General features: G+C 44.0%; 1 protein-coding gene across 5 annotated transcripts; it reads left to right on the top strand.

Annotated features, from left to right (window-relative positions):
- The first annotated feature begins 44,591 nt into the window (after positions 1-44,591).
- On the top strand, positions 44,592-143,448 carry KCNMB2 (potassium calcium-activated channel subfamily M regulatory beta subunit 2). Of its 5 annotated transcripts, none has more exons than XM_050308244.1 (6): positions 92,497-92,855; positions 94,964-95,113; positions 126,590-126,700; positions 132,767-132,916; positions 135,339-135,534; positions 141,290-143,448. In XM_050308244.1, the coding sequence occupies exons 1-6, from the start codon at positions 92,782-92,784 to the stop codon at positions 141,572-141,574; spliced, it is 966 nt and encodes a 321-aa protein (XP_050164201.1). In that variant the 5' UTR covers positions 92,497-92,781; the 3' UTR covers positions 141,575-143,448. The 5 variants fall into 5 exon arrangements, with proteins under 5 accessions (XP_050164204.1, XP_050164201.1, XP_050164200.1 ...); XM_050308243.1 differs by having other exon boundaries at positions 132,746-132,916; positions 141,290-143,446; XM_050308247.1 differs by lacking the exons at positions 92,497-92,855; positions 94,964-95,113 and adding an exon at positions 44,592-45,169 and having other exon boundaries at positions 132,746-132,916; positions 141,290-143,446.
- Positions 143,449-144,179: the final 731 nt, after the last annotated feature.

Genomic DNA, 144,179 nt, shown 5'->3' with positions numbered 1-144,179 from the left:
TCAGTACAGGATTTGATGACATGCAGGTCTTTTACTCATAGGGTGTCACACCTGGCAGTTAGTGGATGAGAAGAGTCTTGTTTATTGTGTTGTACAGCAGCAACAAATATTTCAGTTTAGAGAAGAAGGGAGTGTGTGTCCAAACGAGACTCCACATGTGAGTCAAGAATAGGCAAAAAAAAAGACTAAATATTCTTAACACTTCTTTCTGTTTTAAAAGTTCTCTTTTAAGAATCTTCAAATTTACTGAGATGGAGGGTTTTTTCTGTACTGTTGAATGAGTATTGCTAATATCAAACTTTAAGTTACATTAGTTTTGCAAGCACACTTATGTTTTTGGTCTCCAACTGCATTATTGTGGGGTTTGGAGCCAGGTTTCCAACCTTGACTGCCAAAAAAGAAAATATTGTTATCCGCTGTTTTCTGATAATTCAATCTTATGTCTATTTATGAGTTTTCTAGGAAAATATTGATAGTGAACAATTGCAGGTGAAAGACCACAAAGTTGGTTTGTATATGAAACAGAAAATGAACCTTTTCCCAAAATATTTTGTAGAAGCAACAAACTTTTTAGATTAGTTTCATCCTTTGTTCACACAGACCAGACACTACGCTCCCTCATGTTATGAGAACCAGAAAGCAGAGTTGTGTTTTGGTGCATGAATGATATGGTAACTTCTGAGAGGACCTTAACTCAGCAGGTGTGTTAGAGAGGCACAACCTTGAGCTGGGAATATATGAATTAACTTTCTGCTGGTCACATTGCTTCTGGCTCCACCCTCCTGTGTGATCTCCTCTCTCATGCAGACCCAGTTCCTCAGGGCAGGGGCCCTCCCTGACTGGGTGTTCATACAGTATTTGCAAGTTTCTTCCTCTTGTTTACAGGGTAGCATAGTATAGATAAGAAATAAATAAATCCACTGGCTTTATTCACCCCTTTTCATAGCAAATAGTTCAGTAAAGTCGATGGAAGATTTGACATGTCAGTACCAGACCTCAAAGTATGACTGTCTGTCCGCTGTCTTCATGCAAACACTGAGTTTAGCTGCCTTTAAGTTTGCAAACCCATGCCCAGGCAGCTGAGTCACTCTATGCAAAGCAGCAGCTATGGCTCCTTTGGACATTTGCTTTTCCAAAGTACATCCTCCTCTTCCACCAAGGCCTCCAGGACAGTTCTTGCTGCAGAAAATTACTTTTCATACAGGCAGTCACACTTCTGAGCTACCAGACTGGTAACAAGGGAAGAGAGGGAAAGTCCTGTGTCAGGAACAAACCCAGAAGGCACACCAGGGTTATGGTTATAACCTTGAACCACCGATACAGAAAAACAAAAAATAGCCTGTATAGTTATTTTCACAGCCTGATTTTAAACTCCCTTGTTCCAGTGAGTTTTCTACTGGCTTTTCAGATTCTTTTTGCACAGCTTGAAGTGCTCTCCACAGCCTGTGTAAAATCTGAAGAGGGAGGTTTTGGACACATGGAAATAAACTGCTGCAGTCACCAAAGAGACACTGAGGTACTCGAGGAGTAGCAGCAGTCACCCCTTCTCCCTTGAGCTCTCAGCTAGAGCACAGACCTGGGAGTTCTGCTGTGAGCAGTTCATACTCACAAGTTTCCCTACTACTGAGTCATTCTATCTGGCTATTCTATTAGTCATTCTAGATTATTCTAATAGACATTCTACTCTAAAATAATGATAAAAAGCAGAATCATGCTAATTGTAGAATCCAGAGATTAAGAAAAATAGCATGTGAAGAAGAGTACACAAAACAATATCAACCTGTAAAATAAAAATATGCTGGGAGTCAGTGGAGAGTAAAGAGAAAGAAACACTAGAGCAGCCAACTAGAAAAAAAAAGCCAGCATAATACTTGATAGTCACAGGAAGATCAAAAATAAAATGAAACCACTTTGAAACCTCTCAACTGGAATAGGCTGCAGAAGAGCCAACTAGTCACGAAAGAAAGGTGTCAGAACAGGCCAATTTGAACAGGAGGTATCGTAAAAACAGGGAAAAACTATTCCTATAAGTAATATCTGAAATGTCAGAAAGTAAAATACTTTTGAAAGAAAAACTTTGGGAACAGCCAAACACTGAATTCAAAGATCTCCCATCCAGTGTTCTACAAACTGCTGCTGGAGATCTGACAGACATTTCAACTATTTTTTAAACTCATAAAAAAGTGTCTTGCTTTTCCATCCCCTCAATTAGAGAAATATCATCACATCTTTTTATGTTAAAAGCTAATTGATGAATACCGTGTCATACATCACTGCCTCTGCATCTGACAGGAATCAAAGCAGACACTTTGAAAAGCAAGTGTCTTTGAACTGCTAATTATGCTTAACAAAGAAAGTGTTTCACTTGTTATTTCTTAATGAAATTTCTGGTTTTACCTAGAAGGTTTTTCTTCCACCTTATTTATGGACAGCACGGAGCTATGTTGAAATAATCAGTAATCTGATTATGCTGTGATGTTTTAAGAAGTGGGGAAAATGTCCAATGTTTCTTGCATATTCAAAGCTTCTGGTGATTTGTTGAGAAATACTGGCAAAGGTAACCCTTTGATAGATATGTTGCCCTTTTGGATACATGCTATTAAAAAGCATCTGTGAAGGTTCTAAATGTAAGAATAGAATTTAGCTCAATTTCTCTACCCCCAGGAATTTCTCCTCCTGGTTTCTCCTTCCTTAACTCTCTCTTTTGGGGGCTTATTCTGAGAGGAATTTAAAATACCCAGACAAAAGCTACACTCAACCAAATCTACTCAAACGAGAGTATTTGCAAACAGGAGGAGAAGTCATAGGGAAATAACAAGTGGTAGACCAGCAATTTGGCAATGTCTCTAATTCCACCACATTCAAGTATTTTGCATGAAGTTCAAAAAAGAAAAAACAAACAGCACAGCCCTAACAAACAACAAACACTCAGAGTGCAGTGCAAACCCTCAGAGCCTCAAATCTTTTGACTTACATCCTTCTCTAATCTTAAAGCTTCTTAAGTGGTGCCAGAAAGTGAAACTCTAGAAGCCCTGGGTTAGGAAGCAGGTGGTATATATGGGTCTGCTCTGCTGGGAAAAGGGAGTTCTGATCTGCCAGAGATGCAACCCTTTTGTACAGTCACCATCAAGATATATCTTTCAAATTAGGAAGTTCAGTCTATGAAAATATTGGAATATGAGGCTAGGAAGAAAGTATAGCTAATGTAGAGAGCTGCTGGTAAGTCAGGAATCGATGGTAAAATCTGCAATACCTGATATGCATAAACAAGTTTTATACTGTTACTCTCCATCACTGGAATCGTGGATTTCCCCAGTGCTAACAAAAGCAGAATTATTTTTAAAAATTTTAATATTCTCTGATTTATATTCCATGAGTTGAAGAAGGGAATCCAAGCTTTATACCATCTTTATACCAGACTGCATAAGAGTGTAAGCTCAGGAGGGTTGATTCTCATTTTCCTTAAAACTACTTTAAAAAAGCTTTACACACAGAAGCTGAATAAAAATGACAGTCAGGCCTGTTAACTGGTTTACACTTGCTCTTTTCCGCTGCCAGTTTGTCCCACATATTCCTGTGAAGTATGCAATCTTGGAAAAATGCTTAAAACATATAAACAGTAGAATTCAGTAACACCCAAGAGTCAATTGCTCTTCATCAGTAAATAAGAGGGCATTCAGAGATAGCAGAGCCTGGGATTAGCTCTGAATTGCCTCTTCTGTGAAAACTTCTTCCTGCTGTTTCCTCTCATCCATTTACAAACATTCTTCCTTTCCACCCACTTGCAGTCCCTGCAAGATTGTTTATGATTTCAGCTAACTTTACTGGGATTAAGATGTCGACATTAGGTATTAAAAATATTTTAAACCCATAATGTGCCGGCCACATCCTTACACGTTTCTGTCACCCTGGCACTGCCTGGTGTGAATTCTAAGAGGGTGCCAGTTTCACAGCACTGATAGGATGTGAGGTTGCAGGAAGCAATTTGATGCCATTCCCAGTAGGTCCTGGGGAGAAGTCACTGGACCTGAAGTGTGGAAGAGGCTCACCAAGGAAACATTTGGAAACCTTCTCCCAATGACTGTGGTACTGAGCCTCTTGTGTGGCACTTTTACCCCTTCCATAAAAATATGCTCAAGGATGAGACACAAAAAGGAAAGAAGAGGATGAACCAAACATGGAATTCAGTCTATTTTTACTTATGCCTTGAGAAGGCAAAGAAAGAGTTGAGTAGCCTCAATGAAATCAGTAACAGGGCACAACAGTGGAGCTGCTCAGTGTGTGCCTAATCCCATTTGTTACAATTAAGGTCTTAAAGGCTACTGCATAAGTACATTAGACCAAAGATCCCATCTAGGCAAAATTCATCTATGCACATTACCAAAACAACAACCTTACAGGCTAATGTTAGCATGTATTTTCCATTTTCCAGTCCTGAGATTCACATGTCCCAAAAGGATCAGCCTGTTTCCTTGAAGGTTTAGAAACCACAGAGCAGAGGTGTTGTACATCAGATTAACACAGAGAGAAGCTGCTAGCTGAACAGTTGTGTTTTTCATGAAGCACATCTTTTCCTTTATACCTAGTGGTGAGTAATTCTGGAATCTCCACCACTGATGATTCCAGAAAAAAGACTAAGCAAAGCAGAGAAAAGTGGCATGAGTGAAGCTGAACCTGCCACAGGGCAGTAGACAGACCAAGTGACCTTTAGGGGGCCTTCCAGCCTCTCTTTTCTATGATTTCTTTAATATAAGGCTTCTAGTTGACAAATAAGACAAGATGAGGCTAGCTGGGAGCATTTTGCTTGCATTTCCTGAGCACTCATCCAGCTCTGGAGGAGAGCTAACACGCTCCATGCACAGCCTGTTGAAATCTTTCCCAGCAAAAACAGGTTGTGCATGCAAACATCAACCATTTCACAGCTTTTTAGAAAATACCCAGTTGCCTACTTAACCTACAATACTGTTTGAGAGACACATATTCCTCCATTAGTATTCCTATCACAATATGAACTTTTAAACGAGGGAGTGGACTTCATCTGCATGCTTGGAGGCAGAAGTTCTAAAAACTAGAATAAAAAATGTCAGCTCCTGACCTTATCCTCCAGATGAGCCCTGAGAACTCTGGTCTCTTATGAGAGGCTGGTATCAGCATGTTCAAGCTTGAGCCAGGTTAATGCAGTTAACTCTGAATTTCTGACTGTGTCCTGGCCCTGCCTGTCTGCAGACCAATGAGCTCACTGGTTTCAGGTGTGGAAGCTGCTTGGAAGTGATGCAGCACTTGTCTGTGTGTCACTGGTAGCACTGGGAAAAGGAGCAAAGGGCTGGAGAGGTAACAACTTCCATTCTGCTCTCACCTGGGTGGAATCAGTCACAGCAACAGGTCCCACTGACTTCAGTGAGAGTTTCCCTGAATCCTCTCTATTGCATGTGCATTTATTATGTTCAGAAATTTTGTTAAGAGATCAAAAGTCCTGGATTTAGAGCTATCACAAAGTAAACAGTCCCAAAAACATGTGTGTATTTGAGCAACAAGAGCCAGGTCCTCTTCTGGCAAGGGAACTCTCATCTCCCCGCAGCAGTCTTTCTCCAATTTACAGTCTCAATTGTACACAGAGGAAACTCAAGATTTGTCTGAGTCGAATACACCTGAATTTTAGTTCTTTCACTGCTGAGAAATATGTACAGTTTCTCCCATTATTTCAGAAGGATTTCTTTGTTGGAGTTTTTTTAACATCACCCCCTGGTCTCCTTTTAATCTATTTTTTTGTAAAAATGCTCGTATTTTTGGAGCTTAGGAGTCATAATGAATAAAAATCTGTGAATGCAATTCAGTTCAGATCCACGTGTTGAGTCATGGATTCCTCTTGAGTACGTGTAGGAGTCAAATCATGTCCTTGTAAGGGGATTGGCAGTAGCTTTGGAAATATCTGTCCTCTTTCCCAGTTTGCAATCATGAGCTGTACTTCCAGCTCACTTTTTTTATAAAAGCAAATAAACATTTTATCTGCAGGAATCAGATATTGTCTCGGTAACCATCCCTGTATCTGTGTGCAGCTGCACAGGATGGGAAAGATATGTTGTATAGTCTGAGTCTTACACTATTCAAATTCATGGCACTATTAAGGAGATACTTTTCTCTCTCTCTCTCTCTCTCTCTCTCTCATCTCTTACCCAATCCCAGCCAAAACCCAACAAGTGGTTCCCACAGTTCTCTGTCATCCATTATGCCCCTGCTCTTTTATCAAACCCATGCAGCATTTTCAAAATGAATGCTTACGTTTTGTCAGTTATTATGGAACAGTTTTTCATTGTTCTAAATCCCTTGATCTGGAGGATACCTGAGCTGATGAGAACCAAACCATTTCAGGCACTGATGGCTCAGCCATGACACACACACACACACACACATACACCACCTTTCTGGGAGCCCTTGCTGGCAGCCCCAGCCTGTGGCTGATTCCTCCAACACACCCTCAGCTCTATCACTGCTCATTTTGAAGACCTCACTTTGTTTTTCCAGCCTGTATTAATAAGATGATCATTACTACACGTTTTGTTAAGCCATGAGTACCACAGCAGCACAACCCAGTACAGCCCAGTATAGAACCACTGATCCCAGTCTAAAGGCAAAGCAGTGCTCAGGCAGGACAGGCCTTCAGGTTTTGAAGGCTGCTTGTGTTGCCAGGTTTCGGTAAGAAAAGGTGTAGAAAAAACCCATTTGGAACGATTTACAGTTGGCTTTTGTGGATTCAGATAAACATCTGAGTGAATTTGTTGAGGAAAACAAACTGCCATCCTGAACAGCTGGAGGTTTAGCCATCCCCAGAGCAAAGTCCATCAAACCCTGAGATGTGGCAAACTGCCAGACAGCTGCATGTGTGTCATTTTGATGGTCACACAGGAATGCCCTCCGGGCAGGAGGGGATTAATGATAAGTCTCTGAAACCCCAAGTGCCTCATTTTTGAGCTTCCCACGGCAGTATATTTCTTCTCCCATTTTCACTTTGTTCTTAAAGCTTCACTCTTCATTTAAACCCTCTAAGGAAAGTCCTTGCAAGATAGATGTACGTTATCCTTTCAAGAGAAACAGAATCTCTGTCAGAAAAATAAATACTGGAATCTGTTTAGTAATGCCCCTCATGTGTACATCTCTGTCTCATCTTCTCTAAATATTAGTTCAGAAACCAGCTTTCATTTATAGCAATTCCATTGCTATAATCCAGATAGTATGGGTTATTTCTGTAGTGAAGCTCTAATGCTAATTTGCAAGAGCGGAAGGAAATTTGCTATCCTGACAAATTACTTTTGTCCTTGGATGAAACAGACAGCATAGACAGTGCCCCTGGCTAAGTGGAAACACAAGATAGATATCCATAATGTTCTATATTCGAAGTCTACTGTTGGAGGTGTTAATAATATTCAATTTAACTCCTAAAAAAATTAAAACTAAAGTTTTATACCCATTTCCAAGCAGAAATCTACTTTGAAACAGCCTGACTTGGTGTTTTGAAAGATGTTAAAGATTACCTCTTCATAATGACCAGGGAGATATGGATACAAATAATGATGTCTGGGTATTTATACAAATGGTTCTTCTCAGAGCTGCCCATCACGGCTAACTTTGTCCAATACACATGAAGCTTATAAAACCACAAGCACCCTTCACTTAACCTGAATCTGTCCACGAAAATGGATGGAATGAGACCTAAATCCAAGTCCAGCAGTCTAACATAAGACTTGAAAGCCACAATGTGAGATGCAAGACTTTCCTTAACTACAGTTAAACACACCTATGAATTCAGTGTGCAAACCCATGTGCTGATGATAAGGTACACAATACAACAACCAGTTTAGACACAATTTCTACATCACCCTTCTCCTTCTCTGAAGGAGGGTTTTAGCGTTAAAAGTGTGGGCATAAAAGATTTAGTTTCATCCATCAGGTCTGATACAGGCATAGGGCACAGTCACTGTGGTTCACATTCCTTACCTGTGGTTTATCCCTATTCAATCCAGCCCCAGCTGATGTCTATGAAGATGACAAAGACTATCCCATCTCAGCTGACATTCCAGAGCAGCCAGTAACACACTGCCTTACACTAGCTCATGAAGCTAGAGGTGCTAAGTCAGAGCTGTATCGATCCTCCATGGCTGCCAGAAGGAAGGTGAAATTAGGAAAAAGCTCCTACAGAAGAGTATAGAGTTTAAGAATTGAGTTTGTCTTCAGACCATGGTGTGACAACAGTGCCATTCAGCCAGGCTGTTCAATGGCTAACCAGTGGGGGCACTGGGTGTAGGACCAGGGACATGGAGACAGGACAGCTGGATCACTCCGCTCTGCCAAGGCTTGATGTGCAACTTGGATCCTTAGGACAAAACAAGTTCTCCTCTGCCTGTAAACCTCAGAGCCCAGTGAGCAGATTTAGGCCAAAGCAAGAAAGCAGCATCTGCCAAAGTATTTGCAAGAACTGTTGAGAGTTCTGTACAAATATTATTCGTGGGGAACAAAAAGCGATTTGTATCTAACAACTGGCTCTCAGTAGAGTCACCTTCAGACTAGTCAGGCACAGTCCTACTTAATCTGCCTGCATTTCCAGAGCACTGATCACTATGTATCTTTGTATCATGGCCATCCATCACACCACCAGTCTCTCATCTAAATACTGCCAGCAGCACTGTGAGCAGCCCAGCACTGACACTCCCTCCTTCTCCCTCTGCATCTTATTATTGAAGCTGCTGCTGGCAAAGAGAAGGAAAGTGGTTGTGTCCACAGTGACATTAGCAGATCTGTCAGCTTAATCAATGCTGATCCTTTCCCCCTCAGCCCCACTTCTCCTTTTTGAGGCAGCAGCAGATCCATATAGATTCCATATAAATTCACCACTGTGCCCAGCCATCCAGAAATCCTGCTTGTTTTCCATGAAACCTTTGGTACCCTGACTGTCTCCATCTCCACCTCCACATGATATATCCCCCTTGACCACTCCGGGTCCCCCAGGCAGAGCTGCTGCCAGGGCTCCCAGAGGCCATGCTTCTCCTGGTCAGCAGGAGCATCTCTGGCAGCAGGGGGGCAGAGCAAGGAGCCCATCTGCTCTCTTCAGGTTACTCATCACAGGCGAAACAGGATTCCAACAGCCCTAAAGGCAGAGCAGGGCACCAGAGAGGTGGGGTGTTTTGACTGAGACCATTCTGCAACCAAAGAAACTTGTTGAAAGGTTTTTCCAAAGCTAGGATGTTTGTAAATATTCCCTAAACTTTTCCATTGCAACAAAACATGCCTTTTCAGTTTGCAAAGGAGCAGGCAAACCTCCCTCCAGTAGCAATGGAGCCCCATTCAGCTTGCTTATTCCATTGGGCCAGTACGGAGCAACAGTGGGGTCTGTAAAGAACAGAGCTGCAGATGATACTTCCTAACTCCTAACTTCCTACTGGTGAACTGCAGAGGATTCACATGAGGGGATCCTTCTGGACTACAGGTGCCCCATTAAGTCCAGCCCAACTGGCAGACACATGTGTGAGTAGGGAGCAGCTGTATTTGGTAATATAGTTGTAAAGAATGAATTATAGAGGCAGCTTCTTTGGTATTTTTATTTCTGTGGCGTTTATATTTTTTTTTAAGGACAGTTTTCAGAAATAGGGATTTTATTTTTTTTCCTCTTCAGTTCCCCAGGCTGACACACCAGTTCATGATGTGCCTTGTTTGATACAGTATGTCAGTCAGCTGGAACTAGACTTCACAGAACAAAGCATCAATAATGTAACTGGAGAGGGAGCATCATAGCCAAGACAGACCATCTTGGAAATTAGCATTCCAAAAATTTCAGCATCCGTTATCCTCCCTCTCTGTCTTATGTCTTGCACATTGAGTGTGTGGTTGCTTGCACGCCCTCATCTCTCTCTCACTGTGCCTCTACCACATGTCAGCTCATTGCAGTTCTCAGCCTGCTGTTAATATCACTCTCCCCTGTTGTCTTCTGACATTCCCTACAGTTGATCATTGTCATGCAGCCACAGGACCTGAAGAGGAAGTGCAGACCAGTTGCTTTGCCTCCTGGTCTCTCCTCCATCCAGCACGCAGCCAAGGCACAGCAAGTGTCAGGGACAGGAGGGATGACACTCAGGGGCTCAGTACACTCAAAAGTTCTCTTTCCTGCAATTTTTCCCATCACAACACAGACATGGCCTCACACTGTTTATTGTACTGATCATAGTAGGGTTACTACCTATAAACTTTCTTCTACTGTGTCTCCATCCCTTCTCTGACACCACCTTCTTTGCAAAATAAGCAAGGAAAATTTAAGTGCCATGTTAGCGCACAGAGGTTTCCCTAAGATTTTGAGGGTCAGAGAAAGAAAGGTTTCTTTGTTTCCTCCCATGACAAAATAATGCCCTCCAAGCAGCACTGCAGTACTAGCAGGTTACTGCATTTCAGGAGGAGTAATTCCATCTGGTCGATATTCCCACCAGCACAGCTGTGGAGAGCTGGTTGTGCAGCATCTCTAGATCGCACAGTGATATGAACCTAATCAACTCTGTCTCAGTTTTCAAATCTCATTGAAAACCATATCTTGTCTCCCTTGTCAGTACTGCTTAATTTTCCTCTTCCACTGAGCTATTATTCAATTCAGTGGCAGTAGCTGGCACTGAGAGGCAACACAGTTCATAGGACTGACCAGGGGCCACAGCCCAGAGCTGTAGGACTCTGATCTGAACAGTCCTACAAGCTTTGGACACAGCACTGTGCCCCTGTTTCCTCAACTTTGACATAAGAGTAATGTTTCTGCTGCCAATGGAGGCTGGAATAATTATACTTCAGAAATATTCAATGCCTGAACACTTATACCAGTCTATTTATCATGTTTATAGAGTAATGGTTTGCCAGAATAAGAGACTAAAGAATAGTCCTGTAGTTACAGATTGGGCTGGAGTACAGGAGATCTCACCTCTGTTCCTGGCTCTTAGATTACAGGGCAGACCCTAGGCAAGGTTTGGGCTTCAAACCTCCACTTTTAGAATGGGAAATACAACCTTCCCCTCTGTAGAGACTAAATCATTCCTATTTGTGAGTTTACAAAGAGAAGTCACCACCACTTTTTAAGTTAATTGCAACTCGTACAGTTCTAATGGATTCAGTTTATAAACAAAGGACAAGAAACAGTAACTGCAGCTTGGAGAGGCTTTGCAACACTCAGTCAATGTCTGTTTTCTTGTATTTAACGAAATCTTGCACACCAGAATTAATTCAATGAGTGAAATGTCTCTCCCAGCCAATGCTGACTTCAGTAGTCATTCATGACATTGAGCAAGGCAGCTATTACTTGTGTCCCTTTCAGTAAAAATAAGGAGAGCACTACCAGACCTAACATCTACTAAAAAATCAAAGCAGACTGCTTACAGTCTGGAAAACCAACCAGTATGCTTTGTGGATTTCCCTGTTAGCGCAGTTTCCAGACAAGCATGGTCTCCCACAGAAGTTTTGAAGGAGGATGCAGAAACCCACCAGGTATGATTAATGCCAAGTGGTGTGTGCAGGCAGAGCCCATTTTGCTGCCTCCCACTGCCCAGCCCACCTGCTGCCCACCAGCTGCTCCAGCATGCCCGTGAAGCTCCACTCCAAATGCTCTTGCTCTGCTTCTTTCAGTGTTTCCCAGGTAAACATTCAAACAGCTCATCTGCTCCTTAAGCAATTAATGGACTCCACGAAGCACCTGGTGAGCAGGGCTCTGCAGGGCCCCTGATTTGCAGCAGCTCACACCCTGTGGCATTTGTACACTCTGCCCTAATGGCCTGGAGTGGACCAATGTGTGCAAATCAAATGCTGTGGAGTTACACTGACACACACCAGCTGGCTTGTTGCCCTTATCAATTTTTGTAGGTCTTGATCTCACATACACTCATACTGATTTATTAGCATCAGTGAAGTCACTCCCAGAACTGGCCCCTTTGCAGATCAGTGCCCAGGCCTGCACAGAACATGCTTCCTTTTGCAGTTACGTGACTTCCTCTCCTGAGAATATCTTCCTGCAGCCCTCTTCATCCTCCCTCTAGACCAATATTTTAGGCTTAGACTGGTTTTTCCCAATAGGCTAAGAAAAGCAGCAGCAGCAAATAGGCTCATTTGAGGATACCAGCTAGATGATGGAAAGGAAAACTTTGGTTAATGCAGAATATTCCTTGGAGACTTAGTTGTGACAAGAATATGGGATTAATCCATCTCCCTTTTCCCAGAAAATGTCAACCAGCCACAGAGCTCAGTTTTTTTAGTCAATGAAGCTAATCAGGGATTGAGAATCAAAATTTTATCAGTTTTATTCTTTTGAGAGTTGGAAACAGGGATAAATCCTTCCCTGCAGCATGCTGCTCTGAAGAGCAAGAAAGAAGGCTCCCAGTGGTGCTGCTCGAGTAGGAGATCAACAGTCTCAGGCACATTCCTGATCTTTCCAAAGCATTCCACCTGTACAGTCTTGAATTCATGAGTATTAATGATAAATTTGTTTGCTGACATGCTTTAATTACTACGCTAGTCCTTCTTGGCTCCCCATGTCACTTCCTGCTGGAATACCGGGTTCTGATTAAAAAATGAGGATTTACAGATCTGCATGATGATGCTGCTCATCACATGAGAGTAAGGCAAATTGCACCTTCTCCTTCAGTAACCACAGCTCAGTGCTCTGACCACACCACCTTCACCCTGTCCTGGGGCTTCTGTGGCCAAAAGACCTTGGTGGAGGTGGCAAGAACCTGCCCAAAGCACCCAGGGAGACTGATTAGTGATTCAGCAGTGGCTGCAGGAGTGAGAAAGGTTCCTTGCTTATTTGGGGTTGGTGACCAGCACATTAGGAACCGACAAGTGAAAATACGATGGCCATTACGAGCACTGACACCTAAAGGCACTGCCTTCCTGCTTTCCAGGCACAGGGAGGGCTGTGATGAATTAGCTTGCTGGTTTGGTGGGGGTAGGACACAGTGGAAATGCTAAGCTGCATGAAAGCTTTTGTACAAAGTGTAACTACACCTTGTGTAGCTTGAATGGAATGGGAGAGGAAGGAAGGCAAAACAGGCTGAAAGAGAGCCAACTGGTTGTGAGGAAAGCACAAAAAGCAAGGGAACCAGTGAGGGACTTGTCTCACTTGTGAAAATTCCTTCCATTCTGCTTTTTCTCTGTTTATGTCTCTATTGCCTGTTTGTCCATTTTGTGCCAGGACTGTCTTCTAGTACGTACTTGCACATTTGTCAGAGTTCCTGTGCAAAGGGAATATGAACATAAGCTGCACTTCCTAAATGCCAGAGTAACACCATTAGTGATCCTGGCCACCAGCAGCAGGTGGGAGCCTTGGATGACAAGGAAAGCCACTAAGCTGTGGCATAGAACTGAGGCTCTGTCTTGGAGGGTTGTTTCTGACCTTAGTGGTGTTCTGTTTGTGCTGGGATTAGGCTTATCTTAAATAAGATCAATAGAAGGGTTGGAAAAGCACACAAAAAGCAGGTCTGCTGCAACGTGTATTAGTTCAGAGATATTTTACCCATCTGTCCTATGCAGAGTCCTTCCATCAGCTCTGCTTTGTCATAGTCCTCACTGCAGGAGCTGTGCAACTCAGGAATGGTTCAGCCTTCAGGATAAGAGGATGAGCCCAACATTGGCCTGAGGAGTGACAGGCAAGGTGAGGTCTCCATGTACTCATCAGCTTTTCCAGTACATGGACTGAGTTCCTCATTTCCCTCTCTCATTCCCCCCAGCAGAAAAGCAGCACAGCTGTGTATGGACAGTAGATGTTTGGACAGCCACCTCATCCCCTTGTCAAAGGTTTGAGACCTCTTTGCTTGGGCAGGAACTAGTTACAGTCTTAAACTCGTAACATGCTCAAGCCCCCTGTGAAGGACTGAACTGATCTGACACTCCTCAGACCTCCTTATCCTCCCCTAATTCTATCCCTTTGCTCAGACCTTCCCCTCCTAAACCCAGAATAAAAATGAGTACCTCTCCAAGGCAGACACCAAAGGCAAACTGAGCTTCATGGTTATATTAATAAGGAAATTAAGACTAATTAAAGGAAGTGTATAGCATTATATTAAATTGCTGCACTATTTCTAGCATCCATATTTTCTCATGCATGTTTAAATACCAAAGCCAGTTCGGATCCACAGCAATGGCAAAAGGCTGCAGGGGACAAATTTTTTTCTTAGCTTATACAACTGCTTAAATCAGACAGAGACGTGACTAAATATGAACACAAAAGTAGTTTTGAGAGGGAAAGAGGAAAATACCAGCTATAAAGAACTGTTTAATCTTTCAGAAAAAGGTGTCTGGAAAAACAGCTGGAAGAATCAGCCATCTGGAAGCATCCAGCTGAACCCCAGTGAGCAGCAAGGGGAACTTCTAATGACTAACCATGTCAGCATGGGTGGCAAGTTCTCCCTTCCTTGACAGGTCAGGATCAGATGACATGCCTGACTGCCAGAGAAGCTTTAACTGTTTTATACCAAGATCTACAGAGACACATGAGAAAGCGTTACTTGAAAAATCTGTACCCTATACTGGGGGATTATCCAGTGATAAGGCGGTGATCGCTTCCATGCAGAGATGCCTTCCATGGGGCAGAGCTGTTTACATGGCTTTTCTAGGGTAACTTGCTCCCGAAGATCCCGGGGCTGCCTTGGAGCAGTGTCAGTATGAGGGAGAACACAGCAGGCAGAGGAGCTGCGGGGGCAGCAGAGGCTTCGGGGGGAGACAAGCAGAGAGAGGGGTATGGGCAGGCTGAGGGTGTAGGTATTGCCAACAGAGAGCCTCTGGTTTAACAAGAGAAGGAAGCATAACTAAGTGCAAACTGGCTGCCCTTTCCCTTCTCTACCTGCTGGGAAGGCGAGTGATCAAAAGGATCGCCCCCAGAAATCTGCTGTTGGGGGGGTCTCTTCGGTCTCACAGAGCTGGTGTTTCTGACACCGAAGGGAGGAAGTTTGCGTACATTTGGGTTTTATCCCCAAATCCTCTGTGACGCTGGGAAAACGATCACTCTCTACCAGAGCCCCGCAGTTTTGTGGGTGCTCCCTGGGACCCGACAGCATCTCTTCCCTGTCCGCCCTGTCCGCAGACCCCTCGGGGCAGGGCTGTCCCTGGCATCCACCGCCTCTAGGTGCTGCTCTACTACCAGCTATGGATTTCCCGGCGAGAAAAACGGGAAAGGGATGGCAGCAACTTCCTCATGTTGCAGGAGGAAACTGCAGCAGTTCTGGATCACCAGAAAGTGCCTTTTTCTTTTTGAAGCATCGTGTTCATTCTTGTGTAAACCAGCGTACCAGGCACAGCTATCCATCCACATCTCCTGCAGGGATTGCGGCAGAAGGAATAAGCCCCAGCGTCGCCTTCTGCATCGCATTTTGTCTGAGCGACAGCTGTAGTTTAGCTTTTCACACAAAGGAAAAAGAAGAGGTTAAACTGAGCTAGTGGCATTGTCGAGATAGGAGTTAACCCTACCAGGTCAAGAGCAAGGACACAAGTGATTTGCCACAGAGAGCAATAATGCACAGGGGGCTGATGCTGGAAGGTGAGGCTTAAAGCTTCAGGCATTAGCAAATTAGCATTTTGCCTAATTAGATATTGATCACTATCACAAAGCGTGTCATGACCACCATAAGCTTACCACAATGTGACGGAAAATTAGAACACATACCAGAAAGCATATTAATTCCTTCTCCTCCAGGAACTTTACTCAGACATTTAGCCAATTTGCAAGTACCACCCTGCTGTTTCCTAAATGAGTGACAAATATTCCCTTGTTTCCCAAGGGCAACCTCACAGTTTTCTTCTTCAATACCATAATATAATTTTCACCTTGCATTAAGGTAAAGTAGTGTTCCTCCTTCCCTGATGCTCCAAGGAACACAAACCTAGGGTGGTCAATACCCACCTGATCCCATGCCAGCTGTGACAACCAAGGAAAGTAATCTTGTCCCACTGCCAGGACAGAGATGCTGTATTAACCGTGTCTTCCTGTGTGTATCCCATGTTGTGCAAGACAAAGCATGAATTCTTTGTGGCCAGATGAACCTTAACACCATCCCACCAGTTTGCTGTGAGCACTGGAACAGCAAATAACAGACCTGCCTGTCCTTGGGTAATAAGAACTATCAAAGTTCACGTTGCATCCCTGATGGCACATGTGTACTTATGTAAGGGGTTTATTACTATACATACTGCAGGGAGAAAAACACAAAGATTGTACATCTTAGAAGTTTACCCTGGTTCAGCTGGTCTGCAGGACCTCTCTGAAAGTGCCCACAGGAGACTGTATTTCCTCTGAAATATTAATCTTAGCTTAGGGCGAGGATGGTGCATATCAGGCACAAACCTTGGAGAACAGCTCTATAATTTTTCCGTCTGGGAACTCTCCCCTCAACAAAGGAATTTAACACATATATGTGATCTCTGGTGGCTGTTACATGCTGAAATGTGAGGGTTATGTGATGCTGCTCGTAGATTGGGAAGGTCTCAGGCATGCTGTGAGAAGTAGTTGGGTGGTAGAGAGCGATGGTGGCGTGGAAAGAAACTGGAAGGTGTTTTTCTGGAGCATTTCATTTCACATGAAATGAATCATGTTTCATTTCCAACACAGGATCCTAGGAGATACAGGAAGCATATACCTCAGGGAAGGGAAAACCTATCTTAACCTTGGGATATTTAGTTATTGCCACTTCTGTGTATAGAAAATAACCCCTGGCAGGAACCACACAGACACTTCTCAGCTGCAGCTGCAGGGCCCAGGCAATCCAGCAGGAATATATGGAACATGGTGCTTGAAAAACAGCAGGGAGCAGAGGTACTTTACAGCCTGTACCACAGCCTGTGCCATCTACCTGACAAAGCAGTGGACAGCTTCCCTGCACCTGCTGGAGAACCGAGATCCCCTGTTTCTCATTCCTCTGTAACTAGATAATATGCTCCAAGTCACTTATGGAGCTGTGCTGAAAGCTGAGCACTGGGAGTAAGTACCTGAGCTTGGACACTGCTTGGGAGCTGGCACTTTGCAGCACACAGATCCCTGACTGCTCCCACTGCCTGCACACGACCGTCACGGCAGACTGAGCCTTCAGTGTTGGGCAGTTCCCACATAAAAGTGCATTTTGCAGCACTTTCCTCCCAGCCTAATTCAGAGCCGTGCTGTTACCCTGCCTTTGCCAGCCCCCTCATTCCTATGTGTTTCGTATAGCCTATGGCAAACTTCCCATTTGTGTGAACACACAGCCTCCAGGCAAAACCGTCAGCAAAGTGCAGCTTCCCGGTGCTAAGCAGGGAAAGGCATCTGGGGAATTCTGACCTGATGCCAAAGGTCTAAATGGCTGCGGAGACATAATCCCCCACAATATCCTGCTGTCCCTAGATGGGCATCGCTGCACTGACTGACCCAGCTGCCATCTTTGCCCAGGCACAAGGCAGGTCCTGGTGAATAGATGGACAGGCTTTCCAAACATTATGTTGTACAGAATCAATTTTGACTTCTTACCTATCAGCCAGATCCTCACACTTCCCTCTGTGTGCACATGCAGATACCACTGCTTCTTTGCACCAGGAACTGGAATGCTATTTCTAATTTTTATGGTATTTGTTGGTGTTGCTGTTGGCATTTGGGGTTTGAGCGAAGAGGAGAGAAGGCAGTTTATGCTTTTCAGTACTGTAGTAGGATGTGTCTGCGGGCTTGTTCTGCATCTAAGGCAGAAGACATTACTGATATCTGTTGGCTTTTTTCTGGAAAAGAATGGGTACCAAACCCTGTCTTCTTCAGCATTACAGGCGTTATCTCTTGCCCTGTCTTGCAGTACCTCCTGTAATTAGCTTTTATATTAGAGCTCAAGAGTCCATTTTCTGTGTCAGACTATGCCTCAGCAAATTTTGGCTAAAGATTGAGGACTGGTATCTGTGGGAATTGAGCCAGAAATTACAGCAGAAACACAGGTTTTATTTTTCACTGAATTATATCTTAACAAATGTCAGCGGGTGTGATAATTACTTGCTGGATGAAATATACTTTTTAATCATATCATTTGTTCCACAACACTGTTTCTGGTATTTTCTCTAAGGGTTGATTTATTAGTGACACCTCGCAAGCTGAGAAACTAGGACTTTTCCCTTCCAGCCTTTAACAGGGATGAAGTGCTGTATTTGGGATTCTTGACTGAGACTCACTGTAAGCTTCCCTAAAATACAGATACAATTATCTGCTTTTATTGCAGCAGGTGCTCTTGTAAGACCTCCTGTGACTCTCTGTTACTTGTGGCCAAAGATTGCCGTGAGCTACACGGTGCTATCAGAGGCAAGGGCTGTTGGGCCAGCCCAGGCTGTCCTGGTCCCAGTGTCAGTGGCATCCCAGCACCTCACACTGATGGCTGAGAACTGACCTGGTGGGAAAAAGCAGAACCTGCTCGTAGCTGAGTGCAGCTTCTCTGTAGCTGGAAAACACTTCCAGTCAGAAGAACAGTCACTGCTAAAAATGGATTCAGGTCAGCTTTTTCAGTGCTTTCTCCCAGGCAGGACATCCAGCGATTTGTCCTAGGCTGGGAGCGTACTTTCTCCTCCCAGTGTGGACAGGCTGCTGCCTTAATCAAGAGACCCCTCATGTCACACATGTCACAGCTGTCTTTCTGGCCCCTCTCCTCTCTGCATTCTCCTCTCAGCTTTACTTTCTATTTAGTTGATCCTTAAAATCCTTCTGAACATAAAAATCTAACAGTTGCCACCGTGACAGGGTGACGTCTATGTCCATCTCAGTCAGAGGCAGCTGCATCCTGCTTTACTTTTTTTCCCCCCCTTCCCTCCTTCTTTCTCTCCTCTTTCCCCCTCTCTACAACTGCCTGTAGCCTCACAGAGATTCAGTTCAGCAGAAATAGGGAAAAATGATCAAATACACATCAGTCATGAATGATTACAGTAGGTGAGACATATATTAACATGACAAATTCCTGATTTTCTGAGGACATGGGGAGGAACCTTCACTGTGGGCATGCAGGAGATTTGGGTATCCACCACAGACATTTTAGGCTCTCAGAGGCAGTTATGGTCTAGCATTACATGTGCTCATTGGCCCAGTCTGTTAACACTGATGTAAAACAGACATTGTGCCACCTCTCAGTCACAGATATTTTCTCTCAAATGCCTGAGATTCAAACATATGTAATATGGGGGCTGGTTATGCTTCAGCATGTTTTCTAACAAATTATTTCTTAGAAATGAAGCACTAAACAAATGGGAATTATAATGAAACAAGACAACAATGATAATACCATTGTATGTATCTGGAGTAATGATGGGGCTAGATCAGATAATGGAGGTGTAAAATGGATAAACATTGGCATTTCTAATACCCATAATAAATTCTAGGACATTGAAAAACTGCATGATATCAACAAGTAACAGATCATAGCACTAACGATAACAACCTCATAGAAAAAAATTATATTTAGAATGCTAGTCATTGAAGGAAAGTGTTCCAAAACGCAGAAACCACTACAGGACCACATAAAATGGATATCATGCAACATGGAAAATAATCAGAGCAATTCTCCTGCTTGTCCTCAGCTTCTTGGCTTACACTGTATCTCACAAAGCACCTTTTGCTCTGTAAGTTTTATCGTTGCACGGGCAGTGGGGGTGACAACTGCTAAAGAAAAGAGTGACTTTAATCCCTATGGCTTTACATCAAAAAATTCTCTGCCTGACAGGCAGAAAACTATGTTATAGCAAAACATTTTATACTGCTTAACAGTCACCATGTTTATAATGAGGAAGGTGGAGGAAAAGGAAAGGACAGTCTGTGCCAGAGTCACAGGGAAGGATGTGGAGCACTATGGATGGGAATGGCATTGCTGCTGGTTTGCCCAGTTTGCCCTCTCTCACCCAACACGACATGCCATGCAATGGAAGCAGCAGAGGTGATAGGACAGAAAACTGCTGTGAGGATGCTTTGGGGTGGCAGCTCTGAGAGCTGCACACACCTCTACTGCAGCACCACTCTGATCACACTTCCAGCCCACTGGTTCAGAGGGAAAGGGATGGATATATCTTTCTTAACCATCCAATCCTCACTTCAGAGTTCACAGTTAGGCCAAAATTAAACCAACAAATCTGCTGAGGTCCAACAGCCCCAAATTTAGCAATATATCGTAATAAACCATAACAGCTCTGCAGAGTCCCTCTGGATGTCACCGGGGATAAAGAGCAAAGGAGTGAAACCAGATATCTGTCAGCATTAGCAGACTAATAACAATGTCTCACAGAAGGCAGGGCTGTGACTTATCCCTCTCCTTCAGAGCTTCCTCATCATTTTGCAGCAAGGGAACTGAGGCTGCAAGGGAACAGTAACGGTGTTTGTAAAAGAGATTCCTTCAACCATAAGATCATCCTCCAGGAACAGCTGCCCCTGTAAGAGGGCAGCCCAGCTTAATGCCCTGAAACCAGACCCAGCCACAGGGAGGTTTCATCAGCCCACTCCTCCTCAAAGAGTAGTCAAAATATACCCTGCTGTCAAGTCAGGCTTAGCTTCACAGCAGATGTGGTATGTTTGCAAGTGATAGCCATTCCTGTCATATATTGAAATTAATTTCTCAGACAAAAATCTGCTTTATTGGAAATGAAAATGAGCAGCAGACCCATCAACACAAGCACAAGTGTGTGGCCAGCAGGACAGCAACAACATTTGTGATGAAGCAGCCTTTCCCACTGTTCCCTTCCTCCCCATATGATAATTTAGTTATGGTGCCATTTTTCCAAGACAACTAAGTGCACATATTTTTCTCTTTCGAGTTGACTGCTGCAGAGTGGCTACACTTGAGCAAATTAGTTTTTATCATTTTAATAATCTAATTTTCATAAACCTTTTAACTCAAAAACAAAAACTACTTAATGCACAGCAAGATAATTAATATTGAAAATAGACTCTGCAGGAGAACTGTAATACCTGCTGCCTTACATTAGGCTCCCAGAATAATGAATTAGCCAGGAGCTTTAAGTAAGTTTGTAGGAGCAGTATAAACAGCACCAACACTGACACCACTTCCACTTGCCTTAGATAAATCACATCAAGAGGCTGCTTAATATGTTGGTGGCCTGGCTCTGAGAATAACTTCAGCAGTGTCCCTGCTGGAGCCACAATGACTCTTAAAAACCAAAACTGTTCATTTTCAAAATTATCACTGCAGTGTTGACAGCAAAAAATGTAATGGTTTACGTGGCCTGAAGAGGGGAATTTGCCTTTTCCCCTTACCCCACCAATTGAGTGAAGGATGGGTTTGCAGTTGGAACTTGGAATGGGTCAGGCTGGCTCAGCTCTGCTCCCCACCCCCAGGACAGCAGCTTTTCAGCTGGACCAGGGGCACAGAATGAGGCTTTCTGCTGCCCTAAGGGAATGGGGAAGATAGATATTCCCTTTCCTGGCAAACAGCAAGTTTGTTTCGTTTTTGGGTTCTTTTTGATAGAGTGTAGGGAGAGACAGCAACTAATCCTTTCTGCTGAACACATCTACCTCTAAGCAATGTCACATAACTCATTAGGGCTGAGAACCAGGCACTGCCAGCAGAGACTGAAAGGACCCCTAAAAGCCAAAATAATGTGTGCACTTATAGAACACTTAACATCTTCAAGGTACTATACAAATAATGGCTAATTATTTAAGGAACTAATTACTGACAGAAAGAGGTTTATTGCTTTTCCTGAGCACATGCATTGAGTGTATTCCAGGGATATTTTGAAGGACCCCAATGAATTTGCTGGTACTGCTGCCTGCTCTGGGGAGTTAATGGCTGGTGTTTTGGGGTGGGAGCCCACCTTCAGCTTGCCTGGCTCATGGGAGGATGCTCAGCTCAGCAGGACCCAGTGAAAGAGGTCCCTGTCCTGACCCAGGCCCTGTGCCCATAATTCACAAGGGACCATTTCCAGATTTGACCCCTCCAATCTCTGTGGCAATCAGGGATGCACAGTCTGCATGGCTAATAAGTGTGCACAGAAAGTTTGTTATCTGCCACAGTTACAGTCACCTCACAAGGGACTGCTCAAAGATGTGAGGTTAAAATCCTGTACTGAAATAGGAAATGGTGGGAAGGGAATCAAACAAGAATACAGATTCATTTAAAGCTCAGCAGGGAACGATAAGGATAAAAAAAGAAATCATAGCGAATTAATGCTGTCAACGGATTTAAAGGGAATATGAAAGACACTTATTATATGAGTATAGGGGGAAGACAAGCAAAAAACCTAGAGAGGAGATATGTCCATTAATTAGTAAACAAAGGTGAGCATGAAAATAATAATGACTAGAATCTGTCTTTAATGATACAGATAAAAGAAACGTGAACAATTCAGAAATAAGGAAAAGGCAATAAAATATCTTTTCTTAGTAGCATATGAGAAAGTACTTCAAGGAAAATGAGCCTATATGTAAATCAGCTGATACACATGAGCCCGGGTTACTGGGGGAAGTGGTGAAAATGCCATGCTGCGTGTGATTATTTCCCCTAGTTTGTGACGAGAAGACTAAGAACTGACTAAAGAAAAGTGTATACAGACACTCAAAATGAGCAATATTATCCCAAAACACTGTTTTATGAATATCTAGCTTATATCCTTTCTAAACTAATCAACATTGCTTTAGAATGTGGTGAAGATGAGGAGTACAAAGGCCAGTGGTACAGCCTGGCCTGTCAAAGGGTCCCTGCAGTGCTCCCTGGGTGGCTGAGTCCCTCATGGCAGTGGCCACTGCTGCCAGCAGCTTGTTGCAAAACCCGTGATGAGACTCCAGGCAGGAGGTCCCCATCCTGGCCAGGCACAATGCCACTGTAGAGAGAGCCTGGGAATGATACTGGCAGGGAGCAGGATGCTTTTCAGATGGCACTGAGGCAGATGTACCAGCACACATCTCTCTGGGGTATCTTGGGTGACCTTGCCACAGCAGAAGAGCTGCTGCTGAGCTTTCAGCAGGTGGAGGGACCACAATCTCTGGCTGCAGCCCTCCAGGAGGGAAATTGTGCCCCAGGTTGTTGTAAAAGATTCCAACACTTTGGGACAGAAATCACAGCTCTGCCTGGGCTTCCACTGGTACAGTAATGACAGAGCTGACAACTATCTGAGCCCACAGTGTAGGATTAACATAATTCAGCCTCCCAAAACCCCATCTTCCAGAGGTGTTGATACATCAAGCTACCTCAGAGACAACTCTGGGCATGGGTGTTTGGTGTCTGAGAGTTCTTTCCAGCAGCATGAAGCCTCCAGCAAGAATAAATCTCACCAGACAAACTTGATTGCTTTTCTGATAGAAACAGAAAATTAAAGGATGAAGGGAATGCTGGAGCTCTAATATATTTGCATTGGAGTACTGCATTTGATACTGTGCCTCATGAAATCTTTCTAGAAAAATTAATTTAAATCATCTTGAAGATGAACACTGTCTTCTTAATTGAAAACAGGCTGGAAGGCTATAAAGAGAGGTAGACAGTGAGTGGCAAAGCATGGAGTTGATGAGGAAACTGTAGAAGAACCACAAAGCTTAGTGTTTATAATTTATATTTGTTCATCTAGAAATGGTGAAGGAAGCAACATTTTAATAAGATATGAAGATGAGATTGATTTAGGAGGAACTAAATCCTCCACAGAAGATGCAAACAGATCCAGAGAGTGAAGGAGCTGGGTCAGAATGCTATAAAATGAATTCAGAGTTAGTTACAGAGCAGGAGACTGTGACCAGTTTTCCTGTTTGCTGGAACAAATCAGATCATCAGTTTTCATTGGTAGGAGGAAAGGAGGTTTGGGTTCAGAATTTTGCATCTCTGCTTCTGCAGATGTGAATCTTGTGAGCCTGAAGGCTTATGAAAATCCACTTTTAGCCCAGCATTCTTCCTACATGGAAGGTTTTGAATTGCACATCCAATTGTACACTTTGAATATCTTCTAAGTTAGTGACATAAGACAGGGTTTGACTTCCACATGGGTGACAATGCTTGCAGTTCAGATTGTGGTCTTCAGGGCAGATGTGAGCACCCAGTTGGGCAATACTTGCTAAAAAACCCTGAAATTTTAGAATTTGCTTGCTAAATATCTGAAACAGAACAGTAGGTGAATTCCATCTGCTCCCTTCAAACTCATGGGCACGAGTTAGAACCAAGGTAGAAATGAGATATGGCAGGAAAAGGGCAGTGCAAGTTCAAACCTGCAGTTTGGGCACCACAAGTTCAGACCATCTTTCTGCTGCTCTACTCTTTCTGCACCTGGAACACTGTGTTCAGTTCTGGGAAACTCATTAGCAAGGAGCTATTGAAAAATTATAGTGAGTTCAGAGAAGAGCAACAAAAATTATCAAGGGGATGGAGAGATTCATTTATAAAGGAAGATTAAAGGAGCTAAATCAGTACTGGAAGAACTGAATTTGTAATACACTTACTCAGAAAAATGGCTACAGAGAGATATTACAATCTAGTGCTGAAAGTTATAAATGCCAAAGATGGGGAGTAATTAAGTAGCACTGTGGGGTATAACAGGAAGTATGAGGAACCAGAAATGAGAAAGGGAACACACTAAATATCCAGAAAGAATTGCTGACAAGTGAAGCCTCATAGTTTGCAAAACTTGAAGTTAAAGTGAAGAGGAAGCCAGAAGATGTGCAATGGAGGGTGATCACCCAGTCCCCTCTGGAGAGCCAGGAGATCACTGTGCTGCTCACTGCTCTCTGGGGACTGGCACAGATCCCTCACTAGGGTGACAGGACAGCAATGAATGTATGAATATGTATGAGACTATTGTTCACTGTGAGCTGTGGTGACAGAATCATTTCCTTCATATAATTTCAAATTTCCTCTGGTGAGCATTTGTTCAGAATTAAGAATTTTGATTCTGATCCCTGGACATTTTTTCCCTTGATTATCTGAGAGATTTTACGCCTGGTGGTACAGTGGGGACCAGACACACACAGCAGTTTTCTCCTCCATGTAAAATTTCCAGTTTAATCTCCTACACTTACTGTCACTTGTTATCTCTCTACAGAAGTGCACCTTTATGCTCTGTGCCAACAGCATCAAGCTCAGGGCAGATATCCTCAATGCCTTGTCCAAGTCAATATAAGTTATCCTTCAGGATTTTAGCCACGGAAGGATTGTGTGGCTAATGCAGCACAGCATCCTGGGTTTCTCATTTATTTTGTTTTACTTCATATGCTGTATTGCTCTCACCTCTCAAATATTGATTAAGTCAAGTCAAAGCCGTGTACTAATCAGTGCAGCACAGTCTGCATTGTTATACACGTGTACCCATTATAACTGGTTTTGTAAAGTAGCATGTGAGCTATCTGTTTCCAGAACGAGACAAGGTCTGTGTGTTTTAGCTGAGATCAGCTCTTATGTGTTCTGTATCACCTACGCTCTCTTATGAGTAATTTTCTGTGTGTTAGAAGATGTACTTTGGCCCTCCCCCACTCCTAGGGATAGTTAATTAAAGCAATTCACGGGAAGTAAAACACCTTCCGTGAATGATTGAACAAAGGGAAAGACTGGATAGCTGCATAATCTCTAACTTGGATATAATCTGATATTATCAGAGGAAAAAACCTGGAAATAAATTGAATTAAACATCTTTGGGAGTACTATTTGCCCTCACCCAAAAAGTAGCAGCCCGGGAGAAGGTAGACACTTGCGGAACCAAGAGCTAAATTCTTCTGTCTCTTGCACCACATGAAACTCCTAAAATGAGCCAAGTTTATCTGGAGAGGAAGCACAGACCTGCTCCCTGAATGGTGGCAACCAGTGGGGTGAGCTGTGCCTACCTAGTTCCTGGCAGCTGTCAAGTGTGAACTTCTAATCTTTGCATGAAGCCGGAGACACAGTCAAATGACTTTGTATTACTGTCATTTGTATTCTGCCTCCGGACGCTCTCACTCCTCTTGCTTTGAGTAATATTTTTTCAACCTTGTCTTCTCATTAAAATTTCCTCTTCATTATCGAGCATTTCAATATAATTTCCTCCTGAACCGAGCTCAGGGTACAGCCCAACTAATAAGAATTGCATGATCTGCATTATTATGCACACATAATCCATTATAATTGAATCTTATTCTACTTTAATTGCACGTGTTTACAAACACTGCAACAGATTATGTATTTTAGTTGATTGTGCCATTAATGATTGAAAAGTCAATGCCATTTTGTGTTAAACCCATTTTTGGCTTGCATAACAAGTGAAATAACATAAAACTTCTGGAGAGTCACAAGATACATTTCTACCTTTCTCTGGTTTATTTTTGTGTTGAGAAGAGCTCTCCCCAAACTGAAACCATGCAACTTTAAAAGTGCAACACTTCATACCATTCAACTCATTTTCAGTCTTCAGAGTGGGGCAATAATTCTTCTTGGCTGAATTGGTAAGATAAAGGTATTTTAGTGACAGAGACCTCGTTGTTCTCTGTAATTTACAACACCCCTTTCACCCATAAGCCCAATACTTCTGCATTTTTAGAGGAGAGCTTTGCACCCACAGATCCCTCATTTCCAAGCGTGCTGAAACACTCCCACCACCTGCCTGGCAGTTTTGCTTCTGGGCAGTGTGATAAGGTCAACAGATGCAGAATTATTTAGGAAATGGACCTCCTGAGACTTCAGATACTGAAGAGATTGGAAAATTTGGCAGCACACTGTGCTGTTTTGGTGCAAGGTCACTTAGATAAGGTCAGTCAGGATGTTAAATCAAGCCACTGCCTAGTTTGTCATCAGGTTTTGTAACAGGAACAAGGGAACCTGGTAGACCAGAATTCCCAGAAGAAAAAATATGAAAACCAAGTCAATATTTTTACCAAGATTTATAGAAAATATGCTCTTTTTTTATGTTCCTTTTCTCAGATACATTTACCCCATGTGGCATTAACAGAGATAGATGTACTTTATCTGGGCTCTGTTCAGCTTTTTCTTCACATGTGTTTATTCTGCTGCTCTTTAAGCCTCTGTGCAGGGCATTTTCTCGCCCTAAAAGCTGTCCTTCAGATATGAGTAACACCTTGCTGAAGATGCTGACAGGACCACCAATTGTAAGCATCTTACAAAAAGTCCTCAAAACTAGTGATGGTTTTTTGTCACCACTGCATTACAAATACAGTGGCTTTCCCTTGAGCCTCCCCTGATCCAGAAAGTCGGTAATTGGGAGCTCACTTCATGGCCCCAAACATGCATATTGGCTTGTTTAAATTTAATCAGAATTGAATAAAATACTATTATGCTAGCAAAGGAGAAAGGGTTTGTCCTGAGTGAGAGAGAGGTTCTGGCAGAAATCAAAATGCAGGTGACGTGCTCAGCACCTTCAGGATGCGATTGTTTATGTCTTTGACAATAAATCATACGTCGCAGGCACTGACAAATGGAGCTTCACAAAACCCTTGCGAAGTAAATCAGCAGTTGTTATCCAAGACAGAGAGGGAGATTTGGCACAAAAAGATTAAGGAACTTGACCAAGAAGAAGCAGCAAACCTGTGGCAAAGTGCAGCTCCCGTGGTCTATGCTGGTAACCACCAGCCCTTTCCCTCCCAATTCCCTTTTGGCTGTTACCAGCTGCAAAGGAATGGCCGCTGATAACACGTTTGGATACTGAGTTGTCAGGAGGTTTTGAAGCTGGGAGAGAAATGAATGATTTTTATGCTCTGCAATGGATTTACAGAGAATCTCAGAGGCTTTAATTTGGACGGGCTGGGTTCTGCTGTGCCTTTTTGGTTTCATCTATTGGATTTTTGATAAATATAAAGCTCTCCAGTGGGATTGGGGATCTGAAGTGTTTTGGTGAGGAATTAAGCAATATGGTATGATTCTGTGTTTATAACAGGAAGGCTTTTGTTTTGTGCTTATAGGGATTTGGGCAAGAACTGTGCCCTTGTCATTAATTGTTGTGCATTATGACTCAGAATAAACTTGCTACATTGTCTAAACTATTTTCTAGGCATCATGACATGTTTAGATGCTTCATATATCTTGAAATGTGAGATTTTGCCCACCTCTACACAGTTGTGTAAGTAGGGATGGCTGTAAGATTCTGTATCAGGATGTATGCTGATAATGCAGAGGGGATCTTGTAGGCATTTATGTCAACTATTATTTATGGCAGTTTGCTGTTATTTGAAAATGCTTTTGGATGGACCTGGTTAATTCACATAGTCTGGGTTCAGTAAAGGCAGGATTTCATGCTCTAACTGCCTTGCCCTCTCTTTTTTCCTTCTGAGGATATCCTGCTTTTGTGGCTAGCCGTGTCCAGACCTCTGGTCCTACAGCTCACTGCAAACAGGCCACAGCTGTAGAGGGTGGTTCTGTTGAGGTTTGCACTCGAGTCAAGACTTTTTTTATGCTTCTAGAGTAGAGGATGCCAGGACACCCCTCTTTTGTGAAGTTATTCTAAGCCTGCAGTCAGGACCCCGTGCTGATGAAATGCTTTGCTGTCCTGTGATGAGAAGTGTGGCAGAAGTGAAAAGCATTACTATTATTGCTGTCCTTTGAAAGGAGTCCCTAGGGGAGCTGACATTTGGAGGATTCACTGCATGTGGTGAGGTCTGCTGTCATCCTGTGAAGCCAGGATTCATGAACGGTGGCTCACAGGTACTTTGTGCCGTGCACTTGAGGAGGTAAAGCTTTTGTTTGTGGAGAACAGCTCTGCAGAGCCCTGGAAAGAGCAGTTCTGTAGCTACAGAAGAGTTGGTACAAGGTCAGAGCTCTTAGAAAGGGCAAAGAGAAAACAATCCATGCATGCACTGCCTGTGTGTATTTGCATGCATGTGCATATGCAAAAAGGTTTGTGGGCATAATTAACTCCTCAGTTCCTGGGTGCATTTGGAGAACAAAGTGTCAAGTTGCACAACTCTCATCGTTGTGTGAGCAAACTGCATTAACCTCAAAAGAGGAAAGAGGACGGATTTAAAGCACTGCAATAGGCTGTATTGAGGATGAATCCCTCACAAAATCCTTGTGCTAAATCAAACCTATTCTAGTTAAATAAGCTCATACACTCCTCCATCACACAGACGATTATTTTTACACTCTCGGCACTGAAAAAAATGGCCAAAAGTATTATCATTGTTTTTAACCTGGCAAAGGTATTTGCTGCTGTGCTGAGGTGTGTCTGCCAAGCTCCTGGACTGAAGTAATTTTTATGCCTGAAGCTTTGTACACACAAGTCTCCAGGGGAAAAAAAATAATAAGGAAGGGTTTATCACTGACAAGTTGGCCCGGTCTTAAGTAGTGTTGAGCAGCTGGAGAATCTGGAAAGCGAGGTAGACTTGGAGTCAGTGGGGAAAAGAGGAAATTCTGCAGTTACCAGAGTCTTCCCCTAAAAGGAGCAAATTAAAGGGCGAGGTGAGCACTTCAAAGATGGGACAGCTTACAGATGAGAAAGTATGTTGATAAGACCATTAGAAACCAGCCAATAAAGTGATTAATGGAATGGAACTGCCTTTTGGTTCTTGGGATCAACAGTTGATTGCATCCCAACAGGATCGCCAGAGATCTGAGCACAGAAGTCAAGCCACCACTGAAAATGTGTACTTATTCTCACTGCCCTCCCAAATTCCTCTCCTTCCAGCAAACAAGGATAAGCTGAACTTCCCAGCCAGGCTTCTCTACTAGGATTTTAGGGGGCAAGATTGGTGGAAGGGGAAAAAAAGCAGAGAGAAGTACAGGAATAGGACTGGTGGCGTGCAGAGCTTAAAGAAAGCATTTAGGAGTTCATTGAGTGAGAGAACCTAGATGTCAGGACAGCTCAGGTCCCAGCCCCAATAATTCCCTGAAGTCCTGGGAATGCCTGCAATGCAAAACCCATGGCCAGGGTGGGAGGTCACACCTCAGCACAAATGTTTTCTGTCCCTGCTATATGGAGTGCTTGGAGCTGTGGAGCAGCTTGGTGCTTTGAGCTAATACCCAGCAGCAAATGGAGGGGCTTTCAAGCACCAGAAATACCCAACGATTAACTCAGCAGTGGCTAAAATAAAAGAAGCGTCATGCATGGAAGAATATTTGGCATATTTCCAGGTCTTAGCAAATACAAAGCCCCATCAGTCTAAAGAAGCATTAGGAGTTTATGATGTGGAAATAACTGGCTGGTGTGTGACGCATTTCCAGCTTATGGTGAGCCATCTATTAGGAGAAAATGTTTTATACATTCCGGGGCTGGACCCAACCTCCCTGCTACAGGCCAAATGCCATGAACATGAGGCAAGTGTTTTGGGAACAGAATAGCTTGCCATGTGCAGAGAGGGAAGAGATCAGGGAACATTAGGCATAATTACTTCTCAGCTGTTTAGTACTCAGATGAGGTGATGGGGAAAAGTCTCCTGTAATAGCTGAGTTGGGGCAGCTTATGTCTGCTGTGATGATATCTTTGCTGGCTTCCTCTCACTCTGAGCCATCTACTGGATGGACAGAAACCTTTTAGAATTTGACCATTTGACTTGAAGAAAGTACTCAGAGTGAGAGGGAATCTACCAAAATGACAGAAGTGAGTGAACTGTTTTCAGTGCATCTATTTTAGCAGCAAGTAAAAAAAAAAGGGTGGCTTAGTCATGTCCAGCAGTCAAGGTCAGCATGACCTTGAGTTTGAGCAGCAGCACTCCATCCACTCCAATGGAGTCAGGGAACTCAGAGAATTCCATGGACACCACCTGGTTTTAAAAATTCCTTAAGCATTAGGAAAAATACTTGCTTTACAAATGAGCAAGCAGAAACAAGAGGAAATAAAGTCATGCCCAAGAAGTTAGCAGCACATTCAGCAACCACAGAGACTATGGCTGCCAGTCCATCTTTTTAGCTGCATTCTCCCAGAGAGTAAGCTGGGGAAAAGTATCTGCATGTCACTGACAAAAGATGGCACTGAATCCTTCATTACCCAAGTAATTCCAAATGGTATTCACAAGATCCATAACAATTTCCTTAACGAGCAATTTCGAAGAGTGTTTCCTTTCTGTAGAGAAGTCCATCATTGGAAGAAAATCTCAGGCAGTTTCAGGAGGGCAAGTCTCTTCCTTCCATAACCCTGGGGGTGCAGGAGCTGCCCCAAAGTGTCTGCACTTGGCAGTGGACCTCTAAAACCAAGAACTGCTGGCATTCATACAGAAAATACTAGAAAATATGAGCCAAAATTCAGTCAAACTGAAAAATGAGGCTGGTTTTTTTTTTTCCCTTTCTTTTAAATACTAATTTTCTGTCCTCTGGGTCTTTTTAATTCTTCTCCTTGCTATTTTTGTCAAAGACAAGATTTGTGCTCTTTATTTGACACAGTCTTTTGAATTCCTCTAGAAAAAAAGGGAGAAGCGGTAGACACATCAGTGCCAGCTACAAAGGACTACAGTGAAGATCTCTCTCTGCTGCAGAAACTCTATTAGGTGTCACACAGCACCAAAAGGAAGGGAGGTTTGGTCTGGGCTCTTTGTCTTGCTGTTTCCCATCTAGCCTGCCTTACACAAACTAAAGACTTTGTGCCAGTAGAAGGAGAACATTACACAGTGCTCCACAAGAATGGTATCATTCTGCTCTAATCCCAGTACCTGCTGGGAAGCATCACTGTGTCCCATAGCTTTTCCAACATTTTCCAGCAGACATGAGTGAGTCCAAAGTGCCAAGCCAGGCTCATGACATGTTGTGAATCAGCACAGCCCTGACCTGCCACTTGCATCTCTGTGCCTTGGTGGTACAATTAGTGGCAGGCCAGGACTGGGCTAAGCACAGCCCTGCAGGTTTCGGTGCAATTAGGCTGGGGGTGAAAGGAGCTGCTGACTCTCTGCAGGGACTTGCGAGTCCTGCGAGCGCTGGGCTGTGAGCAGCACTGCAGCAGAGACAGCCCTGCCTGCAGCAGAACAGGCTGTGCCTGTGGATGCCACAGCCCTCAGAGGGACAGGGCTGGGTTCGCTGCTGCTCCCCAGGCAAAGGTGACAGAAGCAGAGAGAGCTGGAGGTCACCTACTGGGAGGGAAAAGGGAAGAAGAACTGCTGATGCTGAGCTGATGCCTGCCTGCCTGCTCCTCCTGCTGCTGTTTGCTGGGAGTTGAGGATCGGACCAGTTCTATTTTCAGGATTTAGATAAAAGTTTCAGTCGCAGGTCAAGACTCTCCTAGTTGCAAGAGAGCCTGACTCTTTCCTGTGGGGTGGGAACAAGAGAGCAGCTGCTCTGCTGTGCCTGCCAAGCTCTGTCCTGCCTGGCTGGAGTGGCCAGCTCTGGCTGGAGAAAGCTGCTTCCTTCATCCAGAGGCCATAAAGATGCTGACACCCACAAATGATCACACCAGGGATATTCAGGCATGATCTCCCAGAGCTGGCCTTCAGTAGATATTTTCTGTGCTCCTGACTGGTGCAAAGTCTCTTCTCAGAGTCCCCCTCAGCCACTGCCTTGCAGGGGGCAGGATCTCCCAGAACCACTGCAAAACTAGAGATCCCCTGACAGGAGCAGAAAAACAGAGGGCTGGGAGAGGGTTCTGAATCACTGAGACCAATCCTCTGCAGTCACAGGCCACCATTTCATAAAATCCCTTCTGTCCAGCATTGAAGCTGTTATGTTAAAACTAGTTTGTCTTTACCTCCACCTCTTTGTCACGAGGACTAATTTAGTGCCTCATTCTTCTGATGGTTGGAAACCTCCTCAGAATTTCCAGCCTGAGTTTATCTGTGACCCATATATACCTATCTGTTCTTGTTCCAATGCTGTTCTTGTGTTGAAATAGCTATTCTCACCCTCCAGTGTTAAGCTCTTCTTCCCACTGCATTTGTAGACAGCAATGACATCTCTCAAAGCCAAAGAAATGCTGCATTTGCTGCACTTCTCTGCAGCTGATCCTGTTTTAGCAGACCTTTTTCTGAGCTTATGTGTCAGGACTGCCTGTCTAGTGTTCCAAGAAGGATCTCATCAGGCCCTGGATCAGTGATGCTCACACTGGATGTCTGAAGCATCATCACAGGTTCAAAAAGTCCCTCGGGGCACCCCAGAACATCTAACTTCACTTTCTTCTCTATTGTTTCTAAAAGATAAGCCCCATTTCACAGGAATAGTGCCTGGCAGGAATCCTTCAGTGCCCAGCCTTGCCCTTCATATGATTACATCCCTATTCACACTTCCATCCCTCCTGCTGCAGCCCTTAAGGCTATCCCATTTTTTTTTAATACAGTTTTCTGAACCCCCACTATTGTGCTACTCCAACCTGATTTCATCTCAGCCAAAAATGTTAAAGCATTTCTTTTTGTGCCAGGAACTTCAGAATTATAAATGCAACCAAGCTCCCCCATCAGCCCTAAAGGAACTACACAGTCACCACTACACCCCAAACTTTCCCAAATATGTACTCTCCCTAGCTCTCCAGACATTTCCTTCACAATTCCACTAATCTCCATTTTTTCCAGTTTGACTGATCTTGCCACTATGTCAAATACCCTGTAGAAGTCCAGAGAGATTAAATCTACTGCCCTGCTTTTGTCAAGAAAATCAATTATCTTATCAAATAAAATCATCAAATGCATCTGACACAACATTCCTTTGGTAAAGCTTTATTGCATCTTTTCCTTCAAAAAGAAGTCCTTTTCCTTCTTAAGGCTTTGTATAACATTGAGGTCAGACAAACCAGCCTTTAGTCACGTAGATCCTATTTTTCCTTCAAAAATATACTAGGCAACTACTATACAAAGGGATGACAGTAACAGTGCCCCATCTGGAGCCAGATTCCCTACAAATTGGCTCCAGCAAAGCCACAGCAGAATAGCACCTAACCTCTGTTACCTGCTTTCCTACTTTATCCCTTTTGTTTGGACTTTTTTTACATTCTTTACTTCAAAAGTGGCTTAAAACCAGGCTTTTGCAGTGTCAAAGTAGAGAGTCAGGGGTTTAGGAATCAAATAGACCAAGTTCCAGAAAAAAGTAATACCTGGATTTTCCCAAGACCAGTGGAAACAAAATGCTCTATCTCTTCCCAAGGTAATTAGGGAATCTGTTCCCTAAAAGAGGCCAGAGAATTTCAAAGTGCATAGAAGCAGGTGATTGGAAATAAAAATAAAAATGTGAATATTACATGTGTTTTGTTTGGGCTTGATCCAAAGGCTTCTGGATGGTGCAGCTAACGGGCAATTAGATGTTCACAGCCTTCTGGCTGGGGATCAAATTTTTAAGCATTTCTATATCCTTTGGTCAGTCATGGAAAAGGTCCTGGTTTGGGGGACCTGGTAGGCTCCTGTGTGCTAAATTTATGTTATCAAGTTATCCACGTTAACATCCTTTATCTCCTTGTTTTCCCTCATCCCTTCATCCTTCATCCTATCCACCAAGGACCTCCTTGGTGTTGCCTCAGCCAGGGCAGCTTTTTGACTTCTCTCCCTCAAACCTTTCGTGCATCTCCCCATTTCTGTAATGTTACTATCCTTCAGGATGACCAGATGTGATTGTATCCTGACAGCCAACAAACAGGGCCAGCTTTTCTCAGGTCTAGTCTGTGAGTAAGCCCTAGAGATCATCAGCCCCCAAGATCTGCAGTTTATGTAAGGGAGGAAGATGGGGGCAGAGGATGGGTAGAAGGCCATGAGCTGGAAGGGTTCCAATCCCAGAAATACCACGGCTTGCAGAGGTCACATCAGGTTTTTATGCTTCTTTTTCTCTTTCTCGTGCCTCAGAAAGTTTGCATCATCCATTGTGATGATACTCTTGAGCCTGCTCCTCTACTACTCCTTTGCTCGGCACAGCCCTTCCTCAGGGCTCTGCATTCCCAGCTCCCCAGTTTTAGCACCCACAGTAAGATCCAGGAGCACTGGGACTGTTCCAGTGGCTACTGAGAGAGACCTCCCAGCTATACTGTACAAGTCTGCAACATAGCATTTTGCTAACTGTTTATACTACACACCAACAATAAAGATGGTGATTTAATGAAAATTAAGAAAAATTAGGGCATTTCACTTGTTCTAGGACCGTCTCAAACAGCCTTGCATGGGCAATTGATCTCTCACTGCTATTACAAAAAAAATAAAATGGTCAGTGACTGGAATTAGAAGCGAAAGTAATGAAATTAAAACATGATTATTATCAAAGACAGGCTCTAATAGGATACCAGGGTCTAGCTGAAAGTTCACACAAATTTGAACTTAGTGGCAAAGAAAACCCCACTTAATTTTCTCTGTTTCAAAACCAGTTTTATGAACCTAATAAGGAAATTTTAGCAAATCTGATTAAGCAAGGAAAAAGCTCTTGTCATAATTAATCCAATTCAGAAATCAGATGTCAGCAAAGTGGGGAAATTTCCTTCTCATTTATATTCCTGTCAAACCACTGAAATCAGAAGAGCTTCAAGAAAGTTTAAGACTTCCTTTGTAAAACTATATTGCTTGACAGTAACTGGGTTCATACTTATATTTAGATGGTTCTCCCATCATACTCAAATATCATTGAGTGTTATTATTTAATGGACAAAAGATCTCTGGAGAAAAATCCTATATCAAGATTGTTATTTTTGAAGTAAAATGCGTTTGTACATCTGGAGAGAGGAATTGTAGCAGACAGTAGTAGTTATACAGTAGAGAATATATAATATATCATACCAAATACATAAATGCAGAATCTTGATCCTCTATTTTTTTTTAAATGGCTATATTAAAAATTAATGGCATGAAATTTCTTCACAGAATCTCAGATATTTCAAGGAATATTCTAATAGCTGAAATATTGAGAGGCTACTAAAATAAAACACATGAATAACTCCGGGCAGACAATGTCTTTTTGTTCAGTGGCTGCGCTGCTCTTGACACAATAGAGCAGTCCCTGGAAAAGAACCCTGAAAGGACTGAGCTGGCCAAAGTAATTAATGCACATGATTGTTTTCTTTGCAAAAGAGAGATAAAAAAAAAGCACATCTTCATCTTTTGGACTCAGACCTGTATTCCTCATTCTGGTGTGTGGGAGAGACATCATTTGCAATCAGTGTGGTAACACTGGGTTCCTAGCTGGCTCCAGGTCAATGGTCCTTCATGTTCTCCTGCATTCAGCCATGCCAAATTCTGCTTGTCCCCACTGGCACAGGTAGGAGTAACTCAATCAACTGCTGGGGAGTTGCTCTGTATTTACACAGGTGGAGCTGAGAGCTGAATCATGTCACCACTTCTTTACCCCTTTGATAGGTATAATTTGGATTCCTCTCTCCTGAACTCCTACCTTGACAAATACGCCGAAGTGTCTCATCTCTGATCTCATACACAAACACAGCCCCTGCCTTGGCTTCCCTGGGTTTCTTACAGAGACAAGAGGAGCAGCAGTGGCACTGCTGGCTGCTCATCCTGCACGGGCACATACCCACACCACTGCCCGCCACAGCCCAGCTCTGCCTCCCACCATCTCCTGTTTGGAACTGCCTTTCGCCAGATATTTTAAACCCTGGGACCTCTCTGCTCACATGAGCTTCCTGACCCTCCCCTATCACACTGAACCTGATCAGAGCAAAGGTTCTGCATCAGACCAAGAGGGACAGAGATACTTTGCTTGTTTGGTGGATTTGCTGCTGTCAGCATTAGGGAGACAGCTGAGGGCCTGTTATTCTATTGCAGTTCTTCACTTGCACTCTGCAAACGATAAGATCTGTCTGGAGAGCCAGGGAGGCCCTCCAAGGAGTGGCCTTTCCTTTCCTGATGGCATTACATTGCAGCTTGCTTCTAGAGGCTGAGCTCCACTCCAGCCCAACAGCCTGGTAGGGGTTAATGATCCAGCTGGGAGCACCAGCCAGGATGGCAAGAAAGAGCCAGTGAGCAGCAAGGCAAGAAGGGGCAGAGTTGGTTTAGTCGTCTGTACAAGAAAATAATAGCAACTCTGGGGGAAGAAAAAAAGGTAAAAAGACATGGTGTGTGAGATAAAAGGGACCCTGGGGATGTTGTTCATGCAATACCAGATCCGTCATGCTTCCCCCAAAGGGTAGTGCATTTCTGGGGACTGGGGTTTTTTACTACATTACTGCAGCAAGAGGTCTTTGAAATCTAAGCATGGAAACCAAGCAAAGAAAATACATCCTTCCTGCAGCGGCTGTGGGTGGGAGGAGGGAGGATTAGAGGAGCAAGGCAAGGGTTAGAGCTGTGGCGTGTGAGCCTGTGTGGTGCCTGTAAGGCACACCAGGGTGCTTTTATCTTTGAGCACAGGCAGCTGAGGCCAAAATGCACCCCCAGAGCCTGGTCCTGCAACATCCTGCGGGTCACACTGGGGCTGGGACATTAGTTGCAAAAGTACAGACTTTCTGGGACTGGTTTTCCAAGTTTGTTTTATTCACACTATGAAAACATAGCTGGTTTCTGTGCTCTGGAGCTCCAGCTCCAGCTGGGAGCCCCTGCAACAGGCATTTGTTATTGTTGGACAAATTCTCATGCAGTGAGGATATGGCCCCTCATCCCAGTAGGGATGAACTCTACAGCTTGCAGTGTGTCTTCTGTGCCTCTCTTAAAGTCCACAATTTCAAGTCAAGGTTATCTCTAAGAGTCTGAAAATAGAGCAAGTACAGACACAAAAATTTAAAGAATCTTCTTAAAACTTTTTAGAGCAGAGAAAAGGTCAGATTACAGGTGTATTTATGGACAACATGTTCCACTTTTTTTTCTTTTTCAGTTTTAAAAACTCCCAGAAGTGGAGAAATAAGGAAACATTACTTCAGTAGCTCTAATGAGCATAAAATAATTTCAAACAGATGTAAACAAATACTGTTAGGTAATTAAAACCGGAGATAAATGACTGGCTAAATTCCTCTGGAGTCCTCTTTACTTCAGCTTCTGATGATACATTAATATTTTTGCATATGCAGAATTGAAAAATGCATCAGAGAGGATGGAAAAAAGGAGATTTGTTTTATCAATGAAAAAATGTGTGTTTATGCCAAAGGAGTATCCCTGTAGCCTGTCTTAAAAGCAAAGCTTTATCATTCTGCCTATTTCCTCTTGGAAAGCATCTGCATGGTTTCCAAATACCATTTTTTCACCAAGTCATTTATTCATCAGCACGTTCTGTATCCTCAGCTGCTGTTCTGATGGGGAAGAGGTGGCAGCTTTGTACAGGGGCTGTAAGCTTTTCTTCATGGAGAAGAAATAACTTTGTACAAAACCTACATATATTTGAAGATGTATGTTCAGGGCCAAATGTTGCCCTCAGTGGTATAAACTCCAAACAACTCTACCTCAGTAAATACAGTCAAATCCCTCTGGTCACTCCAGATTTACACAGGAAAGCTGAGATTTTAAGCCTGGGTGAATTTTTGGTGTTCACAACCATAAATCCTATGCTGGTAGCTCCAGGGACAGCCACACAGCCTGAGCCCCTCTGAGCCCCTGCTGCAGAATATAGATCAATGAAATTAAAAAGTGGTGTCTTGTGCGAGGTTTCTTCTGTCCCTGCCAGCACACATTTCCTGCAAACAGGCTGGGCTTTGAACTTAGCCCAGGCAATGTCCCTCCTGCTCCCTGGCTGCTGTGAAGCTGCCACCAAAATTCTCCTGCACCCTTCAAGCAGGGCTGCATCACCCACAGCATCCCACATGAGAGTCCATGGTGATCTCAGACAGAAGAGCCAGGGGACATTGTGCCTTCAGGAGCAGACTTGTGTGACCATACAGCATCAAACACCCTGTGCAATGTGGAGGCTACTTAGGCAGTTTTAGGCCCTTGGTCTTCTGAATTTAAAGTTTATCAGCAAGACAGCAACAGTACAAGCTTAAGAGGGCTGAATTCCAGTCGTCTTGCTTCAGTTCTCAGGCAAAGCTCACAAAGGACTTTATAAGGGCAGAGGATTACTCTTAGTTTACAAATGGGGAAACTGAGGCACAGTGTTACAAAACAGCCTCTCCACAGTACTGCTCCTGGGCTGGCTCTTTACCTCTCTGCTTCTGCTATTGCTTCACTGAAAACCCCCTCACTGGGGGTCCCCTTCTCTCCCCCTTTGCACGCTCTCTCCACAACTTGATCTTTCACTCCTGGAGTGCAGAGCTCAGTATATACAGCACCAAATCATCAAAGAAACCCAAACAGGCATCTCACTGATGCAAAGAACCTTTCAAAAAGAGAGAGAACAAAAATAGAAGCATGAGCTTCATCAGAGAAGTGACTATTCCACCAAAGCAAAGCAGCAGCCGAGTAAAGAATAAAAGGGAGAATAGATAAAAGGAGATACTTGAATCCTGAAGAAAGGAGAGCCCTGCATAGCAAGTGATTTGCAAGGGGTGGAAAAATAGGCAAAAGACTTATCTAGCAATATCTTGCTAAAGTTGCTGGAGAAGTAATATTAGCATAGGAATAGGAAAGCATGGACAGAAAAAGCAATCAAGAGTTGGAGAAACAGCCAGGACCTGTGTGTAAAATCAGAGAGCATCTAAGTGGCCAATTTGGTGTTTCTGTGAAAGGTGAATAGCACAAAACATTATCCATCACAGTGCAAGGAAATCACAGCAGCACCGATTGGAACAAGTGCTTCAGGAAATCATTGAACAAGCAAGAAACAACCTCTGATCATGACATTCCAGGAGAGGAGTAAATCTGGAGAATTGCACACAGGGCTTAGACCAATGTGGACTGCAAATGTTTGAGCAGTAATCCATTGCTTAACAAATGGGAAAGCAGCATGCAGCAATTGCTGCTCAGCAGAACTGCTCAGAGCAGGAAACCATCTCTGCCCAAGAGCTGCACACAAAATCAGGCTCTGAAAGCACTGGTACTGAGACCCAGACTGAGGAGAGTAAAATTGCTGAAGTGTGAAATCCTTTTGGAATTAGTCAACACTCTCACTGGAAACTGGTCTCAGCAGCTGGGTGTGCATCCTCAGATACATATTTTACCAGCCTTTAAGCAGTAAACACTCCCTGGGCCCAGCAAGCAGCATTGTGTAAACAGCCTGTTTTGTTGGATTCTGGTTTGTTGCTGTTCAAACCTACAGTCAATCTTCAGTGATTTACTGAAGAGGATTGGGCACACCAGAAATCATTTAATTTCATCATCTCTCCCAAAGGAATTCAATAGTTTACACTACCCATTGTCATGAAAGATGATCTTCGAGTCTGGATTATCCCTGCAGGCAATTACAGTAGGGTGCCTGACCTGTATCTCAGCAGAAAACACACCAAACCAGTGGCGTGGTCCCTGTTTGAAACAGGATAAGCAGTCTAAAGAGGAAAAAAAGATTTATTCCGATGTCTTTGCTGATAACTGTCTTAGATATATCCCATCTCTTCTGCTCCTCAGTACCCCAGGACTAGACACTGTTGCAGAATGTGGAAGCTTTGATGTTTCTGAAAATTAACTGTGCTTTAGAATATTTTTGCTCTAGGTAACATCCTAACTGGCAAGTATTAATTAACTGGCACATCTAGAAGTGCAGGAAGACAGTAGGCTGCTGAAGATGGAAAAGAAAGTGAAGGAAGGGTTAACCAGCCTTTATTTTTGCCAGCAAGTATACGTACTCTGTTCCCCATCCACCCCCATAGAGTATGAAATGCAGCAGATGTTTGGAGAACAGCTCCCCTGATCTATCAGCCTCTATATAAATGAAGGTTGAATTAGGGAAGAAGAAGGCAGAATAATGTTTACCAGAGAAGAGCAAGAAGATTTCCGACACCTGGGCAACTTAATGGTGGCAGATGGCAAAAGCTGAAGGCAAAGAGAGGGAGCGACGTGCACCAGCAGCTGGTGAACAAATGGGGAGGAGAAAGGCCTCTGCTGAAACTGCACAGGAAGATTTTAATACCAGCAGTTCTGTAAGAATGATAGCGTGAATATGCAAAGAGGAGCCTGTGTTTTAACTCAGACAACTATCGTCAAAAGTACCCGATGGATTGTCAGCCAAGGAGATTTTCACAGCAAGAAGCCATCTATTTGCATCAAATACTGTCAGTCTGCAAAGCAGCAACTTCTGGGTCATTTAACAACACTCCAGATGTAGTTATTTTCTCCTAGGCAAGTGGCTCAAAAAGAGCTGTGCAAGAAAAAGGCAGAGTTGGCATATAAAGGGGGACAATCAAGCAGCATGTGGAAGCGATTAGCTAGTCAGTGTGATATAACTCAGTGAAATGAACACTTGGGTGTCCTGTGATTCTCAGCACAAAGGAGACTGCAAGACTGTGGCCAAACACAGGGTTGCATTCACACAGGTGCTGCCTGCTCCACCTCAAGAAAAAAAAAGGGAAACCAGACAGGGCTGCAAATATAGGGACTGACATCAATGGTCTTTCTTGATAATTCTTTCATTTAAAAGGCAGAGGTGGGATTAATGCATGTCAAGATAATTGTTAGGATTTTATCTTCCCCCATGCTGGTCTCTTAGGAAATAGCTGCAAAACTTGGTTCTGAGTTCAGGCTTTGCCACACCTGAGAGTATCTAGATGTGTATGAGAGAATTTGGGTCTTTTTGAAGGATCCTTTTTCTTGTTAGTCAGATTTTCACTTACACTGTGATTATACATACTGAACAGAACCTGTTACCTGCCCTGCATATCACATTTGTAGCTCTGCCAGGCTAACACTGCACTGAACACTGACACTCTACAGAGACCCAGCAGGGAAGAGCCATCAACAGATCATTCCTGCAATTCTTTAATGCGCGATTCACACCAAGTATCTATGGATTAGTGAGACTACCTGCTGCTGTTTCAAAAAGACTCAGCAAGTGGGTAGAAGAAATGCTGTCTGATAGGTATGCAACTTCAAAATATATTCATACTGTTCCCAGAGAATTTGTGACCACAGTAGAAGAAAAGGTTAAGTGTAACCTGCAGTTTTAATCATATCATGCACTTCCCTTTGCAATTAGAAATGTGTATTTGTAACTGATAGTTACACTTTCTAGTTACATGTCTATCAATTTCACGTTATAATTAGGATGACTCACAATGAAATTACGCATTATTGCTCTGTTCGTTATATTGTTTGGCTTACAGTCAGCATGCAAACTACAAATCTCCTAAATTCCTCCTGTCCTTCATCCTCCTTGGCCTTCTCCTAAGCAAACACTGGTCAGAAACAAATAGAAGGGCTTTAAATTGTTGTAACTCCTTTGCAAGCAATGGGTTTTGTCAAAGAGGGTCCACTACTGCACAGCTGAGCAGCAATCTCCTCTCCTGCAGAAGTCAATAGGATTTTCTTGATGGAGGGCAGAGTGAAAGCTCATGTGAGCCCTCTGTTTCTCTGGGCAATCCTACTTCCCCAACATCCATACAGTCCAGGAAGACAGAAAATTGCCGTACCCGATCAGATCACAGCTCCATCACTTTGTGTAACTTCTTGCCAGCAAGGAGCAGATTGGTGTGCTGGAAAAACACAACAGCAGTAGAGCCACAGTAAGAAGTAGGGAGTACATGAGCCCCATCACTGATGCCAGCTGCTGTTACTGCTCACTGATCAGAAAAACCCTGAGGAAAGTGGGAGTACCATGGAATATCTCCCTAAGACTGAGCCATGTGGAACTAACTAGCCCCTAAGGATCTTTCTGGTCATTCCTTGTTAGCCTGCACCTCACACTTTGAAGAGTTTATCCCTTCTTCAGTTATCACCCAGTATAAGAATATATCTACCAATGTTCGAATTTCGCAGCTCTCACAGACAGTTATCACCTGTTGGCCACCAGTTATGAGTGACCTAAACTTACTGCAAAGGATTGAAGCCTTTGGGATCACTGTGGCAGAGAGGTCCCCTAGGGAAGGGGGAGTTGGGATAGTCATATCATACATAACTGAGGAACTGTGAGCCTTGGGTGGCAATGATCACCTGCTTTAACCTGTCATTGAACACACTCAAAAGATCATCAGCAAAATCAGCACTCTTAGACCTGGACATCCCCAACATGTCTCTTGAACTGTTGTGTCATCCCACTTACAAATCAAGAGCACAGTGAGACAGAAGTATATTGCTCAGGACAAGAAGAACTTTTCTTATTTTTCCATTTTCTTTTTCTGCCTTAGGGTGAATGTAGTGCACATGAAAGACGCAAGATAGGTGACAGTGAAAAAAATCTTTAAATTATTCAGAAAGCAGGTATTGTTCTGGCAGCCGTGCTAACAGTCAGCATGTAATTGGCCACCCTGAGATTTCATGGCCACAAAATTCAAAATCCCCTTTGCTCTCACCAGTTCTGGGAGAAGCTTAGGCTGCTCATAATACCCCATTGTAAACTGAGAAACAAAACTGGAGCCCTGAGCCCTCCCCTCCAACACACTGACCGTGTAAGTACAGTGGGTCAAACGGCAAGTAGGGGCAGGGGAAGCGCAGAGTGCAAAGGCAGCTCTGGTAGGAGCAGCATTGATTCACGGGCAAATGTCACGCTTGTGGTACCCCTAAATGTCCTCAACAGCATCTATGGCTGACTTGCACTACCAACAAGCTTGCTTTAACTCACAGTTTCAGTGAAGAGCAATGCAGAAGGAGAGACCTGTCACCCCTGCTAGACACACACACTGACATGCTGTTTGGTAAAGCCCTTGGCAGTGGGGACACCTGGTGTGTTGGTGGCAGGATGGGAAGTGGAAAAAAAGAGGGGGTTAAGTTGGCCGCTTCTCCCCCTGAGAACAAGGTAGGACATACCAGCTTGTTCAGCACATTCTTGCGGCCTCCCCTCATGCAAGGGCAGCTTTCACATCGTCTGTAACAGCCATCAGTGCAAAAGACCAACACAAACCTGAACCAGAGCTTCTCCAAGGAGAAAGGTCACAGCCTAACCAGCCCTCAGTGCCCTCAGGTCCCACCTATTCAAAAACCTAATGCAAATCTGCCATTTTTTTAGTGCTATCTCAACCATTTCATTCCCAGAGTGTGAGGGAGCCATAGCTGGGTTTTTCACTGTGATGTGCTTTACTCCTTAATCTCTCCAAACATCATTCATTTCTGAGATGTCTTCATGTGTTGTATTTTCATCTTGAGCCAGGGGCTGTGAACTGGGTGGTACTAAAAAAATCAGGCAGGTGCTGAACTAGCAGCAAAAGTACTAATTCCCCACTTGCTGTCTCCCAGCCTGCCTTGGCACCAGGTTGCCTCTCCAGTCCTCCAGCCATGTACCATTCTGCTGGCAGAGACACATCTGTACTGGTGGCTCTTACTTTTGTCCACTAGGGACCACACTGAGATCAGTAAGACCGAACTGACAGCAGATGTTAACAAGCCCTGATGCGTCTTGACCTGGTCTGGTTACTAGCTGACAACCAAGAAGAAAAAGGCTCCAAAATCTCAGCAGAGCATTAATATCTCTGACCTGGGTTCTGGGGATGTTCCTAGTTTTACTGAAAACAGCAGTGTCCTGTAGCATCCTCTCACCCCTCCTCTTCCCCACAACACAGACACTTCCAATGCTGTGCATCGGTCTCGTTTCTCCTGGCCATCATTATCCCAGGTGCTGTTTACTAAGAAATTTAGATTGCAAGACCCTGCCATCTGCAAAGGGCGTTTTTCCTTTTGGGAAGAGTAGTGTACGTCTGTGGCTCTGTACATACAAACCACAGCACGGTCCATACATGCCCCTCGTTCTCTTTGTGCCACATCTGCCTTTACAGAGTTTCAAGAACTTTCAGCTTCCAATCACTACTTCCACCAACTCCTGCGCCAGCCTCAGCTTGCGGCGGGGGCGGATGCTGCCGGTTCATCTTGCCGTTCGCATCAGTCAGGAGAGCTACGGCACCTTCCGCTCCCGGGAGTGATTTTCTCTTTAGTTTCAAAACAATGTGTGAAACCCTGCTCTGCAGAAACAGTGGCCTCAGTGAGTTTAAGGATGACTGAAGCTATTTACTCTCCCAGGGAGGTTTAAAAACTACGGAGGGATGAATGGGGTTAGACCTATCGCTGCATTGCCAGCAGCCATCCTATTACAGCTCTGAATAAAAGCAGGAATGGCATGTCTAGCCTAGGTTAATAAACCCTACGGAGTGCATGCCTTAAAAGCACTACGAAACAGCCTTAAGTCAGCTGGAGAAAACTAATTTCAAGCATGGCTGTCTAGTGTGCCTGTCATTCCTATTGTCCTTCCAAACTATTTCAGACATTTTGAGCAGGGAGTACTAAGCGATGAGTTAGCAGGGGTTGTGACATTAATGGTCAAAAAAAGGTTTAAGCATCAGGAGGAAACGATGACAGCGCTTAACAACTGGTGGCAGTTCGGAGGATTCCGCTGGATCTCTGTTTAATAATAATTAGGCTTCGCCTCGGAGGAAGATGTGACAACTATCGGAGGTAGGATTTGCATGGGAAACAAAGGGAGTGTTGCTGTTTGGTGCCCGTTGTTTGTGCTTTGCTCCGCGGCTTTCCGAGCGCAGCCAGGTGCAGCCGGCGGCGGCGAGGAGGGGTCGGTGGGATAGGGGGAGAGCCGAGGGTGGAAATACCGGGATAGTTCTGTGTTTTATGGCACAAACGCCTCGAGGACAAACTGGCTCAAATCTCGCTGCCTGCTGAGTGTGCATTCCACGTTGCACTTCCCACGGAGTAAAATACATAGAGGTCATGCAGAAAACACTTTACTCCTTCTCTGCCGAGCCAGCCTGGCTCTGAGATGGGAGAAGGGAGAGGGGGAAGCTGCCCTAAAATAAAAGGGGAAGAGGAAAGCTGTGGAGTCTGTAAGATGAGGGAGACGTGCTGTTAATGTGTAAATTGTGCCTGGAGTGCCACCGATGTCATTTGAAAGGGGGAAAACAACCAAGGCTGGGGGTGGGAGGAATTTTCCGGGTGAGGTTATAACCTATTGCAAAGAAAAGGCGTGATATGTCCATCCATTTTGCATAATCAAAGCTTTCTCTGCACTGTTGTCATTGTTTCGCTGGATAAGAACTGTAGTTTCAGACAGAAAAAGGTATGGTTGCCTCCTGTGTCACTGCCAGCCCCCTGCCAACCTCCTCCCCCCGGGATATCAGTGTGGGGAAGGATATATACGACCTTTAGCTGGATGCTGAAGGGGTTGTGAGCAAGGGCTGAATGAACACGCAGTAGTAGAACAGGAAAGCTTCCCCTTGATAAAGCTTGTTTTGCCCAGCCAGAAGTCCAAGAGGTGACAGGCAAAGTTAGAAGCCTCATGTACTTTTTTTATGATGCGCCTCTTCAGCATCACTAGACAAGAAAATGTCCGAGCATCAAAGATTCGGGTCTGTGTGGCCAAACAGGGCAGTGAGGTCTGCAGGGGGTCCTGGGCAATGCTGGGCTGTGAGTTTGTGTTTTTGTCAGTGCTCCTGACCCTGGCCAGGATGAGCAGCGGGAACTTGATGAATGAAAATCTTATTTCCATGCATATGCAGAGTTCTTATCATTTGGTGTGTTTGATCTGAGTGTGATGTTCCTCGTGTTGATGAATTGTTTCGACTTGTTCATTAAAATTTCATTTTAAACAGCAGAGAGACTTCAGAGTGAGTGGTATTTAGCAACAATAAAATGTTCTGCTTGCAGAAATGCTCCTCACAGGAGCTATTAAAAATGCACTTAAAGAAGCTGATAGTCATATCTTGCAGTAAGAGGTATGGTGTCACTTGCTGTGCTAAATTTTAAAATTAGGGATATGATGCCATTTTAAATCTACTTTAATATAGATTTAAGCATAAGCATACTTTACAATACTGTTGTCAAAAACTCACAACTTCTAGAATTCTGTTAGACTGATTGTTTTCATTAAACCTTCATTACAAAAAAAAAAAAAAAAGAATTCCTATATAGCAGGGACTTACCAAGTAATTTGAATTTACTCACCCTAAGTAATGTTCCCTTTAAGGAGAACTTCAGTGTACTATACTGCATTGTAAATAGGTCATGATATAATTCATTTAATAACAAAACACTGATGACAACAACAAAAGTGCTAAATGCATTCAGTCTAAGTAAATACAGATTGTGCCAAAGAGAAGCAATATTGGATCAGGAATGGTAAGAACTGCTTTTAAGAAACATAAATATTCTCCTTTTGATCCAAGCAACAACTTTTCGCTCAACTGCATTACTTTGCATTGCAAATTTTAGAGGAAGATCATTTCAACCTGTGTTACATACACTACTGAGTACATAATGATAACAGTGAAAACTTTCTTCCAAATAAATTGTTCTAGCGGTTTGCAGTATGAATCAAAGAGACATTATGCAAAGATATTAAATCTGTGTCAGAAATGAGCAAACCATGTAAAAATCAAGTACATGGTTTTTCTTCACATCACTTTTGTCCAGAGGCTTAGACAATTTTACTTTGTTTTACTTCAGTGCCTTTCTGAGGGAAGGGTCTGAAAAGGTAAAACCACAAGGAGGTGGAAGATTGTGCTCAATCTGTGCCCAGCCACAGACTTCTCAGGGGGACTTGGGCAAATTCCCCAAGCTCTTTGTGGCAGGGGAAGGGGAATAGCCCTGCCTTGTAAATAAGAAGAAGAATAGTGTGGTAATGATGCAATGAAAATACTGACTTGTGGTGCTCAGGGAATGAGGCTGAACACAGAGTTCCAGATAAGGCAAAATGCAGAAGGAGGTTAATATTTCAGGCATTTTCAACCATAAAATAAGACATAACACAAATCCCATGATCCAAAACTAAATGTGCTCTCAAAACTATCCCAGACAAATTTGCCACTTTCAAAAACTTCTGCCAGCAGCAAATACCCATTTGTCTGAGAGCCTGTCAGAAGTGACTCCAAATCTCTCATCATTCCATCAATGTACAGCAGATAGTGAAGCAAACTACATCAGATTGATTCACTGTGCTGAGGAACGATTTCCCTGTATTCTTCAGAAGCTCAAATGAGTACTTTTTGCCATGAATCTCACTTGCCTTTTCTGCTTATGAATTGTCTGTGGAGGTCATGCAATTTTCTCATTTATTTATCTGATATTATTTGGGGCTTTCTTCTGCAAATAACTTTTGGCCTACAGATCTTTTGGGAATGGCAAATGTTTGCAAATTCATGCTGCATTGCTTGGTTCAGTCCTGTGGTGTTCCTTGATTAGCTGATTTGTATAGCTAACTGGCACAAAATGAATTGCAAATTTCAAAACCAAGTATAGGGTTTCATACTGGATTTCCATCACACTCTGAGCAGTCAGGTTTAAAATTCATGTCTTGCAAGTAGTCATAGGAGCAACACATAAGCACTGAAGTGCTCCCACCAGACAGATGTGAGAGCCAGGTTAAACAGCTTTCAATTTCTTATGAATATTCATGAAAAGTGTTTGAATTCCTGCAGCTCTGTTAAAATGAATAGTCGGCATCATCCATCAAGCACTGCATGGGCCATTCTTTCACAGCATTTGCCATGTCCCCACAGTCTCCACAACTCTCCTGTGCAGGTCCACAGTGCCTGTGGAAACTATTTGTGCAGCCAATTTAGAAGGGAAAAACACCAGAATGGAAACTTCTAAATTTTCCAGATTGTAGCCTCTCCTGTTGTGCCTGTCTTGCACGTTGTGTGACATGAAGACAGCCAACAGGGAGGACAGCAAGAGAGAATCAACAGTGATACAGGAGAGAAAACACTGAAAGAGGGGGAAAACAAGGATGACCACTGGCAAAGGGGGATCAGCAGCATGTGTAGCAGGTACATAGGGATGGGCACAGCAGGAACACATAACACACAAGTACAGTTTTAAACAATGAATCTAGCGAATTTGGGTCATTGATTTCAAGGTTTATGGTCTTATCAGCCTCAGCCCATAGCAAGCCCTGGAGCTGTTGCCCCCAATCCCTCCCTGTGCAGGTGCTACGTGGGTGCTCACCACAAGTCCAACCAAGCAAGGGCACACTGTGGTTTAGCTTTTGTCATGTAGGGGTCTGATGACATACCACAGAGTTATGGAAGAGTTGTGAAAATAACAGACAAGAAGAAAACTAGCCAAGTAACTAATCTGATGCATGTTTTAAATGAAGTGAAAACCAGTAGGGCGAAGAATTCCTGTCAAACTTTTTTTTTTTTTCATGGGCACAAAAAAAATTCAGCTGTCAAAACACCAAAGCTCTTTTGACTCTGAAACAAATGAGGGAGAAAAGGTTATAAAACATGAATACATTTGCCTTTTGAATTATTTTTGCACTGTACTTATGCCGTATCAGAGGAAACCTCAGGTCTCCCACTGAGCTCTATTGTCCAAATGCTCTATACAGAAAGTCTGGTGTGTGCTGAATCAACAGGGTTGCTGTCACAGCACAGACCCAATCAACAGTCATGCCCCCATTATGTGGACATTTTTTAGCTTTTCAATGAATTTAAAGTCCACTGATCCTATATACCCTTATTTATTCTAAAAATAGAAATGGGCCTGAATTGCAAGTGCTCACTGTGTGAGTCACACAGTGAGAGTCACTGTGGGCAACACACGTGCGTTCACATTCTACCAGGGCACATGTAACCACGTTAATACTGCCTGGGGAGAGTAAGAGAATGAGGAGAATTAGAGGAACTAAAACCAGAGCAAATACAGAGGATCTTTGCTAGGACAAAAATTGACTCAGTGTAGTCTGGAATGAAATCCTAACTTGAAACTCTTTCTAGATACTGCTATAACTCATATGAGGTCTTCTGATACCTTTTCTTTCTTAATTATAAAGCTGTCCTGTTACCCATTAACTAACCTCCATCTCTGCTTGTGCCAAATGGGATGCCCCAGCCAGTCCCAGGTACCCAGCAATTTTGCCTAAATTCAGTGTTCCTCCCACTCTGCGTGTCCTAAATCGACCACTGCCAGAAGGGTTTTGAAGACCAGAGCAGCCAAAAGAGCATTTGTCCCAATTCCCCACTTCTCTTTTAGAGGAGTAGAGCTCAGAGTGGGACTGAAGTTTCTGCTTTTAAGCCCAAAGTGGTTCATCTATCCAAGGTAGCCATCCTGGTGGGAGCCCTCCACATAGTACTGTCCTTGCGTGCCTGCTTAGGCGTGGTACCAAAGAAGGGACAAAATAACTCTGCCTGCCTTGAAGAAGTGTTGCAGAAAACATTCAATATACTTGGCTGTGTTTTACTCATGGACAAGCTATTTTCCACCTCAGCAGAGTGGTACTCCTTACTGACAACCATTAGTTATTTGCAATTTTAGATAGGCCTTATAAACGTCAGGCACCTGAGTGAATAAATAATATTTCAGCGCAGTAACTTGAAATAAGTCAAACTAGAAATGGTGAGAAGACCTGGAGCATGGTCCCGTTGGGACTCCCTACCACTTCTAATTAATATCTGCTACTTAAAGCATCACAGCCCACGGTTAAATCAAAGTCAGAGGGAATAAAGGAATATTAAATCCTTCTGGAGACATGTCCCTCTCCATTCACAGGAGAGGGTGTGTTCCTCAGGGCTACTGCCAAATACACTCACTCTCTGATCTCAGTTAAGAGTGCATGGAGATTTTCTGGGGGACAGCCCAGGGAACTCATCAGACAGGCTGCCCTGGCAGCTTGCAGCTTCCCTAGGGCTGGCTTTGCCCCTTGTTCTCCCACTGCCTTCCCATTCTCATCCAGTCACCCTCCCAGTCTCTGCTGGCCCTCCAAAGAGACAGTTCAGCTCATGAAACCTTCTGAAAACTGTGCTTTGGTTTTGACTCCTGAGGGAGTCCCACTGGGAGTCAACAAGCACCAGAGCTGATGCAAGAAAAGCAGGAGAAGAGCATAGCCAGGTGTGAGGTGTGGGGAGCAAGGAGCAGTCACAGTCCTGGCACAGCTGAACAACTCTAAATTGCTCTATCTTAATGACCTGGTGAGACTGGTGGAGAAACAGGCCTCAGACAACCACAGGTTGACCACAGCAAAGTGTTGCAGAGCCCAGGAGTTATAAAAGAACTGAAGGACAAAAAAAGGACAACAGTTTGTCTGCATTCATTGGTCTTTGATTGTCAGGGCCCGTCTGGTTATTGATGAGTTGTTTTTAGGCTTATATGTGGAATTCCAGAGCTGCTGTTGTGGCAACAGGGAGATAATTGATTGGGCTGTGAAAAGCATTCCTTATGGAGCAGGTGTATGGAAGAATGTTGAGATTTGGCAAACTTTACTGATCTGGGAAATAAGAGTTGTGGAAAGAAAGCCTGAGTGGAAAACATCAGTTCAAATAGGATATCTTTCAATTCCTCCAACAAAGCATATGTACTTCAAATCATAGGGAGCAATAACCCAAGCAGGGAACAAAGGAAGTTCATTTGTAATGATAGCCTTTTATTAACTGGAGAATCTGCAAATGAAAGGTGCCCTGACTTTTGAAAATCCTTGTTAATTGTGCTCCAGGTATACCAAAACCTTCTGACAAATTCTCCCTCTTTATTTGCTTCCATATAACAAGTTATCTCCTTGAAAGCTCTGCTGCTTTCCTAATTAATAGCTACATGAAACATGTATTCCCCCTTCTTGCTAAAAGCAGCATGGGACACACTCTCTGGTTATGACATATCCCAAGAAGTCCCCAGCAAAATCTTTTTTTGGTTGAGTTTAATTAATATGATTGGGTATTTTGTGTGCAGCTGATTTGGGAGGATTTTGTCACAGGTAAACAAGCTTTGAAAAAAAATTGCTTTTATCTCTCCTTTCTTTCTGTTTTAGTCATATTTCAAGTGGATTAGTATAATCTTCCCTCGACCAAACTCCACGGCCAGTCTATTCCATCATTGTTCTAATATTATAAAAAGAAAATGACTGAAAGCAATTAATTAAGTCACTTCAGAAATGCATATGTGGATGCGCTTATTCACTAAGAACTCACAAAATAACTCTGCATTTAAAAACAATTTATCTGGTGCATTAAGCGTGAACAAGACGTCTTTGTTAGGTGCACCCGCCTTTTGATGGTTCCCTACATGAATATGTTCATCATGTAGATATCTGCAGCAGCAGCTCAGCCAGAGAGAATCCCTTGTTAAACTAGGTTTGAGTTTCAGGTGGGTTTCCTTTTGCTTTTTTCCTGTGTGATAAAGTTGATTGATTTCAAGTGAAGAGTCATTCCCTGCTGGGACCTGAACTGTCAAAAGCCATCACTGAACCTGCAAAATTCTGTCATAACACCAGAAGCCTGAACTCTGCTCCAGAATCATCAGGGTTCAGGGAAAATTCCCAGTAATTGACAGCAGAAGTTTTCTTAGTGAAAATATTCTGCCAGACTGAGGCATTATTTTGTGCACATACAGGCACTCACCTGGGGGACAGTGCTAACACAAAAAGTAAACTCTATTGATGTGAGTGAATTCATCAGCAGCAAGACAACACAAATGGCTTCACACTAAAGCCACACTAGGCTATTCATAAACTCTTTAGGACCATCAGAAAGGTGAATTCCCATGTTTTAAAGTGTGTTTGATTTCTTAGGAATAAGATAAAACCTCTAAATTTCCTTGAATTCAGGGTGAGGGATAGGGAAGTCAGAACTCTTGACCTCAAAGCCGTGTCTGCCCTTAGCAAAACTCCAGCACATCTGTGCTGTAAATGCAGATAAATGCTGGCATCCAGCACAAGGTGCAGAGGTTCTCCTGGCAGGTCAGGAAGAAGTTTCCTCTGCAGAGGAGAGGTGTTCCTGTGGTGAGTATTTATCCACAGAGTCAATGCAGCAGCCCTGCTAATCCGCAGGAACGCTTCCCTGGCAATTTAAATATTCCTAGGGAGGTTCCTAGAAGATTTCACATACTCCATTTCTTCTTTGAGCAGGAAATCTTGAACAAAGGAATTTTACTGTCCCTCTTCATCTTCCATTAAAACATGCTGTTTGTCTACTCTTTCCACTCTCTGTTGTCCTGTCTCCGTTTAAAAGCCTCACATATCACAGCCTGCTGGTCACTAGCCAGGTATCCAGATGGTACTTATGTACCACATTGATAGGTGCCTTAGAAATAGCAGGGAGAAAGGGGGGGAAAAATATCAGTGGGGACTTCAGATGCTCTTTTTGATAAATGGCAATGGTAGATCTAATTAGCCAATTCCCTCCTTTGGGGAAGCAACAACAGTGGCACAGAGCAAACACACCAGGAGACGTCTCTCACTGTCAAGTTTTAGCTTTCACCTCAGAGCAGAGTCCGTCTGTCTATCCCTCTTCTTTGAAAGACACCAGATTTTGTCCAGGTTTGAAGGTTTCTCTCAGAGCCCATCATGGTACTGCCTCAGCACCACTACACTGTGTCAACTACTCCTACACAGACAACTGGTTTCTAGAATAAAGAGCAAACACTGCTCACCTTAATTGTGTGAGTATCCCTCTGGCAGTAATCAGGCTAATTGCTTCTGTCAGGCCAGCAGGATTTGGCTCTAAATCAACCACCAAAATGATTATAGCATAAGTACAGGAGTTCCTTTACAACTCCAAGGCCCTCTTGTTAAACATTATTTACATCTCAGAAATTCTGTTTCTTTTCTCTCTTCCATTTCGCAAGGAGAAAGGTAGAAAAGTGTCAGAATCCCCTGAGGCAGCAGGGGTCTGAGCCCACCACGAATGCAATGGCAGGGGAGACAGGTCATTTCAGCCCTTGCCATGAGAAGTCTGCCCATGGGAACTCCCAGTTGCGTCATATCTGGGGATCCCACCACCATCTTCCCAGGTATGGCACAAAACTGCAGAGCAACCCTCAAGAAAGGAACCATTGCCTGAATCTGCTATAGCTGCATGTTTGACTTATACCTTAAAGCATGAGATAACAGATTCTTGAAAATATGTAGCTTGCTCAATAAAACTGATAGATGGTCTCTTTACCTGCAGAAATTTCTAGGTGGTTTTTTTTTAATCCTATGAAGCAATTTGTGTGTATCGCATGGTGAGTATTTTAGCAGAGTACAGAAGTTTCAGCAGATTCATTTTAGCAGTTGGCACTGGAGGGGACAGGGAGTTAAAATCCCTGAAGCCAGCTGGTACCTGGCATTGGACCCTGCCCTAACAGTAGGACCTGGGAAAGGATCTGATAGGAAAGGCTTGAAATCCCATCTCTATCAAGGGATACATGGGACAGAACCAGCTCTCAAGGGTGAGACCTTCAATCCGTATTTCAGAGAACTGTGCCTCTTTCAACAGTGTTTTGGTCCATTGTGACTGCTTCCATGACCACCAGTCTTGGGAAGAGCCCCAGGCTGGGCTGTCCCAAAGTAGATTGCGACCCAAAGCTGGAGCAACATCTCAGGTCGACAGCCCTGAGCCTCTGGGGTCTCCAATGAAAATCCCAACTTGCTTATGGTGTTTTAGAGGCCCTAAGGAGGAGGTGAGTAAGGTGGTCAAGGGACCACATACAGCATCTACAACCTGCCTTGGTCCTGCTGAGCTGTTCAAGTTCTCCCAGTGGAGCTAAAGCTTTTTCTAAGCAGTTCCAGTCGGTTGCCTCCCCTCTTACAAAAATCTCTACACGTCTCTAATCATTTTCTCTGTCAATCTCTGCACTCTTTTTATATCCATTAAAGACTTTATGAGATAGGATGACCAGAAATGAAAAAAGATTCTGAGGATAGAGCATGCCATTGATTTATGCTAATGGCCCTGTAATAATATTTTCAGTGTTTGATTTCTTTTTCATTCTGTACACAGCTAAAATGATGATTACTTTTCCATGCCTCTTTCATTTATTGAACAGCCACTTACATTGGGCTCCACAAATTTGTTCTCAGGTCTGTCTCCAAAGCAGTTAAAATATAATTAATTTAAAATCCACCGACACATAAGAAGTTGAGGTGATTCTTTCCAATCCATCTTACTAGAATTCATCAATGAATTTCCCCAGCTGTCATGCTTCTTGTACATTTGTCTTTGTAAGCCTCCTCTGACTTCACTAGCTTTGACACATTTAACAACTGTTAATACTAAAAAAACCTCCCTCTCTGTAATTTCTATTGAACTACACCGTAAGCCTTACAAGCCCCCAGATGTGCATGAATAAATATCGTAGTCACCTGTGACAGCATCTTTAATGATTTTAACATTTTTTACAGTGATAACTTTCATCTTTTATGTATATGTCAGAGATTTAAAAAAGTAAAGTATGCCAAGATATGTTGAAGTTTATAAAGGAAATCAGAGAATATATGTTGCTTAATTTTGATTTCATACTAGATTCTGTCTTGAAATATTAGGTGTTAAATCACCTTACCCTAAAACAATTAGAATATGAAAAGCATTCTTCAGTGGTGGAGGGGAAAAAGCTCTGACTGCTTTTATGATGGAGTTTGATAACCCAGCAGAAGGGATTATACAGGACAGTGCCAACAATAGCCAGAGAGTGAGCATAAAGAGGGTTTTATTCCTGTTTGTCAGCTAAAGATGAGCAAAACCCAGCCCAATTCTCATCTCAAAGTTGATACAAAATCAAACACAAGTATTTCATCAGAGATCTGACAAAGTCACTTCACTTTCTTCTGTTTATTACAAGGAGGCTCTGCCCTGTCTTATTCTGGCTGGTGGGAGACAGAAACAAAATATCACAAATTTGGGATCTGCTGGAAGCTGGAAACACCAACAATAACAACACTTTATCTTCAAAGAGTTGCCAGAATTAAGGGCTAGATTTTTCAAAGCAGCTCGGCATCAAGAGTGCCTTCAGACTTCCTTGAGAAGCAGAGAACTGAGAACAGGGGCACTGGTCTTTCATTTCCAGCCTCCAAAACAACTAACAGCCATCACACCTTTCCTACAGGTCAGCAAACAGGCGAGATGTGGGCAAGTGATTTTATGTTAAGGGATTTCACAGTTGTAAATAGTTGCATAAACCTGTTTTTAAGTGTCACCTAATATCGAAAGCCTTTATTTTTTTGTGATGAAACACATCACGAGCTGCTGCAGGCACAGGAGCACATCCCCAGCAGGAGGTCTGAACCTGTGTGTTCAGTTCATGAGACAATACAGCAACACCTTCACGCGTGACACGAAACACAGCGAAGTTACTGAACTAATAAGCACGGTTTTAGCTAATTGACATATTTATTATTGATGGGTGTGACACGGTAGCTGATTAAAGCCTCGTGTTGTGCCAGGTGGAAAGCAAGCCTGCAGCCATAAAGATCAATTAAATGCATGTAGAGGTTGTACATGCGTGCAAGAGGCAACCCGAGAGCGAGCTGGGCCATGAGCTCACGTGGGGCCTCGCACAGCGAGGGCTGCACAGACCCCAGCAACTCAACACACACTCACACACACGTTCTCTCTGGCTGCTTCACTTTCCTGAAGGCATATTTCTGAACTCTTTGCTGTGAGCAGCTGAGAGGAATGAAAGATTGGGACAGGAGCAGCTGCAAATGAATTGCTGTATCACAGGTACCGAATGATGATTTTGCAGCTCTCTGTAGCTGGATGGGGGATGACTAATACATACCCTGGGGTGGAGAGAAGGAGAGCAAAGTGGTCTGGCCAGGGAAGTGAAAGGTGGAAGGGCAGTTAGAGACCACACCATTTTCTAGCTCTTTCTCTCTGGTAATCTTTTTTCTGGGTTGTGTATTTACAGCATCACAGTAACTGGACCATCAGCTTATCTTTCAAAGAGCTTGTTGCCTGCCAGTAAATTGCAGTATGTATAATAGCATAAATACAGCATAAATGACATTTTCATTCATGAGGTGTCATAGTAACTAGAGAAACAAACCTTCCCTCTCTGAAGCAGTATCTGTCTTTCAGATTCTCTAGGTCACTTTTCCCAGGATAGTACTTTTTTCCTATTCCCCCTTGTGTTATTTCACGTTATATTTCTGTCTTTCAACTTGTACATGACTAGGAAACATTGCTTATCCAAACAGAGTTCCTCTTCCTCTCTAATTCATCTTTTTCATCTATAAGTTATTTTATTGCCAGACACAAAATAACAGCTACAAACTGTATGACAGCATCTCCCCAGCTCCTGAGATTTCAGACGTGTCTTACACTGTGGTATCTCTTTCACTAAATCTTTGTGAATAAGACAGAACATGTGTTGCAAAAGAAGTGTTTTATCATAAATTAACCCTCATTTCTTCATGGGGATTCTAGAGATATTGTCAAATTACTTCAACTTCTGCTAACTCCTGGCTGTCTTTACTATCCATCCTCACAATCGAAAAATCAAACTAACAGGATATTATGTGTGAAAAGTTGTTTTTTAACATAAGAAAATGAAACATAAAAATAAATGCTGAAGACAATAAACTTCAGAAATGGAAAAGCTACAGCTGTCAGCCTTATCAAGAATGGCAGCAGCATCACAGCTAAAAATGAAAATCCTCAAATTCAATGTTCCAGGATGCCAGGTACTGACTGTACCAGTCCATAGCAAAAACTGATCCCTACTCAGCGAAGGGTTAGTGTTTCAACTGAAAAGGTGTGAGAAAAGGAATTGTATTTTCTTATTTGAAAGCAGAGGAGCAAAGGCACAGAAAAATTGCCTGTATTGTACAAAAACACATCAAAAGCCTCAAAGTTAGCAGCCAGTCTCCCAAATCCCAGCACAATGACTAAACCCCAACTAATGTTTCCTACTCCTACATCATGGAGTCATGCCCATTTTTGCTTTATTGCCCTGGGTCAATGCACCTGGTGTGAGAGCTGCTACCCAAGTAAGACAAATGCTCTGCCTAGACACAATCCTGTCTTCAAAACCAGCCACTAACAACCTTCCGAGGAATCTACAAGAAATTCCTTAACTGCTAAATGCAGGATAATCTATGCCAACGGTGATCTTATCCTGACAAAGATTAACTCTAAGCCTTGAAGCATGAATTTTTATGGGGTTCCAAAATTTAATTTATTAGTGCTAAATATTATTACTCAAAGCACTCTCACTGCCCACAGACGTGTCCACTCCATCTCAGGAACTGCACTCCCACGCCGAACTGTTAGCTTACCTATTTAATTAGTGCAATTATTGGTGATGGACGTTAGAGGATCATATAAAACCCAGAGGCTCAGCAGTTAATGAGCACCACCAGGTTAATGAAGGAGGAGAGTGGAGAGGAGCACAGCTTATTTTTGACTAGTCCCAGCATTCATGAGTAAGATCTTAGAGGAATGTAAATAACACTGAAACGCTGCCAGCCTCGCTTCCCTGGATTTCTGAATTGCTTCCCCTTCCCTGCTGCCACGCCAAGTTTCGAATTTGCTTTGTGCCAAACTTCATACAAACAAATTTGCAGAAAATTCGTTTCAAAGTCTGACTTACGCTAATACAAGCAACAACCAAACGTGAAAGGAGCATGTCTGAGCAGTAGGGCTATGGCTGCTCTTTCTGTGATCACTTAAATGCAGAAGAAAAACAATAAAGCCAGATCTGCTTTTATCTCATCACAGCTAAGCCCTGGAATTTGCGTAAACAGATACCAAATGCACCTAAACCTCTTAATTAGCTCTCTTCCTTTTTTTCTTTTTCCCAAGCACACAAAGGAAAGTCTAGCTTTAGGGTAGGAAGAAAAACTTTTTTGTATTCTTATAGGAATACTTTGATCTCCCTTTTCAAGGTTCATTTTCCCATTACAGCTCCCACAAACTCACATTATGCTCCAGTTGAGATCAGCTGCATCAGGCAGGCAGCTGAAAGAAGTCTGTGACAAGAAACCCACGTGGAAAAAACATTATTTTTATAGGCATGTTTCTAAATTATTATCAAGCTAGTGGGAGCCAAAACATTTGTTTTTCCCCAAGTACCTGAAGTTACAAGGATGTCCAAAGTGCTTTAGAGCTGAGCAATGGGGGAAGAGGCGTGCAGGTGGTCTCTGGTCACAAGTAGCAGAAGCAGCTCCTCAGGGATCAAATCATCCCTGTTTCCACTGGAGCCATCACCTCCTGGGGAAAGGCAAGGCTGGCCAGAAATCTTTAGGCAATTAGAGGTAATTAACACAGCTGGAAATCCATGCCAGGCTGCTATTAGTGAGATACTCAGGGGAAGGAAGGGACAATGAGTCCAGACTCTGTTTTTCACTGTCTTGAGTGGCTTACTCAACAGGGACATGTCAGTGGGAGACTCATCTCCCCTTCTTCTCTCCTGGCTCAGGAAAAACTCCCCGGGGTGCGAGTCATCCACCCCATTTGCACTCACCCATTTCCTGCTGCTACCACTCCCTGTCCAGCTGTCTCCAAATATCCCAGATCATCCTTTGCCCTGTCTGCTGCCTCCCATGGTTTCACTACGAGAAGGTTTCTCCCCTCAAGCCCAGGTTGCCACAGCCCGGACAAGAAGAAAGGTATGACCAAGACTATGAACATGCTTTCTCTTAGGTACCTCATCAGAGACATACAGATGTAAATCAAACATAAAAGCAAGGCAAGGACTGAGGCAGGACTGTGGTGTTTCAGGGATACCCCATCCAAGGGAAGGTGAGCTTTGCTGCCAGCCACGTTTCACAGATCTTAGAGAATGCGGCACTTCCCAAACCTCCTTTTTTTCCTACTCCCCAGCATGAAACGAAGCTGTGTGTCATTTACCCCAACAGCAGCTGCAGCTCATTTGGAGACAGCCCCGTTTTTCAGATTTGCAGTTGCATTCATGGACATTTAGTCTTTTTGTAAACAGGTAACAAGTTCGGGTCAGCTGGGGATAAGCCAGGCCAGCTTCTTTCCCTGCAGTAAAATTCCCACTGCAATGAACTCAGGCTTGTCCTGAAACCAGCCTGGGCAGAGGGACTCCAAAGATGATAACTCAGTTGTCAGTGCCTTTCAAGATACACAGAACTCCCAAAAAGTTATTGGGTTTTTTTGGTTAAGAGAACAAAAATGGCACAATTCCCTTCCTCACAGGCAGTAACTTGACCTTACTCCTTCAGCCCCTGCTATACAGCCTTCAGAAGCAGCAAACAATCCAAGCAAATCCCTAGAAGCACCCCAGGCAGCCTTTTCCAGCATCTCCTTCACTGTTAGACATCTGGGCAGGACTATCTTGCTACCAGCAAGGACTGGCTCAGTTTCCCCCACTGCAGAGCTGGTGCCTGCAGTGCTGGGCTGCCCACATTGCTCCCACCCTGGCTGTGATGGAGCCCAGGTGAGGAGCCATCAGGGCACAGACCTCACTGCTTCTCACTAACCAGCACTGTGTGATCTTGCCACAGAAATTGCTCTGCAGTCCAGCAGACAACAATTTTTGGGTAGTGCAAGCCATGCAACTACTGCCAGGCAATCACTGGTCATCGCTCTGACACAGCCAGGCAGGTCCTCTGCCAGCCCCTGCTTTGCCCCACTCAGCTGTAACTCACCTTGGCACACACTTCTCTTCACCGTCCTGTCATGCAGAGACACGGGTAAAGAGCAGATCACTTAGGTAAAATTATTCCTCTCTCCTTCCATCCAATTTTCCCTCGCTACATCCTTCCCCTGACCACAGTGAGTAGCTGATCTTTAGCAGCACGTGCCCTGCAAAGGCAGGCAGACATTTACAGTGCCACTCAAGATAAGTTAAGGCCTTTAATCTTTCAGAACAATTTGCCTCGCCAGCTGTTCACTATCCAAGTTTGCTCCAGCTAAGACTCTCCAGGATCTAAATGTCTAAAAAATACAGTGCACTTAAACCCCATTCTTTTGCTCTAGTTCTAGATAGCAGTGGAATATATAAATATTTTCAACCCTTCCAGAGTTGCAGAGAAGATGTAAAACCACAGAGCACAACAAGCCCAAAGGGAAACCCAAAGCCCATTTTCAGGCAGTCCCATGGCAGCCCACTGGCTGCATACAGATGCAGAGGATGTGTCTGGGCAGGTAAATATTTCCTCTTTTTTTGGGCATCAGCCTTTCCTGCCCAGCCAGCACCATGGAGCTGACCAGTGAGGAGCACAAAGCAAGTCCCTAGTGCTGAAGTTGTCCACGCAAGAATAATTGCAAATACAGAACTCCCAGAAAATGGAGTTGACAGCATGAAAATGTCAATTCAGAATTCAGTGGGGGAAAAAAAAGTGTAAATCATTCATTTTTAAGGACATGACTAGTCTCACTAAGAAGTACATTTAAAGTAAGATTATTTGGACTAGGGCAGAGAAAGGTCAGTTAATCCTTTCACTTGGAGCACGTAGTTATTCTCTAGGATGTATTTCTTCTTGTTCCGTGCAAGTCTTTGTATCATAGGGTTCCCAGTCTTCAACACAATTAAGAATTATTGAATTTTCATTTGCACTGTTGCTTTGATCTCATCTTGCTGGAGAAAATACAGTTTTTAGCCCCATTTATCCACAGTATTAATTTTTCCATTGGCTTTAAGGAAGCCATCAATTTACTGACTGGCTTTTCTCATGATTTAAAAACATCATCTCAGTAACATTATTATCTCCCAGCCATATTTCACAGATATTGTGAAACTGCTTTATACTGATATCTTACTTAGCATCTGGCTGACAGGACAATTGCAGGGAAATATTGCCAGAGATATAAGACCATTTTGTGATAAATAATGAGCTTTAAAGCTTAGCAGGTTGTTTTCTTTAGAAGGAATCACAGCAGAGTCCCTATGCACAAAATAGCCACTTGCCATACACAGGCTGAGGTACAAAGTGCCCCTTAATGCATGAAATAAATCCTAGAGAGTGACCAAACAACAGCTAAATTCTGAGCTGAAGTTTTTCATGGCTCTTTGAATTATCTAATTTGCCAGAAGTGAGTGACTGCTTCTGGAAGTGTACTATAGCTAATAATGCATTCCAGAGTTATTAAGGTTTATCATGTAAATCTTTATTTGAGTGCTTTTAAAATGCATATTACTTTCTTGATAAACTATGATGGCTCCTTAGCAGCCGTTAATACAAATTAGGGTGCACACCACATGTAATAGAAAGCCTTATGGAAAGTACTTACTCCACATGCAGAGTAATCAGCTTTTAAATTATATTAAATACTGCAGCTGCAATGTTTTCCCCCAGTTGCAGGGATCAGATCACTTTTGTAAAAATATTTTTTACTAAATTTCACTTCCTAATGTAAAAGCCTAGTTTTCAGTTGTGCAGGCAGGAGGTGAGAAGTTGGAGACTGACAAATTTCAGGGAGGGGAGGACGAGCTCCTTTCATTTGTACCAGTTAGAATTCCCCAGATACTTTTTATAAATAATTTCCATAATCTAAAAAATATGCTGCCTTTGATCAGAAACCTCCAATGTACATGCAGAGCAGAGTTTCTTGCTTATTATTTCTACCTCCAGGTCCTTATATTTGGTGCCTTTTTACAACATACAACAGCTACCTCTGCCCTGCACAGCAACCTCACTGGGGCAAATTTATTTTCCCCAGGCACAAGGGACTTGGGTGTTTATTTACCACACCGTAGCACCACTGCAAACACCATCCCCATCTGGAAAACCCTACCCTGATACGTGTTAAAAGAATAGGATGAGAGAAAGAAAAGCTGCCTTGAATTCATCTGGAGTCAGGTCAAACCACAGCATCTCACCTTGGCCTCCTTTGAGCTCCTTCAAGGCAAAATGAGGTCTCGAACTAGGCACGCTCTGCAAGGCAAAAGCAGGGGACCTGGAAACAAGAGGGCTTCTGGGGGAATGTTGTAAACGTTTAGCTCAGCTATAATTACAGATGTTTTGTCTAAAAGATCTTTGAAGTAATGACTGAGAAAAATCTGAGTAAAAGCCCCAGGATCTGCCCCATGCTGGATAAAATGACTTGTAATTACTGTGAGTGGCACATGATCTTTCACAGACCAGTTGACACAGATCAAGGAGGGATGTCTTTGTATGTGTATTGTGACAAATAGAGAAACCAGATAAAAACTGTCTTCATACAGAGAAAAGACCCGAGGATGGGTTCTGTTTTGCTTTCGTGATGGAAAGATCCCCAAACCTCTCCAGGAAGTGTCTTTGCAGCTCCATTCCCACATCCCAGTGCTCCCACTGGGAGCTGAGTGCAGGAGGCAAGCAGCCCTCCTGGCTGGGTATAGGATAATGTCACTTTCCAAACTATTCCTGGGATCAAAATTGCCATGAAAAGTGGACAAGAGGGGAACATGGGCAGCACTTGGGGAGCAGGAGAGCTGTAAGCTGCTGCTAAATTAACTCAACAGGATCTACAAAATCAGGGAGAAAACTCTACCTCTCTGTCAGCAGTTACAATTTTTGCAGGCTTCTGTATTGTCACAACTTGGTACCAATTATGCATTTGAAGAGAACCTGCTGGCAAAAAGCTGTTAGCATTCCCTGCCATATTTCTTCTCATTAGGTTGCAACAGGTGGCAAGAGACTACGGAAAGAGGGTTTGTTTACGTCTTAAACCTGCAGGTATTCATCTACAAAGTTCCTTATTCATCAGTGATATATCATGCAGGTCTTGAGCACATCCTCTTCACACATATATATCTTCTTGACAGACTAAGACAGGATTTGGAGAGAAATTCTGGTTTTTTTAAAAACAACCTCAAGCAAACTACCCGTATCAGATTCAGTTTCCATTGTTCTCATTTTTTGAGTCCCATCTCCATCATTATCACATTCTGACTGAAACCTCGTGGTTTTAGACTTTGGCAAGCTCTGTTGCAAGCAAGATAATTGCAACCTGTTAAAACCTTTTTCAATGGCTCCTTATTCTCACATGATCCATGAAGAAATATCTGAAGGAGTGTTTTCCTTCCCTGAGGCTCTCACCTCTTATTATTTTCTTTCCTATAATGAACCAACTTGCTCCAAGTACAAACTTTTACCTTTCCACAACCTTTTCGTGAAAGAAGTTTGGCTTTACTATGGCAACCGTGTGCATCAAAGGTAGGATCCTTTCAGACTTATATTTCAATCTTTGCTAAAGGAGAGGGAAAAACAGATGTGCCAGCAAGATCCAGTCTCTACAGATGTTGGTGTGACCTGTTTGTGTATTTATGAGGAGCACTGGACAGAGTAGGCAGATGCAGTGTCAGAATAGCTCTGCCTGTCTCGCAGGTGCAGGGTAGACGGCTCTGGACGTGCTCCAGGCATGGGGCACTAAACAGAACAGCTGTCAGAACGATGTTGCACTCTCCTTGTGTGAAAAGCAGTGTGAAGCACCAGCTCCCTCATTGCTTCTTGCACGGTGAGGAGCAGCACTCGGAGAGATTATAGTACAACTGGGAAGTATAGAGGAGGTGATAATTTATATGGTAATGTCCAATAATAACATATGTGCCCTCCTTCTCATATATGCCGAGACACTCTCAGAGTTTATCACTTCCTGCACTATTTTAGTCGCTACACAGTCACACACTAAGGCCTTCAGTTGCCAGGACATATTGACTATTTTTTTCCTTTCTGTTAGACTGAGCAAGCATTTGAGCCGTGTTCCATTAACCCAGGCCTAGGAGGTGGATTTGGCATAGGATGCTCCTGTTGCTGACATATCCAATGCCTCCAGCCACTGGCACCGTGCCTGGGTTCAATGTGGAGCGGGCAGCAGGGCTGTGTGAGACAGTTGTAGGCAAACAGACCAGAGGGCTGTAAAATGAACACCTAAGTGATGGGGAGAGCATGAAAGCTAAAAATACCCGCTCTGTGCCCACAGCTGAATATGGAGCTTGCATCAGGAAGACTTTTTCCTATTGTTCCTTACCCCAGCTCCAAGCCATCTCTTCCCAGCAGCTTAGTCAGCCGCACTCAGCCACTGCCCTAGTGGTTTGGGAGGGTCACTGGAGCTGTACTACTTGTCTGCCACCTCCATTTGAGAGGACCATAAAAAGGAGCATCAAAGCTGTCAGCAAGTGCAAGCAAAGAGTGCTGACAGACACTTTTCCAGCACTTTCCCACCTTGCTTTCTAGACCTCTCCAGGTAGATCAGCAACAGACTGAAAACACTTGAGTCCCACTGCCACACAGTTCCAAGAGGATAAGGGTACTGGGAGAGCAGCAGAGGGAGAATTACCCTGCAAAACATCTCAGATGATTACCATTTAATATGTGCTGTTCTGCTAGAGGGACTCACCACTGTGCAATGGGCTGTGCTCCCCCAAGAACATTTTCTTTAAAGTGGATTTTGTAACTATGCAAGGGCAGAGATGGGTACCCTCCCAACTGTTTCACACTGTGACTCCATTCAACCACAGCAGACAGGGAAGAGAGGTACAAATTCAAGCACAGGCAGAAGCTAAGTTTCATGCAGAGGTGTCCTCAAAGACCTATCTGTTGGGGAATCATTTTGTTTCCGTTCTCTACAGTGCTGCTGTGCCTTTCATTTGAAATTATTGAGAGGTGGAGTTAAATTTACAAGCAGCAGGACATAGGAAAAGTTGATGATAGCCGTGGGCTCAATCTATATGGATTGATCTTACCAGTGATTGAGCTGCCTTCCATTAAACAGCTGAGAGCAATGCTGGGTGTTCAACTCACCCTTCCAGTGTCAGGCTGGTTTTTTTTTTCACAAACTTACTCTCTGCCCTCTCCAGGACTGTCAGAATAGCTGTCCATATCATTAAAGATTTAATTTCCTTGTTTACTGTAGCAATCCAACACACTAATCAAGCAGATGCAGAAATTTCTTGAGCAGACAGTCATGGTGACCACAATGTCCCAGAGGGATTTCTGATGAGACTGTGAAGCCAAAGAGGTTTTCCACTCTGTTTTGGAGCTCCCAGAAATGATCTCAAAATGTTAAAAAATTCTCCAGACCTGCTAGTCACGGCAGTGCCTGGCAGCCTGCTTTAATTTTCCTGAGCGGGTGAGCTCCATTTCCAGAAGTGCTCACACAAATTCAGGTTGCTGCAATAGTCCCTGAAGAGATGAGATGGTCTTTCAGGAGGACAAAACACTTTCACTAGGTATTACACATGATTTTTCCTCCACCTCAGGCCTTTCCAGTCAACATTGCTATCCCCATAAAGTCTGGTCTCGTCAATCCACCGGAGGTATTTCAGCTTCTCTGACCTGTTACCAATCAATTAACTAATTAAGAAGTTTCCTCTCAAGCTAAAAATCAAAAGCTCAGCAGTTATTTGTTATTTTAAACAAAACACCAAAAACAGATCTCCTGTAGCCTGTTAAAACTTCCCTGAGGTTTCAAAAGACCTTCTTTAAAAGCTGTCACTCATCAGAGATTGTATTTAACCATCTCCAAAGGAGTGTGTCCTCCAGCAGCAGCTCACCAGGTGTCATCTCAGTTCACCCACAGCCACATGCACAGTGCTTGGGCTGGAGGAGGATCACATGTGTTTTAAACCACACATTTGCTCCCTGGTACTGAGGGGTGCAGTGAAATGCAGCACTGAGCAGGGGGAAGGCAGGTTGAAGTCGTTGCCTTTAGGCCAAGAACATGAGTCCACTGCATCTGGATGTTTGCTTCAGGCCCCTCTTTTGTAGCAATGAGTGCAGGGAAATTGTGGAAATTGGATCACAGACAGACAAGAAATTAGTTAAATCCCATGAACAATTGGGACCAGGTATATCTCTGAAAAACACCTCTCTGAGATTTAGCACTGGGTAGCTCCAGCCTCAGCAATCTCAGATGATATATGACTGAAGTCTGGTGTGCAAGGCAGCCAGGCAGGAAGGGGAAATCATTTCAGCTCAGGGCTATTTGTATTTTTAACCTTTCTGTGTTTATTTCTGCATTTCAAACAAAAATGCAGTGCAGACAACTGAACTGCAGGGGTAACTGCAGTTACCAGGAGTGGTTTCAGATGCAGGCGAAGCTGCAGGAGGAGACATTTCTTAAGTGGAAAAAGTCAGTCATAAGCAGTGAAATTAAAGCCCTTTTACCCATCTGGTAAAACCCTTTCCAGGCAGTTCTGGGACAATTTAGCAATAGTTAAGAACCACAGAGGTGCATTAGGGAACCTGTGTTCCATCTGATACTTTTTAGGTCAACTCTTGGAGATTTATGTCAGAAAAAGAGTTATTGGCTAAATATAGCTATTTTCTCCCCACTTTTTTAGCAATCTTACTCCTGACTGAGGAATAGCTGGCCAATAAAGCGGGTACCCTCCTATCCATGGGAGAGGGTTCACCCAGGCAGTTCCTGCAGACAACTACATTGTAACAAGTAGTTAGCAGTAATGAATAATTAATGAATAAATAATGTATTTGTGTCTCAATACCCCAAGGTCTTTGGGCACCTTCACAGAAAATAATTAAAACAATAGATTACAAATAAGATGACAAGTCCCCAGGCAAGTGGATGTACATAAACCCAGAGTAAAAACAGAGAGGACGGGAAAGCGATGCAGGAGCCAAAAAGTTCTTGTGCTGTTCTGCAGACTGCACAGTTTCTGATGGTGCACCGTGCCCTGCTGTGGGATGGGAAGAAGCCAAATCCAAAGGCAAATACCTGCCCTAGCAAGCAAGATTCACAAGCCTTACTGTCATGAAACCACCTAAACACTAAAGAATGATAGCTAGGCAGTGAAAGCCTGAATCCATGAAGGCAACCAGTGCGAGATGCAGGTAATTCCTGGCTGTCTCCTGTGATGGTCTTTTTCAGTCAATCCTCCAGCAATTCAAACGGTTTAAGGGGCAAAGAGCAATTCTTAAGTATTTGCAGATTTGTACCTCTTACACGGTATTACAACTACTGTTCACGTATTACAATTACTAATAGATGGGCCAGACACCATCATTAGTGGAGAGCAGCCCAGAAGCAGATTATGTATACAGACACCTTTGATCTTTGGGGTAGTCAGAGCCATCCACAAGCACAGGCTGAATTGGGAATTAAAGTGAGCAGCCACTTCTCCCTGCTGTATACAAACACACAAACTGTTTTCAAAACCCTTTCACACCTACTTGAATAGCAGGAACTCATTAGCAAAACACAACAGGCTAAAAGCATGTTTTTCCAAGCAACCCGGTGGAGTCACAGAGAAAGGTTTCCAGCTACCGTTTTAAGAAGCCACAGGCATTACATTTGAATAAAAGAATTCACTGATCTGAATGGTTATGAGCAAGCAAAATGACTCTGGGGGTTGTTAAGTCTCAGGGAGCAGAAGGGGAAAGTGGTTGTTTGCAATCTGGAACACCTCTGTCCTTCCTGTGCAGATGCTCAGACACCTCTTCCTAGATTTTAATTTCTCCCTTGACGGTGCAGTATAAAGGTCCCTGGAGGCTAAAACCTAATATTAAATACTTTCAGTTACTTATGAACACTGCAAAGCCAGTATTTCCCCTCTGGAGAGAAAGAAATATTTGTCATATGTGCCCCTATATCGAACCTACAGCATTATCAGTTACCACGTAACACTTTCAACTGCACAGCAGTTTGGCAATGCTGCCACTTTACTTCATCTTAAGCATGAGAAGAAATCTCCCACTGACTTAAGCTCGGTGATCCACCTGAAAACTCACCCCATAGCTCTAAAGGCAACTCATCTTGCCACTCCTTTGATGGTATTGGGTGAAGTGGCAAAGCCTGCAGAGCCAGAGGAGGAGGATGGGGCAGTTTCCTTCAGCAGCGCCCACAGTTAGTTCAGCTTCAGTCAGTCGGGAAATTTCACCTTGGTTTTCATTGCTTACCTCATTCCATTCCCTATTACATTTGTAATTCTCTCAGAGAAGCTCATCATTAGGTTTCTCCATCGTTTCTGAACTGGTCCCCAGGGCTCAATGCAGTGATGGGGAAAGCGTGAACAACCTCATGCATTAACGTTACACTTGTCAACATCAATGCTTCCCCACCTCCTGAGGCAGTGGCACTTTATAGAGGGGAGAGAGCTGTAAGCCTTAAAGCCTTTGCAGAAAAATAAGGACCCAGTTTCATGTGATCCCACAAAATTAGCAAAGTCCATTTAGAGACACTATAGTGTTGGTGGGAATTGTATGTCACTGCCTCCCATCAGCCTCTTCCTGGATTTGGGGTTAGACCTCCCCTGTGCCTCAGCTGAGGAAACCTCAGGGTGTATGTCCTTCCCTCGGTGACACTAAGCATAAGTGGCAGGGCAGGTTACAGAGCAGCCCTTTAGCAAAGAACAGTCACTTTTGGAGAACAGACTGCCTCCCTTCTTCCAGTGAAGCTCAGAGTAATGGGAGCAGTTATGTTTCTGGGCACCGTTGATTCCCCAAATGAATTTATAAGACACTTACTGAACATTTAGACATGACCTATGAAACCAACTCCAGCACCAGTAAACACCATGGCATGGCAGGGAACTGGCTCCCATGCATTTATTCCCACCTTCCAACTGTTCTGAACACTGATGAGCACCCCAGTTACCTGGGACCTCACCCCAAACACATAGAAGTCATTAGAAATGCTCCCCCTTAAGTGAAGGCAAATATTAAGGTTCAAGGCTATTACAACCACTGCTCCTTAGCCTTTTGTACTCCAAAATGTCCCATTCTACTGTTTTGGGGAGTTTTCTTCCTAGTTCAGCTCTTGCTGAGGTTCTGAGATATCCAGACCATCTTTACTTTAATTGCACAGGCAGCAGGCACAGCAGCAGTGGGGCACTCTGGGGACTCACCTGACCTAATTGCTTTGAACTACACCATCCTGTGAGAGAGGTGATGCAACAACAGCTGGGGCAAGGCTGCCCCTTTTCCATGCTTTCAGCTGCTGAAGTCACTTTGGTGGCAGGTCAGGGTCAGCCAAGGCTGACCCCCAGGCACTGGGGCTGGTGGAATCATTGGCAGAAGGCAAGGCTGGGCAGGGGATCAGGGACATCCCAGACCCCTGAAGCCACTGGGTGTCTCCTGGCCATCCACATCCATCACCACCAGTGTCCCAACAACCCTTTGTCATCAGGTGAAGTTTGTGGCCAGTCTCAGCTCGCCAGCCTCATTTAAGACACTGAACCTTGGCCACAGCTCACTACTAGCAAGGTTTTAGGTACAAAGCACAGTCCCAGGAAGGTTGCCATGTCCTTACACTTGTCAAAATGTAAGCTTGGGGTGCAATAAAGCACACCCTGTTGAATTTAGAGGTTCTCCTTCATACTTGAATGTTGTAACTATTTTTAAATTATTATTTTATGTCCATTGCCTGGAGAATGGGGATCAGTATGTGCTATAGCTCTGAAAGGCATAAATAATTACTGCTTCAGAGCTGCTCAGTCAGGCTGCCTCCAATCGGATTTTTGGTGAGCTTTTTGTTGTTGTTTTAGTGTTGTTGTGCTGTGCTTTGGTTGGTTTTTTTAACAGTAGATTAAAGGGTTATTTCTGCTGGAAACAGACATCTCAGTAATGCTGAAAATGAAATGTCCTAAATCAGAGCCTAGGAATGCATTTATTTCACGCACTAGCTACTGAATGATGAATTAATAACAGTATCTCAAATACATCTTCCATCAATATGCTTATTCAGATTCCATCAGCATTTAATTAACATAAATTATATGACATGAGGGGGATTCAGGCAGTCATCAAAAAGATGTAAGCTACTCTTGTAAGCTACTGCCATTCTTGTGATTTCTGCAAGGCAGCAATTTTTATTTTTATTTTCCTCTAGAAATTCTTCACAAATCAAATGTTTTCACAGCAAATTTAGAGCCGACTTTTCCCTGATTTTCTGAGGATAGGATATTATATCTTTGGCTTTGTTTCAGGTCATCTTCTAAGTTTTATGCCAAGGAGTAGCAGTTATACAAAGGAACTAATGGCAGTATCTAACTGCAGAGGGAGGTTCAGCAGTCCCTGTAACCCCACAGTGAGGTGGAGCACCAATGAACTACACAAGCCATTTTTCATTTAGGCATCTAAAGTCAAGAGAAAATAGTTATGAGTGTCCTAAAAAGACTGGGCTTGTTTGGTTGGTGGTTTTTTAACCTCGTAACAATTCAAAATGTCTTACTGTTCTGCCTTCTAAAAGGTGCAAGGAAAAGCACACAGAATCCAGGAATGGGAAAGTTCAGGTACAGGGTAGAAATGTCAGCCAGGTGACCAGAACGATGAGGAGGGAGAGAACAGCTGTAGTCCCCCATCGGGCTGAATGGCATCCAAATGCTCATTTGCAAAAAGAAAGGAGCTAAGCACAAAGGCAAGAGAGAAATGCAGGGACATACAGTCTCCTGATGTCAGAAATGGGGATATCAGTTTTTCTGTGTGCCTTTCCAGGGCTAAGGGAGGGAGTTGCCTGCTTTAACCTCCCACAAAGAACTAAAAGATGAGTTAAACCAATGAAGAGTTATTTGTATTAAGTATCACTTGAAAAGCATATTTTGCTATTGCTTTTGTGGCCCTTGTTTTTATTTAAATGTATTCTTTTTTGTCCTTAAGTTTTCTTCAGTGAAAAAGTTTATTCTGAAAAGGTGTGGCAAACCAAAATGTTTTATGCTGACAGACACAGTTATTCTTTAAACTAGGACAAGGGACTGCCAAGAAGTGTCCAGCTCCCCAGCCTGTTACTCCAGGAAGGGCAAATGCACCACCACAGATGCTGCTGTGCAAGCCAGGATAGCAGAGCTGCATATGTGCACCTGGAAGCAGCTTTTCCAGAGACTAGAAACAACTGCAGCAGTTTTCATGAGTGTAGTAAAGAGTAGATCCTAGCCCCAAAAATCTTTGGGGAGTTTGTAATGGGAGGTTGAGTCTCCTTTGCATCCCATGAAGGAGAAAGAGTGGCAGTATAAATAAATGGAGTTAATGTATACTGCAAGTGGTGAGGAGAAGATGAGCCCTGAATTCCATTACACTGTTCTAGTCCATATAATCCACTCCAAATTACTTAATAGAAAGCCTACTATGCAATAACCCTCCGTGCTGTTGTTATGAGTTGCCATATAGTAACGGCACTAAGCACCCAGCAATCCTGCAGCAAGCAGCTGCTCCTTCTCCAGAGCATTCACAAGGGACCACATAAGCAAAGGGAAAATAATAACAGCACAAAGTGTCCAAGATTAGGCAGCAAGTCAGGAACAGAGCCCACGTCCTTCCTGCCTTTGCTGCACGGAGTGGGCTCCACATCACTTAGCTCTGCTTGATGTAAGATGCTGTGCTAAGACTCCAGCATTAATAACCATTGTTTCCTTAGGCATCATAAAGGTCTGTACAGGCTGACAAATAAACCAGCAGGCATGGAATAGTACCTTGAGCAGGGCTCTTCTTCCCTAGGCTGGCAGATGATGTGTGTCACATAAAAAGATCAAAGATACACCCACGTAAAAGCCCTATTATGGGAACCTGATTTCAAAGTGTGCTTCATCCATACCCACAGCTGAAGTGTCTGTGAACATTTGTGAAGCCTGTCTCGAACTCTGGTCAGAGAATAAGTCTCCTGTGGGTTTTCCCCATTAAAGCAATTCACCTGCCAACGTGTTTGAGCCTCAGAGCTTGGAAAGGGGAACTGCAGGACCATCATTTTTATATCACCATTCGCTTCCATCCCATCCTTTTTGATATCCAGAACTGAAGGGCTCAAGTTCTTCAAAAATATTAATAGTGGCCCTTAATCATCCTCCCACCTCAAGATACTATTAAAAATGGGAAGATGAAAATATCAACCTTCCTTCATCCACACAGCAACACATCCTAACTCTACGTTTACACGACCTACACACCTTTGGGTACACCTTCACAGCACAAAATACTACCAGGAGCAGCTCCCAGGAGCAGAGGGAACAGCACAGACAGGAGATTTGGTACCACCGAGGCTCTGGCATTTTTACAATAATAACTGATATTTTCAAAGGGGAAAAGAACTGTCCAAATCTGATCTTAGCTTAGTGTGAATTAGACTCCCAACCTCTGGAGTAATTTTTTTAAAACATCCAGACCAGAATTAGTAACAAAAGCATTTGCCTTTTTTTATTCCCCATTTAGTTTTGTATTTTTCATTACATGAGTGTGAAGCAACACTGTACTATGAGAAGCAGTCAGAGCTAAGCTGAAACACCACTTCTGCTATAATCCCTCTCTTTCAGTGGCTCATTTCCCTTTCTCATGACATTCTCAAAAGGATTATTAATAACAACTGGGGAGAGAAATCTTTTCCATCGCTTAACTTTGTAACGGGTAAGTTTTCCCTGGAACATGTTACTGAGGTTTCTTCTCCAGACATCTCCCCTGCCATGCCCCACTCCTCAGGAGCAGTGGTATTTCCAGAAATTAAGTTAGCTCCACTAACTGTGTTATATCCTCCACTCTTGACAAACCACCCTTCGTTGCCTTAATGTTCCCATTATGTTTGATGCATTGCATCACTGTTCATTTATTATAGCGTTTTAGCTTAGGTTCACATTATATATCACTGGTGGAGCTCCCTGGGATAAAGGGCAATGAATGTTTTAATTGCCTGATAAATTATTAAGGACACTCCTTTAATTGGGTAATGTGGTGTTTACATCTTTGAAGCAGACACTTATGGAATCTGTATGGGTGCAGATTTTTGCTAAACACACAGCTACCAGCCGCTATCTGGCTTTGAGAATAATACTTTTATCAGGCTATTAAAATAAACACCACACAGGATAGAGTGTACCAGATGCCAGGCAAGATCAGCAGCTGGAACAAAGAGATGAGCCTCCATCAAAATCAAAGGAGGTACATTGATTTACATCAGCCAAGGGATTGGTCTTTTGCAACCAATGGATTTCACTCAAAGCGAGGCAAAATAGCAAAAGACCTACATTTTCCACTGCTTTAGCTAACCTAGTTCATTTGAACTGAAATGGGTCACCGTGTACCCACACAAGGAGTTCAGCAGCAAACCTGAGTTCAGAGGGAGCACAGGGAAAATGCAGCTGGGGAGAGCAAGTGCGTAATGCACTAAACAGAGCCTGGCGTGGCAGAAACCTGGTCTTCTGGCTGCTCTTGCAATGCAGGTCAAAAATAAAATATCCCCTGGAAGGACACAGCCTAAGCAGCCCCTTACAGCCCGTAGGGAAAAGATGGGGCAGTACAGCTGGGATGAAGCACAATCCTGCCTGGAACCTCACTGCTCCCAGCTTTCTCCTCTGTCTGTTCATCTTGGTACTTTGAAACTGGGACTTCTTGAAGTTTTGCAACATCCTTTCTTTCCTGAGCTGTGTGAATGCAAAAGTATTTGTTGTGCTCTTTCCAGCCAGATGTTATGCTTCTTGCTTATTAAAATAGAGAGGAGGGAGCAGATTGTCTAGGATGAAGCTTTGTGTTGCTTAGAAGTATTGAAGAAATGGGCTTTTTAGGATAAGTTAGCATTTCAAAGGCGTTTCATATCTATTTGTTATCAGCTTTTGGTAACACAGTGAGACTGAGCTCAGCCTCTGCATACAAAATAATTCATTCACTGAAATGAATTGTACCTTATCTCTCTCTGACTTGACCCCTGCATGCCAAGCTCTGCACAGGTTCAAGGTAAAGAGGTTCTAAGCTTACAGAGGACAAAGCCACTCTTATTTCTGTAACTTTGCAGTGGCTCCATCTACAGCTGGTTTTGGAGCAGACTCCCCAGGATTTAGGGCAGTCCCTCCTGAGACCACTGGGGCTAAGTGGCAAGCAGTGGGCAGGAGCATGGGGAAGGTGAAGACAGGGGAACCAAGACCATATTATTGCCTGTTTTAGCAATTTGGGCACAGATATCCATTGTTTTCATTAGAGGGTCTTGGCAGTGGCAGACAGCCACAGCAAAGGGCAAGAGTGGTTACACCTGAATGAGAATAGCTGGAACACAGGCAGCAACATCACTGAGCAGATGCAATGGGGAGCCTCTTCTATAAGCCTCTGGAGCACTTTATGACCTCCTTCTCTCCCTCCAGAAAGGTTTTTGTTTTGTTTGTTTGGGTTTTTTTCACCAGAATTGCAGAACTTAGGGTCACCTGGCTTTCCCTTTATTTAAGACTCCATTCTGATTCCTCTACAGCCACAGAGGCACAACAAAGCAATTTGGTAAAAAAATATATACACACACACATATACATTTAGATGCACATCTTATATATCTAGACATATATCTTTCCTAAGAAAAGATGAGGCTTTAGTGTCTTTACCTCTCAAGAGGCCATCACGTTTTGCTGGTGTAGGAATCCAGCCTACTGGATGTCGTGCCACACAACCCTGTTGCACAGCAATAGCTGGGTTTGGCCCCCATTTCCTGCAGCATTTGGGTGAAAAGACAGTTCAGCCTTGAACCCTCTGCCCCTTCAAGGGCTGCTGAGGAAAATGCAGTCACAAACCTACTGCTGATTACTGTCAGTGAATCTCAATAACAAAGTCGAATTAGGTGAAATCCCAGCTGACACCTCCTTACAAAAGCTGAGGCTGAACCAGTGCATCCAGAAAAACATCTAATTCAATGCTCAGATCTTAAGAAAATCAATCCCTGTGAACATGCACCCAAATGAAAACAAGTGTAGATGGAGAAATTCCTCAGGTTAATGTTTCCAAACAGATCAATGCACAAACTCCTGTGGATTGATTTCCCAGAGCTCCAACTCCACATTAGTTCTTCTGGACAATCCTAATCAGCCGTGGATCTATGAAAACAGGGAGTGGAGCTATTACACTTTCTTACCCCTCCTTCTCCAATTCTTCTTTCTGCTCCCCCCAGATTCTGGCTGCTCAGTCACCTGCTCCAAGAGAGCCCAGGACAGCCTTCCCTGTTCCCTCTTCTTCTCATCCTCTACCACAGAGCAGTTCTCCCAGCCATTCCAGAGGTTTCTACCCCAGCTAGCTGCTTTTCTACTGGAACCTGCAGGGCTTGCAGCAGAGTAAAAGGCCAGTATAATCAAGAGGCTGGGCAGGAGCAAGGCCCAAAAAGCTACCAGAGAGGGGTCAGTGAAGAATAGATGTGCAGAAAAGAATTCCTTTCCCCACCCAGCTGTGGAGTAGGAATTTGACCTTTCTCCCAGCAGCTCTTTACAAATTTAATAGGAGCCACATCCAATGTCAGCACCAAAACCTCTGCATTTTATCCTGCTTTTGAATGACCATGTGAAACTCCCAAAGCCCTTGACCTGCTTGTATTTTATGCTCTCTAGGTCTGTTGTTCTCATTTTCCCACTAGTTTATCACCATCCTCTCCTAGTTAGCACTTTACCATACAAAATACAGCAAGAGTAAAGCAACTGCCTTGTGTATCTGTGAAGAAGATCCTACACAATAAAGTGCAGTAACAGCCCATACAGCACTGCACCAATTCAATGGCTTTAAATCCCCAGTGCTGGGGTCAAATTTAGAGGACCAGGGTCATAATTATACAAAGGTCTTGTTGGGAACATGAGGCTCCCTGGGACTCAGGGTCACTCCCTGGGAGATAAGGTGAAGAGGACAGTGGAGAAAAGGACTTTTCTTCCTGGAGAAACATTTGAAATGGAAATCCACTTTCAAAGGAAAGGATCCCATTGTGTTTTGCAGACCCCTCCACAGCCCTCTTAGCAGCTTCCTCACCTGGCTGCAGCCTCAGTGGTGTGTCACACAGTTGTAAAGTGACATAAAGACTAAAAAGAACACACATAAAACCTGTTCTGAGTCATAAATGCTCTTGAATGCTATAGGCTGACAATAATGCAGACTAAAGATAATACAGAGTTTAACTTGTAGTGCTCTACAAACTATTACAAACAGACAGTAGGAAAGATTTTCTTATTTTCTTCCCTCTACCTCCAGGCGTTTCTTATCTGTCTCTGCTGGGGTGACCATCTATCACATCTTGTTGCATATCCCAGAGAAAACAGGCATGTTGCACCTGATCATGCTGCTTTTTCTCTACCAGTGTTTTAGAAGCCCTTCCCACTTTGGTTATGCTAATCTGATAATTTATTTCTGAGCAAGTTGTCTCAGCAGAGGTGCTGGGCACTGCCAGGCAGAGGCCAAGTCCAGCCTAATCAAATATGCTGCTTTGATATTTCAGACACTGATTTCAAAGAGTGCAGAGGCAAAGCAAAATTCAAGCTTTCAGAAGAGTTTTTAGAGGTGACAATACATTTACAGCAGAAGAGATGGGAAGTTCCCCATATTGTGCAGAGGGGAAAGCATACCAAAACTTCTCCTACCAGGACCAAAGCTGCCTGAAAATATGCTCATCTCTCCTTGAAGGCCAGACGAGTTTAAATGGCTTTTGGCCTTATCTGACCTTCACAGCCCCATAGCTGTGAGGGGCAGCACCCTGCTTCCTCCTGAGCCCAGAAACGCTGGCATGAGGGTTGTGCATCTGAGCTCCTGCTCTCTGCCTGCTCCTACGCTGGCAGCTCCAGCCACAGCAGGAACTCAGGGACCAAGAAAATTACTTATTTCCACAACTACGTCACTTTTAATGTAGCATGAAGGTTCCCCACAACAGAGGGTCAGAGGGAGCGGATGGCACTCTTGCACCAGGGGACCAGGGCAGTGTCAGTGGGCACAGCACAGATGGGAGCCCTGCAATGTGCACTTAGAAACACGCTCTCACAACAAGGCTAAATGACTCCACTTGCTGCAGTTGAGTAATTTGGTGCATCATGTTTCAGCAATAAAAGTAAGAACATTGTGGGAAACAACCTTAGATACCCATATTGAAACTGCAAGCATCAGAGCACTCAGGCTCTACTTCCTTGGCATCAAAGCTGCTCTGTCAGGAAGAGCAATGCAGTTGTGTGCCGAAACATCACACCTTTGCTGCAAAACCCAGCGGGGATTCCCTGGTGCAATCTCTTCCTGTGGTCAACCCAGCTGTGTGCTCTCCCATCTCAGGGTCCAGAGTGGGCACTGGCAGAAGCAGCACCCATTTTCAGAGATCAGCATTTCCATTTTGCTGAGAATCTAATACCTCTTGTAGGAATGGAAAGATAATGGGGTTTCCAGTCTGATGGACAAAGCAGGTCAGGGAGGAAAAATTTAGTTGCGGTTGATCGAAAAAGGACATTTTCCATTTAAATAATAAAATCCACATTTCATTTCAAGTCTACTTTAAATGTTTTAAAATATAGCTCTTTTTAAAATTAAGGGACATTTTAAAACTAGAAAATTATTTTGAAACAGAGTCCAAGAGTTTAAGTTTGAAAGTATTGAAAGAGTATTTTGTGAGCTTTGAAACAATGAGTTGACAGTTTCAGAAGCTATTCTTCTATCTGCAACCATAACCATCACTCTGACTTAGGACATTATTGTGAAAAGTTTGAGCACTTTGAAGCAAAAAAATTCCACTGAGGTCATTCAGCCCGGCTGCTGGAGATGTCAAATGGAATTGTACTTTGCAATTGTACTTTGCCTAGACCTGCACATCCACATGATGTGAGGGAGCTCTCACAAGGTAACAAATCATTTTGTTGTGCACCAAGAGGATAATTTTGCAGTAAACAGTCCTTGACTGGTCAACTTACCTTTGATGCAACTATTTTTTTTTTTTTTTTGTCATTTGTATGTGCATCCTAAGAGAAAGACACCTCCCTTCATGCTCCTAGTAAGAACCAACAAGGAAAACCAGGAAGGAGGGGGAATATCAGCTTGTTCAGAATCCAGCCCTTCGTGCAGAGCTGTGGGACCTGCCAGTCTGCAGCTCCAGCCCCACACCAGCTCCCAGGCAAATGCTTTGGCTGTGTGAGCCGTGGACACAATTAGGCTAAATCGTGTAGTTAAGACCAGAGTTTGGGAAACCCCCAGGATGCTGCTTTTTCTGCTACGTTCAGGTTACCGAATGGAGGTCTGTAACAGTCTTGGTGATGTCTCCAGGAATAATTTCACCAATGAGTAGACTCAGCAGCATCACCATCCTCCCTGTGGCAGTGGTGGGGCTGGAGCAGGCACAGGTTCACTGCTCTGTGCTTTAGGGGACTCAGAGGGAGCTGGCATACCCTGGCAGTGAGGCTGCCAGAGCAGGCTTTGAGTTGGGCATACCAAATATCTGCAAGGAAGAGTGGATTCTGGACCAGCAGAGAACAGCACTCGGGAAGGGTTAGTGACAATCTCTGCAGCCTGTTGCCCATCCTTCTCTTCTCTGCACTTCTTCACAGGAAAACATATATAGAAGGGCTGACAGCAGAAATGTGTCATCTGCGCTGTCTGCAGGGATTAGAAAACTGGTATGAATTATCTTTTTCATTAATTACTTGATCCTACCTAATCCCCAGTAGATGATGTTGACCTCAATAGACCAAATCTAGGTTTCTTAGCCTACAGAACCCCTTTACACTGTTTTCTAGCTCCCATTGCAGAGTTGCTTTCCATCTCTGTTGCATCCTGGCTTGCTTTCACTATGGCTCAGCAGATCCATGGCAGATCCACTGCAAGCCTTGCCAGCTGCTCTGGGCAAACCCAAGCCCTTCTGCACCACTCGGTGAGCTGGGTCTGTCTGTCGTACTACCCAAAAGTATCATAAATGTTCCAGAAGGGACAAAGAAATGTTTGATACCTCTGCCACCCTGGAAATTCAAGGAGATTTACATCCATCCTGCATGCAAAATTTCAGCGAGCCCAGGGCTCTTGGACATCCCAGGCCAAGCCAATACCAAAAGAAGAGCATGAAACTGCAGCATAAAGTAGGCAGCGCTGTGGATGAACCCAGGCTAGTTCCAAGGGATGTCAGTACTATGGCATATACAAATTGATTTTTCAGACTAGGCTTAGTGGCTACTTATCTCCAATAGCAAAATTACACTCAATTAGATTTGCTAAATAATTCATGGTAATACATTTGACATGGTAGGAAGTTCCAGCAGCGAATTGTCAGTGTTTCACATCATTGCCATGACAGTAACTTGGATTATTTCTTACACAGACATCTCTCATTGTTTATACCATCCACACCTAGATTCTTCAGAGGCTTGAAGCCACATTGTCTACTCTTACCTAAGGCTGCACTTGAAGGGAGAAAAGTCATCTGCAGCCCTGAGCAGAAGGACTTGGGGGTGGTAATTGACAAGAAGATCCACATGAGCCAGCACCATGTGTGATTCTCCCCCTCTACTCTGCTCTCTTGACACCCCAGCTGGAGCGCTGCATCCAGCTCTGGGGCCCCCAAAATAAAGGATCTGCTGGACTGAGTGCAGAGGAGGTCACAAAGATGCTCCAAGAACTGGAGCACCTCTGCCGTGGAGACAAGCTGAGAGAGCTGGGGCTGTTCAGCCTAGAGAAGAAAAGGATTTGGGGAGACCTTAGAGTACCTTCCAGTAGCTAAAGAGGGCCTACAAAGAAGCCAGAGAGGTACTTCTGACAAGTGCATGGAGAGATGGGAAAAGGGGGTATGGGTTTTAAATGAAAGAGGATAGGTTTAGGTTGGATATTAGGAAGAAATACTTCACTGTTAGGGTGGTGAGGCCCTGGCACAGGTTGCTCAGAGAAGCTGTGGCTGCCCCATCCCTGGAAGTGTTCAAGGCCAGGTTGGATGGGGCTTTGAGCAACCTGGCCTAGTGGAAGGTGTCCCTGCCCATGGCAGGGAAGTTGGAACTAGGTGATCTTTAAGGGCCCTTCCAACCCAAACCGTTCTGTGAAAAAGAATTGTTGCTATTGGGGTTTTTAGTTTAAAGCAATTTAATCCCTGGAAGCTGGATTTACTGCTGGATTTTTCTCCAGCGCTGAAACACTTTTGAGGCTCTGCAAATCTTTTGTAATTAAGTGATGCAGAACCACTGCTTAGTCATGCAAACAAAATGAGAGTTAACTGAAAAGCTTTCTGGGACCATGAATGTTCTGCCAAAACTCAAAGCAAAAGATTCCTATTGTCAATCAAAAGCCACAAACACTTCAGAACTGTCTTTTGTGCATGTGCATTGTTGAGAGAAGGGCAAACGAGACAGAGTAAATATTTTCTGCAGCCTGTGAGATACCCAGGGTATCAAATATTGCTGGAAGGACACAAATAGTTTAAGAAACCTATGAACAGATACATAGCATTACTACTGCAAGCTGAGGGAAGAAAACAATTTTCCTTCAGTCACTGAAACATCCTAACCTTTACTAAATCCATTCTTTTGCACTGTCCTACACAAGACCAGAGCTGACTTTCAAAGAACAAGACTTTGGCAAGCAAGCAACAAAATTCACTCTGTTCTGCTTTGCAGCCTGAATTATGATTTTTCCCAGGGTAAACCCACTATCACTCCACTGAAGCCTGGGGAGCAGTCCCAGGCTTGGCCTGAGACAGCCAAAAACAAGCTGGCTCCTGGACTCAGTGACTTGCTGCTTTGGCATTTGAAAGCCCTCTCATTCATTGCTCCTTATAAGACATGTATTAATACACAGGGAATCTAGAAATAGTGGCTGGAGCATATGTTGCATTGGAAACTAAGAGGCTGCAACTGTGCCTCCTACTAGCTGGATCATTTTGTTTATTTGTGCCATTGTGTTTTACACCCTCCCCCACGTAGGATTGTAATTAAAGTCACCTGGAAACTTGTAATGGCAGCAAAGCCACTAACTCCAGTCCTGCAGGAGAGTACATTCCTCTAATGGTTTTACAGCATCTCTCAAACACAACCTGGTTCCATCTCTGTTCTCCAAGAATAGGTAAATATGTGGTAACTCCTACCCAGCTCCACTTTCTCCTCTGGAAATACGGGATGCTGTCCCAGCAGTGCTGGCCTTCAGCTCAGAGCACCCACAGCATTTCAGAGTCTGACTTTCAAGGCACCACAGACTTGCACTTGCACAGAGAAGGAGGGGAGCCCCACACATATTGCACGTGCAGTACTTTCCTGTTTGAACTGAAACATGTTGTAAACGTGGTTTAAGTGGGTTGTATATAAAATTCGATCTCTCTATAACCCTAATCTTAGAGATTACTAAAGGCTCTTGAATTGCTGAGGGATCAAAGATGAATAGTTATTTTAGCTTGTGCTTCCACAGCAACTTTTACAACAGTAGATATAATGACCAGGTGCTCAGCTGGTGTAAACTGCTGCAACTTTATTTTCTCTGCTACCAATAACAGCCAGTTCACATCATCCAAGGACTTCTTGGAAGGTCAGTATTAAATAAAACTGATACAGGTCTCACTGAACTATCTAGCATTTATTCAATTTTTGGGGCTTTTGCCAAGATCTCCACAGATGCTAAACAACTCATTACGATACTGTCTCTGCTGCAGACACCTGTGTTTGTTGACAAGTAAGAACAGCAACAGATATTTTAAAAGAAGAAATATAAAGAAAGTCTCCCACCCCTTGCTAGAATGCAGCTGACACAGTGGGACTCAGATCCACTGGTCCCATACAGCATGTAGCAAGGAAGAGCACTAGTCCCAGGTACCAGGCACAGGCCAGCTGTTTCCAAATTCCCTACTTGTCCCCATTTGCAGGGTATGTGTCCTGCATTACGCTGTGACCAGGGAAACAAGATCACTGTCCTCATGATAGCAAGCAAACATCACAGCTGTGGACTCACAGCCTCAGGCTGTGGGTTTCTCCATGGGGCAGATTGTGATGCTCAAGGGATACACAACTGGTTGGGGGTGGCTCAACAGGCAGCAGCATCCCCTGTAATGAATGAACCTGCTGTACTCCACACAAAAAACACAGAGCAGGGCTTATCTCTTAGGCTTCAGTTCAGTCCAGAGCTGCAACCGGCTGTGAAAGCCAGAGAGGAAGTGCAATTCAAAAGCTTTTGAAAGGCAAAGATATAAAACAAATCATGCAGGTGCTCTAAGAACAAAGTGTTACCTCAGTCTCTGATAATGCAGCCAGGTAACTGCAGCAGGGATCGCATCCTGCAATGAGAGCAGGCAACATCTATCATAGGAGTCTAAACAGCAGAGGTTAAGGGATACATTGTGGGAGCCTCTCTTGCATTATAAAAGAGTTTGTGAATTAGTCAGAGAGATTGGCAAAAGACAGGAAAGGCTGGAGAACACTTGAGCCTGATGCCAAAACCCACGAGCCACTGAATGGCTCTGCTGTTTCTCAAGCTAAATGGCTATTCACACCATTAGGACCAAGAGTGACAGCACTAACAAGATTTATCACAGAAATCTACTCTGGACTCAATGAAGAATTGCCCCAGTAAAAACCTGCCAGCTCTGCTGACGTATATTATCTTTATTAGAAAAGCCTCTCTGATAACTAAATTCATTAGGAATTTTAGCAATTCATTTCATCGTAAAAACTTCTGCGTGTGAATTCAGCACAGACAGATGCAAAGAGGAGCTTTGCAAAGACAGCATCATACTAACTCAGGGCTGTATTAGTCAGTGAGTGTAGCAAAGAGGAAGGTTTTAAGTAGTTATTTTTCTGCAAAGCACATTTATAAGTGAGATGGTACATTACCAAAGAGCCTGTGCTACTGCTGGAATTTGTATTTAGCCCCTCCCTTAGGCCCAGTAAGTCAGATGCAATATGGGGACAGTGATGCCATTGCCCTCAGACTGCAGTAATTAGTGTTCTTCATTGTTCATTTTTCTTGATTGAAATCTAGACATATTCCAAATTAGACACAAAAACAAAAGCAAGAACTTTCCTAATGACAAGTCAGTGAAGCAGGATGGAGCAGGATCCAATATCCCTCCCTCTGAGTTTTTCCACCAAAGCTGTTGGGTCAGGAGATGGCAGGCTTGGCTGTGACAGTGAGTGCCATCTCCCTGCCAAGCAAGGATGGGAAACCACAATAATTGTCACCTCCATTTTCTTTCCAATGTGACAGTGCAGAGGTATGAAAGGAGCAGTTTGCCCTGGTTGCCCTCCTGGGGCAGAACAGCCAGATGCAGCTTCTGGTACATCCCTGGTGCACAAGACCTCAAAGTGCCTCCACATTCCCAAAGCCTATCCAAAATTTGGCTTTATGACTGCTGCTTTGCACAAGCACTGCGTGAGCTCCAACCTGGAGCAAAGCAGGGCTGGAAAATAAGCAGCAAAGAGGTGAGTCTTGTTAGGGTGCAGGATTCCCCAGCTGCAACTGTCCCAGCCAGCAAAGCTGCTGCTCTAGCTCAAGCACACCTGGTGCCTGCAGTGAGGTGTCAGAGATGGCCATGGGGATGGGGTGAACCCCCTTGAGCACAGCCCTCCACACTGTGAGGCTGCCCTATCCCCGGGCAGTCCTCAGACACTGCCTGTATTTATGGTCTGGGCCACGGCAAGAGCTTTTGGGAATGCTATCCCAAGCATGCAGAGTGAAGCACTGGCTTCCACAGCTGCTCATTCAGCAGCCTCAGAACAGCAAATATTTAGAGTTCATGCACAAGTTCAGTGGTATTCCCTGGTGCTGCAAGATGAAGCTTTTAGCAGCAAGGTCACACAGAAATTCCAAAGTCTGCCACGCAACATCATCCCGTTCCCACACAGCCTGACAGGGCTCTCACGAAAGGAAGCAGCATCTCTTGTTTAAATATGTGTGCATTTATGTTCTCAGCTCTCTTTGTATATTCAAAAGGTCACACCATGCTTTAAAGGGTCAGGAATAGGGAGTGCAACAGCCTTGGACTTCTGACAGCAAGTTACTCTCTTAATCCTCACAACAGAGACATTCAGAGTGGTGCTGAAGGCCAAACCTCATTCTGCTGCTGAACTAGGGAGAATATTAAGTGAAGAGGGATGCACAATACTAACAACTCATGAACTGTCAATCTGACTGCTCCCCACTCTCTACCAAAAGCCACAGGTCAGAGTTTCCCAACCCTAAGCCCCTCCTTTCCCTCAGACAGGGCTGAGGAGGCAAACATGCACAAAACAGCAGCAAGGTATGATGAAATAAAAATTATCATTTCAGGCCAGTAAATCCATCCTTTTAACCACTGAAGAAATGAGTTCAACCTTGCAATAGTATTAAGACAAGTCTCACAGTAAAGGCAAATGGTGACTTGATTTTGGTAACATATTTGTATCCCTAGATGGCCAGTTTTGCCAAATGGCATGTCTAATCCTCCAGAGAGACAAAGACCAGCAAAACTTGAAGCATGTTATTATTACAATGGACAGGGAAGGAAAATCACCATAGAGAACCCAGGAACCCATCCTGTGCAAGGGGAAGGAAAGGGTCTCAGAGGTAGCAAGTGTCACGGTGCATTTAACTAAAACTCTGCTGGAGGAGGAGGAATAAGGGCTGACAGACCTGTTTTCCTAACAAAAAGTTCATCATGGTCTCTGTGGAAATGGGATGTCCTTCCATGTGCTGACTAGCAAACATGAAGAGACAAGGTGAGCGGGTGGACTGGAATCCCAATTGCATGGCACCAGGTTGGACAACAAGGGTGCTACATCCAGGTTTGCTACAACACTTCAAACCCCTTCAGGCCCAGTTTTAAACAAAAGGCTAAAAAATGCAAATCTCACTTCTTGCCAGCTAGAAAAGAGAATTTTCCACATCAACCTCTGAAAAATTGGGCACGTTATTGTTAACGCTGTGCAAGAAGTGGACATTAATTAATGCTGAATTGCAAAGAAATTCCAGTAGTATCACATATTTCATTCCTGCTGCTGCAGCAATGAACTTATTATGAATAAAGAAATTAAAAACATATATCAGAAGGCAAAATTAATGATCTTTCACTGATTATTAACTGTGAGCAACATATACCACTAGAGTAGAATGAAAGAGGAGGAATGTATCTCAGTGTTTGTTCCAGGATAAGATCACAGCCCAGAGCACATCCTTTGCTGCGAATGAAGTGTTTATCAAGTGACTTCAAAGATACTCGCTGTGACCTTGAGCCAAACATTTAATATCTGCCAACCAGTACGGTTTTTATCTACAAAACAGTAACAGCAGCGCTTACCTTCTGCAAATTCAAAGTTTCAGGTGTGGGGATCATGTTGCTGCTCCATCCTTGCACAGGGATACTACAACAATTGGGGGCACCCTTCAGGGTCCTTCAGGTACAGCAAGGGGACTGTGAAATCACATCTTGGAGTAGTATAGGTGGGGATTTAGGAGCAGCCTAAATAAATTTAGGACCAGCCTTCTTGAGGAGGAGCTGGGGGAACCAGAGACACCTGGCAGCACTAATCACCTCTTGCTGGGTCTCTTAGAGTCAGTCAAGGGAAAATTGGGGTCAAAGAAAGAGCCAGAGGTGAAACAAAACCAGCTGAATGGGATGAAGCAGATCAAGCAGTGTAGGATCAGTCAATCAAAATTGTGTTTGTGCTGCCAGGAGGGAGGTGAGGCTTTTTTTGCAAAGGTGTAGGATTGCACAATCATCCTTAAAGACAAGCGCCAAAGCCACAGCTGCAGTAAGTCAGTGATGCTCCAAGGACACCTGAGAGTGGCTCAGCTCCATGAGCAGACCTGGCCCAGGGACACCAGCTCTGTTCTTCAGCATTTGCCTGTTCCCAAGACATCTGTCACCCTGCAAATTAACCCAGGCTGACACTCATCCAGGCGCATCCACAGCTGCAGTGAACCTTCCCTGCAAGTTCCCATCTCAGATATTTATTTCAGTACTTCTTGCTTTCATATCTTTACTATTTTTACTACTTCCATTAGTCTTTTTGGCTTGAACTGAACAGTTTTCTTTCACATCATTTCCATCACTACTCTGCCCATATCCAATACATGTGTCAGCGACTGAAAAATTCCATGAAGCTTAGCTAAATCAATGTTTTCTGGTAAATAATAGCAGCATGTCCCCCTGTTCAAAGAAAATTATGAGAGATTTGTTAATGTAGCATCAGACGAATTTCTGTTTTATGTAATTATGCATTGAATTTAAAAAGACACGTCATGAAGGCAATCTTTACAGTCATAATAGACAATCTGTAAGAAAGAACAAAGGAAAATAATGTTAATAAAACATTAGACCCTAAGCAAGAAATATGCTTCATGTATCATACATGAGAAAAGATAGTTATTTGATGTAAAATGGAGTTGTGACCTTGCTGCAGAAGCGTTCATTACCTAACACTGCAACAAGCAAATTAATGGATTTTGGAATGGTGCAAATAACAGTAATAACAATAGTCATTTTGGTTCCTGGCATTTGCTTGCTGACAGACAGATTTAGCAGCAAGTGGTTTGTGTTATTTTTTTTTTATGAGAGGGATTGCAAATAGAATTCCACATAACCTTAAAGACATTACACAGAAGCATGTGTCTAGTGCAAGAGCATTACAAATGAGTAATCAAGGTTTTGCAAATGCTTCTAAGCCAAGGAGTGGAATCCCAGAAAGAAAACACTGGCTACCAGAAGAGCATGTGCTTTATTGCACGGGCACACAGGTGCATGGTACTATCAAGTGTGCAACATTCTGGCATTTGCATCCCTACATAGGATGGTCATGGTTACTATGGAAATTACCCTCGTGGTTTCATGTGCATTGTGCTCGTGATAAACAGTTGTGTGATAATTAGTCTGTGATGCTGTTTAAGGAAACTGTACCACTGCTGGGAAGTGTAGAATTGACTGGTTTGGACATAGTCCTCTCTACAGAAAGTCTCTCCCTTGCTAAGTGATAAGGGTTGTCTGAATTACCTCCTCCAGTAGGTCCCAGTTCAGTTCTGGCCCTTCTGGGCTGGACTGGACCTGCCCAAGCCCTGCTTTCGGCCATGGCACCACCTCAAATTATCAGCAGCAAATTCTGTCTTTAGCAGCTGATGGAGGAGGTTTACACTTCCCAGCCCCTCAGCCAGCCTGTCTGCAGGGCACCGGGAGCGGGCCACAAGAATGATGTGTTATTCCAAGCGAAAATTTACTGCAAGAGTGACTGCTGCTCCTGAAGGGGTTGGACAGAGGAGGAAAAGCTGATGGTGTCACAGTGATAGAGAGAGCACTGAAGTGCGGGGCCCCAGCTGAATGATGTGCTGCCAAAATTTAAGAAAAGGAGCAGAAAACACTGTACGGGGGGTTTTACCTCATTAAATCTCACAAAACCCAAACTGAGCCTTAGGAGCAGCTTGCGAGGGAGCAAGTATTCTGTGTGGAGCTGGCAGGATTGCCTTTGTTTTTCAACAAAGATCACAAATAGGTTTCTAAAACACTCTGATGTGTTTAAAATGGTGAAGTTACTAGGCAAGTAGGTACAATAAAAGAAACATCTCTGCAAATGGAAAACCCCCAGGCATATACGCCTTCCAAATGCTGTTGAAATTTTAAACCCTGATAATTGCTTTGTAATGTAAGCAATTGCGTTAAGAGCATGAACACTACAGCCCGTGAAGCACCACCTTCAGCTCTGCCTTCCCGAGTTTCCCTCGAAGCACCATCTGATTGCAATAGGCTTGACTCTAACTCATGGCACAGCTGAAGGCACGTGCTGAAGTGAGTTCTTTTGATGGACAGACCTGGTTTCTCTGTAGTTCTGTGTTCAAGACTGGCAGAGGGAGGAAGCTCTGTGATGTGGGGCAGCGCTGGGCACCGGCTCCAGTGCTGCCAGACAGGAGCCTGTCCTGGCACAGGAGGAGAGCTCTCCCAAAAGGGAGGGCACCAAACAGCTTTTGGTGACTACAGCCGTGATTTGTTAGAAACCACTAGAGCAAGGCAACTTTTCTAACAGAGAAAATTTCCTTCCTCAGAGTGAAACAGATTAAAATGGAGAGGGACAAAAACAAGCCTGGCTGCACTCTTGTAGGCTCTGAATTCAGCAGCTTCAGAAGGTGCATGTGAAATATATTCAATCTTTCCTGGGTTCTAGGTATTTCTCCTCACCCATCACTGCCCAGGTTGATGTCTGGCACCCTGCAGTGCAGCCCAGGTGCCCCATGCATCCTTCTTGCTCCGTGGGCAGCTGCCACGGCAGAGACAAGGAGCTGCCTTCCTTCTCACCACCTTTTCTAGGGACTAACACACAGAGTAAACCACCAACAAGCAACCAAAAAATCCCCCCTGTATCACGGAGGGAATGAAATGAGCAGGGAAATTGCCTGGAGTGGTTGGATTTGGTACATGGCAACCAGCAGCTCCCCAAAGCTGGAGTAGGAGCTCCATGCTGCTGGGCTATAGGTGACCTTCCTATAGCTGGCAGGTCCTCCAAGGAGCTATGCTTTTCATAGAACTTGGGCTGGAAGTGTGGTGGGTGCCTGCTGCAGACTTTCAGAGGTGAAAAATTTCACAGAACAGCATCATATTTTATGAGCAGTAGGCTGGAGAGGAAATGCTGTTTTGTCTATGTTAAAGGCTCTGAAACATTTAATTGAAAATCTTTAGCAACACTGTACTTATGAAAGGAGCTGGGAATTTGGCAATAGTGCTTTGGTGTAAAAAGTGTGCCTTTTGCAATTTCTGGGGAGAGAGAGGAGGAAAAAAAATCCCAAAAACCAAACTGGCCAAACTGTGACCCTATCCAGCTTTGCAAATAACTCAGGAAAGATGTGTTCAAACATAGGTGCCCCTGGTGCAAGTGCTGCACTGGAGCTGCCTGATGCACTCCCACAGATCCCAGCTTGACAGGGAATCATCCACACTTGGAATGTGAGTCTGCTTTAACCACACCTGTGCCCATTTCCCAACCTTTCGACCATGCTGCAGTTGTAGCCATTATCACTCCTGAGAGTATTGCAATTTTCTGTAATTTCAGTTCCTCAATTACATTGATTATCACATTAAACATTCCTGGTGCTAGAGGAACAAACTAAAAGTAATAAGCTTGTATCTTCCTAATACAAATGAAACCCATTTGTACTACTAAGAGTGTAGTGGGCTCATTGTTTCACTGTAATGAAGCTTTCATCTCAAGAGATCTAATTCATAAAAAATACTTGCCGATGCTCCACACGTTTCTTTTCCTTTTTTTTATTGCCACTAACAGTCCTTTAAGTTCATATCTCATCCAGCATTAGACAAGCATATGAAATAAAATGGAAGAGACACAAAAAAGCAAAAAACCCTATGTCTCTGATGGCAAGGGCCCCCTGTTGCCCTCAGGTAGACAGCCCTGTGCCCATCCAGGCTGTGGGCATCCTTTGTCATGCACCTTCCCCTGCTATAAATAGCTGCAACCACCTTTGCTCCTCTTCCCAAAATAGAAACACATTGCAAAGGAGAGAGGAAGAGCAAAACGCTGTACATAAGCTGTTTTTTGTGTATATATATAAATAGGAATTTGTAACCAAAACCACACAGGGTGGGCAATAACCCTGACAAGGAGATGTTGTCTGCAGGCATCTTCAGGGGAGCCAATTGAAGAATGCAGGCATCAGGTGAGGGGTGAGGAATAGGCAGGTTTTGATGCTTTTCAACTTCTCCCCATGCCATGGTCCGGGTCACAACAGTGTGATTAAAATGTATAACATAAAAATTCATATCTGACTGCTCCAGAGCTTCATCAAAGGTAAACAGTCCATCTTCAGCTCTGCCCACTGCCTCCACGGGGCAGGACAGGCTGCCTGCAGACATCGCTCCCATCAGGGGCTCCTTCTGCCTCACTACTTCCCTCCAAGAGGCGTGGGCCCAAAGATCTGGTAGCAGCAAAGGTTTTGAAGCTTCAGGAAGAAAACTAAAAGGCAGGAAAGAGGCAGAGGAAAAGCTTCTTGTATTTCCTTTCGGGTCTGAAGCAGCAGCACGAGACCCCACGGAGCAGGGGCTCACCTGCCCTCCCCAAGCCTCAGCACCCACAGTGGCAGCAGGAGAGCAGGAAGGAGAAGGATGAGCATCAGTCTTCCCTTTTCCCCTGATCAAGGGGGGACAAGGCAGGCCTTGCTTATCACAGCTTTGATTATCTAAAAGCTCTTCCCTTATCCAGAATGAGGTCGTGTTCCTGACATGTTCAATTGCATCAAAAATGAGCTTGATTATCTCAACCCTTGTTTATCAGAACCAGTTTATTGTCACCCATATTACTTGATAAATGAAGGTATGAGGACTTTTGGCTTTGCTGGTATGGGGCAGCACATTTACACACAAGCTTTTGCCTGCTAAGATTAAACAATCTTCTACCACAGGTCTGAATCTGAGCAGGTCTGGATCGTACCTTCCCAAGCAGAGTATATAATCCTGTGCTTCTCCTGCCCAGACATTAGAGATGTCACAACACCTTATGGGAACACAGATTTTGTCTCAAGTCAATGGTGTCAATAGCCCTACTGCCAGAGCTGCCTGCAGGAGCCTTCCTCCAGCTGCTGGGTGCTTCCCAGGGCTGAGCAAGCTCTCACAGTGAGCTCAAAAGCCTCTTGCAGGGATAAAAAAACCTCATGGATCTGCTGCTTTGTTGCTATTTGTTGTATCAGTTCAGAGGAATTAGTGCTGTGGGACAGAAGGTGCATAAGGCCAATGAGAAAATACGGAGAGGAAGGTGACTTGACCAGTGCCTGGGCTGTGGACCTGCCTCTCTCTCCCCTCTCCCTCTGTTTGCTTCTGCCAAGAGACAGGGCAAGGGCTGCTGGCTGGGTTTTGCAAGGGAAATCTAGGAATGGTTTTGGATTTCTGATTTATCTGGTAAAAAGAATTGAAAGCAGCTCAGCTGCACTCTTTTAGAATTGTCTGTCCCCTCCTCTACCCCGGTGGGCTCAGCATCACAGAAAGCCCCACTCAGAGCAGCACAGTCCTGCTGGAGCAGGCACAGCAAGCACAGGGAGTCAGAGCTTTCTGGTTGCAGGTGCACCAGACATGCATAACATGAATACTCATTTCTAGCTCTGTACCATTGCCTCATCCTTTAATAACCCCAGGCAACTCTCACCACAGAGTTTCCTGGCCTCAGGCACTCGTGGGTCAAACTCTTCACTTACACTGACTTTCTGAGCACAGTTACTCACTATTTCAAACACAAAGTGTTCTAAGCCTCACTTTGGATCAACTTTTCCAGCAATGCTGGTTCTTAGGGAAAAAAAAAACAAACCATCAACAAAAAAACCTTCCCGAATCTTCAGTGAGCGCCTTCCCTCTGACTCCAACAGACACCAGAGTGCAGGCAGCACTTTGCTGTGTGCTGAGGAGGGGGTCAGGCAGCAGGGGCTCATTACCAGAGCCAGAGGGCAACCAGGCAGCATCAAACACACCAGGCACACCTCCTGCAGAAAGTCACCCCATCCCTGAATCTTTGTACTTGGCAATCAGTCCCACGCAAGGCCAGAAATCTGTCTTATTAAAGCGTGAACTGCTGAGCCCCTTGTTAAATGCCAACCTCATCTTCTCCTGTGGGATTATTTACCCTGCAGATGGGGTTACTGGCCCTGGAGCAGCAAAAAAGGATTTCTGGCAGAGATGAGGCAGCTGGGGCACATTTGCCATCCGTAGGGTAATATTGTGCTGTCTTACAGAGAGGCTGCTTCCCACACACGTCAGAAAATATCCAGTATAGCTGCTTGCACACAAGGCATATGCTTCTGTATAAGGTATCTATATGGTGTAGCTCCTCTTTCTGTTTCACTGTATTTTATCTTTAAATTGGGAGAGCTTTTTAGTAGCAAATCAGAGAGGAACAGCTAGTTACCAAGGAGATTCTCTGATGAATCAGAGACTGACTGGTATAAGATCTAGACAGGCTGTAGCTTCTTAATTTGTGAGACCTTACATTTTAAACAGAGAGGGAAAAAGTCCAACTGTGGACCACACCAGCAAAAGCAGCTTTTATTTTTGCCATAGGAGCAAACAGCAAGTGCGCAGCGTGGGAAATCAGCAAGCAGCCGGAGACGAACGGGAACGTCTCTCCGGCATGCTCTTGACTCAGAAAAGCAAATACCACCCAAGGACAAAGTGATCTGATGGAGGTGACTGAGGGAAAGTCTGGGAAGCCCCTGATTTCACACCAGCACATGCAAGGGTACACAGGGATGAGTGAGCGCTGGAGAAAGAGCTGAACGCCTGCTTCTGCACAGCCCTGACATTTCGGGAAGTAAAGGTTGGCCAGGAGAGGTGCTGCCTGTCTGTGCGCTGGCCACGGGCTCAGCACAATATTGGGACTGCCCCAGCCTGAGCTCGCTTTTCTGCCTGACTCCTACACTGTTCTTCCCAGGAGCAGGTGAGAGGGATGAATTTTGGCAAATGACAGCAAAGGCTCCGACTCCACGCCGAGCACCCTGCCCTCACGGGAATGGCCATCATGTCCCAGAGGAGCCCCGGCAGTCAGGGATGCACAGGCAGAGCAGATGGGAAGAAGAGTTTTTATAAAGGTGGGGATAACAAGGAGCTTCGTGAAATAAAGTTGGGAGAGAGAAAGCTCAGCTTTTTTTGGGCTGACTTTATTCAGAGGGTCTTCACACCCACTTCCTTCTGACGTCTTCTTTCTGTACAGTTACTGAATTCTGGTGCTTCGCCTCTATTTAAAAACAAAATAATTAAAACTGCCTGGAAACTACAAGAGCAGCAAGAAGTATTTGAAGACATTGAGAGACAAGATACATGGAAACCTTCTGCTTGTAGATAGGCTGTTTTCCCAAAGGTGGAAATTACAGGAGTATGTAGATGAGAGGTAAAGTCTCCCTCTCACATCCCATTGAAATCTCCATTTTGGGCACTGCTGCTCCGCTGCTGCTAAGGTAAACCTGATCCTTATGGGGGGAAGCTGCAGGATGGGCTGAAGCATTTGGGATGGGGATGGTACTGAGAGCTTAGACAGGCTGCTTGAGGTGTTGGGGAGTAAACAGTAAAGCATGTATTAGAGCAAATTCAGGCTCTGCTGCTAAGTGCACACTGAAAAAGTATTTCCTAGAGCGATTACATCTGAAAAGAGGGTGGCACGAGCCAGGCTTAAACTGAGGAGTCAAGTGAAGGACATTTTATTAGTCAAACAGTTTCAAGTGCTGTTTTGATTTATAAATTACACTTGCTCTTCTGAGGAACGAACTCGATGTTGGTAGCATGTGCAGGCTGGAGTCAGAGGCTTAGAGTAACATTTAAGTGGTGCATACTGTGATGTTTCACAAGGGGACAGCTTAGAGCACCCTGTGGACCTCATTTGGAAAACAAAATACTCCAGAATGATGCAATGGAGACTGAAAACAGCATATGGGGTAGGGAAGGGACACAAGAAACACTCCCTGACAGCAAGCTGCTCTTGGAACCACAAGGAAAAACTGTCAGGAAATTCCAAGCTGTGGCTCTCAGCCAGCGGGTAACTCGCTGTCCGTCCCCCTCCAACTTCACACACACAGGAGCTCATGCAGCGTTCACTGGCAGCACTTCCCAGCTGTGTCAGGCAAATTGAAGGTGTAGAAGTAGTAAATTAAAACATACTGCCAGCTTTAATACACTTTATTGGGCTTTTGGGTCTTATTTGACTTCATATTTGTGATCTTTATTGACTTTAGGGGGAATTGGAGTCGTTTATGTTTGCATTTAAAACAGAGAAGGACTGAGGACTTGCACACAAACTTCCACACTGCCCAGCTTACAGACATCGTGCTATACCCACAGCAGTGGCATTACTCCAGCCCTGAGCTGATTTGGAATATCTATATTCCCCAAAATACATTCAGAGTCTGCTTTTCCAAACATGTACAAGAAGCAGCAGCTGCTAGAAGAGGAACTGTATCCTTCACAGTAATTTTAATCCAGGAATAGCAAACAGGCAGGTTAGGGACTTACAAACATAAAAACTGAGGCAGCAAGCATTTAAATAATTTGGATAAAAACTTGCAGCTGAATAGGACAAGTGTCCAGATGGGAACTTAAGTCTTCATTTCCACATAATAGCAATCTGGAAAGTCTTGGAAATTAATTGTTTGTGATTTTTGCTGTGCAGCACAGTTGGTCTGAGCACAGGGACCAGCAGTAGCAAAATCCATTGTGGTGTGGTCCCGGGGCTGGAGGAGCACCTGCATTCTGCCTTTGCTTGTGAATTTCATCTGCTGTAAATGAGTAGAAGATTGACAATGATCTGAGCAGTTTTGGAGTTAGGTTTGTCATGTTAGGAGTTAGATTTACACATGTCTGTGCAAACACCAAAAATAAGGTCAAGGAAAGAGGTGGCAGCTCACATTTCTTGTGAATCCCCAGGTGAAGGGTGGCCTCCACCAAACTGTGGTGCTTGACAGCACATCTACCCCCCAACCCCATATTAACCTGGTGTGGGAATGGGGAGAGAGGTTGTTAGATAACACTAAAATACAAAGAAACTGACATTAGTTTGCTCTAAACTTCCACATATTTTGACATGGTGCTTCTGAGAAATCAGTTATTCTCAGCACATATAGTCTCTGTTAGTGTCTGTTGCTGAGCACAGAGTCCAGGCACTGGGGAAACTTATGAAACAGCCATACAGATTAGCTCTCTGTCATAATCTGCTCCTGCCTTTCCCCAGGAGGGCTTCATTGCCCTGCTCAAAACCCCCTTATTTTCTAGCAGCCCCTTGTCAGGTGGGTTTTGCCTCACAGGGATACCCTGTCCTAGCCTCCATCACTGACTTCTCGCCACCCAAAAAAATGGGTAGCTAGATGCCACAGGGTACTTCCCCTGTGTCTCCAACATGGTGTCCCAAAACTGCCTAAACTCAGGACCCCAGGGCTGTGGTGGCTTGGGTCAGACAGGTTTAAGAACATGACTCAGGATCAACCCAGCACCTGTCATGCCCTGTAAGGCAAAGCTCAGTGCCAGCACAGCAGGGAGGTGTAGGATCATTCCTGACAACCTTCTCTGAATGACCCAGATTGCGTCAAGGGGCTCTGGAGGGAGCCTGCAGCCAGCACTCCTCCGATGGGAGCATAGGATTTACAACATGGGGCCCAAGAGAGACCAGGAGCACGGCAATGGGAAAGGAAAGCAGAAAGCCTCAGCATCCTTCCCGCCTTCAAAGCTGGTAAATGTTTCTTATTCCCTTTTCTCCTTTTTCTTTTAAGAGAGCTGGAGAAGTCACCCCTTCTCTGTGCTGCTTTGCATGCCAAGTGGCAGGCTGCTGGGAGATCCCAACTTTCCAGGTCCAGTGCCTTCTAGGCTACTATCCAAAATGCCAGAGGCAGCCCAGGGTACTGGAACCTTGCATGTGTCCAGAATGGCCCAACATCTCTGCCCTTAATATTTAAGGGTCACTTTCTAGATCGGTGGACCCATAGCCAGATGCTGGATGTTGTGCCAGCAGAGGGGCAGAGGTAGCAAAGGAGTCCCCTGGCTTTTGCTTGCTTGTTCAAGGCTGCAAACACAGCAGTACTGATGCTTGCAACATCCCTGCAGGTGAAGGGCAGGCAGAGGCAGCAAAATCCAATCGGCAAAGGGGTCTGCACAAACTTCCTGAAACGATGCATGGAGGGACATGGCAGAAGTCCAAAAGTCTCCCTTTGGAACACTGCAGCTCTGCAGTGCCTCTTGGGCTGAGCAATGCCTTTTGGGCCATATAATCTGGTTTAAATGCAACAAGCATCACCCCCAATGCAGGTGCAAGCCACAAGCACCATTATTCTGGACGTACAAGCCGCTTAAGGCAACACTGACTCTCTTAATGGAAGAGGCATCACAGCAGTAGCTACACCATGGACCATTAGTTTACTGCCAGGCAGATTGATCCTGGACTTTAACATGCATTTAACTAGAGGTCTAGAGCAGAGATGTTGCAGTGCAACTGTAGAAGGGCACTTTAACAGGAATAGTTTTAGTGCTGGCTGAACTGAGTGGCAAAGTCACTCCAGCTCCCACGTGGCCAGGGACTCACTTCTGCGTGCCCAGGCAGACACTCCTGGGTGGAATATTTGGTTGTTAATAAAGGTGTGAGGCAGTGCAATTTCAATAGGGGTTTCACCAGAAATGAAGCAAGGTGGAAAGTAGGGAGCTGGGCAGAAAATTATTTAGGTGTCACTTATGTAAAGCTTCTCCAGTACAGAACTGAAGGTCTGCACTTCTGATGCAACCTCACAGATTCTTGTGACCCTTGTGCTTCAGGCACACATTGATAATGTTTGCTGGGCTGGGTTCATATCAAGTTGGCTTTACTTAGCCCAGCACAGGCACATACCTGCAACTTACTGCTCAAACATCACTTCAAAGCTGCATTGTTGGGGTGTGCAGGAGGAATAACAGGCCAAATTTCTATAGCATCAGTCAGTTTAATTCCAATTTGCTCAGCAGAGCCTTGTCCATTTCTAAAGCAGGTCAGTCCACCCCTCAGTTGGTCAGCTGGTCTTGCTAATTGCTATGTGTCCAGCAGCAGTTATATTCTTCCTAATAACAGGGAGATATAAAATTGCCTTTAATTGGAGTTTTGAAAGATCCCAGTTTATCAGCAATTAGCTTCTGTACTGGGTTCATTTGAATTGAGCAGCAGAACACCATACTAGAGATGTGACAAGGTTGAAAAACTGTCCATTTTTTATTCTGCTTTAGTTCTTAACTCTACTGCCGATGTGTAAAGGCTGTTGGGGAGATCAAACATGTCTCCTGCGAGGGAAGAACAAGTGAAAAACCCTCAGAAATGGCTTAAGCTCATCTACGTCACACCCACGTGCTTACAGTTAGATTTATTCCACTTAAAACAGAAATCTGATCCCTGCTAATAACACAGTTAATTATCTCTGGGTGAAGCTGTGGGGTTTTGAGGAGCACTGGAAGTGTCAGAGTTGGGGGATCACAATGGGAAGCACCCCAGCCCTGCCAGCAGACCTGGCAGGTCTCAGCACTGTCCCTGCCTCCCAGGGACTAGCAGGTCAGCATTAGGAGGCAAAGGAAAAGAGATTTTTCCCCCTCAGCCCATCTCCAGCCCTCTCCCTTTCCACTCAGCTTGTGTTCATCCTTCTGTGTCCCCCAGCTCTGTCATCCTTGTTAGATTTCCCACCCAGGCCTTTCCCAGATACCTCCTCAGCTGTTCTTAAGCTAAAGTACTACACCTGACACTGTAAATTTACTTATTCCTACAGTTTCTTCACCTTCCTCTGCCCTGATCTCATGGCCCCCTGCCCCTCTGTGTTGCCCCCACACCAGCTCCAGAACTGTCACAAAGATGCTCATCTGAGGGATGATGTGCTTCCAGCACCTCGAAAGAACCCTTCAGCCAAGTTATTAAAACCATTTAATATCACTTCTGAGTGGTAGGGACGTTGCACTACTTAAAATAATTGCATTTCTTGCTAGTTAGAGATAAAACAGACCCTTTTTAATCATTTTTTAATCATTAAGATAAGGCCTGATGTGCATTATGAGATTATTAACGGTCCCATAAGTGAAATAACAGATACAAGACCAAAAGCTAAGTCATAAGTGTTCTCAGATGCCTGTAGATTAATCATTTTATATCTCCATAGGAGCATTTCACCAAGGCTTTCCATCACTGTACAGTCTTGAAGTCAGGACAGCTCTGTTCCCAATTACAGCTCTGCCTTGACTGTAGGAGGCAGAAGTGGGGAAGGATGGCACTTGTTTACCTCCAAATAGAAGTTATTGAAAAAACCTGAAACAGAATATGGAAATTTTGATTCCTTATTTTCTGTTTCACTCTGTTTAAAAACAGTGCCTTGGTGTGTCAGTCCTTTACCGTGATTATAAAATTCATGCTGCTTTTAAAGTGTGATTTTTTTCTTCAGTGCTTTCTTCAACGTGCACATCCACTCCTGATCTCATGGGCTCAAAATGTACTGTTGATATTTTTGGAATTGATTGCAGACTCCTGATCCACAAAAACAAGCACCACCAGCAGCAAAACAAGAGCACAGGTGCTGCTGAAATGGCAGTCACTGCTCAGAGTCTGAGTTGGCTCTTACACAGCCTGAGAGAGAAACCCACTGCTACTCCATGCACCACAGGGGCCAATTTCCCTCCATTTAGGGATTAAAGAGATGACCACATAGCAATTGTCTGACCTGTCTGTATTCCTATCAAGAGCTGTAAGTGCTCAAGAAGCAGCACAGCTTTGCCTTAATTGCATAAGCACACAGCTTGTTCAAACTCCACTCAGGCCCACACTCAAGGATTTAAAGTAGTCTTTAGAGCAGTCACAGCCTCAGATGCATTAGTCTCCTTTGCATACACATAAGGTGCTTGAAAGCTTCAGCTCCCATCCTTGCTCCTGCAGTGCAAATCCGTGACTGTTTCATTTTATGCTGGTGAATCAAAAAGATCAGCAAATTACTAATGTCAGAGTGAGCAAGATAAAAAGTTTGAGCAGAAAGGCTCTACCAGAATTCACTGTAAAAGGATCAGGTGTGTTCAATTCATCTCCTTTGTACCTTTACAACCACACTCAACCCAGAAGCAGTAGATTTCATAAGGGCACCAGTAAGCCACAGCTGGTTTGGAGCATTGCTCCCAGCCCAGTATCTGCAGGAGGGACCATCATGTCACACTCACAAGCACCCAGTCCAGACTGGACATTTTTGTTTGCACCTGATGCAAGTACCCAGCCACAGTCATAAGTCAGTCACAGCACCTACAGCTTCCACAGGCAAACTCATTATGTGAGACAAATGGGTCGCTTTTTTCCGCCATGGTTAACAGCCATGAACCTGGAGGCTGAAATTTCAGTTCATGCCAAGGAATACAATAATCAACAATAAATTCCGTCCACAAATAACCAGAGAAGTCCTGAGCTGTGCAACGGACCAAGGATGGAAAGAGGACTCATTTTTTTTCCTCAAATGTTTGTGGTCACTCTAACACCACCAAAATTGGCTCCCTCAGAATTATATTTAATAAGTTATTGCTGTAGTCTAGCCCAGAACAGCTCCAGTGATATGTCATTAGATCTGCTCTCTGGCACTACAGGCAGCCTGCTCCCACCTAAAAACACCCATTTGAGCTCATACACTTGTTCAACTAGAAGCAGGGGCTTCAGAGTTTAAGCATCAAGCCAAGACCAACTAGGTACTCAGTTTGGGCAGTTAGCACCCTTAAAGACCCTCTAGACAGTCCTGCATAAGCTGTGAAGAAGAGTTATTTATTTAGGAGAGGTAGTTAGCACGGAGAAGGAAAAGCAAGTCCCTCATCCCTGATCATAAGCATTATGAACTGGAGCTCCCTGTTGTGGGACCAAGGCCAAAATTTTGCTTCTCCAAGAACCTGGCCAAAATCCAGCCCCCAAAAGCATTGTCAATGGCATGTTGGTAGGTGTCCCGAGGAAGAAGATATTGCAGAAATATGGGCTATCATTCACTATTGCTGTCAATTTTATAGAACAAGTGTCAGCATAACACAGCCAAGGCCTCTTGCTTCTGATGCCAGCAGGAGCTCACAGCCCTGGAATAGCAGGCCAGGCACCCTCGTGCTGGGTGGGGACAGGGCCACGGCAAACAAGCCCTGCCAGAGCTCAAATCTGTCCTTTTATGTCTTCTCCAAGACTACTTTTTCTTCCTTTAACTGAAACCCATGACTATTCTTTCCCCAAGGAGATAACTTGGTGCCCACATGTGCCTTCTCCTGACTGCACCCTCATGTTTTCCCCCCAAGCTGCATCCCCATTAGGGGTGTCCACAGGAGCACTCAGGTTTAGTCTCATGCTACAAACCCACTCTCCCATCTGGTACAGGCAGCATCAATCAGCATCCCTCAGGCAAGGTTTTGTTACCAACAGTGGAATTTTCCAAATATTGACTCATTTCAGCCTAAATAATCTCATTCTGATATTACTGCCTACAAAGCTGACTCCATTTCACCTTCTACAATACTTCAAAAGTGATCTAGCTGCATCAAAGGTAACTCACATGTAATAGCAGCAGAACCAGGTCAAGTTTAGAAGAGCCCATCAGCTAAACTAAAACTCCAAGACCCCCATCTGCTCCTGTCAGACAGTGATAGGCATAAATCAATACACTCATTTCTGCACACTCCTTCCATGACCACATTCCTACAGCAGAGAGGAAAGTACATACATTCAGCCTTACTGAACTTTGATGAAGATTACAGTGAACACAAAAAGTGGCATCTCAATACAGTACAACATACACACTTTACCCCAAAAGCCTGCAGTGCAAGGAGCAGAGATACTTTAAGAAGCAACGCACACAAAAATCAGAAATACTTAGGACTACCAGACACAATACCTTGAATGCACAAAGGGCACTTTTCCACTTGTTTATAAGCATTCTTCTTCATTTCAAACAGCTCCCAATTCTTTGGTCCAACATCTCCAAAAAAAGAAAAAAAACCACTAAAACCCTGAGATACTTTTCTTCCAACTATCTCAGCAATAAGTCCCACAGAACAATCCTCAAGAAACCATCCCTGCATCTTTCCTGGGTGAACTATTTATCTGCTCTTAATCTAGCCTTGATCATGAGCAGCTGGAACCCATAAACACCCCGTTCATCTTGGGCTGATTGCTCCGAATTGCCATGATTTCCTTAACTTCAACAAATCTCTAATGACAATCGGTATCAGCTGAGGACCCAGAAACTTCTTCTGTTATTTTTTTATGAGCCCAAAGTGTTTTGGAGATATTAGATTTAAAAAATTAATGTTATTTTTCTTATTAAGCCTGAAGTCAGGGCAGTAGCTGAAGTTATAACTTGCTTTCAAGAGAAAGGATTTGCTTTGTGATACATTGATTCTACCCGTGAAATTCAGGTACAAGGTTTAGCATTGGCTTTCTTAGAACAACTTCAAGGAACAGCAAGCAGGAGGTAGAAGATGTTTTGGATGTTTCTCTGTGTGGCTCATGTTGCTAAGGATACTACCTCAGTGATGGCTCTGTGTTCACCACAGCTGGGTCACCTGGGCTTTGCTTCTCAGGGTAAGGAGTGAGTCATGGCTGGAGAGTAAATTGCACAAACTTGCTAAGGAATGCCTTTATCACATACTTCTACTCACACGTGAAAAGATAGATTATTAGCGGTAGTTAATCATAAAAACCACTATCACATTTATTTAACACTTTCACTTGTAGTAGCAAGCCCTATATTACCAATTATATCTAACCCCTCAAATAGACACAGGAAAAATAAAACCACTATTTTTTCCACATGCTTTTACAGGTCCTGGCAATTGTTAGGATATAATGTTGGGATACATCATGCCAAAAATGTCTTGATGACACAACACTTTGAATAACACTGCTTTCTAGTTCCCCTCACAAGATACAACCAAAACCTGAGTTACTCAACATTGAGTCATTTCTGAAAGTTTTACCCAAAGCAGATTTTTTGTGTATGATGCACTAGTGGCATCAGTAGGTTTCAGTTCACTGTCACAGTGATTGAAAAAGAAGAAAGGATGGTTTTTAACCTTTACCAAACCAGTTAGGTGTGTTGACGTACAGGAAGGTGTTGGTACATGAATGTGATTCCCATATGACAGTTACATACACTCTCCACTTGTAAATCATGTGGTGCCTCTACACCCTTGTGAACCTGGTCTCTGAGAAACCAACAAAGAAATACCTCCTCTTCCTTTATGTTTGTTTCAGGTTTTTCACACCTTGATTTTGTTTCTGCAAATAGCAATGAGCCTGACATAGGGCCACGTGTTTTTTGGCTATCATGAAGTCTGGATATTACAGAGGTCCCTTACAAGGCATTAGTTAATGCTAATGGGTATTGTACATCTGCACATAAGGCTCCATCTGGATAATCATCCAAATGTTTAGTTGAGCTTTCAGAGCCTCATAGGTCTTCAGCATGGCCTGAACCTCTTCTAATTGATCATGGAGTGGTATGGTGACCAGGAGTCTGAACTGGGGCTGATTCTGCTCCTTCTTGAAGTTCTGAGCCAGACAGTGGCAGCTGGTGTTTCTTACCTAGTATTTTTCTTCGGCAGCCTCATAGGTCCCTTAGTTTGAGCAATATCTGTTTAGTGTTGCCCTGGAATAGATCTGGGGTGAATCCCAGGGAGCAGGTAGCATTTCTGATAAAACAAATTGTACATCGAGCTGTACTGAGCTGCAGAAATGAGAATTCAGTGACTTGTGAGAATTCAGTCACTATGTGCCTTCCTGTAACGGAGATTTCATCCACACTTCCAGGCTTTTAGATTTTCCATCTGACACTACGAGAAGAAATTCTCTAAGTGTTAAGGGCTTAAGCAGTGGGGGTCATTTCTCATGTCTGCTACCACACAGTGCTAGGAAAGCTGGAGATGCCACGTGCCTCTTTTCTCTCCTGTTCCCTTGGCCAGGGGCTTGTTTCCTTTTCACAGGCTGTAGGAGCTCAACTGCCTATTTCTCCATCTTGCTGTCAGACAGCTTTGTAAGTGTCAGAAAAAGAAAATCCAAGGTACCTCTGGCAGTCGCCCAAACAGAGGGAGCTGCTGGTTGGCACCTGCTGGAGCCCCCAGCCAGGGACCTGGAACAGGAGCATTTTCCATGCTGGGACCTCTGGCTTCAGTCAGAGCATTTTGTGGACCTTCATGAGAAAGCCAGGCAGGTTTTATTTTGTGAATGTAGAACACCGTGAAACCATGGTGAGGGCTGAGTTCCTGCTGTGGAGCCTGAAAGCAGTCAGGGTTTTTAGGGGTTTAGGTTGCCTGGTCCTGTTTTGTTTGATTCCTCATCTCTCTGTTGTGGTAGGCAATGCAGGCTGATGGCTGCATGATGCCTTTCCTGAAGCATATGGCTGCTTTCTTTTAAACCCTTCTTATTATGGAATTTTGCAAGTGCCAATTTAATCTTTGAGGGTTCATGTTCAGCACGGTCAGACCATTTGCAGGAGCATTGCTGCTCATGCCAGAGCACCCAGCCCAGCAGGCCAGCTTGGACAGCTCACTTCGAGTGACTTTAAACAGTGTTTTTGGGGAGCACCCTTGCCTGGGCCCTTTGATGTCTGTCTGACTGTCTCCTCCAGGCAGGCTACCTTGCAGCAAGTCCTCATCATTCATTTCAAAGGAGACATGTAAGGACCAGCATAGGTTGGGCTTTTAGCACACTCTGAGCCCCCAGGCTGGGCAATCTTGCAGTATCTTCTTCCCACCTCTGCTCACCTCCCTACTCTGCATCAGGCATAAGACTGGGAGGATGCTGGGATGTTATTTAACTGGAAATCTCAACAAATGCACTGGGTTTCTTAAGATCAAAGGTCCTCCACACCCCTACAGAGGCTCTACCAAGGATGTGTTGAATTTTTCAACAAAATTTTTCAATATTTCAGAGATTCATAGGGTCCCTTTGGTTGAAAAAGAACTCTAAGATTGAGTCCAATTAATCCAGCACTGACAACTAATTAGTCCACTACTTAATCTCCCTAAAATATTTACCATATTCCCTACCGTCTTTTTTTGAAAATGTGCTTTGATTAACACCATACCTCATCTACCTTTGATTTTATAGTCCTTGCCAAGGACTTTACCCATATGCTATGTTAGGTGCTTCCATTTGGTTATATAAGCTGTCATTTCCCCAAACGTCAAAACATTACTAGACCTCTATGTAAAAGTCTCTCAAAAGTAGAAAAAATGAGTTTTAATACTGCTTCGCACTAGTTTAATGGGAGGCTTGCTTGTTTTCACCCTAAAATCATTGCTGTTTATCAGCCACACAAAGATAACAACCTTCCTATGGCTTGGATAGCAAAGCAAACTTCACTGTAAAGCTTTGCAAAGTGAGTTGTAGTACCCCCTCTTAAGTTTGGGGTATTTGGCCTCAGGATTCCAAATGATGTTCCAAATTTTCTGGTTGTCCAAAGCCTGGGAGGTGAGATCAGTTAATACCCAAAGCTACCTCTACTCCTGAGGCTGCAATAACCCAGCGTTACCTCTAAGCAGGATGTGATTCCATCTGGTGAACCTTGGCTCAGACAACTAATGAATTTATCTGTTGCTGCCAGCTGTGAAACAGCAGGATGCTTGAGACGAGTATTCACCCGCATGGGCCAGGATGTTGCTTTTTGTTTCTGCATCTAGATAAAAATTTATCAGCCTTTTGGGAAGGAAAAGGGTGCAAGGGTTAATAGTACAACAATGCCACAAGCTGCTAGGTGACCGTTCTGCCTGACATGATAGGACTCTTGTGGGAACTCTGCTTTTGTGGGATTGTCATTATTTTCTTTGACCTATCTGCAAGAGAAGGACTAATCTTATGTGTTGTTAGCCCCATAGTCTCCGATGAGAGCACGTGGAAATGGTTTATTTTAGACCCCTGCAACAACCAGAATAGAATAGCTTTGGGTGGAAAGATTCCTCAAAGCCCCTTCCAAAACTCAAACCCAAGAGTTCAAGTGAACATTTTACTTAATATCCAGTGATTACTAATTATTTATAAAAAAAGATGACTGATTTCTGAACTGTGACTTACTGAAGATTTAACAGCTTGGCATTTGAGCATCAGTGACTTTGTTTCAGTGAATTTTCCAATCCACTCCCTTAGCTAGACCTTACCTCCCAACACAGAGCTCCAGGGCAATGAAGAGTCACCAGGCAGCATATGGTGACTTTGGAAAAAGGCAGCAAAGCATCCATGTGTTGTCTGGCCACTGACTGTAGTTGTATGTGGCCCAGAACAAACCCCTCTGCATATTGCATTTTCAATACCTGCATCATGTAGCAGGCCATGGGTTGTGTCCAGGACGACCAGAAAACTGAACCCCAAACCAACCTAAACTCATTTGCAAGCTTTGTGCCTCCATATTCTACAATGTGACTTACTCTAAAGTTAATTCTATTTGTTTCCATACTGCCTTAAAAAAGCCTTTGCCTAACTATGACCTCAATCCTTCTGCTCCAGTCAGGGCTGAGAGAAGATTTTTCCTTAGGACTCCAGCACTTGTTAATTCTCTTAAAGAGATTACTCAAATCTCCTAAACAAATATCAGAATAGATTCTGGATTAAACATGGGTGCTAGAATGACCTTGCTGATAAGATCAGCATCATCAAACCTCACAAATTGAAGCGGGAAGCCCTGGATGTAATTTTGACTCACAGCTACTATCGTGGTAAGTTATCGGACTGCTCTGCATCTCTCTTCCCCTATCTCTAATACTCTTGCAATGTTCCTTGAGAACCAATACAAGAAGTGTCAGATCTTCCAGATTTTTGTAGGAAAAACAATATACTGAGAGAGTCACTGGGGCACAACCCACTGTTTTCTTTTAGTAATGCTTGTTGCTTTTTCCGTTTCATGTATTGGAGTTGTCTGGTTCATTTTGGTGTCAGTACAAGGCTGATTACACAGCATCCCAACTCCTCTGTTAATCCAAGTGCTGTTGATCAGAAGTGGGTTCAGCTTGGTGCATTTGGTAGGGTGCTCTAGTACAGGTGTTAATTGGTGCACCTTGGGGTCCACCAGGGACCATCTCCTTTGCCTGCCACCTTTGGGTGATTCCCTCCCCCATGCAGCAAATACCCGGAGTTATTTATGCCCTGTGTCTGCCTGTGCAGTTTCCTTTGTGTCTCCCTTGGGTTTCACAACTGCAAAGACAGTTGTGGATTTTGGCAGTTTAACAGACAAGTTCTTAAGAACTGGGACTGGGGCGATGAGGTTTGTGTTAAGTATTTTTGTCATTGTGTTGTGGCCAGGAACGAATCACAGAAATTTAACCAGAAATCTGTGATTAGCATTTCACAAAAGAGAGGACATTAAGTAAAAATTCCATCACTTTTAATCTACATCTCTTCTGTTGTTGTTCTGTTATGGTTCTTCTATAACTCCATCAGATTTCCTTGCAAAATCTCTAATGTCTGTAATGGGAATTTAAAATCCAATAAGAATTCAGAGGCTATCTTAAAAAAAAAATAAATTCCTTGGAGACCAAAGTCCATCACGGCTGAAGCCCTTAGGTTTACTTTCAAATCTCTTTACCCAATTTTCAGTTTAATTTACTCATTTGCTAATCCTAATTTTCCAGTACTGTGCTTACAATATCTAACTAAATATCACTCATGTGGAAACACATTAAAATTCTACCACTGGAGAGTTCTAGGCTGGAACTTATGGCCTCCGAATGCTTGTCATTTTGCTTCTCAACTGTCAACATGTAGTGGTGGGTCTGCCTTTCTCTGCTCAAAAGTGTGTTAGCTGCATTCCCTGTTCCCTTCCTGAGCACTCCAGTGCTCCATTTCACTGGCACTATTGTCCCTTATGGCAGAAGTATCCCACTCACCCTAAACTTCACTGATGCAGAAGTATAATCTTTTCCAAAAGATTTCTTTATGTGCTATTAAAGAGGTTTCCTTTGTTCTTAAGTAATTTAATGTGTTTTTATTTAGAATGATGGCACTGTGATGTGTTGCACCTCGAAATAGCAAACAGTTGTGTTGTGTCAAAATATTGGGAACAGCGCGATCCGTGCACAGCAATCAGAACTGAGAAACTGGGAAACACCCTTGACTTCTGACAAAAAGGAAGAGCAGTCTGATTTTGTGCAAGAGCTGCCATTTGAACAGCCAGATCCAAAGGCTACATTTCCACTGCATGGCCCCTGGTTCCCCCACCCCAGATGGAGCGGGGCTGGGACTCGCTTCTGCACAAGAGCACATTCAGGTGTGGCACAGTGGATCTGCCCCTGTGTGATCCCAGCTGGGCTTCCAGGGATAAAAGAGTCCATAAGGACCCCAAGCTGAGGCTGAAAGTGCATCTCCGGATGAGGCAGCTGAGAGTCGCTTTGTGCTCAGTAGTGCTGGCTCCCTTCCCTCCCCAGCTGCCTCCTTCACTCCCTCCAGGGGGTTAGCTTTCTGTGAGCTAATTTAAGGAGAAAAGCCTTTTTAATCCGGCATTTTACAGACTCAGAGTATGTATATTTTTATATTTTGAATAAAATATGAATATTAAGGTCTTTAGGCAGGGACTTTGTCTTCCAAGATCTCTTCAAAGCCCTTAGCATGCTGCTGGTATTACAGGTGTAAATACTACAAATAATATAATACAGTTTGGATCCCAGAGATCTGTTTCATTGGGAATGGGCTCACAAAGTGTATCTTTATGTTGGACAGGAAAGGCTCAGGTATGAAGAGGGCTTTCCCAGAAGTTAGTGCTGAGCTTTGGCCTGGAAGAGCTTGCAGTCAAGGACCTGTTTTGATTTAGAGTTCCTCATAGCCCATGAGGCTCTTCTTGCTTTGGTTTCACCAGTAAAAATGGGACAACTTGCCTAAGGGACAAAAGTACAGTTTAGCATACAGAGCACTCATATGAGAAGTGGATGAGAGCTGGTTAACCCTGCCAGATAACAGCATGTAGTAGTTCAAGGCAGAAAGGGAGAATGAGTTCCCAAAGCAGCTGAAGGCAAAGAGGGAAAAAGGACTTAAGAAAGAAAAACCCCTGTAGAAAAGAATGTATTATTAACTGAAAAAGTAATTTAACAGAATAGTAATGTTCTCATACCACTGAGCAAATCTAATACCAACTCTGCAAATTTAATAAGATCACTGCAAAGGCAGGGAAGTTCAATCTGAAGTGCACTCTTTTGAGGCTGAGGCCAGTGTCCATTATCTACAATAGAAATACTTCATCAGCTTCAACACAAGCCAGATCAGGCATCTGCTGGATTTGGATTGTCAGTGGCTGTTGTTGTCTCTACAGAATATTCCACTCAAACTCACCATGGCGATGGAAGTAACATCTAATTTCCACAACAATACAAGCAAATTCTCAATATAGAATCATAGAATCATTTAGATTGGAAAAGACTTTTAAGATCATCAAGTCCAAGTATTAACCCAGCATTGCCAAGTCCACCACTAAACCATGTCCCTACATGACACATGTGTCTTGATCTACATGATCTTTTAAATCCCTCCAAGGATGATGACTCAACCACTTCCCTGGGCAGCCTGTTCCAGGGCTTGAAAACCACTTTGTTGCAGAGTTTTTTTTCCAATATCCATTCTAAACCTCCCCTAGCACAGTTTGAAGCCGTTTCCTCTTGGCCTCTTGCTTGTTACTTGGGATAGAATACCTGGCCACAACCTCCTTTCAGGTAGTTGTAGAGAGCAATAACTTCACTCCTGAGCCTCCTTTTCTCCACGCTAAACACTCCTTAGTTCCCTCAGCTGCTCCTCAACAAACTTGAGCTCCAGATCCTTCCCCAGTTCTGTTGTTTTTCTATGGACACATGTAGTGAGGGGCCCAAAACTGAGCAAAGAACTTGAGGTGTGGCTTCACCAGTGCTGATATGAGGGAAGAATTCCTTCCCTAGCCGTGCTGGCTTCTCTATTGGTGATACAAGCCAGGATACTGCTGGCATTTTTGGCCACCTGGGCACACTCTGGCTCGTGTTCAGCCAGTTGTCAAACAGTACCCCCAGTCCTTTCCTGCTGGGCAGCTTTCCATGCTATAATCCATGCGGAATTCTGCAGGCTGTGATGTACATGGAAAAGTCTGGCCACGCAATGGTATTTCATACAACACAACTGCTGTGCACCCAGCTACCTTGGTTTATCACTTTTTGCAGGTCTCAGCAATGTCTCCCAGTTGAGTGTTCCATTAACTTTTTCACCTCTTATTTCTTAAAAAAGCCCAGAAGTAATCTTAATCCCCCTTATCTGGCTGTACTATTATCTTGCTGCATTCCTGGTGCCTTCACACAAGGATTTTGTGGAGCTATGTTTTTTCATTTAGCCCCAAATCAGCTCGGAGGAAGACAGGGCAAAGAGGTCTCTACTTGAACAAGCTAGAAATAGAAATTAGTCTTAATTTTGTGCCTGATTTTAATTCAGATCAGATTAGTGTAGGGTTTGTTTTACTGTAGTTTAAGAGAAGGGAACATTTCTCGTGTGAGATGGGAGATTGATTCCTATGAGATTCTCCCTTCAGATTAGTCTCTTGGAGGAGTCTAGGTTGATCCACATGCTCTGGCCTGCTGGGACCAGCAATTAACCCAACCCTGTCAACTCTGGAAAGAATATCACTGTAAAATCAGTAATGTCCTTTCCCTTGAGGAACTGAGGGTGCTTGTAGTGAGAAAAGGAGGTGTAAGATGGGCAACTGTTTAAATACAAATGACCAGGAAGAAAAGGTACAAAATCCACTTCCTTTAGCATGGGATTGAAGTAATTTTGTGGATCATGCATTTGTAATAGTTTGCTGTAATAATAAATTCAGTACAGCAGCTTTCAAGTTTGAAGCAAGTCTCTTTAGTCTGTTCCTTCAGAAAGTGCAGTCCAAAAGCTATTGATCTATTTGTACAGATAAGCACCCCACAGAGTTATCAGAATCAATGCAAATGCTCAGGCAAAGATTCAATACAAATAACAATAAATAAGTACAGACACAGGAAATAGGAATGTACAGTTTAAAACTAATTGAAATGCTGACCCAAATAGCTGTTTGTGTGCATTTCTGCAAAGGCAATTCCAGGAAAGGGAAAGAAGATGCAAAAAGTAAGTGATAATTTCAGAGGTTACAGACAAGAAAAGAGACAAGCAACATCCAGCTCAAAGGAGATGGGCAAGGGATGCGGAGTGGTGGAAGCACCACTGGATTTTATTCAATTGTTTTATACGTATATGAATTTTAAAAGACTTTGTACAAAACAAGGTCTGAGCACTGTTAATGAAATCTACCTAGGGGAGAGTAAAGGAGTAGCATGGGTACCTGCATACATGTTTTCCATAGCTGGACAACCTAATTTTGCACCCATGTTCTTCTTTTGAGGTCTAGAGAAGTTTTGACATGAACTCTGTTTGTGTTTTGCTGAGCCATTTTAATCTGCTTGGGTTGTCTCTGAAGCTGCCATGAGATGAGGTCAGATGGGGTAGGGTGTGCCTGGGTCAGCCACCACCACCAGTCTTTCAAAGTACACATCATCTAGTTCATCAGTTCAGGATTTTAGATGATGACTGTATGGTAGATTCTGGGCCATGCCTATTATCCAATGAAATCTTGAAATTATTATTTCAAATCTTCTTCAAGGCCTGGTGAAGTCCAGGAGCCCCAGCTGCTCCATGCTGGGTACAGAAAGAGTAAAGAAAGGCCATTTCCAGAACTGGATAATTCACAACATGCTCTAGGTTTCATTTCAGGTGTGGCCCAGACAAAAAATATTAAAGGTAGGTTCAGGCCAACTGTTGCCTCACCCAGTTCAGTGCATTACATCTTATCCTACAAAGTATATCCCAGTTGTGAACAGCCATGTTTTATTTTGGCTTTAAGTTGGCCTCCCAGGCTAAACCATTCTTTTTCAGCTGGTAATTACTGTAATTTTTTGCAAGCTCCTAACACTAAAGTGGATGAGATGAAATTGTACGTCTTGTGACTTCTCCCCAGAAAACCAGGCTGTGAGAAACTACAGAGTGGGAAGAGGCAGAAAACACTAGACAAATGGGAAAGGAGAAGTAGATTGGGAGCAACCTTGCATTGCAAAGCACAATATTTAAAGAAACAGAGAAACATAAATAAATTGTAGAAGTTCTTGGCAAAAGACCCAGTGAAAGTGACAATGGGAGATGGTTTGGAACAGAGGTTAGACCAGGTCTTAAACCTGCCAACCACAGGATACCAGGAGGGTCTACGAGGTCCCACAGGCTGGTCACAGACCTCCTTGCAGCTTCATGCAGGTCCACCCATACCTGCTGTTCCTCACGTCCGTCCCCAAGCACCCATCAGGAGATGCTCAGCACTGAATGGGCTGGACCTGGGCTTTCACCTGGCACCACTGCTCCTCAAATACTTTCCAGGTGGGAGAAGCAGAGGGCCAGTCACAGACTGATGTAATTCAGCTCCACAGAGATCACACCAGACATCAGGATGAGGCTAGAGGACTGTAGAACACAATGTTGGGGGTGGGGAACACCACTGAGTCTCATATAGAGTCCAAAGGACACTTAGGGGAAGATAGAAAGAGAGAGGCTAAAGGTTTAAAAAGCATTTTGATAAAAAAAGCAAGATATTGTCAAAAAGTCAACCAGAAGCTAAGATTTGGCCAGATCTGCTCTTATTTAACCTTCAGCATGGGATCAGGTCTCAATCTTTCTATTCTTGGTAACAGCTGATGAACGCAGTGTAACAAGGTATTAATAAACATCTGCCCAGATTTTAGATTAATATGGAGAAGAATTAATGGAGGTCTTAGCACGTTCATATTTTCTAATTATGGCAGATGACTTTATTTATAGAAATAATAGAGAGAATGGAAATTGTCACTGACACCATGTCAATATACGTAATGAAATCCAATCATTTAATTGCATTACATTTGGCTAAGGAGTCACATCAATAAGGGGCCCTCCTTGGGGCAGGTCAGTGGTCGGTATGTACTTCATGTTAGAAAGCTATTAAGATTAACGTTTTTTCAATGAATCATGGGGAAGATAAGTCATCTCTGACACACCTATTCCTGTGCCTCAGACCTTGAGAGGGACAGGGCTGGGGGCAGAGCTTTCCACCTGGAGAGGTGAAGGCCACTGCCCTTTGTGTAGCTGTCTGATTTTCATGCTCATTCCTGGACACCCCTTGCTTCCAGTCCCCAAAGCATCCAAAATAATGAGGTATTGCCCAGACTGAAGCCTGTGCTATATTTCAGCTGTCACTGGCCATGGCTAAGCCAGCTCGTGTATCAGCTCTGCTTCGTGCAGTGTCCTCCTCTCCACCACGATAAAGTATCACCAGTGCTTCTGTGGGAATGATAACATGCTACACCACTGAGATAAATAAAGCACAGTGTTAAATCTTGATGTGTTTACACCTCCTAAGAGAGGGGGAGAGGCCTATAAAATTCCTGCTAAAGGAGACATGGCTGTTCAGATTGTTTGCAGCTTGATAGGTAAACCCTGCAGCCAGTTTTTATTGAGAGTTGCTGGCATTGGTCTTAGAGGGCTGTTGGGGTTTAAGAAGGTTTTGGATGACTACTGTGGCTGTTTCTCAAGGTTTTGAAGTATATTTCATAAATGTTCAGTTCAGACAGGCAGCTAGGGAAGTTTGGATCCCTCCTCTCAGAAACAGGGAAAAGCAAAACAAAGCTACAACTATGGTGGCAGATGGTCTGGTACACACAGAGCATTGCTGGTAATTTTGCTCCTTGCACACTGAAGAAGGAGGTCTGGAGTGATACTGAAAAAGCAAGAAAGTCCTCTTGTTCTCTCTTGTTCTTCCAAAATGTGTTTCCTAATCCATTCTGGTCTTCCAAAGCTATCAGTCTGAATTAATGAAAACAGAGCAAGGGAATGGTACTATTTCTATTAATTATAGAGGCAGGTTTGTGCAATAAACAGAATTCATATCCCTACAGTGCTGCTTAAGTACCTATAATTCAGCTGCTCTGTTCACAACTGCAGCATCTTCTTCACGTTGTTTTACAAATTAGCAAACCTGGAATCAGCAGCTGAGTACAGTGTGATGACATTCAGTTTAACTACGGGGGATCTGATCTGCAGAAATCCACAGGTGGTCTTCCAGTGCCGCCTTTCACTGTGATGGAGTTACAGCTCCCAAATTAGGTGCTCTTAGATCAGCTCCATGTTTTCCGTAGAAGTGAAAACACGGAGCCTTAGGAAATGGTGTCAATTCCTTATGGTAACTGCTGGTACTCTTCTAAGTACTGCCAAACTAACATTTGGGGCAATGCTCTTTCAGAGATGGGTGGAAAGGGGGGCCAGGGCACTCCTGGGATGAGGGAAGTCACCCCTTTTGAGGGAGTGACAGACAAAAACTACAATTCCCAGGGGCATAAAGGAAAGCTGGAAAGGTGAAGAGTGACAGTCATTCTTGTTCCACGCCGGTTTTCCCCTTTCCAGAATAACTAAACTTTGCTTTTCTCTGCATCTGAGTGAGAGGAAGCAAATTGCTGATTTCCAGTTGCCAAATGCATTTGATAGCAGAGCTTCTGCTGCGAGCCCAGAACTTTGCACCAACAAACTGGTCAGACTCGGGAGAGCTCTGGTGAATTAAATACTCCAGTAGCAACATTTTCCAAAACCTGTAAGGTACCAATGGCAGATCACTTCAGGTCACAATGTGTTCTGATAGCAAATGACTCCACCAGGATAAGAAAAAAGGAAAAGGTATTTCTCTGAGCTATAGAGCAAAAGGTTGATTTTTTTAATCAACTGCTCACAGTGCTGCTGGTGTTACATTTTAAGCATCTGATTCAGGCATTTGAGAGGAAAGGCTTGACTTTGATTGAATTTCCATTGTGGCAAAAGGGAAAAATAAATACAAACAGCATGAAGAAATAAAAAAGTTACTGTTGAATAAAACTTTCCCCATCATTTTTTAAATCTGTACAGATACTGGAAAAAAAAATCTCTTTTTTTTTTTTGTTTGCATGAAGGTCAAAATTCATATTTTAAGCATTCTTTCAGCAGGCGTTATGTTTAAATACTGAACCACCTGCCAGTTTAAGGAGCACATTTCTTCAATTACATCCAGTATTAGTGCAGCTGTTAGGATTTCCCAAAGGACCACTGCAAACTGAAGAAATGCCTTTGCTGTGGTGCTGACGGGTTCTGTGGCATTGCCCTACCCTTTGCTTGCTTCTGCATTCAGCTGCTGGTCTCACTGATGTGAATAAGAAGAGAATCAAGAACCTGGGCTCTTCTGAAGTCCATATCAAAGAGCATTTAAATTATAGACTTCATTGCTTGTACAGCAGCTTTAAAAGAAGAATTAAAAAAATAAAGCAGTTCCAGTGTAAGGAAAAGAAGTAAGTGGGGGTGAAAGTTAAATCTTACACACTATACAATATAAATGCAACCCCTATTACAGAAGCCTCTGATAATATTTCCTGTAATTGAATTACTACTATGAAATCAATAGAGGAGGATAACCCTCTGAACACATCAGGAGGAGGACTACCAGCTTTTATTTATTTACTACACTGTTTTACAGAGAGAGGCACACATGTTACAATTGGGACAGCTCAAGTCACGAGGAGGGAATTACCTTTTACCTTCACAAGTTTTCCTACAGGTATATTTTTTTAAAAGGAGCTAAGTAAGTGGAAGAATTTGAATACCAGGTTTTAGGAGCAGAATAGTATCCTAAGAATACCTACCTATGAGAAACATTTTTGGCTTTACTTACTATGGCAGCCTCCTCAGTCACAAGCTCTGCTGTAAAGCACCTTTATAATAGAAATGGTCTTCTGGATTTCAAGGTCAATGTGGAAACACAGATTTTCTGCATTTTGATTCGAATGTAACTCTCATGATTACTGGGGCTAGGGATTTTTAGCAAGAACTTTCATAAAAGCATTAAAATGGGTGAAAATCAATGTGTAATTGTTAAACTGCACTAAAGAGCTGAGAATGCAGACATAACATACATGATATGATTTTTACCATCTATTGGCTTGTTTCATTAATGGCAGTAACAAATGCTTAGTAAAAACCTTTTGTTGTTTGGAAGAAGGTGGCTGGGAGCTGGCCAAATGATGTCCACCTTAAAGACAAAGACCAAGGAAGGTGAGATGGTGCAGGCTGTATCTGTGATAATTATTTGAACAAATCCCATCTGCCTGGCACTCCAGAGTAGAGGCAAACTTTTGCTGTCTGGGCAGGTCTCCCATGTATCTCCAGTGCACATTTTAGCAGCCAGAATTTGCTTTTAATCTCTCATGTGACATTTGGTGTGTCAGGACAGTGAATTCTGTCTTGATCCTGATAGTTCCTGTCATTCAGCAACTGCTGGGTGGCAGCTGGACGGCATCAGCAGCACAGCCCGGAACAAAGCCAGCAGCACGTGGGGATGATCAATCCCAGGGAGGTGCCACAGGGCCCTTCAGCTTCAGAGTGTCCCCAGGACAGAGATGGGATGTTCACCTGACTGTCATTCCTTGATGGTGAGGAGTTTTGAGCGTACATCAGATGAGCCACTTCCCGCTTTGGGACCTCGCACATCCACACACTTGGACATGAGGCATGTCCTGGGCACCACCACGGTGTCAGAGTGTGGGGGGTGGGTGGGAAGCGACCCACCCACATTAAGCTGCCCGTGCACAGCCTTGCAGTTCTCCCCAGCAGCAATGGGAATCAGGATGGTGCTGAAACAATGGGATTTGGAAAGGTTTTTGAGGCCTGAGTTAGGACTTCTCCTGGATCTGCAGCCCGCCCTGGTCACCGAAGATGGACAGTTGTTCAGTGGGGTGGTCAGGGGAACCCACCTGTGTAGGAGAAGCCGTTCAGTGCCAGATCTCTGACTCACTCCCACAGAAAGGCAATTCTCACTCAGTATTTTACACTGGAATTTCAGTACTGAGATGGGTATCTTCCAGGAGCTAATACAAAATAACTTCCCACAAATGGCCCAGCAACCCAAAATCTATTCCTGCAGCCTGACAACTTCAGTGTGTTGCCAGCTCACAGCTTTGCTGCCACCAGTTCCTCAAGGCAGTTTTACCCAGAACTGTTGAAAAGGAAAACATTCACTGTGCCCTGGGGGAAATGAAGCATGGAAGTCCCGTTATCACTGACAGAAGTTTTGTCTCTAATTCCCCATCTGCTCTTCTGAATGTTAACCTACAGTACTGGCACATAACTTAAATGATAAATAAGGATTTCAAATAGGAACCAGAAAATATTAGTCAGATAGGCTGGTGGTGTCTGCAAAAATGTGGTGTGGACACTCATGTTTCAAGGAAGTGAAATGAAACAAAAAAATAGTGTTGCATAACAATCAAGGGAAAATGCTAATACAGAGTAGGACAAAGTGGTCAAAACCGGATTAATTTTTTTTTTCTTTAATCCATATAGGATCCTTCACAGCTCCTCATTCCTATTCCTATTGTTACTTGTGGTTAGCAGCTGAATAAAATAGCACTCAAGGCAAGAAATCTGGGAAGAGAGTAATAATGTGATGCATAGTGTTAACTCGCTGATTTTGGAAATATCCATTTATCTTGGTTAAATAAAAGCTTAGCCCAAGTACTAAGCCAAGTAATCATAATTAGGGAGAGAAAAAGACATTCACTTCCTTGGAAACTCAATACTCTTCAACAGTAATAGCACTGCAGTGACATTGTTCGAAGCTGGACACTTGCAGTAATTAATATAGATTATTGCCATCTGAGGAAGGGAAGTATCTGTGCCTGCTCCTACCATTGTTTTAATTTCAGACCAGTTATGAGACCAAAAATACTTTGTGTTTTTGTTTCACGGACATGGCCCCTTCACTGTTCAGGCTCTCAGAGTACAGCAGAGATTTTGTTCTCTTTATTGGTTCAAAACTGCATAGAGGGCATATGTACACTGTTCTCAGAGAGACTTTGCCTTTGTTCTTTCTCATTATCTTTTTTCCTGACTCTCAAGAAAAATTGGTTTTATGCTAAAAACTATATTACAAGAACACATCTATTAAGAGATTCATGAACTCTTGAGCTATTGTTTTTCTAAGGATCTGTATTGTCCAGTGCATCATGCACTGAACTCATCTGCAAAGCAGGTGCTTTAGTGCTTACGCTGATTTCTGACCTATTAACCTGGTGCAGCACTGCATTAACCTGAGTGCATCAGCCTCGTCTCAGTAGTCAATTAACTCTTCGACTCACCAGATTTCCCACCCACCTCACACCACTTCTTCTGTGCATTGCACTACTGCCTTGCTGCAATATGCAGCTGTTCCTACTCTTTGTTGTGTGGTCACATCACCACTATCTGTGTTGTGTTCCCTGTCTTTCTAATACTCTGCCTTCATGTGACCCATTTAATTTCTAACTTTCTCCCAGCCTTGCTCGTTTAGACTGGGTTTGATCTGTGTCCTAACCATGAAGGACTCCATTAGAAAGGCTTTCTTCTTGCCCTCTTGCAGAGGAAATGATCCTCTGGGGCACCTTCCCTCTAGGAATTAGGATTTTGCATTGTTTTTCTAATCAGCCAGTTGGCTTCTGTCCCTGATATGTGACATGGACATCCTTACCCTCACTCCACAGCCTATTACAAAAGATATCTGGTCCTGTATCAGCAGGAGTCCCCAACTGGTGAGCATTACTTTGCTATGCCATGTTTAGGGGTCGTTAGAAATATTACTACCACACTATTCCCACCCAGCTGCTCTATTTTTGCTGTGAATAGCAGAACTAATCAATGGAGAGAAATCCCTTCCATTCAGTTAATATCTTAATATTGAGCTCATTGTTAAAACAAGAGTTCCTCGCCACTAATCAGCAAAAAGCACTCAGGCACAGCAAACAGGGAGCTCCAGAGGACACATGCACGAGTTCGAAGGTCCACAGAGCTGTGGCCATGTTGCACATGACTCAGACTCAAGAGCCACTAGGCAGCTGCACCTGCAGAATTACATTTGAAAAAATAAGGACACTAAGAATATTAAATTCTGTGAAAATTATACAAAATGTATAAAGTGAGGGGGGAGAATGTCTGGAGCTTTTCTACAGCACTTGGGCACAAAATTTTGCTTTGTGAATTTGACACAGCAATTGATCATATTCAACTAAGAGGGCTACAGATGGTGAAGTCTGTGTTCTGAAAAGATGACAAACCACCGCAGAGTGCTTATGATGCAAAATTTACCCTTTTGTAATAAGACAAAGAGGAAAGATGCTCATGAGAACTAAACTGGATGTATGCTCTTACCAGACAGTTGTTTATTTCACAGCTCCATGACTCGGTATCAGTAGTATTGTGGTATTATATCTGTCTTTTCCTATCAAGCCCTTTCCTTAGTTTCAAAGGAGACAAGTAATTTCTACTCAATGTCTGTCATAACCAGGTTTCTAAGCTGATGTGGCAGGATTATTCACAGCCTATCTGTAGACAACCCTCTGCATCCAGAGATCCTCAAGTGGGTCCCAGAGACCAGTGGTAATGGAACACAAGTGCCAGCCAGCTGGAGAACCAAGCTCGTGCTCCTCTTGTTCCTCCAATCCAGGAGTCTCTGACATTTAAACCTCAACAATCTATTCCTTGCATATGCCAGCAGATTTAATACAGCATTGTTCACTGACAGCCAGGGAAGCTAAACCAGCACAGTCAAATAAGTGGCTTGAATTTCCAGTTCATGTTGGCAGGGCAAATCCAGCACTGCAGGTCCTCTTCCCTGGTCACTGTTTTGGATCAGATCTTTTACAAACCAGCCTGCACAAACACGGTGCAAAAGCAGCTGCCTGCAATGGTGAAGTAGCTTTACACCCATACCCAGAGCAGAGAGCCAACCTGCTTACTGGGGCAGCAGTGTGGGCTGGAGCACTTGTCTGAACCAGGGGTAAAGCCAGGGATGAGCTTTTTGTAAAGCATGTCCTTGCTCAGCCTCTCTGTGTCACACCTGTACCTCTGCAGTATTAACATGGTCATGGTCATGGTCTTTAGTAAGATGTGACATGTGAAACCTCACCAGTGGTCTCGTGTTGGTGCTGCCTGCCCACCCGCTAGGAGCTCACGTGTCTGGCCAGCTGCACTCTGCTAAACCCTCATAAAAATTAACAAGAAGTGTAAAAGCAGAGTGCTGTATTTTGCCACAGAAAATAAAGTCAAACAACATCTAAAACTGGGGAGGGGAGGGGGGGAAAGGGGAGCAGAGAAGGCAGACCAAAGGCAACATAAGAGTTGTATTTATTTTCTAATCCCATCTCTTTTAGTGTCTGTGATGAGCGCTGTAACTAAAGGAATCTAACTGAATTAGAATTTCAATATGTCCTGAGCAGATTGGAGCTGTTTCCATTCATGAGCAGCACGTCCCAGCTGTAATTGCCTGCTCGCTTATCCACATAGCTCTTTACAGCTAATCCAAATGCAGACTCAAAAATAAATAGTGCCAGAGCATTCACTTCCCGCTGGGCAGTAGTTTTAGCTCGCCTCTGCCTTTGCTTTGTTCCGGATGGTGCTCTCGATGGCAGAGGGACTGACTCAAAGGAGATAAAAGATGATTGACCTGCCCAAGAAAAGCCACTCCTGCTGTATCTGCCCTGCCTGTTTTGTGTTTTTCCTCTGGGTGCTGCTTTGTGTCTGTTTATCTTTCTCTGCCCTCACCTCTCTCCCAAACCACATCACTCCTGCAATCCACTTCTCCTTCGTGGCTTCCCTAAAAGCTGCTGGTGTGCTCCGTGTCCCCAGAAGCACATCGCCCTTCCCGTCTGTGTGCTCCCACCCACAAACACACCACCAGGATTTTAGCACTGAAATTAAGCTCTCTCTTCAGGGATACTTAAAAGCCATGTCCTTCTCAGATTAGGTCTTCTCTGGAGGGGTGTAAAGCTGAGGCACAGTTGCACAAAGCTGGACGAGGTGTCCCCACGGATGGGACTTGGCACAGCCACAAAGCAAGGCTCTGCCTTTGCTCTCTGACATGGGAGTCTGTACGTGTGTTGGCTCTCATCCCTCCTCGCTGGGTGGAATGGTGGTTGTCCACCATTTTTCAGGCTGTTTTTTCCACTACAACCACCCCAGACTTCCTGGGAGCCTTTGACCAAGTCTCAGCAGCCTCTGTGCCTCTGTCCATCACCTGTACAACAGTAGGGCCAACACCCTGTTGCTTCACAGTTTGTGGGGTAAATCCCAGGCCCCTGAGATGACAGTGGTGCAGGGGCATAGGACTTGAGTAAGAAGCCTCTTCAGCTTAGTCAGAGGTGTCCAATCCCACCGTGGAACCGATTGTTCTTTAAAATAGCATTGTTAGTGTCCAAAAGAGCTTTGTCTAGGATTTAATCAAGTAGGTACCTACAAAATCTCAGCTGGAGAGAAGGTCATTCTCTCCTGATGACCATCAAAGAGAATGATCTCAGCATGGAGCTAGAGCTAGAAACACATCCCTGGAGCAGAGAAGCAATGTCTCCACCTCATCTCCTTCCTCTCACTCCCTTTCCTTTTCCCACTGGTTTATCACGGCATGACCACAAATCACAGAGCATCTTCACTGTCACCCACATCCTCTTAGCCAGCCAGCCCAGTCCAGGGCCATATAGCTCTTCTGGTGCAGTGCAGCACCCAAGGTGATATATCCCTCTGCAAAGGCAGAGAATTGCACTAAGATTTAAAGGAGAGAATCAAGTGAGGTAGTGCAGCACTTTCACTGCCTTCATCCTTACCCCCAGGATCCTTCTCCATCAGCAGAATACTACCTGGTCTTTGGCAGAGCAGATCTCCCTATAAAACTCTCTTGGCTCAATTGGATAGGAGTTGCAAGGGAGTGACCCAGGACTTGCCACTGCTGCACCCCCTCCCAGATCCAGCCCATTTTATGCCACTTTGTGCCCTTCTCCAAAGCCAGAGAGCAGCTGAGATGATGAATAAAGTGCTTGCCTAATGTGTCACTTGCTACGTAAATTCAAATTCAGCACAGAAAGCTAAAAATGTTTGCAGAATCCTGACAGGCAAAGGGGACAATTATCCTCAGCTGCTCCTCACAAATGTTGATCCCCATGACTGCAACATGCCAAGGGAGGCATTGCCTCGTGCTTGGATTGCAAACTCACCAGCACCAAAACATGAAGATGGTAATAAGGGCTGGCTCTTCCCTGGATGCTCTGCTACCTGGAGATGGCCTGGAAATGTCCTCTGCCAGCTGCAGCAGTGGGACCAGCACATCCCTTGTAGAGGTGAGGAAGCTGAGACTGTAGTGTCAGACTGTCCCAAGGCAATCAGAAAGTCACCAGGAAGTTGTGACTCTCTTTCAATGACAGACAGTAGCTCCCTCCTTTGTAGCTGACCTGGAGACACAGGAATTTCTTTTAAAAGTTTCTCTTTCAATCAACTAAATCAGAATAATTATCTCAGTGTGGCCAAGGTGAGTGAAACGAATTGTCACTGGGACAGTAACATATAGGAAGAGGCACTGGGTGGAGGAGAAGGGAGAAATAAACAAAAAAATTTAAAAAAAATTAAAGAAAATTGGAGGAGGAAGTTAAAGTTAAAAAGATCAGAAAGAATAAAGACTATAAAGTCTACAGCCATGCTGGGTGAGCTGTTTAGACTTGTACTAGGAAGGTAGCTCTTGGGGAAGGGGAAGCCTAGGGATGAAAGGCATCATTAATGGCAAGGCTTGAAAGCTTCTTCAAAACACAGAAAATCAGCACTGGAATGAAAAACATCATGAAATGGAAACCTGGAAGCTTCAGAGGTTACATTGGAATATTTAATTTTGAAGTGTGAACATACTGCATATTGTCATGTAGCAGGGAGATGCAGATACCTCAGCCTTCCTGAATATCTCTGCTACTCCTCTATATACTGGGGAGAAGGAATTAACAATTGTGAAGGATGACTTCACATTTAAAGAAATTTTGCCTTTGAAAACAAACCCAAATGTCACCACTGTGTTCCACACACAGCTTTCGCTTTCACTGGCAGCCCCATTGTCTACCTTTGGACATGAAATATCCCAGACATGCTTCTGACATGGGAGCTCAGCAAGACCACCCTTTGTCCAGGATGTCTCCCTCATTCAACTAAAAATCTAGATGGAGAGCTCAGCTCTCATCTCTGAGTTCTAGGGAGATTTAGGAGAAGGGTCGGAAATAGAGGTGAATCATTAATGAAGCATCATTAGCCATCAGTCCTCCTAAACTCCTGTCAGTACATTAACACCAGCTGCCCATTGTCCACTTTCCCCTTGCCATAATTAGGAACCCCAAATTCAAGGTCATTTGCCGTTGGATTAGTCAGTTAGTGCAGCTGGAGCTCCTGAGACACTGCAACAAGGACAGTAATTTATGTCCCTCTGTCCTGCACTGGGCCCATTAGCCTGGGGAGAAGCAGAGTCCAGTCACGAGGCAGAAATACACCATTTGATATTGCTGTTGCTGCTACACAATTTAGAGCTGCTGCTGCCAGAGCCTTAAATGTTCCCTAAGTGGTGACTGTCTTCTGCTAATGCAGATGCATTTCTTTTGTGAGTCAGCTTATTGCTGTTCTTGTTGGTCCGTGCTTGCTGTCCTTCCATTTTGGATGCAGACAAGGGCCCTGGGTCCAGCTCTTTCATTCTTTCAATACCAGGACTGGAAAACTCGCCTGGATCAACTCCTGAAACAGAGAGGATTGTCTTTGAACAGCAGTTACCTCCACCACTCTGCCTGGGAGATTGTACCATGCTCTAAGGCACCTAAATGCCAGATTACCCTCCAGTCAGGCTGTGCTTTACATCAAAAATTCAACAGGCCACTTTATTTACTTTCCTATCCTTCATCACACAATACTTCTCTCTGTTTTCTGGCTCATCAAAGCCACAGGAGAACACGCTATCATCAAGTATAGACATACATAAGACCTATTGGGACTTAAAGTCTAATTGTTCATACTCAGTGAATTCCCCTCAAAGTGAGCCACCATCTCCTTGCAGGTTGCCTTTGATGCTTGGTTTGAGTCTCTTCCTTATCCCATGGGTGATGGTGGGTGGGACCACTCCAAAAAAAAGGGTCTATCCAATCATGAGAGAGATCAAATATCTCCCATTCCTCAACAACAGCTGGTCTGTCTGTCCATGAACAGGCACAGGCAGCTGTGTGGTGGCACTGGGAAAGGTTAATTAGTGGACTAATAGGAAAACTCTGGGGTTCACAGAAAGCTGCCTTGGGGTTCAAATGAATCCCCTGGCTGGGAAGCTTCCAGTATCCAGAGCACTTGTCAGCATAGACAGTGTTGGATGGGGGTGTATTCAGACAAAGCTGATGTGGTCAGTGATTATATCTTTAAGTGAATGCTTTTGTTGCCTTTTGATGACTCAGGGTGTCTTTTATGAGGTAAAATTAATGCAAGTGCTTCTCTTTTTACAGTGGCCACACTGCCCAGGAAATGAAATGCCATAAGGGGAGCAAAGCTCATTAGTTTGGTGCTGTAAATGGTTCTCCAAGGTCTCAGAAACCCAATGATTAACATAAACATAGACAGAGGCAATTACCAACAAACACATATATAAAACCCAGCTTTCCATGTAGAAACATGCTCTGCAGTATCCCTCTTTGGCTGTTCACAGATGTGGTGACCTAGAGGTAAGGGATTTTTCATACCAATCTGGCAAAAACCAAAACCCGAGGAAGGACAACAGCCAGCTCAGGGTGAAAACGAGGACTACGGAGCACATAACATAGTTCCCAAGGTACCAGCTAAGGGATCCTGCAATTCACCCTCAGAATTACATCCTTTTTCGGAGAAAATGGAAGCAAATCCTGTCCTGGCATGTTTTCTTCACACTGAAGTTCTCTCTCAGGCAGAGAGAACTTTTTGTGTGGACTCCTTAGGACACAGCAGAACAATTCTAATCTTATAAGAACTATTTCAAGTCTTGATCTTTCTATAGCTGGAAAAGTGGAAAGCTTGTCAGTGTTTCTAGTGAGTTCCATGAGATCCAGCAGAAGGTATAGTTCAAGAGGAGGATGAGAACAGGGGATGAGAGGAGTGGATCAGCCATGGGCAGGCTGTGACAGCATTGCAGGCCCACGTATTTGTAGGACACTGTGCACTTTTTACTCTGTGTTTCTCTCTTTAACCTTATGTATTTATTCAGAATAGACCCAAACATGAAGAATGAGGTGTGTTTTGTAAAAACCAGAGCTTGGTCTCCTGTCTCTGTGGCAACCACGTCAAGAGACAGCTGTGTTGTTGCCACACGGGTAAATAGTGAAGGAGACAGGGATATTTGGGCAAAGTCAGGGAGAAATCCCAGAGTTCCAACTCTAACAAAAGTCACATCAAGCACAGGATGTTATGGATAACCTGCCCTATAGGGATATCCCCCCACAGATTCCTGATAGTCAAAAAGCAGCTTGAGGCATCTCCTCTTCTCTATTTTTAACAGGTATTGTCTTGACTTGAGATGCTCCGTCTGTTCAAGCAATAGCACAATAGATTCTGAATGTGAGGCTGACATCCTGCAGTAATGAGTTTCACAGGCTGATTACTTGTTGCATGATAAAAATAAGTTGCCAGCAGCTGACTCTTAGAGGCAATGGGCAAAAAAAAAAATAAAGAAGTAGTGCTTCTTGTCTTCTCAGAAAAGAGAGAGGGGGCAGGGAAGGATAAAGGTTTCTAAACCTGCCTTGGGACTAACCCAGGGGAGGAGAAAAGCATGGAAGTTTGTTAACTGGCCTGGTGGGGCAGGACATGGTCATGTAGGTTGCAACTGTTCTCAGTTACATGTCCTCCAAAAGTCTTCCAAGGTGGGTCTTGGGAAGTTTGTGTTGTTACTGGTCCACAAAAGATTCTTACCTTTCATCTAACCCCTGCCTAAAGGATCCATGGACTTTAGTCGCTTACATCTGACCCCTGGATTAGCTGCTATGATGTCATCAGTGTTACAATTTCACACAAAATTAGGTGTGCAATTGTGTGTTAAATAGTGGTAGTTAGCTTGGATTGCCCAACTAATGAAGCAGGCAGCATTAATGTTGTCACATATGGACTGCTCCAGGGCACTGGCAATATAAGGGAGTCTGAAATCACTCCAACTTAGTGGGAAGAGAGACATCCCTTTTTCTCCTCTGGCATCCCCTCAGTGGGACAGATCCCTCTCACCCCAGCAGTGCTCTTGCAGTTTGCTCTGGACATTACAAATCTGCCTCCCTGCCCAGGCACTCTTGCCTAGGTGTCCCTGTAGGCTCAGACAGGTGGCAGAAGCTGTTGATCATCTCTAACATTTGCCCAAGTTTTGCTTAATTAAGAACAGGCTCTCTAATAGCATTCATCACCAGTCTCCTGATGGCTCTGGGACCACTCAGAGTGTGGTAGCACAACCAACCAGGCTTTCCCATCATGCCATTCATGTGTGACTGGAGGGCGCAGTTGCAAATATGTAATTTTATTTTCCAGCATTGAGGGACTCAGCCTGGGACAGACTCAGTCCAGCATCCAATCTGCTCTCCAGGCCCTTGGGTAGTTGTTCTGAGCCCTCCTGTGTGGCTCTGTGCAGAAACACCAGCTGGGTGGTCACTGTGGTGCTGCCTTAAGTAATATGGGTGCAAATCTTACCTACCAGAGTGAGGATTAGACACAAGATCTTACCACTGAAATTTCTGACCAATATCACCATGAAAATATTTAGTCATTGGCTATATTGATTACATCCTTAGCTACTTCATCTTCTAAACTACAGTTATTTCAGAGAGGAAGTGCTTCATCTTGTTGTTTATTCCCCAATACTTAACTACACTCGCAAGGAAAGAAGAGTCTTTTTGGCTCTCAGGCTGCAGTGATTACCACAGAGTCAGAGAAGGGGCTGGGGGAGATTCTTCTCCTTTCTCCTCCCTTCTTTTGGACTGCCTTCTGGTCCAATTTGCTGTTCACAAATGCAGTACAAAAGCTTTGTTAAATATTGCCTCTTCTTATTTTAAGTAAATCCCAGTCCCAAGACAGCATTTCTGAGCATGGCAGCTGGACCCCAGCAGGGAGGAGGTGACGGGGCCACCAGTTTGGCCCAGCCAGCTGCCCAGCTGGGGTGTGAGTTTGGCGTGGGGCTGCACCAGGGATCCTGAGATGGGGCCCTGGGCTGGTTCCAGTTGGAGAGCCCAGTCCCTTGGCACCCATCAGCCTGACTGCATACAGATGGATTTTGGCTCCCGTCCATGTCAGTCTTCCCCTGCAGCCACCTCTACAGTGTTTAAGTATTCTCCTGGTTCACCACTATGCAAATATTGAAATTAGCCCTTTGCATGATTATGTAGATAGTGACATTACAGACTTCTTCAGATCATGTGCCTTCTCTGCTGACAGCATCAACCATCAGGTTTATTTTTCAGTGAGTTAAAGAATGGCCCCCAGTGTATAAAAAACTTCAGCACTGAAGTATTCACTATCTGGAATATTTCTTTTTTTTTTTTCCTTAAGCTTTTATCTGAATGCATTAAAACCACAAAGTGCTGTGCTGTGAAATAATGCAAAATACAGCCCTCACAGGAAGGGCCCAGTCCTCAGAAATGGAGGTTTTTAACTGCGCCTCACTAAAACCAGGAGAAGATTAGGAGAGGCTATGAGGGGAGCCACAGCCTCAAAAGCAAGTCCAGTATGACCTGAGACCCTGAGAGAGGGCAGTAGGTGTCATACCCTCCAGTGAAACAAAGATACCCCTGGGCAGGGATCTAACTGGTCTGGCCAAATGGCCTCAGGATAGTAATTTCTCCATGGGAAAAGACACCTTTGTCACATCAGTTACATTTCCACAGAATGCTGCATTTACATCTCATACTTGTGCCTCATTCAGACGCCTTTCCTGAGAGCCTCACCTTACTGAGAGCTGCAGAACAACCAAAACCCTGTAATGAGTGTGTATGTGCTTAAAAAATAGCCTTTTTTTCCCCAGAAATACTGCCATAAGAACACTGGATGCAGCTATTATCTTTTCTTAAACTCCTGATGATTTCTTGCCCACGGTGTGAATCCTTTGCAGTGTGGAGCACAGCTAAGCCTGATTAGCCAGCCTCACCTTTTAACAGTGGGGCTAATGGGATTTATTCTCCATTCTCACATGCTGGTCTCTCATCCCCATTAGTTTACATCTCACCTTGAGTTAAAAAAAACAGTCCATCTTCAGAGCACACTGGGCATGGCCACAGGGGATTTGGCACACTGGATGTTATGTGTTCTGCCACGTTGGATGGGCAGTGACAAAAATTATCCCTCTTCCCCCAGGTCCTTCCATCGTCCCACTGCAGCGAGCAGAGCCAGCACTGGGCAACCCTCTAAAATGTTTATTTGGACCAGTGGCCGGAGCTCTACATCTTACAGACATGATGAGAAAAGGTAAACGGCACCTGTGCTGATTGTCTCTTACGGGTTTGAATCTTCAGGAGCGCGGCCCGTGGCTCTTCCCCAGTGGTGGCACTGGAGAAGGAGGAGGGATGCAGAGGGTGTCCATCTTGTGCCTCACAACCCTGGCTGCTGCTCCATGAGCACAGGATCAGCCAGTGAGTGCCAGGATTAACCTGCCATGCCAGCATAGGGTGGAGGGGCAATGCCACAGCCATGGCCAAAGTCTTCCCTATTCTCACACATCAGCAGCACACCGTGACCATCTCTGAGGGCAGCACACACACACTAATCCCCAGCCCTAGGTCTGCAGTCCCAGTTCCAAGCCCTGTGAAGCCTTCATGCTTTTTGCAGGTGTCCTTTCTGCTTCCAGCCATTGGCCACACCGCTCCTGCACCCTCTCCAGACAGCACACACACACAGTGCCTCCTCTCCCCCTGCCAGATCATTGCCCCACATGGCTTTTACACACCTGGGTGATGCATCCAGCTGTCAGAGATGTTTTCTGGTTATACAGACACATGTGAGAGGATTGCACAGTAGCTGGAGGATGCTAAGCTGCTTGAAAGTGAACTGGTAGCTCACCAGCCCACTTAAGTGGTGTTGCTGGAGGGAACAGGCTGAAGGAGACAGCAATAAATGAGTTACTGGATCTCCCAGAGGAGCAGGAAAATACACAAAAAAGAAGGAAAGGCAAGGAGAGGTTTGAAGTCCACAGACAAAGGCAGTGCTCCCCTGGGAACGAAAGAAGTTAAATATCATTGATGAAAGAACAATTGCCAGTAATACTCAGACTCATCCTCCCAAAATCTCTCTCCTTTGTAGTGAGATTTGCTGGACAGCTTGTCCTGTCACAAGGACACATTTGCCTTTCTTTTCTTTCCTTTGCCCCTTCCCTCCTCTCCTTCAGTTCCTCTTGCATTCACTATTACACACAATCACAAAAAGTCAGATTCCAGTGAAACAAAAACAGATATCAATGCATCTACAGTGCCAATTAGCAAAACACACTCTTCAGTTATTCTAATGAGACATTACTGCTGGCATCTGCTTGGGAAAATGAGCTCCTGAATTCAAGCAGCAGAGCTGCCCTCAGGACCCTGAGATTCTTTGGAGAACTGGCCCATTTGCTGACCTTTTCTGCAAAGGTTTCATAGGTGTTCAGCTCTCTGGATCACCTGATCCCAAACAGATATTCTGAAGAGCAAAAGGCCAGCTTGGAAGCAGGTTTCCATGAACTTCCAGTTGGAGCTGGTTATCTAATTGCCTCCTGTACTTCTGCAAGTCTCTTCTTTAATTGAATTTTCCCCAGGCTAATGTTCTCCTGCATTGAAACACTGTCATGGTCCAAGGTTAGACACTTGGAGGAGATATCTACCCACACTTTGGGCTGGCTGGAAGCCAAGTGCTCCTGATTAGCATTGCCTTTGATTCTCACCATGCCTTGCAGTGGGGCTGATTAACCTGGGCTGAGGGCTGGGCTAAACAGGGTTCATTGGCATCTGGTCAGCCTAAACCCTCAGCAGGGCTCATCCCTGCCTGCCTGCAGACACAGGGAGGAGGGAACAGTATCTCTATGCCTACACACCAGCCGTGGTAGATTCAGGTGCCTTGTCAAGCCTTTGGGTGGGTTTATTTCCCAAGTGGTGCTGTAGAGCCATACAGAAGGAATTGTTTGGACCTTGGGAGTGATTAATGAAATGCAGGAGGGAAAGGGAGGAAAGGAAAATGGAAATAAGAGAGTGCTGATGGCAGCCTGAGGGCTGCAGAAGAGAGGTGTGAACACAGAGCAAGTGTTGCCAGTGGGAGAAATTCATCCACCAGCGTCTGGCAGGGATTTTGACACGTGTAAGGTCACCAGCACCATCATTATACCAAACAGGTGGTGCCTTTGAGAGAAGTGACTTGCCTTAAATGACCCTTTCCTAGGAATTTTATTCTTTAAAATTCAGACAGGAAGATTGTCATGTAGATGAGCAAACTTGTCACCTAACACATGCTGCAACCACAGACTTTTGAGGGATTGCACTTTAATAATAACTGTGCTGTAATGAGTCACTTGCTGTAAAAGAAAAATCACCTCCTCCTGGGTGGAAGGTATCTCTCTCAGGCATTTTTTTTTTTTTTGCAGGATCAGCACCAAATGTATTTCATTGGTGTTTTAACCATCCACAGTTCCCCAGCTGCCACCTCTCATGCTCTGAAAAACTACTCAAGTCCTCATTCTTTCTCAGGTGTCAGTGAGGCTTTCCACAGCACTGTAAGCTTGGGAAACCAAAGCATTGGTTTGGTTTGGTTCAGTTTGGTCCAGTTCAGTGGGGAAGAAGGAAGGAATTGAGTGAACAAAATCTATTAATATAAATAAGAATCCTTCTACAACCATCACTGAGACTTTTCTGAGACCTCCAGAGAGATTTCCTGTTGCCATAGGTCTTGTAACAAAAACTAATGCAGCTAAATATACCTGTAAAGAAAAACATAAGGCAATTGGCTTCTGAGCAGAAAAGTCCCTGAGCACTGGGAATTCTGCAGGTAAGATGCAGGACAGGTTTTTGACCACTGCATTCAAGGGTTTGTGATATCAGTAAACACCTCACCATGCGGTAATTTGAGTGAGATGTGCATAACAGCTGTGATATCAGAGAAGTGAATGTGAATTCAAAGTCATTCTGAATTATTTAGACAGGGAGGCACCTCCATCTGACAAACACCATGACTGCATGGTGCTGGAGGAGACAGTGCCTCTCTCAGCATCTCACCGTGGTCCATTTGCAAGGGAAGGGGTTTGAAGGCAGGTAATCTGTGTTTATTTGGGGGGGGGGGGGAGGAAGTAATTGCAGATGCCTGGTTATTGCTATTTTAGCTTTCCCATGAGGAAACAACACCCTTTGCAGAGCTCCTAGATCTACTTATTTTGGAGTGGGAGATCACGTAAAGATCTGCTGACCACACTGCAGAGGGATCCCTGCACTGCTGCTGTGCAGAGGGACACGGAGAGGGAATTCTCTGCTCTGTCCCCAGCAGGCATGGTCACAGCTGAGTTTTCCTCTCTGGCAGGTGAGCCTGGACAGAGCAGCCAGCCCATATCCTCTGAGCAACTTGGCAAAAGGAACATGGAGATTTAGCAAGGGAGCAATTCAGTCTGGAAACGATCAGGGGAGGAAAGACCTTTTGTCCTTGGAGGCATGCTTCCTATTAAGTGTCTTTGCACAGGGTAGAGAGTAGTGTTCTGCCACTTGGGACTTGAATAAAAGCAAGCAGCCCCCCTCAGTGTCACATGTGGGGAGTTGTCACAGGTAATCACAAATATTAGATGGAGCCACCTAGATGAGTAGTGTCTGGCATGCAGTGATCTGTACTTAAACACCGCACAGCAGTCAGATAAACGTGGCTGTGCAGCTCTGGGATCCAAAATCAGCCAGCTAAGCACGGCATTCTTCCAGCTCACCGAGCAGAAGGAGGTCCCTGGGCTGTGCCAAAAGTTCACAGGTCCATCCCTGTGGCAGCAGCACACACACATGAGCAGGCCATGGCTCCAACAAAGGAAATGCTGAGGCTGCTCTGTTGGCGGCCAAATATTGTGCACAAAGTATTGTGTTCTCCAAACCAGAGCTCTAATGGGTAAAAACTTGAAGTTTGGTAATAGCAGATGTTCCCAGTACCATACATAGAGAGAAAACTGGCATCTCCCCATGCAGGCATGTGTGTGAGGAGGAGGAGGGAGGGTTACTCAGCATGTCTCCTGGGCTGTGGAACTGGTGTGTCACACGCTGACACGTGCCACGCCACCACACACCTCAGTGGGTGGTCACCAGGCTGATGCCTGGCAGGGATTCAGGAGAAAAAGCTCCTCAGAGAGGTGCACCAGGCTACCACTTTGCTGTTGCCTGGCGCTTTGAAGAACAAATATTTGCAAAAAAGTGACTTAACCAGGGCTCTGAGCCTGACCTTGGAGGCAGAGCTTTCTTCTGCTTTATTTACTGTGGCAGGTGAGCATGAAGGATACACCTGGCAGGTGGTCACCACACACTGTCCCCTTTGCCAGTCCCCTTTGCCAGATAGCTCATTTCTACCACATACCCTTCAGCCCATCCTTTTCTTACCTCTGATGGCGTGTTTCTTGGCTCGAGGCTGCATGGGAAGTATTTGTAAGCATCCTCAATTAGCTATTTGTTTTTAAATTGTCCATTTGTATCCCTTTTATGTCCTAGCTGCTCTGATAGCACCGGTGAGCGATTGCACTGTGTCTGTTTTATGTCTAAGCGCCGACATAAGTTATGCTGTGTGATGGGTTAATGTGCTGGAACTGCATGACAATCTCTGCCTTCCTGCCTGCTTCCACTTGGGAGCAATGCAAATCCTAATAGCAGCTCTCAGAGTTAAATACAGTTTGATAAATAATAATAGAAAAGTAACATTAGATTATTACTCTACATTACTTCTTTGAAGGCAATTGCATCTGCCAGCTCACAATATATATATTTTTTTCCCCCTGAACACCAGAGAAAATTTTGACAGGTTGAATTACCATTTCATTTCCAACTAGGAAAACACTGACAAGCTATAAAGGATGGTTTTGAAGAGAAAGCATGGACATCTAAAGATGTAGATTACAGTTGGATGGAGAAACTTCAAGGGGTCTTGGGTACGGGAGACTATTGACTGCAGTGCCATCGCAGCAAGATTTTTGCTATAAAACCCCATACCATATGTGCTTTTCCTGACTGTGACTCATCATCTAAATACAAGTTCAATTCCAGTCTCAGGGAGTCTATGATTAAACATATTTCTTGTTGTTGTTTCTGCTGTGTTTATGTATGATTTTATATCTGTCTTAACTCTATTTCTCTGTCCTTAATAGTCAACGTAAGTTATCTGGCTGATCTGACTCAGTGTCTTTTTCCACGGCTGAGTGAAACTTGGTGGTTTCAGCTTAAATGAGTGGTGGGTTTGCCAGAGCCCAAAGTGATGTTGATGTTGCTCACCTGCCATTTTGCAGACAGTAGAAGAGGAACTTCTTCCACGTGTACTACTGTGTCCATGTTATGGTGGTGCCAGGGCTCAGAGGTGTGCGGTTCACATGCTTCGGGTGCTGCCTGGATGATTCAAAAGAACCATAACAGAAAACACAGGAGATTTTGACCAGCCTCAGGTCTGTAAGTACATTTTAAACCCACAAAGTTTGAGTGTGTTTGAAATGTACTCAAATATTTCCTTCTTCACCATTGTGTCCTCATGACCCATTGAATCATCAAAGGCGTGGAGATGAAAGAAGGACTTGTGGTTAGAAAATGCAAAGGACTCTCTGCTGAAGGGGGAATGGTTTGTTGTATCTTCTTTTTTTTTTTTTCCTTTAATTCCAGAACAAATAGCTCTGGTGGATACTTTTCTGTGAGGATTTTCGCTGTAATGAGTAAGTGGGTTTCCAGAAATAATATTATGAATACAATAAATAAGCTCACAATCAAAAAAACCCACAGAAATCAATTGCAAAATCCCCATAGTGTTTCATGAGCTTTGAGTCACACTCAGGGTGGAAAATTGCCCAAACCAGTAGCCTGTAGGGAATCAGAAGAGAACATGGTTCTTTCAGATAATGTTAGTGACGACTTTCCTTCAGGTTATTTTCTACATATGGTAACATAAGACCCTGTTGCTGTATTCAGCTGAAGAAAAGACACTTCATACACCTGAACACCTTCCAGTGGCCTAAGAAGGCATTGACAGGTCAAATGCACCTATGGTATATCCAACTGAGCCAAAGAGGCTGTACCAAAGGAGGATTTACTGAGCTGGCACAAGTGTCTAATCTTTGTATTCGCTGTAAGAGGTTTTTACCTTTTCAGAAATGGCTGTAATTTATTTTGGAGGTGCATAAGTTTCCACCAGGTCAGAGTGAATCCATTGAAAAAGGACACCTGAGGATCCTTAAGCCTTTCTCTCCCACGAGATGGGTATGGAGGTGGAACTGCCCACCCTGTAGAGGCTTCATTGATTAAATATGAACTTCACATAAGAATGTATTATTTTCAACCTCAGAAATATTTACCAAAAAATCAGGGATCACGACCTACTGGACAAAAGGAAAACAGTCACAGCCCTAAAAGCTGGAGAAGACCGGGCCATACTCCTCGGGCTGGCCATGATGGTGTGCTCTATCATGATGTACTTCCTCCTGGGGATCACCCTGCTGCGCTCCTACATGCAAAGGTAATTTCCTGATGGACCCTGATCTCACACTCCCTGCTCCAGCTGACTTCATGTGGTTTATTCTTTTGACGCTTTTTATTAAAGTTTTATAATTTTTCCTTTGGTCAACATAGGCAGACCTGGTTGTTCTTCCTTACCTTACCCCAGAATAAATTAGGCACAACCACAGTGAAAGCAATTCGAGTAATACCAGCATAAAGTGAGGAAAGAATTAGATCCCTGTTTGACAAAATCTTGATCCACAGGCTTTAGACTTGGTACAGCTTAACACCAGTATAATATCCATATCAGCTGGTCGGCAGAATGCTGAACCCCGTAAGCTTCTCAGGGGTTGTTGCTGCAAAGCCCAAACTCAGGGCAAAAAAAAGCAAAAATATTTCACAGCCTCGAGAAACAACACACTTTCAAATGAAGGATGTAGAATTAATTTGGGAAGGAAATCAAGCTCTTTGTAGCATGTAGTTTTACATGTCGGTCATTACTTTCATCTTAACAAGTGAAATTCTCACGAAATGTAGTAATTTGCTGAAAGCAAAAAGATCATCTTTCATCATTACTGCCCTGCACTTAAATTTTCTGAGGCTTTCTCTGGCTTCCTCCTCTGCCACCGAGCAGAGGGTTTGGCCTGTGATTCATTAGCAGCATCTGAAATCAGTTTTCAAGCACCAGTCCTATTTAAAACCCAGCCTAGACTGTAATAAGGCTGCCAGTGATGTTTTTTATGCCCTGATTGGTGGAGTTAGGAGAATGAAAAATGTGTAACTAGGGATCAAAATATTAGTCAGTCATGCCCCAGACTACCCTGGGGCAGTGGCCAATATCTGGCACATTTTGGCTTATCCACCACAGGCTTCTATACAGTATGTGTTTACAATTAATTGGTATGAACATCCTCAATTATACTGGTGCACCTGCAAGTGAATATTCCTTCTTGATCCTTCAATGACAAGAAATAAGTAGTGATGAGGATGAGCTGTACTAATTTGCAGCATCTTATTTATGCAATAAAGTTATTTGTCCATATTCAAGTCCAGACAAAATTTAGATTTTGAAAACTGAGATCAAGACCTGTTAAGTATCCAAGAGCATTTGCTATTCCAAATTGCTCTCCCAGACCTTTCAGCAATATCAGGGTCAATTGCAGAGGCTGCTAAGGTCAAAATAACTCATGTGGAAAGAGATGATTTATATTACAAGCTATGTGAAAAAATTGCCAGAAGATATCAAAGCACCTACAGATTATCAAATATTCCATCTTCACAAGTCTGTGGTAGGTAGGTGTTACTTTATTACCCCCTTGCATGAATAAAACAGCAGCCAGAAAGGTGAAAGTGAGGAGAAGACAACCCAGGAGTCTTTGCTGTCACTTCTCTTCACACAGACAGATGTCCTCAGGGGACTGCCCAGGAGGGGGAAAAAAATCCTTCCACTTGATTTGCCCCCAGAAATCACAGCATAATTTAATATAAATGCAAAATGAAATACACAAACAGAATTACTGCCAAAGAAATAGACAGAATTAGTCAGAAATTTTTGATATCTCTAACTGTGTAAAGCTTTTTGTAGGTTTGGTGAGGGGCAAGCAGACCCTCAGCCCTTCCATGGTAGGGCAGGACAGCCACACTAGGGGTGAGCTGAGGGGATGAATAGGGTTAAAGGGGATCCTTGGATGAAACCTTCCCCCAGTGGGCTTTGTACAGAGCCCTCAATGTGCCCTTTCCCCAAGCAAAATGCAGCAGTATATTTTTAAATACATACCAGATACCCAAGTGAACATTGCTGGTGCACACCCAGGCTCCAGTGTTGCAGTTTTAGCCTTTGGTGGTTTGGAGATAAGCTGAAATCCCCAGAATGATTACAACCATTGGCTTAGCTTACAGAAAACAGAGCAAGCTGCCACTAGAAAAAGCTTTTCCATAGGTCGAGCTGCATGGGGTACCCGTTGTGAGTTACTGTGTCTTCATGCATACCCTGGTAAAATTGTCCAGGTCACTTTAAATTAACCTGGACTTGGTGGTTAACTCTCAAGTCTTAGTCCAGGGTGTCTTGTCATGCAGCCCTCTGTGCTCTGTGTGCTCTGTGCTGCCCCCAGGGTAAGCTGCTCAGTTTTCTTCTATCTCTCTGCTCATACCCTTTCAAATACACCTTCTCCAGAATCAAAGTTGCAGTTCTCTTTTCATTTATGCATAGACATAAGTAAACAGGGTAATTTTGTGCCCAAGACCTGAACTTTGGGTACTACAGAATAAAACACTGTCTGTGATGTGTGAAGTGAGAAAGCCCAGGCTTTGCTCAGAGCCCTGTCACAAGTACCCCCTCCTACAAGATGCCCCCAGTACATCCCCAATGAGAAGCCTGAGATGTGTTTAGTGCTTATTGCCCATTCTTGCCATGCTCTAATGTCTCTTTTTTTCCTACTTAGTGTCTGGACAGAAGAGACTCAGTGCTCGCTTCTCAATGCATCCATCACAGAAACCTTCAACTGCTCATTTAACTGCGGCCCAGACTGCTGGAAGATCTCTCAGTACCCCTGCCTCCAGGTGTACGTTAATCTCACCTCTTCTGGCCAGAAGCTTCTGCTCTACCACACCGAGGAAACAATGAAAATTAATTCTGAGGTAGGAGCACAGAATAAAATTTCTTCCCTAAATGGGTTTCTGGAGGGCTGCTCACCTTGTTATACACGTTCCTCACTTTAAAGCAATGTAAGGCTTCCAGCTTCTGCTTCACTGGGAAATACAGAGCAGAGAAAGCAGAAATTGGTGCACAGACTGAGCTTACATGCCTGGAGGGGGCAGTTTTCCACCTCCATCCCACGTGGGGAGCACAGCTCATGCCACACAGGGTGTGGTCCTGGAAGGCTGGAGCCTCCTTCATCCTTTGCAAGTGCTTTGCAGGTGCAGGGTAGCACCAAGCACTTGTCACACTGATATTCTTGTGGAGCTGTGGACAAGTCACTTCCCACCCAGGGATGGCTCTGCAGGTCAGTGAACACCCCCAGCAATGTGCATGGAGCACCCACAGTGGTGAGAATGGAAATGGCATCATTACTGCAGGGCCAGCCAAGGTGGCAGGGAGAGATGAGAGCCCTGTGTCCAACAGCACACGTGTCCCCACCTCCATCTCTGGTGACAAACTCGGCACCCTGAACATCTCCACCAAGGTCAGCTGTGCCACTGCTGATGGTGCAAAGATCCTAAAAGTTTGCTGAGTGGGGACTGTTGAGATAAAAGCAGCCACACAGAAATAAAAGGCCTGGCTTTGGGGTGTGAACAAGCTGAGTAGTCAGCCCATTTTACAGCACAACTTCCCTGGCTCCAGACATTGAACCGAAAAAAAATTATTTTGAACCAATCTGGAGAAGAATTCACCTCTTTGCTTCAGCAAGTACGAACTCCAGCTTAACTCCATGCAGGTGGGATGGAGACAGCTCCAGTCTGGAGGCTGTAACGAGGCAGCAGATGCACAGAAGGCACCTCCCCGCCAGCCGCAGCCACAGCTGCGTGGCTGACACAGGGCTGTGCATCACACCCAGGAGAGAGGCAGCCTTCACAGGTGGCTCCTTGCTCCTTCCACAAAGCAAGGCACAATTAGACCAAGAAATGTCCCGCTCCCCGCCTTCCTTTCTTCGTATCTACAGCGCCTGGGTCCCCAGGACTGCAAGGTGCAGTGAGCTGGGACACAGTGAAATCGTTAGACTTACAGGTGCCAGATTTGCATTAACTGCTCAGTTATCCAAGGTCACTGAACCCCAAACTATGGGCAAATCACAGCCCAGAATAGCAGAGCCCCAGTTCAGCCTGCTGACAACGTAACCTATTGTGTTTCTATTTATGGCAGTCGTTCAGTAGACCAAATTACTTCTGCATATTAAGATGAAGTGATATTAAAATTAGTCAAAGCATGGCATGGTTGCACTAGGCTGCTTATTCTGCTGGATAATTAACTCCTGTGGCTGAGAGATGGAGTCCTCTGGGTGTGAAGTGTGAAATGGAGGAGAGTGTCCCTTTCTTCCCCTGTTCTCAGGCATCAGTACAGAAAGAGGCACTCACTGCCCATGAAGCCTGAGGCGAAGACAGACCCCACTTTCTGCTGGGGCACAAGCAAAATCATGACACTCACACTTCAGGTTGATTAGGACAGATCAGATAAATCTCTGTGCTCTGCTGATTCAAATAAATAAAGAGATTTGGCATAAATCTCCACACTCTGCTATTGATGATTTTTGCTTGCTGAAATGGACTTTGAAATTCTCCCAGATGCCATCTTCTCTTAATTTAATGTAGGCACAGTTAATACTTCTCCAGACCAAGGTTGTTTTACAGGTTAAGCTCTGCTCTCAGGAGGATTCCCAGGTTTTCCTGACATGCTGCTGGCTATGTGACCTGAATCCAAATGCAGTTTTGAGTGGAAGTTTGCAAAAATAAAATACCTGGCTTCTTGTGCCTGGCTCAGATCAGCAGAACCCGTCTCAGCATCCTGGACAGGAGCTCCCTCTTCCCTGGCCAGAGAGCATCCCCATGCTGTGGGATGAGCAGTCCTGAGCAGCACTGGATAGTGATGCTCCAGTTGGGCACTAGCTGTGTCTTTCCATCCACCTGCTCAGATCTGTGTTGCCTGTCTTTCTCCTTGCTAAATAAACAAAATAAAAAAGCTATCCCTGGCTCACTGAGCTCTGACATCGCTGGAGATGTTGCAGAGCACAGTTCTTACCCTCTGAAGCCAACAACAGTGACCTTCAAAAGGTCAGCACCCCCTCACCAACCTCTCTGCCTCCTCACTGAGCACCACCACACACACACACAGCAGGAGCTGGAGCCTGCCTCTCTCCTCTCCCCGCCAGCCAACGGGGATGGAGCAAAACCCACTTTGACTTTAAATAATGATTTATCCAGGAGACTTGCTGTCTAACCTGGCTGTCAGCTCAGAAGGGGTAGGTGCAATTTATACTGAGATCTACAGCATGCTGCTGCCAGTCTCTGGTGGGAATCAGTGGGAAGTCTGTGGATTCCTGTCAAGCTGCTCAAGTCTTTCCAAGAAAAGCACACGAGATTTTTCATGGCTTTTCATTGCTCTTGCTGTGCACACTTTAGCTTTTAGGACAAACCCAGCCCCTTGTCAATACCACAGACAAAATGGTTTAAATGCTTCCATGGCTACACTTTCCTTCCTCAGCTTCCAGCTTCCAGAGCCTCTGGTAAATGGGCCAGTGTCTCCTCGTGCCCGGACCACAGAGCCAGGCTGTCCCCCCTGAGGAGGGGCTGTGGTAGTTAAAGCAATTAGAGAGGCCTCATTTTGATCTCATATTATAGCATTTTGATTCTTTTCGTGTCACCGGAGCTGCTGCTGATTTATATCTGTGCTCCATAAGGGAGATAACAAGCAGGATTTCATCTCCGGAATCAGCTGTAACTGCCTGAGACTCAGAAATGATGGGGGTTCTCAGGGTTTCTCACTGAAGGTTCAGGTATTTATAACCCAGGGAGGAGTTTGCCTGGTGCAGGGAGGGGGAGCAGAGATGCTCGGCTGTGGATTCCAGTAGACTCATTCCTAGGCTGGAACTGGAGAATTCTGATTGGAGTAATCAATATCAGGCCAATGCAGAAATGAAGCTCCTTCAACCCTTGCTCCAAACCTGTTTCACTTGCCAAAATAGATGTAAATTGGCATCCTGACTATTGTCTCACAAAGATTGCCATAGCACATCCTGTCTAAGTTTCCAGGCTCAGCAAGGACACCAGCCCCAAACACAGATGTATGACAAGTGTCATGTATTTCACTGCCCAGCCTCAACTGGGAGCCTTTCTCTCAACAGCTTTTTCAGTGTAGCATCATTGATTTAAAGAAAACTGCCTCCAGCTCGCCTGGAGAAGTTGTGTGATCTTCGTCCTTGGAGATATTCATAATCTGACGGGACAAGTCCCTGAGCAAATCTGCACTGAGCAGGGCATTGGACTGGATGTGTCCAGAGGTAGTTCAGACAGGATACCTATCCAATCCTTTATATTAAGAAAGTAGTGCTGTAAACTTAGTAAGTTCTGTTTGTCTGATAGGTCCTTCTTGTGCTCAGACTGCAGGTAACACAAGAACCACTTTTGTCACTTTGTATCACAGAACCCTCACTTGAGGTAGAGCCCCAGACATTGTTTACTTGCAGATTTCCAAGTGTTTGACAATGCAGAAGTGTAATAAATCAGCATAGATTCGGTAGTCTACATTCACAGGTGCAGCATAACAATTGTGGGTATAAAATTCCTTGCCAGGCACTGGAGAAAAATACTGAAGATCAAAACAAAGAAAACATCAACACATCCCATTATTGTGTTGTCCTATTTGTTTATCAGTCACCCGTGAAACACAGCAGAACACCATCATGGCAGGGCCCTGGTGCTCTCAAAATTGTATTTTGGCAAAAGTGGCCGAGTCCTCATTTAATCACCTCCCTCCTGGGACTTCCAGAAACAAAAATGTATAGCAACAAAGTAACAAGGAAAAAAAACCAAAACAACAAAACCCCATTTCAAGATGAAATACTGCTGTTATGACAGGGATAGCACATAATCTATTAAAAGAAAATGAGTTATGCTTCACTGAGAAATTTCCCCTACTTAGAAGATTATGGTGTGTTGAAGAGTCATGGGCACTGGAAGAGGGCTTGTGGCTTTGGACATCTGAGGCAAAACTGGTCAGAGTACACGAGAATATCCTGGAGGGAGCAGACATGCACCAGCAGGAAGATGGATGAGATATTGCTGCTCTGATATTTTCCATCGCTAATTTCTAGAGCTCTATGAAATATTCATAATGGCAGTGCAGCCATGCTCTGCCATTAATGCTCCAGTCTGCTAACGCCAGACAATCTTTCTGCTGTGCTTCAAATCATATTCTATGCTAATAACTTGCCAATGAATCAATCAAATCCTGTTATGAGGTTAATCCTTTGATCATAATTAGGACTAGAGACTTGTCGCAGTATGTTGCAAAAAAGTCACAGCAGAGTCATGAAAAAGAGCAAAGGGACATTTTATAAAGTATGTACATTATGACAATAATAATCAAAGCCATGGGTCACATTATTGTAATCAAAACACATTTTTTCCTTTGCAAAACTCACTTCTTCATTAAATTATCTGGAGCTGCTTTATGTGCTCACCAGGACAAGCAGGTTTGGCAGTCCCACCCAGCATGGTGGGTCACCCCATAACTATGAGGGAGCAGTGACTTTCTCCCCCCTCCATGCACGTTAAACAAAAAGACAAATAGCAGATTTCCACCCTTCATGAAGCAGTTAATCAAAATCTTGTGAGGGTATAGAAACCCATGAAGTTTGGAGGGGCATAAGTGCATGAATGAGAATAGGAGTGAGGGGCCCTGGGCTGTTCCCATCAGTCTTCTTCCAGAACAGCAGCACCAACAGCAAGTTCAGGGGTTTCTGCTCTAGTTAAAAAATGGTCCAGGTGTGGCCTCAACCTCTGTGTGTCTGCCCACCACCTCACCAGCCCACATGGGCTCTTTGCAGGGAATGGGCAGCACAGCCCAGGGCTGCTGTCATACATGTCCCATGGAATATCTTCAGTGCAGGGACTCCATAGGGTAGCCTTTTTAATTAACTAGCCTTTAGTGTTCTCTGGAACTCTAGGCTGCAAATGTGCTAAGTAGAGCCACACCTAATTTATTTTTTCCTTTGTGACTGAGACTGAAATTCAAGGAGCATCTTCGAGAGAAGGAACTGTTGGACTTATGCTGGAGTCAAGAGCAAAAACAACACAAGGAACCATCCTGGTACCCAGGCTGATCTTCAGCAAAGGGCTGAATGAAAGTCCTCTGGGCTGTCAGCAGGAAAACTGCATTTTCTCCTGGACTGTCTGTTTGTCTCTAGTAGAGGCATTAGTCTCATGGGAAAATCTGTATAAAGGTCTCTCATCATCCCTCTCCTGTGTGAGTGAACTCCTGTGCCCACTATGATCACTTTTATCTGAGCCAAGTGAGATCTAAACTACCAGATTTGTATTTACAGAGAGTCAATTACCCATCTAACTGCGAGCATATGTGTGCCACTTAAGATGAAGAGGTACTTCATCAGTTCTATTTTTGCATGTGTAAATTAGCAATAATAATATATTCACCTATCTCACAAGGCACTATGCAGATTAAAGCATTAATGTTTGAACAGCACTTGGAGGTTCTCCAATGGGAAATTCTATAGATGCGCAAAATATTGAGTTTTGCTGTGATAAATTTATTATTAGCGTAATAGTATTCCACTCTTCTCATGAAAAGCATAATCATCTTGAGATTTTCCCACTTGCCACCTGAAAACAGACATTGTGACTAATTTAGAAATGTGTTTCTCTCCCTCTGATTTCTTCCCAGTGTTCCTACATCCCCAAGTGCGGGAAGAACTATGAGGAATCCATGTCCCTGGTGAATGTCGTGATGGAAAACTTCAGGAAGTACCAACGCTTCTCCTGCTTCTACGACCCCGAGGGCGTTCAAAAGAACGTGATATTAACCAAACTGTACAGCTCCAATGTGCTGTTCCACTCCCTGTTCTGGCCCACCTGCATGATGATCGGCGGGGTCGCCATCGTCGCGATGGTGAAGCTGACTCAGTACCTTTCCCTCCTCTGTGAGAGAATCCAAAGGATCAACAGATAGGAATGAAAACTTCTCTGAAATTTAACTACAGTGAAAATACTGTTTTCTCATTCTTCACCAAAGAACCTTAAGTTTGTAATGTGCAAGTCTGTTATAAGTTCCTTACGATATTCTTATAAGTAGAGCAATAATGCAAAAGCTGTTCTATATGCAAACATGATGTTATTATTATGCAGACAACTGAAGAAGTTACTGTTTTGTGTTGACCGTCTATATGATCTTGTTTGATGCTGGGACTAGTACTTCTTTCTTTTCTACAGCCAAAATAGGGCTCAGTGTGACCATTCGCCAAGCTTAGTCAATTGACAGTTTCAGTGTAAAGAACTGTGGGGAAAATTCACCACTGGACAAAGGGCAGCCAACCACTTGAGCATCATTGAGGTCTCGCATCTGGCTTGGTCCATTCAAAGGATTTATGGCTTTGGCTTTTTTATTAATGGCTGCAGGGGAGGGAGGAAAGCACTGATAAAGGGCTTTGGGGTATTTTTGTAGTAAGATGGCACAAAAAGGATGTATATTGAGGCCAGGATAAGTGTACAGTATTTTCAGCCTCAGTAGGACTTGGTGATGCTTTGTGTTTGCTCCCACAGTTCAGAAGTAAATTGTGCCCTATGGTGTTTAAGGTCTTTTGGAAAACACTTTGGAGTTTCGTTGTGTTTTGTTTAGTGCTATGATTTCCTTCTGTCTTATCAACATAATCTTTGTCACTTGCAGAAGCTGTAGCCAAAAAACAAAACCCACCTTGTTCCATTTTCTATTCTATTCTGAGCCCTATTGATGGAGGTGGGACCAGAACTCCTTATGTAAAGGTTTATTACTCATTTGTCTTGTATTTGCTACCATATCATTGTAAAGAAAAAATAACACAATCAGCTATTTTTTCATTTTTTACTTCCAACTATTTTAGATTTTTTTACTTGATATATATACAGATATATATATATATATAAAGAAAAAGCTATATTATATCTAGTTGTGTATTGGAACTTGTTTATGGGGGTTTTTTCCTTTGTTTTTATCCACTGGAAAATGAACAGTACAAGTCATGTATTTATAACCTTCATCCTTGAATAATAACATGGAGGAGCAGCACTGCAGGATCTTATCCAATATTCATAATGTTGTTTCCGTCAAAGGTCTCTGTTGCTATGACATGGGAATTGACAAAAATCTCATCCAATTCTATGGCTCTATTAACTGAATTGTTAGATAATCATCATAACACGTCTGGAAGTCTCTCCTGACCTTAACTCAGTATGCAGGGCTGGCTGACATGAATTATGATTTACAGGGCCCAGGTGCAATGATTTATTGGAAAAACTGAGATTCTGACTAAAATGTTGTCCTATCTGTCAAATATTTACCACAGTATACTTGCCAGTATAATTTCATGCAAGATTTCTGAGTAATTTATTTTTATTCCCCTATAGAAAGCATTCCCTATGTTTTAAAGACACTTCTCTCAGTTTCTCACGTTGCACCCAGCCTGAAGGACAAATGCAAGGCAGATCCTGGGAGCACACTGTGAACTCATTATCCAATAGCTCAAAGAAACCACAGGCAGGCCTACTCAAACTAAGAAACCAATATTTTCCCCTTCAAAAAGACTGCAAAACAAGTATTTTGCCTCTTTCATCTCTCTCTATATAAGTACCTTTCTGCAACATGGCATAAAAAATTTCAAGATGTTATAAAACAAGTCATGCAAGTGTAATGTGAGCTGTAAAAAAAAAAAAAAGAGTTCTCAGCAATGAAAATGAACCTGCAATCTTGTAATCAGTAGTACAATTTTCCTTAGGTAATTAAATTCCTTGGGGGGGGGGGAATGATGAAGGTTCCAAAATATGTAATAAAAATATTAAATTAAATCTTCTAGATTTCAATATTTTCTGCTTTCAGGACTGGCTTGTTTCATCAAACTATTATCTGTAGCTTGAATTACCAAGAAATGAGGAGTGCTGATGCACCAGGGAATTCATAAATGTTCATTTGCAAAAATGAAGTTTTGATCGATATGTTGGGGATGGCAGAAACCATTGTCGGTGGATCTGGGAGCCTCAGCATCAGAGGGACCGGAATCACAAGGTTTTTAATGGACTGACAAAAAACTTTACTTGACCCACCCATTCTCCAGCACCCCCAGGGCCAGGGTGGATGGGGAGATGGAGATGGCAGATCCAAGCATTGCCCCACTGCTTTCTGCACACAAAAGGGGCTGTCGGGAGTTTTGGTGGTACCACCACTATGGGGACACCGGAATTCATTGCCTGGTGCCCGTGATGTGAGAGGCTTCAGGCTGCAGATGCTCCTCATGGTTACAAAACCTTATCCTGCAGGTTCTGCCAAGAAGGGAGTGTCCAAGTGAGGCCCCCAGAGCCACACGGCCAAGGAGGCATCGTGACCCATTTCTACACAGCCCGTGTGGCTCCCAGGGTGCCTCTACTTCCTGTGTAAAGTTGTTTTTCTCCCAAGCAGAGAGGTTTGATCTGTGTTCAGTGTTGCCATCCTTGGTTGTCCCTGTCCATCTCCCCACCATCAGAGCTCAGGCACCGATGCCAAAGCAAGGACAGTGCTGCCGATCGCAATTCCCGAACCAGAAATGTGA

This window comes from Myiozetetes cayanensis, unplaced genomic scaffold, assembly GCF_022539395.1.
Source record: "Myiozetetes cayanensis isolate MyiCay16 unplaced genomic scaffold, myiCay2020 scf13, whole genome shotgun sequence".
Classification (NCBI taxonomy): Eukaryota; Metazoa; Chordata; class Aves; order Passeriformes; family Tyrannidae; genus Myiozetetes; species Myiozetetes cayanensis.
Note: the sequence above shows the minus strand (reverse complement) of the source record. Positions and strands in the feature narration are given on the sequence as shown.

Bases quoted from the DNA above. Each gene is read 5' to 3' on its own strand.
- KCNMB2 (XM_050308243.1), top strand. From the start codon at position 92,782: ATGAGAGGTAAAGTCTCCCTCTCACATCCCATTGAAATCTCCATTTTG. The intron at 132,917-135,338 runs GTAATTTCCTGA...TTTCCTACTTAG, and splicing joins CTGCGCTCCTACATGCAAAG to TGTCTGGACAGAAGAGACTC. The intron at 135,535-141,289 runs GTAGGAGCACAG...ATTTCTTCCCAG, and splicing joins CAATGAAAATTAATTCTGAG to TGTTCCTACATCCCCAAGTG.